This window comes from Tursiops truncatus, chromosome 17 (assembly GCF_011762595.2).
Source record: "Tursiops truncatus isolate mTurTru1 chromosome 17, mTurTru1.mat.Y, whole genome shotgun sequence".
In the NCBI taxonomy this organism is placed as follows: Eukaryota; Metazoa; Chordata; class Mammalia; order Artiodactyla; family Delphinidae; genus Tursiops; species Tursiops truncatus.
The window spans coordinates 2724094-2837906 of record NC_047050.1 but is presented as its reverse complement, the minus strand read 5'-3'; the positions used below and the strand labels follow the sequence as shown (position 1 = coordinate 2837906).

The following is a 113813-nucleotide window of genomic DNA, read 5'->3' as shown; positions in this document are numbered from 1 at the left end:
ATGTCACTGCACACCCGCAGTAGCAAGTGCTAGCAAGCATATGAGGAGTAACTGAAGCCTCAGACTGTTCTGGTGGGAATGTGAAAATGGAACAACTGCTTTGTAAAATGACCCCACGCTTCCTTCAAAAGGGAACCATACACCTACCCTAGCAATTCTCCTCCTGCATATACGCCAAGTATCCATCAATAGGAGACTGGAAAAACATACTGCGGTGTATACATAAAATGGACACTAATTAACAATAAAAAAAAGGAACAAGCTCTGAATACACACAACTACTGGAGGGGAACCTCAAAAGCATTATGCTGAATGAAAGCCTAACAGAAAAGAGTACAAAGCGTATGATTCCATTTACATGAAGCTCTGGAACAGGAAGAACTAACCTGGAATGTAGGAATGAACATAGTGACTGCCTCTGGGAGCGCAGGGACAAAGATTGGCTGGAGATGAGAAGGGGGGGCGAGTGTCTCAGGTGAAGAAGCTCTAAATCTTGATAGAGATTTGGAATGCATAGATGTATGCATTCATCAAAACTCACAGAATAGTAGACAAGATTTGTCTATTTCATTGTGTAAATTTTACCTTAAAAAAATGTAAACAATATAGAGTTTAGGGGAATTCCCTGGTGGCCCAGTGGTTAGGACTCTGCACTTCCATTGCCGAGGGCATGGGTTCAGTCCCTGGTCAGGGAACTAAGATCCCACAAGCCATGCGGTGTGGCCAAAAAAAATTTAAATATATATTATATACACACACATACAGATATATATATATATCTGTATGTGTGTGTATATATATATATATATATATATCTTAGGGAAAGTGTACTGATTTCTGCAACTTACTTTGAAATGCATCAGAAAATAAGATGGGTTGATGGATAACAGAGGGATGGACAGATTGATAATAGGCAATAAAGCAAATAAAATGTTAATGGTAAAATCTAGGTTGTGGGTAAACAGGTTTATAGTGTAAAATTCTTTCAACTTTTATGTGTATTTAAAACTTCATAATTAAATGATGAAAGAAATGAACTTGAAAGATTTTCTTATACTTCTTGTAAGTTTAGAATTAATGCAGCACTATATTATTAACATCCATCTGGAACTGTCTACGTCTTCCAGATCTGGGCCATGTTTGGCATTGCCAATCATGTTCTCACCCAGGCACCCCTCTTTATATTTGCACAGTTCATCGTCCCCCCCCCCAAGCCCCCGTGCTCTACACTCTATTCAAATCTGTCAAGAGGCATCATGGTGATTATTGATCATGCCTCCATCTTTGTGGTCATTTTGAAACCATATACCTGTCAATCCTCTACCCCCAAACCAGGGCTGTGGTTTTCCAGGGCTTTTTACTCCATCTGATCTCTGTGCAGAGGCTGGGAGAATAGCAGTCTCCTGGGCTGGTCACTAGGCAGCATGTTTGCCCAGGTGCCTAATTTCAAGAGTCGTCACATTGAGATTATTTTTAGCCACATAAATTTTTCAGCCACAGCCACCTTACACACGAGATGGCTCCCTGCTCCTGCTTTTCTCAGTAGGACCTTCTAATGAGACTATGCTATGGTGTGCTTAGGGTACCACAATTAGAGGTAAAATGAAGAGAGAAATCCAGGCTTTCTGATTTCACAAAGGTCCTTCCAGTGAATCCCCACTGATCTCAGTTCTGTTAATCTCATTTTAAAAAGAGACAGAGTAGAGATAAGGGGAAAGTTCTCCCTATTTGTGGAAATGTTTTATAGGAATACATTTACTCTTCTGAAGCACAGTAGGATGTCTGTGTGCTTAGAAGGCTGGGTGTCTGCTGGCCCACGAAAGCTATCACTAGAAGGAATTAAATGGTCTGAATGCCAACAGCCAGGTGCCGTCAGGATTCTCAGATAAATAGATGTGGATGAGGGAGAAGGTCAGATAGGAGAGGAGGGGGAGCAGGATAATGAGAATGAAGGTTAAATCTTGATTGTAAACTTTTCAATTCTGTAAGGCCATTTTCTAAAATTCTGTCATGTTGAAATGTTACCTTATTAATGACCATGAGCACGTCTCAAAAGATTCCAAACTTCTCCGTACTCTGGTCTTTCAAAGATAGTTTTTAATGCAGGTTCAGACATTCTCTGTGATACTGGAGAGAGCCCTGTTGGGCAGCAGGGCCCACGACCATTACCAATGCTCCGGGGAACCTCCAGTTGGGCTGCAGCAACTGGAATAATAACACCGAGCATTCTGACCTAGCCTGCCACCTCCCTTTGGAGCCCATGGACCACCTGCCCACCTGTTCCCGTGCTTTCTATCAAGGCTACTTTCTACAGTAAGTGCACTTACCTCCACCTTTGGTCTCTTTCCTCTTGAGTCATCACCTTAGTGTAAACATGATTTTCAACAACTGGTTAATTCTTTGCATTATACCTTACTTGTCCATTTTTGACCTTAGACCATTGTTTCCCTGTGATATTCCCATGACTTTACCTATTCGTATTCACACATCTACCAATGTAGATGTTCTTGTCTATGAGATTGGATAGAGGGATTCAATATAGGGATTCAAGGTATAAGGGAAATAACATAGAAGACTAGTTCATCTCTCAACTCAGAATCTTACTAGATGGGTGGCTTTAAAAAGTACACAACCTCTGTTCCCTTTCTAAAAGTGAAATAATACTATTCTGCCATCCTCTAAAGGTTAAGCTGATGGCCAAGTGACAAAATGTTTGTAAATTAGTTTGGGTCCCCCTCCCCCATCCCGTGCAGATGAGACAAGGATTTAAATGCAAAGAGTGTATTTGGAAGGTTCTGGAAACACTGGTAGAGAAGGGAAGAAGTGACACCGGGAGGAGAGAAGTGACACAGGAGAAGTGACACCAGGCAAGAAAATTCTGGGGAAAAGTACAAAACGCAAGTCTCAGAGTCATCCAACCCAAGACGCAAGGAAGCTGAATTGTTGGGTATGGAATGTTTCCGAGGGACTTATCCCCCAGCAATATAAAAACAATTGTTTCTATCCCACCTGAGAGTTCCTTTGTAGATGACCAATAAATGGAAATCAAAGCCACACTGAGCAGCAGTGATTTTTAATCAACTGTAAGAACTGTTTACGTTAAGCATTGGTTTAGAGGATTTACTCTGGGTCTTTCAGGGTAAACACTTTACAACATTCTTTCAGTACATGTGCCACTAACCATGTACTAAAAAAGTTCTGCCCTGGGATAAGTGAGGGTTAGACAGGTAGATGTGTAATTTATTGTAATTTTCTGTCTGAACTGGTACACTTTTGAGAGTGAGAGGGGGTGATATTAATGGGTTATTTGTTTTATTAAGTCCATCTGTTGATGGACACTGGGTTGTTTCTAGTTTTGGGTTGTGAGTAAATCTTCTTTAAAGATCTGCTATCCTAGTATTTGTGTGGACATAGGGATTTATTTCTCTTGGCTAAATACGAGAGTGGGACTACTGAATTGTATGGTAAGCATTTAATATTAAAAAAAATTTTTTAACGTATTTATGGTTGTGTTGGGTCTTCGCTTTTGAGCGCGGGCTTTGTCTAGTTGTGGCGCGCAGGGGTTACTCCTCGTTGCGGTGCATGGGCTTCTCATTGCGGTGGCTTCTCTTGTTGCAGAGCACGGGCTCTAGGCACACGGGCTTCAGTAGTTGTGGCGCACGGGCTTAGTTGCTCCGCGGCATGTGGGATCTTCCCGGACCAGGGCTGGAACCCGTGTCCCCTGCACTGGCAGGCGGATTCTTAGCCACTGCGCCACCAGGGAAGCCCTAAGCATTTAATTTTTAAAGACTTAAACGTTTCCCAGAGTTGCTCTACCAACTTACATTCCCACCAGAAATGTATGAGAGTTACAGTTGCTTTGTGTCCTTGCCAGCATTTGGTATTGGAAGCCTTTTTAAATGTTGCATTTAGTAGGTATGGAGTGGCTTCTCATTTTGATTTTCTTTTCCTAACGACGAATAATCACGAGCAGATTTTCATGCACTAATTTGCCATTTACTTCTCAGTGAGATGTACTTTGTTATGTTTAATCTTTCTGTTTCTTTTACTTGGGCTTTGACCTGTTCGTTTTATGGTTTTCATCATATGACAAATATTCAGCCGTTATCTCTTCAAACATTTTTTGTCTGAACCCCTTCTCCCTCCTTTCTAAGACTGATTATATGTATGATGTATATTAAGCTGTATTATGTTGCTCTATTCATTTTTGTAAACTCTTTTTCCCTCTGAGTTTCATTTCGGTTATTTTCAATTGCTTTGTCTTCAATTTCACAAGCCTTCTTTTCAGCATCTGACGGTGTCTTACATGCTGTTAATCTCATCCATTGTTTTTTTTCATCTCAGATGTGATATTTTTCACATCTGGAAATTTAACTTGGATCTTTTTACAATGTGCATTTCATTTCTCTAATCCCCTTGAGCATAAGAAGTATATTTTTAATAGCTGTTTTAATATCTTGTCTGCTGACTGTATTAGTTACGTCATTTCTGTATCTGCATCCTGGTTTTTTCCTCTTGGTGTTGGGACACGTTTTACTGCTTAATTTTATGTCTGGCAATATATGATTAGATGCCAATGCTGTCAATTATATGCTATTGGATGTTGGGTTTTTTTAAAAATTCCTTTAAATATGTTAGGGTTTCAGTTCTAAAATGCAGTTAAATTACTTGAAATCCATGTGATCCTTTTGGGGCTTACTTGTCTAGCTCTATTAATGCAAACTATGAATGTATGATACCTAGCTAAATAGTCTGTTTAATCTGATTTCAATTATAACCAAATAGCTGGGGGGGCGGGGAAAGGTGGTCCTGAGAGCTAATCCAATTCCGTTTATTCCATCATGGCCAGAAGTAGAAATCTATGCAGAATCTTTTTTGATAGCAGTTCCATGAGAATATTTAAGTTCTCTTATCAACCTTCAAGTACATAATACAGTACTGTTAACTGTAGTCACCATGCTATGTACTAGGTTTCCAGAAATTATTCATCTTATAACTAGGAGTTTGTACCCTCTGAACAACCTCTCCCCATTTCCCCCACCTACTGCTACTGCTACCACCACTGTTTCTATGAGTTCAGCCTTTTTAGATCCCGCATATAGGTGAGATCATCCAGTATTTGTCTTTCTCTGATTTACTTTGCTTAGCATAATGTCCTCAGGGTTCATCCACGTGACCATAAATGTCAGGATTTCCTTTTTCATGGCTGGGCTGTATTTCACTGTGTATTATTACCACATCATCTTTATCCGTTCCTCCATCAGCAGACACGAAGGTTGTTTGCATATATTGCCTATTATGAATAATGCTGCTATGAACATGGGAGTGCTGATATCTCTCAGAGATTCCGTCTTCATTTCCTTCGGATATATAGCCAGAGGTTGAATTGATGAATTATGTGATGGGGTTTAGTCACTTGTATTTCTTTAGTTACCTGTTAGTGTCACTTTGTCTTATTTCCTCCTTTTGAGTTCTTCATGCTTTTCTTAGAGATTTGTATGAGCTGTTTACGTAATAAGCATCCAATCATTTTTTATAAATATTATTTCCTACTTTATTCTCTCATTTTATTCACAATCAATTCACAACCATTGTGATGTATAGACATTTAGATCTTTTATAGTCAGATCTCCCTACCCTTTCCTTTCAGAGGCCTGCCATCCCTTTGATGCTTAGAAACACTTATTTACCTACCTCAGTGAATGGCTCAACAGCCAAACCAGAAACCTGAAACATACGTTATTATGCAAAGGCCCCTCGTTTGTTAAAAATTATTATAAATATAAGTTTATTGGTAATGCCTAAACTAGTAGTAGGCGCGGTTGGCACCAGGACACCACAGAGACAAAAGTAAACAACATCCAGCCAGTCACCCTGCCTCTCCCAGTGTTTCCCTCTTCGCTCCCACGTCCACCATCCTAGTTCCCATCTGCACCTCCTGCCTCTATTCATCTATGCATTGCTCCCTGATTGCCAGGGTGATTTTCCAAAAAGCCAAAACCGTTTCTGCCACTCCTGTGTTTAAACACCTTCAATACCTCCTTGAAGATGAAGTCTCAGCAGTGTAGCTTGACTTTATTCATAGCTCATCTCTCCCCTTTGATTTAGTCACGCCCTAAATCCCACCGATTTTGCACACAAATTATTCCCTGTGGTGTTGGGAAAGTTTTAAATATCTTTTCTATTTAAACAATTTTTCTTCATTTAATACTACTGTCCTCTCTAATACACTCTACCCTTTGTCATAGCTGCAAACCTCCTTGGTTCCCCAAACAAGTGGAAATCTAACAAGTCCTTTCCACATTCTGATTTGCTTTCCCTTGAAGGAAGGATGGACGTGCAAAGGCAGTAATAAATGTATTCCCTGTCTACATTATAATGAAATACACAAGAGTCTACAGTGCCTTTTCTTTTTTTTTTTTTTTTTTGGCCGCATGACTTGAGGGATCTTAGTTCCCCCACCAGGGGTCGAACCCACACCCCCTGCCGTGGAAGCGCGGAGTCCTAACCCCTGGACTGCCAGGGCAGTCCCCACGGTGTCTTTTTAAATTTGCCTTCTCAGGGGTGAGGAAATATGCATGATGGCAACCACATATCAAGTCAAACGAAGTAGTCACTTTCTTAAGATGAACTTCACGGTAATGATTATTTGCGACTGAAAATCGCACGCATTTTCGTTCATAATTTTGTTGCGCCCTAACTTATAGCCTCTGGAGGGGCAATTCATAAATAATCCAAAGGATGAGGGCAAGCATTCAGCCTCAGTGTCACTGGCTCTTCTGGGTGAAGGTACTGATTCCTGTATAGGTTAGGCTGCTAAGAAGCAGAATTGCACTTATCATGCCTGGCCAGTGGCTTCTGTGGGGCAAGTTTGCTGGGTGCTGAATTACCCCAGCACAGATCTAACTGTAGCTAAAAGCAAACCTACAACACAACCCATCCTTGCTTATCCTTTACACATAAGAGAAATCAGACTGAAATGCCTATGGTAGAGTTTCTCAACCCAAGAGCCTTGGTTCTTTACTGGTAAACACTGAATTTTGTGCATTTTTCTGGGTCAGAATGTCTGTAGCCATAAGCAAATTCCAGAAGGGGTTAATGATCCCCTAAAATGCTAAAATCTATAGTTTGGTGACCGGAACTCTGTTTCCTGTATAAACCCTATCCCAGCTGACCCCCAAATTGAAAAGTATCCTATCTAATCTTCAACCTGAATTTACTCTTCCTGTTGTCCTTATCCTTCATTTGCCTGTTTATTTTGAATAATAAATACTGAATTTATTTTGTTGTGGCTTAATATTCAAATAAAAATCATGTGATTGACTTGAACTCAACATTTTAAAACATTTGAAGGTTTCTAGCTAATAGTGACCCCTGGTGTTACTTTGAAAAATATGCAGTATGCTATTCATATCTTTAAGATCATCCTTGAGATCTTTAAGATCATCTACTGATGGTCTACTGGCCGGAGTGGGCAAACTGTATAGAAAGCTCCTCCTTCCTGGTGACCCATGGTGTAAGTAGCAAATTTATCCACGTGAAATTAGATTCTGTGCACTAAACATACAAAAGAGCAACACTGTATTAGGTAATACCTGCACATGCTATTTTAAAATTTTACAATAAAACCATTTGGGAAATAAATTCATTTTATCAACTCAAAACTATTAAAGCAATAGGAAAAATAAAAAGTGATTATAGGAATTCAGATTTATCTAATCTAGTGGAAGGCAATATCTAAAAGGAGAAACATAGATATTTTTCAAGTGCCTTAAAATCCACAATTATGCAGAATTAGGTGTTCCCCCAAGAAGAGCAAATTTAAGAAATCAGTTATCTATGTAATAATATGAGATAAATCTAAGTAACTCATACTGAACACTAGAACATTTATCTCTGGATATGCTATTGTAATGAAAACAAAATGTTCACCTCAAATCCTTCATGGATGTATAAACATAATTTGTTTAACTTGTCTTCTATTAATGAACAATCCATATTTTACTACTACAAACAATATTTCAATAATTATTCTTGTTCATGTGTTCTTGTTCAGTTCCCATACGTGCAGTTATGTCTATAGAATAAATTAGAATTGACACTTTTATGGTAACATTAATCACAATGGATTGTCAAATTGCCCTCCTTTGAGGTTGTAATACACTTACACTCCCAGAAATAAATATGTGCCCACTTTCTCACCTCCTTTCCAACACTATTTTTTACTTAAATACTACGTTTTGGAGATATATATAGCTCTAGTTCATGCATTGAATAGTATTCAATCGTATAACTTAAATATACTGCTACTTATTTATCCACATCTCCACTAGTGGACAATTATGTTTTTCCCATGTCACTTTATCCTTGTCAGAGTGCCTCGTCCATGATAAATGTTTGTTGAGTGAATGAATAAACTAATGAATCAATGAGTAACAAAGAAATTGATTGCAAAGTATGTTAGACATCTGGTATGGATTATAGTTGAGAATCCCTACTACAAATTGCAGTGTCGAAGGGATGCCCAAGAAACTCCAAGCCCAGCTACCTGCTGTCTTTTCAAGACCTTAGAGGTGGATGGGAAGGGTTGGGGAAGAATAGCCTTTCACTGCTTTTAAGCTCTGTGTAATTTTTCAGTTTTCATAATTGGCATTAATGTCCTCAATTATCACTTAATCGAAGTGTATATTAAGGATAATTTTTCTACTCTTAAATGTAAACAGTACCTTATTAGTGATCTTTTGAATTGTAGGGACACACCCAGCTAGCTACGGGCCACCACAACCTGAGTGTGGCTTATATTTACTGAATCAAGAATAAATCCGGCTAGGTTGCTTTGTTGTTAAAACGAGACCAGTTATTTGAAGCTCAAGTTCGAGTTCATATATTCTGATTCACCAGCTGGTTTTTATATCATGACAAAGGGACAGCTTCCACATAAGAACTTTTACAACACTGACATTCCAGTGATGGCAAGTTTTGGCATAGGACATTATTTAATATGTGGGAACGATGCATTTTGTGCTGGGGCAAAGGAACACTGAAATGTGGTCGACTGAGGCCAAGCTTAGAAATTTCTGATTCCATGGCAAAATGCCACACATCCTTCTTGCTGGTATCTAGCTTCCTACTATGGGAATAGAATTCACTCCAAAAGTTTTACAATTGTAGGTAGGAGAGAACATTTTAGGAGTATGTTAAAAGACAATAGTTTTGTTTCTCTCCTGTCCTATATTTTAGAATTGTACTTTATCTTAATGATTCTACATCCTCTTATTATTTACCTGTCTTTCAAAATAAAATTGTGCACCAAGACTTTCCTGAAAGAGCCATTTCCGGACAATTTTTCTTTGAGCTGAGTTCATGTTGACTAGGCAAGCTACAAACTTAATACATTATTCATTTGGCAAGCGTTAATTAAATGCAAGACTAAGCATCTAGGACTTCCCTTGTGGCGCAGTGGTTAAGAATCCGCTTGCCAGTGCAGGGGACACGGGTTCGAGCCCTGGTCCGGGAAGATCCCACGTGCCAAGGAGCAACTAAGCCCGTGCGCCACAATTACTGAGCCTGCGAGCCACAACTACTGAGCCCACGTGCCACAACTACTGAAGCCCACGCACCTAGAGCCCGTGCTCCACAACAAGAGAAGCCACTGCAATGAGAAGCCCACGCACCGCAACAGAGTAGCCCCCCCTTGCCACAACTAGAGAAAGCCCATGCGCAGCAACGAAGACCCAACATAACCAAAAATAAATAAATAAATAAATTTAAAAATAAAGTATGTTATATTATTAAAAATAAATAAATAAAATACATGTATGTACTAATATTTCCATAATCTTGAGACAATTGTCTTGCCATGAAGTATACTAATGTCCTGGAAAGGTATTCTTATTAAGAACTAAGAAAGTGCAGAAGTTTAAAAGTTACTAATTATATAAATAGTGTGCTACTATATTGTTTGGTTTTGAGAGAGCAATAATCAGCCCAAGACTGAGATAGCAACAAATCTGCTAACACAAATTATTCATGCTATTTAGAATTTTAAATAGAATTTGAGGATAAATGGCCACTTAAGTAAGCCTGAGCTTGTGTATAAAGCACCTACCATGATACCTCACACACGCTCATTCCATTTTCTTAGTTCCCTCTCCTTCTCTGAAATCAGTGGTGTACCCATTTAAAAAAATTTTTTTATTGAAGTATAATGGATGTACAATATTATATAAGTTACAGGTGTACACTATTGTAATTCACAATATACTTCATTCATAGTTATTATAAAATATATGCTATATCCTTGTGTTGTACAGTATACCCTTGTAGCTTTTTTTTTTTTTTGAGTTACGCTGGCCTCTCACTGTTGTGGCCTCTCCCGTTGCGGAGCACAGGCTCCGGACGCGCAGGCTCAGCGGCCATGGCTCACGGGCCCAGCCGCTCCGCGGCATGTGGGATCTTCCGGGACCGGGGCACGAACCCGTGTCCCCTGCATCGGCAGGCGGACTCTCAACCACTGCGCCACCAGGGAAGCCCCTTGTAGCTTATTTTATACATAATAGTTTGTACATCTTAATCCCCTACCCCTGTATGACCCCTCCCCCTTCCGTCTCCCCAGTGGTGACCAGTAGTTTGTTCTCTATATCTGTGAGTCTGCTTCTGTTTTGTTATATTCACTAGTTTGTTGTGTTTTAGATTCCACATATAAGTGAGATCATACAGAGTTTGTCTTTCTTTGACTTATTTCACTTAGCATAATACCCTCCAAGTCCATCCATGTCGCTGCAAATGGCAAAATTTCATTCTTCTTAATGGCTCGGTAGTATTCCACTGTACATATACCACATCTTCTTTATCCATTCATCTGTTGATGGACATTTAGATTGTTTCCATAACTTGACAGTTGTAAATAATGGTGCTATGAACATGGGGGTGCATGTATCTTTTCAAATTAGTGTTTTGTTTTTTGGGAGTATATACTCAGGAGTGGAATTGCTGGGTCATATAATGATTCTATTTTTAGTTCCTCCATACTGTTTTCCATAGTGGCTGCACCAATTTACATTCCTACCAACAGTGTACAAGTGTGCTCTTGTACACTGTTGTGTACATCCTCACCAGCATTTGTTATTTGTAGACTTTTTGATGGTAGCCATTCTGACAGGTGTGAAGTGATATCTCATTGTGGTTTTGATTTGTGTTTCCTTGATGATGAACGATGTTGAGCATCTTTTCATGTGCCTGTTGGCCATCTGCATTTCCTCTTTGGAAAAATGTTTATTCAGGTCTTCTGCCCATTTTTTAAAAGTGGGTTTTTTTTTTTGATGTTGAGTTGTATGAGCTGTATATATATTTTGTATATTAACCCCTTATTGATCATATCATTTGCAAGTAATTCCCTTATTCAGTAGGTTGTCTTTTTATTTTATGGTTTCCTTCGCAGTGCAAAAGCTTTTACGTCTAATTAGGTCCCATTTATTTATTTTTGCTTTTATTTCCTTTGCTTTAGGAGACAGGTTAAAAAAATATTGCTATGATTTATGTCCAAGAGTATTCTGCCTATATTTTCCTCTAGTAGTTTTATGGTTTCCACTCTTAACGTTTAGGTTTTTTAGCCTCCTACAATAAAGAATTATCTGGCCAAAAATAACAACAGATTGAGGAAACCTGGCTTGGATTAACAAAAGATTTTTTTGGGGAGAAGTATTTTTTTGGAGCATTGTTTAAGATTGCTGGCACATAGTGATAATAAAAGCAGACTGATTAAAGTTATATTTATTATTGTTAAATAATTAACATCGACAGTGCTCTACCTTATTGCCTGCACCCAGGGCCAGTCATTAGATTTCCATTAGATTTCTCCTTCTAAAGGACTGCCACTTCAAGTGAGGGCTAAATCAGATTTCTGCTTTCAAAGTACTTTTAAAGCACTTCAGTGATAGTTAATGTGAACTAGAGCTTAGCAACAGGTGATTCATGTGGCTATGTTTTTCTGTTTACTACTTATCTCATTTGACTTTTTTTTTAATAAATTTATTTATTTATTTATGGCTGCGTTGGGTCTTCGTTGCTGCGTGGGCTTTCTCTAGTTGCGGTGAGCGGGGGCTGCTCTTCGCTGTGGTGCGCGGGCTTCTCATTGCGGTGGCTTCCCTTGTTGCGGAGCACGGGCTCTAGGCGCGCACACAGGCTCAGTAGTTGTGGCGCATGGGCTTAGTTGCTCCGCGGCATGTGGGACCTTCCCGGACCAGGGCTCGAACCCATGTCCCCTGCATTCACAGGCGGACTCTCAACCACTGCGCCACCAGGGAAGCTGCCCTCATTTGACTTTTAAAAATATAATTTTAAAATGTTGTGAACTTTTTATTGAAATATAATTCACATACCAAAAATTCACCATTTTGGAACTTCCCTGGTGGCCCAGTGAGTAAGATTCCACACTTCCAATGCAGGGGGCCCGGGTTCGATCCCTGGTCAGGGAACTAGATCCCGCATGCCAAAACTAAGGCCTGGTGCAGCCAAAGTAAATAAATAAGTATTTTAAAAAAACAAAGCAAAAATTCACCATTTTGAAGTGTGATTCAGTGGTTTTTAGTATAGTCATAAAGTTTTGTAACAATCACCACTATTTAGTTTCAGAATATTTTCATCATTCCCCAAAGAAACATGCACATAGTCTTTTAAAAAATATTTATTTGTTTATTTGGCTGTGCCGGGTCTTAGTTGTGGCACACGGGATCTTTTTTAGTTGTGGCATGCAGGATCTTTAGTTGTGCCACGTGGGATCTAGGGATCGAACCCAGGCCCCCTGCATCTGGAGCGTGGAGCCTTAGCCACTGGACCACCAGGGAAGTCCCAGAACATGCACATAAGTATTCATCTCATTCTTCCCTTTCCCTAGCCCCTAGCAACCACTCATCTGCTCTCTGTCTAGGAAAGTGCCTATTCGGCACATTTTATATAAGTGGAATTATAGAGTTTGTGACTTTTTCTGAGTAGCTTCTTTCACTTAGTATGTTTCCATGGTTCATCCATGTTGTAGCAAGTATCAGTACATTCCTCTTTATTGCCAGATAATATTCCATTGTATGAATAAGCCACATCTGGTATATCCATTCATCAGTTGATATTTGGGTTGCTTTCACTTTTTGGCTACTAAGGATCCTATGAACATTTGTGTCCACATCTTTGTGTGGACGTAGGTTTTTAATTACCTTGGGTATATGCCTAGGAGTGGAATCTCTGGGTCATGTGGTAATTGTCACGTGAGGAACTGAAATTCTTGCATCGCATGTATTCTACTGTGTGGATGTGCCACATCTTGTTTATCCATTGGTCAGCTGGTGGATGTTAGGATTGTGTCCACTTTTTAACTGTTACGAATAATGTAGTACGAACATTTGTGTACAAGTTTTTGGTGGCGACGTGCTTTTGTTTCTCTAGGAATGGAATTGTGCGGCTCTACGATAACTCTATCTTTAACCTTTTGGGGAACTGCCGATCTGTTTTCCAAAGTGGCTGCACCACTTTACAATCCCACCAGCAACATATAGAGTTCCAATTTATCCACAGCCTTGCTATCGCCTGTCTTTGATTTTAGGCACCCTAGCTGATATGAAGTGGTATCTTCTTGTAATTTTGATTTGCATTTCCCTAATAACTAACAAAACTGAGGATGTCTTCATGTGCTTATTGGCTATCTGTATATCTTTGTTGAAATGTACATTCAAATCTTCAGCCCATTTGAAAAACTGGGTTGTCTTTTTATTATTGAGTTGTAAGAGTTCATTAGAGAGTCTGGGTACTTGTTCTTTATATGATATGTAATTTGAAAATATGTTCTCACCTTCTGTGTAGTCTTTTCACTTTTTTTTTTTTTTTTTTTGCAGTATGCGGGCCTCTCACTGTTGTGGCTTCTCCCGTTGCGGAGCACAGGCTCCAGACGTGCAGGCTCAGCGGCCATGGCTCACGGGCCCAGCCGCTCCGTGGCATGCGGGATCTTCCCGGACCGGGGCACGAACACATGTCCCCTGCATCGGCAGGCGGACTCTCAACCACTGCGCCACCAGGGAAGCCCTCTTTTCACTTTTTGATGGTATCCTCTGAAGTATAAGTTTTTAATTTTGATGAGGTCCAATTTATCTAATTTGTGTGTGTATGTGTATTGCCTGCATTTTTGGTGTTATATCTAAGAAACCATTGCCTAATGCAAGGTCATAAAGATTTACTCCTATGCTTTCTTGTAAGAGTGTTATAATTCTAGCTGTTACGTTTAGGTCTTTGATCCAGGTTGAGTTAATTTTTGTAGGTGGTATGAGGTAGGAGCCCCACTTCATCTTTTGCATGTAGATATCCAGTTGTCCCAACACCCTTTGTTAGGAAGGCTGTTCTTCCGCCATTGAAGTGTCCTGGTACTCTGTTTGAAAATCAAGTAACTTAACAGTTCATTTCTGGACTCTCAACCCTTTTCCTTTAATCTGTCTAACCTTACGGCAGTACCACACTGTCTTGATTATCATAGCCTTGTCGTAAGTTTTCAAACTGGGAAGTATGAATGCTCCACATTTGTTCTTTTTCAAGATTCTTTTGGCTATTCTGGTCCCTTGCACTTCCATCTGAATTTTATGGTGAGCTTTTGCCAGTTTCTGCAAAAAAACCTACCTGGGAACTTGGTAGGGCCTATGTTGAATCTCTAGATCACTGTGGAAAGCACGGCCATCTTAGTAAGTCTTCTAATTCATGCACAGGGGATGTCTTTAATTTCTTTCAACGTTTTGTAATTTTCAGTGTACAAGTCCTACATTTCTTTAGTTAAACTTACTCCTATTATATGCTTTTAAAATGGATGCTATTAAAATGGAATTGATTTCTCTATTTCCTTTTTTAAATTTATTGCTACATTACAGAAATCTAATAAAAATGTTTTAAAGTAAACAGTACCACTGAGGCAGACACATGAAATAGGAAAAGGATGTTTCTTAATCACTTAGTGTGGACCGTTGCTTTTTTTGAATGTGTACTATCTGCTCTGTTGAAGACATCCATTCCATAACTTCTTTAAAAAGGCTGGATGAACTTTCAGGAAACCTGTGATTCTCAGCTTATTTCTTGGTGTTGTTGGACATTTTTCAAAATGATAATCTTTTTTTTTTTTTGACAGGTAAGAAGTGATTTAGAGAGAAACACACTCCACAGACAGAGTGTGGGCCACCTCAGAAGGTGACAGTGGCAACAAAACAATAATCTTCTTGAAACAGGAGTAAAAAGTATTCTCGGGAGCCTTGTATAGAAAGGAAAAGACAAGCATTTCACACAAAGATCTCTCTTGGGTCAGCTTCTAGGAATTTAGAGGTATAAAGGAAGGAAGGGAGAAAGGGGAAGAGGTAAAAAGCCTATAATATGAATGTGACAAGATGTAAAATAATTTGGGAAATTCTTTTGTGTTTTAAATGTACCTAGATGTGTGTACTGACAAACACTTTATTAATTTCAAGAACTGATGGAGTTGCATTTTTCAGAATGTATCGAGTGGCCATTGTATAATTATCGTTCTGGGCCGACACAACATGTCTTGAGTTGCAGTATATTTTACATGCCCCCCCCCTTTTTTTTTGGCTCGCTGCATGGCTTGCGGGACCTTAATTGCTCTGACCAGGGATTGAACTGGGGCTCTCAGCAGTGAAAATGCAGATTCCTAGCCACTGGACTGCTAGGGAATTCCCTACATGATATTTTTAAAATTTTAACCTAGAGAGTTAATGTGGAGTAGCTACAATAGGTACTGCCAACACCATTTTAACAGGAGGAACTTCAGATCATAGATTTTCCAAATCCAAATGAGATCTCAGGTTTTCCACCTCCTAAATGCCAACAACCTTATGAACTAGTTATGTAGAAATATACACATATTGAAAAAAATTAGGGCAGGGACACATAGTTTTAGAGGGCAGGAGCTCTCTGTGCTCCCCTTTGCCTGGCAAAACAATAAAGCTATTCTTGACCAGAGGGCAGACAGAAGAAACTAGAAGAACTACAATTCTGTAGCCTGTGGAAGGAAAACCACATTCACAGAAAGATAGACAAAATGAAAAGGCAGAGGACTTTGTACTAGATGAAGGAACAAGACAAAACCTCATAAAAATAACTAAATGAAGTGGAGATAGGCAACCTTCCAGAAAAAGAATTCAGAATAATGACAGTGAAGATGATCCAGGACCTCGGAAAAAGAATGGAGGCAAAGATCGAGAAGATGCAAGACATGTTTAACAAAGACCTAGAACAATTAAAGAACAAACAAACAGAGATGAAGAATACAATAACTGAAATGAAAAATACACTAGAAGGAACCAATAGCAGAATAACAAGGCAGAAGAACTGATAAGTGACCTGGAAGACAGAATGGTGGAATTCACTGCCACAGAACAGAATAAAGAAAAAAGAATGGAAAGAAATGAAGACAGCCTAAGAGACCTCTGGGACAACATTAAACGCAACAACATTCGCATTATAGGGGTCCCAGAAGGAGAAGAGAGAGAGAAAGGACTTGAGAAAATATTTGAAGAGATTATAGTCGAGAACTTCCCTAACATGGGAAAGGAAATAGCCACCCAACTCCAGGAGGCGCAGAGAGTCTCATATAGGAAAAACCCAAGGAGAAACACACCCAGACACATAGTAATCAAATTGGCAAAAGTTAAAGACAAAGACAAATTATTGAAAGCAACAAGGGAAAAATGACAAATAACATACGAGGGAACTCCCATAAGGTTAACAGCTGATTTCTCAGCAGAAACTCTACAAGCCAGAGGGAGTGGCACGAGATATTTAAAGTGATGAAAGGGAAAAACCTACAACCAAGATTACTCTACCCAGCAAGGATCTCATTCAGATTCAACAGAGAAATCCAAAGCTTTACAGACAAGCAAAAGCTAAAAGAATTCAGCACTACCAAAACAGCTCTACAACAAATGCTAAAAAACTTCTTTAAGTGGGAAACACAAGAGAAGAAAAGGACCTACAAAAACAAACCCATAACAATTCAGAAAATGGTCATAGGAACATACATATCTATAATTACCTTAAACATGAATGGACTAATGCTCCAACCAAAAGACACAGGCTCGCTGAATAGATACCAAAACAAGACCCATATATATGCTGTCTACAGGAGACCCACTTCAGAACTAGAGACACATACAGACTGAAAGTGAGGGGATGGAAAAGGACATTCCATGCAAATGGAAATCGAGACAGCTGGAGTAACAATACTCATATCAGATAAAATAGACTTTAAAATAAAGAATCTTACAAGAGACAAGGAAGGACACTACGTAATGATCAAGGGATCAATCCAAGAAGAAGATATAACAATTATAAACCTATATACACCCAACATAGGAGCACCTCAATACACAAGGCAACTGCTAATAGCTATAAAAGAGAAAATCAACAGTAACACAATAATAGTGGGGGACTTTAACACCTCACTTACACCAATGGACATATCATCCAGACAGAAAATTAATAAGGAAACACAAACTTTAAATGACACAAGAGACCAGATAGATTTAATTGATATTTATAGGACATTCCACCCAAAAACAGCAGATTACACTTTCTTTTCAAGTGCACATGGAACGTTCTCCAGGATACATCACATCTTCGGTCACAAATCAAGCCTTGGTAAATTTAAGAAACTTGAAATCATATCAAGCATCTTTTCTTACCACAACGCTATGAGATTAGAAATCAATCACAGGGAGGAAAAACATAAAAAACACAAACACTTGGAGGCTAAACAATACATTACTAAATAACCAAGAGATCACTGAAGAAATCAAAGAGGAAATCAAAAAATACCTAGAGACAAATGACAACGAAAACATGATGATCCAAAACCTATGGGATGCAGCAAAAGCAGTTCTAAGAGGGAAAGTTTATAGCACTACAAGCCTACCTCAAGAAACAAGAAACATCTCAAATAAACAATCTAACCTTACACCTAAAGGAACAAGAGAAAGAAGAACAAACAAAACCCAAAGTTAGTAGAAGGAAAGAAATCATAAAGATCAGAGCAGAAATATATGAAATAGAAACAAAGAAAACAATAGCAAAGATCAATAAAACTAAAAGCTGGTTCTTTGAGAAGATAAACAAAATGGATAAACCTTTAGGCAGACTCATCAAGAAAAAGAGGGAGAGAACTCAAATCAATGAAATTAGAAATGAAAAAGGAGAAGTTAAAATGGACACTGCAGAAATACAAAGCATCATAAGAGACTACTACAAGCAACTCTATGCCAATAAAATGGACAACCTGGAAGGAATGGACAAATTCTTAGAAAGGTATAAACTTCCAAGACTGAACCAGGAAGAAATAGAAAATATGAACATATCAATCACAAGTAATGAAATTGAAACTGTGATTAAAAATCTTTCAACAAACAAAAGTCCAGGACCAGATGGCTTCAAAGGTGGATTCTATCAAACATTTAGAGAAGAGCTAACACCAATCCTTCTCAAACTCTTCCAATAAATTGCAGAGGAAGGAACACTCCCAAACTCATTCTATGAGACCACCATCACCCTGAAACCAAAACCAGACAAAGATACTACAAAAAAAGAAAATTAAAGACCAATGTCACTGATGAATATAGATGCAAAAATCCTCAACAAAATCCTAGCAAACAGAATCCAACAACACATTAAAAGGATCATACACCATGATCAAGTGGGATTTATCTCAGGGATGCAAGGATTCTTCAATATACGCAAATCAATCAATGTGATACATCATATCAACAAATTGAAGAATAAAAACCATATGATCATCTCAGTAGATGCTGAAAAAGCTTTTGACAAAATGCAACACCCATTTATGATAAAAAATATCTCCAGGCATAGTGGGAACCTACCTCAACATAATAAAGGCTTAGATGAAAAACCCACAGTAAATATCATTCTCAATGGTGAAAAACTGAAAGCATTTCCTCTAAGATCAGGAACAAGACAAGGTTGTCCACTCTTGCCACTATTATTCAACATAGTTTTGGAAGTCCTAGCCACGGCAATCAGAGAAGAAAAAGAAATAAAAGGAATACAAATCGGAAAAGAAGAAGTAAAACTGTCACTGTTTGCAGATGACATGATACTATACATAGAGAATCCTCAAGGTGCCACCAGAAGACTACTAGAGCTAATCAATGAATTTGGTAAAGTTGCAGGATACAGAATTAATGCATAGAAATTTCCTGCATTCCTATACACTAATAATGAAAGATCAGAAAGAGAAATTAAGGCAATAATCCCATTCACCATTGCAACAAAAAGAATAAAATACTTAGGAATAATCCTACATAAGGAGACAAAAGACCTGTATGCAGAAAACTATGACACTGATGAATGAAATCAAAGATGACACAAACAGATGGAGAGATATACCATGTTGTTGGATTGGAAGAATCAATATTGTGAAAATGACTATACTACCCAAAGCAATCTACAGATTCAATGCAATCCCTATCAAATTACCAGTGGCATTTTTTACGGAACTAGAACAAAAAAATCGTAAAATCTGTATGGAGACACAAAAGACCGCAAATAGCCACAGGAGTCTTGAGGGAAAGACACGGAGCTGGAGGAATCAGACTCCCTGACTTCAGACTATACTACAAAGCTACAGTAACCAAGACAATATGATACTGGCACAAAAACAGAAATATAGATCAATGGAACAGGATAGAAAGCCCAGAGATAAACCCACGCACCTATGGTCAACTAATCTATGACAAAGGAGGCAAGGATATACAATGGAGAAAAGAAAGTCCCTTCAATAGTGGTGCTGGGAAAACTGGACAGCTACATGTAGAAGAATGAAATTAGAATACTCCCTAACACCATGCACAAAAATAAACTCACAATGGATTAAAGACCTAAATGTAATACTAGACAATGGGCATCATCAGAAAATCTACAAATGACAAATACTGCAGAGGGTGTGGAGAAAAGGGAACCCTCTTGCATTGTTGGTGGGAATGTAAATTGATACAGCCACTATGGAGAACAGTATGGAGGTTCCTTAAAAAACTAAAAGTAGAATTACCATATGAGCCAGCAATCCCAGTACTAGGCATATACCCAGAGAAAACCATAATTCAAAAAGACACATGCACCCTAATGTTCATTGCAGCACTATTTACAATAGCCAGGACATGGAATCCACCTAAATGCCCACTGACAGAGAAATGGATAAAGAGATGTGGTACATATATACAATGGATTACTCAGCCATAAAAAGGAACGAAATTGGGTCATTTGTAGAGACGTGGATGGACCTAGAGACTGTGATACAGAGTAAAGTAAGGAGCAAAACAAATATCGTATATTAATGCATATATGTGGAACCTAGAAAAATGGTACAGATGAACCGGTTTGCAGGGTAGAAATAGAGACACAGATGTAGAGAACAAACCTATGGACACCAAGGGGGGAAAGCGGCAGGTGGGTGGGTGTTGGGATGAATTGGGGGATTGGGATTGACATGTATACACCAATATGTATAAAATGGATAACTAATAAGAACCTACTGTATAAAAAATAAATAAAGTAAAATTCAAAAAACAATTAGGGCACATTTGAAAATGACAAGTGATTTCAAATGAATCCCTTCAACAGTACAAAGATATAGAAAGTTGTGAATGAATTAGTATTTATCTGATGAATTCATTTTGAGAGAAAGGGTAGCACTATGGATTAAAAGGAGAAGGAGTATTTTGTAGGACTGCAAGGGGCTGTAGAGATTTAGTCCTTTGTTCCTCAAGGCCATCATCTGCATTAGAATTCCCTTTAGACCATGTTAAAAAAGTCTTGGACCCTGTCACTGGTATATATCTAGTGTATTAAAGAGTGGATAAACTTCTAATACTCCATTTTTTCATATAACGAAATTAATTTAAGTAACAATCATGAAATAATAATAATGGCCAAAAAAGAAAGAAACACTGAAAATTTTTTTTAAGACTGAAAGTTTTTATTGAAAATTCATATAATCAAAGCAGTCAAAACTAAAGTTAAAAAATAAATATTACAGAAACAAAAAGGAAAACAATTTTTCTATAGTTTTCATATCTGCCTAAGAGTTTTTTTTTTTTTTTTTTGCAGTATGCGGGCCTGTCACTGTCGTGGCCTCTCCCGTTGCAGAGCACAGGCTCCGGACGCGCAGGCTCAGCGGCCATGACTCACGGGCCCAGCCGCTCCGCGGCATGTGGGATATTCCCCGACCAGGGCACGAACCCATGTCCCCTGCATCGGCAGGCGGACTCTCAACCACTGCGCCACTAGGGAAGCCCAGCCTAAGAGTTTTAACATTAACCTTTTGTTAAGAGATCAACATGACATTTCGTGTAAATAACTGTCTAGCAAGTAATAAGTGAATTTTAATAAAACTGAGAGATCAAAAGATATCTTACGTAACTACTAAATCATACTGCTGATGTAATGCTTTCTTACTTGATTTTCGTTTTAAGTGGAACAACAGGCAATTAAGGATGAATTCCAATTTCAAAAGATGTTACTTAAATTCTGTAAAACATTTGCCGTGTACACTAAATTTGGCACTTACCAAGGGGCCCCACGGAATGACTGAATGAGATGGTGGGATGGAGTCCAGAGCCCACCACTCCCTTCAGTAGAAGGGACAGAAGAGTGACTGGAGGGGGTACCAACAGTAGGCATGGATAGGTTTGCAGATTACTTGGCAGGAGAGCGGAGTTCTTTCTCACAGCTTCCACTTCTTCGTGATGTCGGAGGTGAGATTACTGACCAAGAGAGAGAAATTGCAAAGGAGTGGGGATTAGGGCTTTAAGAGCAGTGCAGTTTGATGGCGAGCAGAGCTCACTACTAGGGAAACAAACACAGCACAGATGGCTGAGGCAGGAATGGACACCAGGTTTCCAGACACCCAGTTTAGTGCTCTCTTTAATAAACCATATTAAAAAGGATGCCTACTGGGAAGAGTTTTACATGTATGGGCAGCAGGTAGGGTTCACTAAAACAAATGGATGATTTGAGGAAGCAGTAGTTTCTGCTTTTTTTTTTTTTTAATAGATCTAAGACAACCCAGTTCTACTTTTTGACGTTTTAAGTTCTTTGTCAAAATAATGAAAGACAGGAGCTCGATGTGAAAAAAATGACTGTTTTGTCTCAATCTATTGGTTTAAATCTGTCGGAAAATGAAGGATGCTGTATTTTCTTGTGGGTGTCGCATTAGAAACAGCTCACAAAGCTCCTCGCTAGCTCTGAAGATCCTCACTTGTAAATTAACTGTCATCATCATTAATAACATGTGAGTACCAGCAGAGCAGCTGACCGGGGCAGCTTTAAGGTCTGTAAATAGCACTGGACAGATTAACTGAATAATGCCAGAAGCCTCCAAGTATCGTACGTGACCATATCTTACACACCAAATAGCTATGGTCTTCAAAACAAAGTCCGAGACTTTTTAAAGGGGCTAACTTTTGAAAATGGAAAATTATGATTCATACTTTAAGTCATGTCCGTCGTGGTTACTGCTGTTTGAACATAATCTAAAAAATCTGGCTAATGACATGAAATTGTCTGAGAAAAATCTGACACAAATGGAGAATGAAATCCCCGATCAGGCAGAGTGAACAAAATTAAGTTGTGTACCGTGATCTTCCCAGTATCCTGATGTATTTTTGGTTAAAAGATTAATGTCATAAACTTGCCACTACAATGATTTTTGAATGATGCCCTGTCCGAGTTTTTGAGATACTTGAGGGCAGAAATTTTCCACAGTACCTTACCTACTCAACCTTCAACTTGAATATTTGCATAATTTATTACATTCAATATTTTATTAACTGCTAAGTGCCCAGCTCTCTATAAAGTTCTAGGAACTTAAAAATGAGTAATTCATAGTTCCTTGTCTTAAAGGTTTCAGACTTAGATGGGGAGCCAACAATTTACAGTTGTGTCATACGAAGCAGAGGTGGTGGAAGGGGGAGTGATCGCTATGTTGTCTAGAAGCTGGCAGCTGGCTGAGGTCCAAGCTCTGTTTTAAAGGATGCCTCTGAAAGATGAACAAGAGTGGAAGAACATCCCTGGATGATGAAACTCATACCAGGCGTGTGTAAACGTGACAAGTGCCAGGAGATACCCTAGAGGTGGGTTGGGACCTAAGAGATTCTTATGCTAAGAAGCATAAATTGCTTGTTGGGGTGGTGTAATAAAACTCCACCCTTAAAAAAAAAAAAAAGTAAAAATCACTCGCCAAAAACAAGACCTCTCCAGGATCGACAGGAGTGTAAACTTAAGAATCAAGTGGTAACACGTCTTAGCCCGTCTCAGCCATAACTTTCAGATACCGGGTCAGCGCGATGGAAACTGAAAATCCGTAATGCTTACCAGCTGTTCGACGTTTTCTTTCAGGTCCTACCATTACAAACGACGGAGCGCAGATTTCACTTGCCCGGAGCGTGTGTTCTGCTTGGGCGCCCTCGAAAAGGGTGCTGACACGCCTCTTTACGCAATCGCAACTCAAAAGCCCTCTAGTGACTCAGCGGTAGCACCTCCAAGCTGTTACTCATACCAGAGATTCCTGGACCCAACAGGAAGCCCAGAAGTCTTACGTATTTACTCTACCTGCAACTCCCGCTCCTCAGACTTGAATACTTGCGCGCTGCGGCTCCATTGCCCGTGACTCACCGTCTTCACAGCATCAGGACCCCCGACACTGCTTTCCTTAGGGGGCTCGTGCTAACCCACTAGAGAGCTCAGGCTCGAGCTGAAAAATGCGGTGGTCGCGGCGCTTCCGACCTCCTCCCCACCGACCCAGCCTTAACTGCCTTCTTTCCCTTCCCTGATCTGAGCCTGTGCCGCCAGCGCCTTCAGGCTTGCCAGGCCCCTGGCCGGCGGCCTGCAGGCCCGGCGGGGAGACACGCAGCCCCCCCTCCCCGGCGCCCCGTCCCCGCACGGGCCCTGGGCCGGTGGCGGGAGCCCAGGGGCCGCGACAGGCCGAGGGGGCCGAGCTCTTCCGCCCGGGTAACCCAGGATTCGGTGGGTCGGAGAGCGCAGGCCCACTCGCTGGAGCGAGAAGGTCAGGCTCACCTTGGGGCAGTCGCGCCCGGACAGCGGCCAGCACCGCCCCGAGCCGCCCAGCGGAGTCTCCCGGGTCACGCGAGGACACCAGGGCCCCGAGCCGGGAAGCACCAACACCAGCACCGGCACCAGGCGGAGCCGGGTCCAACCCTTCCCGGCGGCCCGCCGACTTCCGGACCTGCGCAGAGCTGCCCTGCGCCCGCCGCGCCGCCCCTCCCCCGCCCGCTTCCCGGCGTGCCCTGCGCAGGAAGGGCCGGAGTCGACAATAACAAACCCGCGGCGGCCGTGTCCGCGGCCCTGCTGAGCCCGGCGCTGCCTCGGCTCCCCGTCGCCCGGCCCCTCGGCTCTGACCGGCCGCGGCCCGCCCTCCCCCGGCCCCCGACCCAGAGCCGAGGGGCCTGCCCGTCCCCGCCGCCCAGAGGCGGCGGCCCCGGCCGCGGCGGTTGTGTCGGTTGGCGGCGCCGATGGACGGTTGGTAGCAGCCGCCGAAGACAAGGCGGCGGCGGAAGATGGTGCCGGGAGCCGCGGGCCCTGCTGCTGCCGCCGGCGGAGGAGGAGGCGCTTCCCGGTGAGTGCGGCGTCCTGCCCCTCGGGCGCGGCCCAGGGAGCGGGTCCCCGGGCGGGGGAGGCGGGGGCGGGCGGCTCCGCGGGGGCCTGTGCAGCCCCGGCCTCCCGGTGCCTCCCGCCGGCGTCGGGAGCGCCGGGGCCCAGGGACGCACCCTCGCCGCCGCCGCCGCCGGGCTGGGCCCTGAGGTGTCAGGCTCGGAGGCCGGACGGGGCGAGGGTCCCAGACGCGGCTCCGTCCCGCCGCGGAGCGCGAGGCTTCCCCGAGGGCACGATGCGGATAAAGTTACTCCCGGGAATGACTCAGCCTCCGCCGCCCCGCGGGCGGGCGCGGGACGAGGCGCGGGTGCGGGTTTCACAGCTTCCGCGGCCGGAGCCGGACGGCCCTCGTGGGGGGTCATCGCCGCCGTGCCTCCCACCGCCTGCCGCGTGCGCTGCGTTTGTTGTAGATGGTTTCGTGCCCGCGTTCCCTCCGTCTGAAGTGTAGTCGCCCCGCGGGGCCCTGGGCAGGCGCAGGTGCCCGCTGTTGATAAAGAGGCGCGTTGCTGCGAGACCCGAAGCCGGGGAAGAGCGTCCGCCAGGCAGGGAGCAATGATTTGGGCCGCAGGAGCAGGGCCTAACCGCCGTTTTGTATAGTTTCTAGGTTTTCGTGTGTGGGTGGTGCTTGTGTGGTTTCTCCCGAGGGTGGGAAGGTGAGCCGCTTAGGAGCAGGGTACTCAGCTTAAGCAGACAGACAGCCTGTTTGATGAAGAATCTCGCCGTTGTATGTCCGTATTTGATATAAGCAGCGCGCTTCCGATCCTGACATTACTATGAGGGGCAGCCAGGGACCACTGAGGAAGGTGGCTGACTCGATCCGTAAGGAGACCCTTGATGGCGAGGTGAAGATCTCTTTTTCCTTTCTGTTTTTAATGTTGCAACAATAGAATATGGTCTGGGTGAACACATTTTCTCAGCAACATTTTCGTGTTTAAAACCTAGAGTTTTAGAAAAGAGATGCTTCCTGTTGATAAACGTTTGTGTTGGCAAATGCCTGTTGATGGACCTCGGACATGGACTCAGACCACGGTTTTAAAAAGTAATTTTATTTCGTCTGTTTGGAACCTTTTATGTTAGTCACAGGATTAGTTTGGGGCCTGATTCTTATATGGTGATGTTGGATGACAGGGAAGGCGAGGAGGCGAAACTCGTCTTTGAGGACAGTGTTTTTCTGGCCCTTGCCAACAAGCACAAGGTCAGAACACATGGCAGATTTGAGTCCTAGCAGATGAAATTCATTAAGTCAGAAGGGGCAGAGGGCCCAAGACCTTTGTTTTTGAAAAGCCACACTTTTGAACTTAAAATTTTTATTATGTAAGCTTGAGGAGCTTTTATTTAGCCTCTGGTTTTGAGACTATCTTTAATTGTCATGCATTCAAGCAAATGTGTGAACACCTGCCCTATGCTTTACTTTTCAGCTGTATATAACTCTTCAAAAAAAGTAGTGGGTAGTGAAATTTTCTCATTCAGGTAATGCTGTTCTGTAACCCCAGTTAAGCTTTCTGTGTTCAGAAAATACTGGTTCAGGCAACTCAGGTAAAAATCTAGCAGTCCCTTTCCACGCACACTCATTTAGATGGTTAGTATTTCCTTACCAAGGCAGACCGTTGAACCAGTTACTGCAAGGAATACAGGAATGTGTTCGATATTGTTTTTGCCTTTTATAACGAAAGAAAATTGAAGTCCTGTATACACTTAATTACTATTTAAGCATTAATTGGAAATCTGAAGGAAAGGCCCAAGAGAAGTGAGGAAGCTGACTGTGTGACTGTCTGGGGAAAGAAGGAATTGTAAATGCGAAGGCTCTGAGGACCTTGGCATATACGAGGGAAGGGGAGCGGGTTGCTGAGGTGGGCGGGCGAGCGAGGGGAGCCCCGAGGAGCGTGTGGCGGTAGCAGAGGCTCCACAGATACTCAGGTTTCGGGGCTCTGAGTAAGGAAGGTAGCGTACTCTAAGCCCCACGTGCAAAGGCACAGAGGTTTGTTCAGTAAACCTGGCAGAGCTGGGAAGCAGCTTGGGCTGAGAGTCATTCCTTTGCTCGTGAAATGTTAAACCCCAACAGGACCCAGTTTTAGCTCCAGCAACACGAGCAGTGAACAAAAGGAACTTTATATGTAAGCTTTGTATACAAGGTTGTAGGAAATGGTGAAACACCGGAAGTTCTCAGGAAGATAAATTGCAAACGCAGACTGCTCCGAGATGCTGAAGCAGACACTGTGCTGGGGGAGCAGACTGTGGAGTACTTGCCGTCTCTATGTAGTGATGAAAAGGATGCATATTCTCATTATTACATGACTCTGATTCTTCCATATTGGGGACCTAGTAAAGCTAATTTGTCTGTAACCTGGACCCCTTGTGCAGGGCCCTGGGAGGGGGGGCCTTTCTTCCATGGCTCGGTGAAGTTGCTGTTCGGTTAAATCTCTCTGCAGGTATGGGGCTGGAGCGCTGCAAGGGTCCCTTCCTCTGTCGGTTAGCGTCTGCTTTCACAGCCGTCCAGCGGGGACCCAGAGGGTTACGCAGTGTCTCCCCGCAACCGCCCCCCTCCCCCAATTTTGCTCTCTGTCGAAATCTCATATTTTATTGGCTTGTAATTACGCTGAGACGAAATAATGGTGACTCCCCCTCCTTTGGTTGCTGGTTCAGGACTATTTATTTGCATCATGTTTTCCTTCATGTGCCTCACATAACTGGTTAGTAACCAGCAGAATATCGAAATGTTAGTCGCATCAGTACAGTACCTGTTCATATTTCCATGGCTGTTTTAGCCATTATACTGCAAATTCCAGATGTGCACATCCTTTTTTGATATTGCTGTATATTTACATATAGTCCTGGTTTAATAGAATGAAACTAATTCAACATTTGCTGTAAAAGATAGTTTTGGTTCCATTTCTTTACTCTTAGGATCTATTATAAATTGAAGCATAGAACTAGAAAACTTTGCTGTAGATACTATTGTGTGAGACTTTAGAGTTAAAAAAACAATTCATATTTAAAGAAGGTGTCATAAGTCGATATTGATATTTCAAAATTGTACCACGCACAGCCCTGGATTTAGCATCATCACGATGACACTAATACTGAAAAAACGGTTGTGGCTTCCATGGTTGATATTTGGAGGCCGGAGAGCTATTTTGTAGCAGACTGACTTAAATTCATTTTAATGGTTATTCTGAGAATCTATCAAATGACACATGAAAAATTTTTAAATGTATTAAGGATGAAATCGAATGATACTCTCTATTGGGACTAATTTTTTAGACTGTGTATTTAGTAATATTTCCAATTCCAAATTATCTTTAAGTCATGTGTTTTATGCAGTTTTTATGAGTGTCAGGACATCACGGTGTGTAATACATTTATATGTACTGATATGGAAAGATTCCCGTGATATTATATTATTCAACTCAAACAAATTGCACGTATGCACGATGTTATCTCATTTTTGAGAAACCAAACTGTCCACACATAGACATGTACTTCCTGCACACGTAGGAAAAACCCGAAGCACCTACTCCACACTGCTGAGAGTATTCCTCTTGCCTCCGTTCTTGTCTGTCGTGCTGCCCTTCAGTCAGGTGGCCCGTCTAGTTGCAGGCAAGGCATTCATTTAGGACGCCCTGGGCCTTTATGGAAAGGTTCTCTTTCGGGGAGTGTAAGGAAGATGGCTGACCTACTCTTCTTTCCTTCTTTTTCTCCTTTTCTTTTCTTCTTGGCAGAGAAAGAGGAGGATCAGATGGGAATAAATCTGATCTGGAGAGGTTGAAGCCCAGTTTGCAGTCCCTGGGTAACCCGGACAACTCCATTTGTGGTGAACATAACTAGTTTCATTGGTGTAGCACCCGTGGCCCTCACTGAGGTCCACCTGCTGAATTACAGTTTGCAGAATTGCAAATCAGTTTTCCTAATCCTTGTTCTTTATGAAGCTTTTGGTCCACCTTGTCCAGCGTCATCCACATTTCCTGTGTTCTGCTAGACTTGAAAGCAACTTGAGGGTCTTTGTACTCCCAGCACCTGGCATAGTGTCTGGCTTATGTCGGGTGTTCGATAAAAGTAGGGTGAATAATGACTGGCTTTGTTCAGTTTTGGGGGGCAGAGTTGTTGTCTGGGGCTTTCCCCTTGGTCTCCCCAAGTAGGGAAGCTGATTCTGAGTTTTGAATGGATTAGACCGGTTGACAGTAAGCTGGAGTGACTGACCTGATCATGGTGGTGGTAATCTCTCAAAGAGGAAATTACAAATTAATCTCCAATGATAAATGATAGACACTGTCTTTTGTGAGTATGAGAGATGCTTTCTTGTTTTTATGGGCATGAAAGTACAATTGTAACACCTGTATGTCTGGGAATAAATGCAGCGGAATCAGTATTTTTAAAAATATGTCTCTCCTTTCCCCCTCATTTATAGCTGACTTTATCCCAGGAGGATCCAGAAGAAACAGATGTCCTTTCATGATGTGAGATTATCCCCCCTACCAATAAGATAATTCACACCACTTGATAGTTAGTGAAGAGCTGTTAGTTCAAGGCAGTGAAGAGCTGTTAGGTCAAGGCAGGGAAGGGAAGACTGTGGGCCACCTGTGACTAGGGAAGACTTCCCAGAAGGGCTTTTTAAAAAAAATTATTTATTTTATTTATTTTTGGCTGCCTCAGGTCTTAGTTGCAGTGCACGGGCTTCTCTCTAGTTGCGGCCTGCAGATTTTCTCTCGCTGGTTGTGGCACGTGGGCTCTGTAGTTTGCGGCACGCGGGCTCAGTGGTTGTGACACAGTGGGCTTAGTTGCCCCGCGGCATGTGGGATCTTTGTTACCAGAGATCGAACCCGCGTCCTCTGCATTGCAAGGTGGATTTTTTTTTTACCACGGGACCACCAGGGAAGTACCCAGAAGGGCTTTTGATCACAGTTGGATGAATAAAGTTCAGATGAGACGAAATGGGGGCGAGTTATTTTATCTGGTAAGACTATGTATAGATAAAGTGAGAGTGTGGGTTTCGTGTAGGAGAGTAGCTGGAGAGACTTTTAAGAAAGACAAACTGGGGTTGATTATGAAGTCCTAGAATGTTGAAGATTACTTAAAATTACAATTGGCACCATTTTAGGAGCTTTTATTATATTCCTTACACCATAATCTGAAATGCATTATTGCTGTCCCTCTCATACACTCTGAAGAAGGTATGATTTCAGTTCATAAACTGGTGTGAAGAGGCGCACTGAGCGTGGGAGAGCTGCTACTCAGGTGGCTCTTGCCGTTTTCCTGCGAATCTAGCTTTAGGCCAGAGCTGTGGCTTCACACGTTTGACGGGGGAGGCAGAAGATGAAGTTCAGGGAGACTGTCTGTGTACACAACCGGGTCCTGCACCCAGGTCACAGACGGCGGGGCACGGTGGGCCGCTGGTGTGCCAGCTGCTTTGGCAACAGTGAGGCTCCGGGGTGGAGGGGCGAGGCGGCGTTGCCCGCAGTGTTGTAAGTGGAGGGCGTGTTCAGGAAGGGCTGGAGCCGGATGAGGAGAGCTTCCAGGCACTGAAAGAAGGATTATGTCGTTGGAGAATGAGGGGCTCGATTATAAAGGGGAAGAGGGATAGGATTTAGACAGAAATAACTGAAGTCTTGGGTAGCAGGAGAACCATCGTTTTGTTCGCAAAAGAACTTAGGGAATAGCTTTAAAGGAAAAGCCCTGAGTTGAAATGTAGACGTGTTGAGTTTGAGGAACAGTGTGGTTTCTGACTGGAGACAGCAGCGGCCAGGCGCTGGTCCTGAGCTGAGGACAGAAGTCTGGGAGAGTTAACTGTCTTGCACTCGGTTTGCATAACCCTCCTGTGTATGTGTAGATTCTTCTCTGCATTCTCACAACCTGTGAGTTGGGGAGTCTCCTTCCTTTTTGTATCAGAACAATTCAGGTTAGTTGAGGTCCATCGGCATCACACAGTCGGTAGTGGGGGCGGGACTTGCATGTAGGTCTTCTGACTCGTGATCTCACGTTCTTTTCACAGTTCTCTTCTCCCTCTTATGTGCACATCAAGACAGTGAATGAAACTTGAATGGCCATCTAGGGAAGTGTGCAAAGTAAGCGGGGTGAGTCCCCCTGGGGCCCCGATTGGGGGCCAGCCTGGGACCAGCAGGTGGGGAGGGTTGTCTTGTCTCTTAGCTGGACCAGCTCTTATAGGGCAGTATCTTCAGGTCCTTTATTTCTTTGGAACGTGTAGAGTGTTGTCTTTTTTTCTTTTTCGAAATGGAAGCAAGTATTTTTAACCTCAGATTATAAATGTGATTTTAAAGACACCAGAGAGCGTGAAAGTCCTGCATCCAGAGATAGCCTTTGTTAAAAACATTGATGTTAAGTTGTTCCAAACTTTTTTTTTTTTTTTTTTTTGTGGTACGCAGGCCTCTCACTGTTGTGGCCTCTCCCATTGCGGAGCACAGGCTCCGGATGAACAGGCTCAGCGGCCATGGCTCACTGGCCCAGCCGCTCCGCGGCATGTGGGATCCTCCCGGACTGGGGCACGAACCCATGTCCCCTGCATCAGCAGGCGGACTCTCAACCACTGCGCCACCAGGGAAGCCCATGTTCCAAACTTTTTTAAGGCTTGTGTCTGCGTATATACCCCTCAGTATTAGTTAATAAAATAAAAATAAAATCCACAAACAGAATCACATGATATATTCTGTAACTTGCCTTCTGTAACTAAATGATAAATATATCATTAATCGATGGGTCTAGATCTAATGAACATTTTAAAATGTCTGAGTAATGTCACATTACATAGTTGAACTGTAGTTTATTTGACCGGCACCTATGACAGTCATTGTTCTGATGTTTCATTGTTAATAACGCTGTAATGGAAATCATTGAATATATACCTTTGTACACTTGCCTGGTAATCTGCTTCCGATACCTTTCAAGAAGTGGAATTTCTGGTTCGCACATTTTAAATTTTGGTGCATATTGCCAGTTGAAATCTCCTTAAAAGGTATACCAATTTATATTCTTGTCAGAACTGTGCCAGTGTGCTCACTGTTACCTTGTCAGCGTTTTATTCATTAATCATTAATAGTAATCTGAAGTGTAAAAATGGTATTTAAATAGACTTTGTTTTTCTGCATGCTGTGGATAGCCATTTAGTATAATACTTTGTTTGAACAGTTTTTACTTTCTCTCAATTTGGATTTCTCCTATTGTGTATGTGTGTGTATGTGTTTAAAGATACGTTTGAATCTCTTCTGTTCCATGTGTTATCTATTAATGGACCAGAATCCTAGTTTTAATTGCTGTTATAGTATGTCTGATGTGTTTTGATCAATGTTCTTTCCTACAGTGTCTCAATATATGTACAGCAGGCTGGTAAGTTGTATTCTCAACCGACAAACTAAAGACAGTGTTTATGCAAAGGGCCACATAATTTCAAGAAAATTTTGTGTCAGTGGTTGAGTTACTAATCATTTGATTTTTTTTTAAATCTAATATTGGCTTATTTTCTTTCTTTTTTAAAAAAATTTATTTTTATTTTTGGCTGCATTGGGTCTTCGTTGCTGCGTGTGGACTTTCTCTAGTTGCGGCGAGCGAGGGCTACTCTTCGTTGCGGTGTGCAGGCTTCTACTGCGGTGGCTTCTCGTTGTGGAGCACGGGCTGTAGGTGCGCGGGCTTCAGTAGTTGTGGCACATGGGCTCAGTAGTTGTGGCACGTGGGTTCAGTAGTTGTGGCTCGCGGGCTATAGCCCGCAGGCTCAGTAGTTGTGGCGCACGGGCTTAGTTGCTCCGCGGCATGTGGGATCTTCCCAGACTAGGGATTGAACCCGTGTCCCCTGCATTGGCAGGCAGATTCTTAGCCACTGCGCCACCAGGGAAGCCCCTGACCCTTTGGTTTTAATTTAGAATTGCGTTGTGTTAACTTGTGTAATACTGAGTATGATTTCATCTTGTAGAAATTAAGAAAAAGTTTATATAAAAAGACATGGCAAATTTTAGAAGATCTTGACGGGTGGAAAGTAATGTTACATTAGGAACTAAGCTTATATTTTATATGAGGCACATAAAGTTAGTTTGTAATTCCTTCAGCAGCAGTTGGCTTCTGTGCTGGTACTTTATAATTAATTGCATGTAAGGAAGGATGTCTTTGACCTTTTTGCTTAAAAATGGAGGCAATGAAATGATAGGAGCCAGGGCACAAAAGGTGAAGCTTATTCCTCCCTGTTCAGGAGGTCAGCGGAAACGGTGTGCAGCTTCATGTAGCGAGCTGTAGAAAGGCGATGCTGGAATGTTAGTCCAAGGAACTTAGATGATTGCGTAGATGTTATCAGGCGTTTTTAGTTTGGGGAGAAGTACAGTGACATTAAAGTGAGACTAAGATTGCGTAGTTGGTGATGTCCTCCAGGATGGCTTTGACATGACTGCTGCAGGTAGAAGGAGCTGAGCTAGGCTGTTGGCCCAGGTGTGCAGTAGCAGTGCTGAGTTAGATCGCTTCCTGGGAGTAAAATGGACAGAGGGGCGCACAGACTTGGGGCTGTTAGGTCTGTGCCAGGGAGTACTTCTTCGCATAAGACATGTTAAACCAAACTGATCACCACTGGTAAAAACAAAGAGGTGGGTAGGAGGGGTAGTTAATAAAGAGAAGGATATGTTTAAGGTAGAGGTGATTATTACTGTTTTGTGTTTTTATTAAGGAACCTTGGAATATGTTGGCTGCTAAAGAAACTACCAAAGATTAGCTACTTGGATGTGATCTCTCTCAGTTACTATTTGAACTCTGCTTTGCTAGTAGTGGAATTTTTGTTGGTGAGGACCTATTCATTCAACAGATAATCTTGAGTACTTTGTGTTATGTCACAAGATATTTCCTGTCCCTAGGCAGCATTTTGGAGTATTTACTGTGGAGTTGGCAGTGTGCTGAATATGCTCTTTTGTGGGCATTATTTTATTTGTTTTCTACAAAAGCAGTATGAGGCAGGTATTGCTAATATCCCTACTTTACAGGTTAGGAAATAGAAATTCAGATGGATGTGTACTGATGAGGACATTGGGTTTTTTTTTGTTTTTAACTGTTTACTTGACAGTGAAGCCATGTGGCTCATGGATTGGCTGGAGAAGATGTAACTCAGTAAAATTTTATAACTTTGATTTAGATTAAACAAAATTGGTCTTTATATAGGTCTTATGACATTTCTTTTAAAATAATTTAAAATATTAGCATGAGTAAATATATTTTGTTCATTCTGTTACCCTTTTAGAACATTTAATTTTATAACCCATACTTTTCAGTTAGAATCTGACCAGAGCTTTTATTTTGCTCACATACAGATTCCTATTTCCATTCCCTTATTATTGTGTCCAGTCTGCAGATTATGAAAAAAATAAAATGTAGAAATAAAATCTTTCCTCTACCAAACAAACTTAGCTTGCTGTGAAGCCGTGACATGACCACCTAAAAATTAGTCATACAAGGTTGAAGTTACAGCTCAAGATAGAAATAGATTGTTTTAAAGGACTTTAGTCTTAGAGGAGCTAAGGTAAAGGAGAGAGAACTTGAGATCAGGCAACTTTATGAGGAAATGCAAGTGGTGGAAAAGCAGGGGTCTCTGTGATATGCCTTGGCTTGGACTGGGACAGCGTGCTTGTGTGAGAGTCACGGGACATCTTTCTCGTTTACTGTTTATTTCACATCTGGCTCTTTGAATTGTTAGTTACATCTTGCTTGTTACCCCTGCAAGATGGTATACCCTTCAGGACAGAGACTCAATTTTGTCTGTTTCCATGTACACAAAATTTACCTTATAGAACCTCCCTGGAGTAGGTCGGTACTGTGGGTGTCGTCCAGGGCGTCTTTCCTCTCAGGGCAGTGACAGGTTTGGGGAACTCTTAGCTCAGCAGTAATTTCATTTTTCCTGTCTGCAGTTTGAGAATAAGAAAGCCTGGGCTGGCCTTTATGCTGCATATGGGTCAGGTGTTGGTGCACAGTGCAGGTTTGGTGTCTGTGTTTCTGTATATTTATACTCACTTGTAGGAAGTTAGGATTTTCATTTCACTGGCAGTTGTTACTGTTCCTTTTAGGTAGTGCAGCATAATATTTATGCCTTTCCGTGGACACAGTGGCCACAGAGTCCCTCTGTACAGGCATTATTTGTATATTTTGCTCATTTTCATGGATTGCCTGCGAATATGATATGCTGAGAGCTGATAGGAGATGCTGGGTCCAGACTTACTTGAAAGTGGGATGAAGACTGCCTTGGAGAAATTATGGAAAAGAAAATTTCTTAGCTCTGTCTTACCACAGTGAAAGGCTGCTCCAAAAGTGTTTCAGTGACTTGTATCCATCAACATGAGAAAGGATGACCAAAAGGTGTGGGAGGAATTAAGTTTTTGTCCAGCATGAACGGTGGGAGATCAGGTTCATAATTTCTGGTGTGCGTGTAACCCTTGCACAGGCATATGTAAGTGTCATTTTGTTCAGTAGTTATCTCATGGCCAATCTTGCTTCACCCCTTGCTTCACCCCTTCACCCCTCACTTCCCCTTGTCTCACTACTTTGATCTTGTAAATTTTGAAGAACAGATATGCCCCCGATAGCTCTGCAAGGAAGATATTATCTCTGCTTTTGAGATGAGAGAGGTGTGTGTTTATTAAAGTTTTACTTACCTATCCCAGGAACACCGGTTGCTTTTCAGGAAGGTCATAATTATTTATAGTAGATTCCCACCTATAATATATGAATGCTGAATGTCTTTAATGATTACCAGTATTTTGCCAATCTTATCTATCCCCCTGTCTAGCTAAACTCTCCCCTCCCTCCCTCTCTTCCTTCTTAAATTTGCTTTTGCTAGACTATTTTAGAACATTTCAAATATCATTTTACACATGAATTTTTTTAGAACTAATTATTTTTTACAACTATTATTTTATAACCAAAATGCTGTTATCATCCAAAAAGAGGAATCGTATTATATAGATTTTTTTTTTTAGTTAATTAATTAATGTATTTATTTTTTGTCTTCGCTGGGTCTTCGTTGCTGCCCACCAGCTTTCTCTAGTTGCGGCGAGCGGGGGCTGCTCTTCCTTGGCGGTGCGCGGGCTTCTCACTGCGGTGGCTTCTCTTGTTGCGGAGCACGGGCTCTAGGCGCATTGGCTTCAGTAGCTGTGGCGCACGTGTTTAGCTGCTCCGCGGCATATGGGATCTTCCCAGACCAGGGCTGGAACCCGTGTCCCCTGCATTGGCAGGCGGATTCTTAACCACTGCACCACCAGGGAAGCCCTGTGCGGTGGTTTAGTCGAATCTGGACTTAGATGGAGTGGCCCTCACAAGACCGTTCTCACTTGGGATACCAGCCACAGGTTTGGTGGTGCCCAGGACCACCCTCACTTCGGACCAGCTGACTGCAAAGTCTGGCGTTCCCCAGGCTCACAGAATTCAGGAAAGTGCTGTGCTTATGATTACAGTTCTATTATAGCGAAAGGATACACATTAAGATGAAAAGCAGACAGAGGCAGATCCGCACGGAGGGGAGTCTGGAAGGGTTCCAGGCGCTGAGCTCTGGTGGTGCCCACCACGGGGTCGAGGGAGGCTCCGTGCTGCCCTCTCTGCCGCAGCACAGAGTATGGCGCCCTGGGGCTTACCGGAGTCGTTGGGCAGAGTTGTAACTGAGGCTTCATCACCTAGCGTCCCGTGGCTGGCCTGTAGTCTCTGGCTGCTCCTGGAGGCCAGACACACATCTTCATTCCCCATTTCCTCTGGGGATTGGGACTGATGCCGTGTTTCCCAGCTGTACGCACAGCTGAAGGAATAAAACAGAAAAGAGCTAGTGTAGATGTTGGAATTGCTTTTACTTAAAAATAATGTGCTTTTTTTTCTTCTTCTTTTGCTGTTCTTTCTGAAAGTAGATACCATGGAGTTTGTGTTTAGATATAAAATTTTCATGTTGCCCACTAAGATGTAAGCTTTATGAGAGAAGGCAATTTTATTATATTGTTTTCTCTTTATTCCCAAAGCCAAGAAAATGCCTAGGATGTACTAGAGTCTCAGGTGAATTTTTATTGAATGAATGTTATTCATTGACCTGGGTTCAAGGCCCTGGAACGTGTATTTACTAAGTTTCTGCCTTCGGCAAGTTGAGGAAACTCGTGAGTCTTTTTGTTCATCTGCAGAGGGGGACGGTAATACTATAGGTATCTTACGTGTTGTGAAAAGTGAGTGAAGTGATGCTGAGCATGATGACCGCATATGGTGCACCCCCCGTAAGCACCAGCAATGATGATTTCAGGTGCCGCAGACCCTCAGTGCCGTGGACCCCGGGAATGATGACTGACCTCGCCAGCTGGGTTTTCCGCACATGTTCAGGGGAGGCCCTTGGTGCGGGCTGACGGTGAGAGTGCGGAGTGAAGATTCGGAAGGGGGCTCTGGTTCACGCTGCCGGTTTGATGGCTGTAAACCATAGTCAGGGGATGAAAACATGGGACATCCTATCGGGGTGGGTGGGCTTCGGAGCTGTTGAAATGAGCTGAATGCGCAGTGATGGGGTCAAGTGTGCCGATACAGTGGAGTGGAGTTCTGCTGAGTTCTAGAGCCACTGACATCAGCACTGTCCTTGAAATTGGTACCTTGTTCATCAGGTGTGCAGACAGACTCAGCCTCAGATAAGTTTTGTTCAGGTTTTTGTCGGTGTTGTGAATGACTGCGGGTCACAGGTTGAGCTGCGGCTTTGGGCGGGCGCCCAAAGAAGACTGGTGTTTGTTTGAAGGACACAGGAGCTGCTGCAGCTTGTCAGTTTCTCTCATTTGCTGCAGGTGTTGTGGAGGAGGGCGGCGACACTGAGGTCGGTCGCTAATCTCTGATGCTCCTGATGGACTGAGAGTGAGGTCGTGAAAAGGAAAAGGAAAGATGGAGTGTTCCAGATTGAAGGAGATTAAATAGATTTTACAGCTAAATGCCGCACATGGTCCTGAGTTGGATCCTGTATTGGGAGAAAAAAACTTTAAAGAATATTATTGGGGCAGTAGTTTGAATATTGTCTGTGGATTAGATAAACAGTAGTGATCAGTGATTTGATAAATGTACTTTGATTATGTACAAGAAAATCCTTGCTGTTAGGAAATACACATTCTGAAATATTTATGGATAAAGAGACATTCTATTCTGTCTTCGGATTACTCTCATAGTTCAGAAAAAATATATCTAATATTTATATGTATCTAAAGAGAGAGAGGAAGAAAGAAAGAAAACCGTGCACGTAGCATGAACTGGTCCAAATGGTAAAGCAGTGGAGCACAGTGGGTGAATCTGGGCAAAGGGCAGAAGGGAGTTTTTTGTACTATTTTTGTTACCTTTTTTCTTATATGTGAAACTATATCAAAACAAAAAAGGTAAATAATATTGAAAAGGAAACAAAGAAAGAAAACTTAGAATAATATAGTGATTATTATAAAGACTTTGTGTTTAGTCTCAGAGAAATGCTGTGTCTTCCTGTAGTGCTTTCCCCACCTTCCCAGGACGGGCTTCCTCTTACCCCCTGCAACCCTGTCTAAATGGACCCACCCAGAGGCCTGCTGCCGTCACCCCAACCTAAAGTAGGTCCTCCTTCCTGCCCACTCTTCGTTCATTGTAATCATCACAACTTACATCATGTTTGCTTTCTTCTTGTTTGATGCCTTCTTCTCCCTCAAGATGGTGGACTCCATCAGGGCAAAGACCATATCTGTTCTGTTCACAGAATTCCCAGTCCTGGCGCCTAAGTTCATAGGCATTGGGTGGATTTGGATGAATGAATGAGTGAATGAGTGAGTGAGTGAATGAATGAATCATCTGCGCCACCAGTGTTGTTATACTTCTGTTTTAGTCACATACTTCAGCTGTATAATCTGTCATGAAACAAGATGGCTCCTCTTCACCTGTAAGATAAAGTTTGTGCATTCGCTGACATTTTTTAACTAATTCGCCCTTTTATCCATGAAATCTTCATTGACTGCAGTCATGTGATGCCCTGCTTATCTCTAGTTTCCTCTCTTGATAACAGCTCAGGTCTGCATCCTTTCCCTAGGGATGCACCCTCTCGCTACTCTTTTCTTGTCAATCTGAGTGCCTTTCCTGTTTCCCTATCATCTCTACATACTTCTTAGACAGTATTGCGATTATGGTCGTTCTGCTTACTTTTCCTGGCGGCAGATGTTACATTTTTTTTCATTGTTTCTGTATCTTCAATGCTCAGCCCTTGAATGTACAGAATCTACAGAATCTAATGTTGGGTACGTTTCTCGAGTGCTTGTCTTAGGCATTGCGTTGGATGTTTATATATATATCGTGTTGCTTAATTTTTAAGCTCACTGGATAAGATGAGTTTCCATTTTTTCTGGTAATTGAGGTTCACAGAAGTTCTGGGACTGTGCTGGTCTTATTTACTGTTACATCCCACGTCTAACATAGTGCATGGTACGTAGTAGGCAACCTATGCATGAATAAAGTCAAACTCACAAATAATCAGAGACAGGGTTTACATGTAAAATAATGAAATACTATTAGCAAGCATTTGAAAATAGTGTGATGGCAAGGGTACAGCGACCTTGCTGACTGGGTGCGTTGCCTGAGGAGTATAAATTGGTAAGAGAAGCAAGCCTAACAGCCTTGAAATTTTGGATGCTTTGACCCAGCAGTTTTACTTCTAGGATTGACTTCATGGGAATGATCCTAAGCATAAGAACAAATGTGTACCTGTGAGATGAAAAAGCAAACACCTGGAGATAGATAGTAAATAGACTGTGGTGAATTCACAGGTTGGAATGCTTTTTGGCCATCAATATTGATGTTTATGAAGTATTTGTAATGGTGTGGAAGGATGATTATTAAGTGATGGACAAGTAATTTAGAGAAGTCAAGATAGTCTGGATAATGTTCTGGTATGAAATTCTCATTTAAACTTTCAGTGATTTTTCACATGTTTTTCTCTCACACTACAAGCCCCACAGGGGTGGGCAGGGGACCGTGCTTATTACTACCCAGAGACCCAGCTCTGCTGCTTGGGATGCCCTGATAATCAGCTCTTTATTTATCACTTCAGTCTGTTGGCTTCCTAGTCACTTTCCTTTATTCATTAAAAGATTTGGTTCTACTGTAGTGTAACGGGAGCATATCTCTTCGTGTAAGTTAGGTATCTGTTTAGTTGGGCTGAGCCGCTGGGGTTGCATTTGTAGAGTAGTTGCATCACCCATAATCGGTAGTGGGGCGAGTGTGTTGGTGGTGGGTGAAGTGCAGCCTTACTTATCCTTGGTGGAGATAAAGAACCTGTGGTCAGTGCCACGCATGTGACTTCTTGGCAGTCTTCATAATGAAATCCTTTACTGGTGTAAGATTAATCATTCATTTTATTGAGAAAGTATTTTAGAGCTAGTTCCCAGGAATACAGGGTCCTTGCTTTAAAGAAGCTTGCCATTCAGTAGAGGAGAGAACTCTGTAAAGAAACATCACAATATATGCAGCGTAGAAGCGCACGTGGAGTACATGGTCAGCACAGCTAATGGCAGCATTGTGTGATTGACTCGGTGAAAGACTGTGTGTGCGGGGCGGGGGGGGGGGGGCCGGGGGAGGGTGATCACAGCAGACCAAGGAAGGAGGCTCTAGGCTGGGGAACAGCCCTCACGAAGGCTCAGAGACTTGAAAGGGCTAGTTTTGTTCAGGAAGGTAGGCAGAGTGGTATCTGGGAGTGACAAGCTGGGGAGGGGTGGGAAGCGGTGGGGAGGCTGCGGGTGGAGCGGAAGAAGCCACGCAGCGTCTGCTGTTTTCCTGGGTGTTATCATTATGGTTAGAGACCCGAGAAGACGGAATTGGACTGTCTGGGTTTGAGTCCTCACTCATTACCCTGTGACATTACTGAAGCCCGTAATTCTTAGTTTCCTTGTCTATAAAGTGAAGATGATGATAGTATCTACTGTAAAGGATTCTTGTGAGGATCCAATGAAAACGTTTCATTTAGTAAAGCGTTTAGAGCAGTCGCCTGGGACATAGTAAATACTGGTAAACGGTGGCCGCTGCTGTTAAGGTCATCCTGACCCTGGTTGGTGTCCCGGAGCAGAAGCGCCTGACCACCCGGGTTGAGAATGGCCTCCCTGAGGGCGGTGGGAGGGTATATGCGGGGGTGGGGTCAAGGAGGTGGGGAGCCAGTTGAGAAAGTCCAGAGTCAGCGAGGGCTTGGGTAGCCACAGGAACAGGGGTAGGTAGCGTAGATGTTGCGTCAGAACCAAGCAGACGTGGATCGTTACCGACGTTTATGGATCTGTGAGGAAGACGGAAGATCTAGGGCAGCACGTGAGAGTGGGTGAATGTCGGTTCCATCAACAAAGAGAAGCGAAAAATGAACGGAGTTTCAGGTGGCAGAGCGTATTCGAGAGGAGTTGTGTAGAGAACTTGGGGCCAGGGAGTGGTTCAGGCTGGGTTCGGTGGTCGGCAGTGGTGCCTCTGCAGCCCCGGGGGGGCGGTGAGGTCCCAGCCGAGCGCTAGGGAGGTGGCCTAGGAGGACGAGGGGCCCGGGCAGGCTGGCGGCGGCCCTGCCCAGCGCTGTCCTGTGGGCCTGTGGTGGGCTGCCGCGCTACCTGTCGCTGAGGAACAACTATCACGATCGTCGCTGTTTAAAACAGCACAGACGTATTATTCCACGTTTGTGGGCACGGCTCGGCGGGGTCCTCTGCTTCACGGTCTCTCACAAGACTCCAGTGAAGGTTTCAGCCCTGGCGGGGTCTTGTCTGAGGCTCAGCAGGAATGATCCGCTTCCGAGAGCTCGCTGTGGTTGTCAAGAACCGGTGGTTCCTCGCAGGCTGTTGGACTGATGCCCTCAGCTTCTTTCTGGCTGTTGGCTTCGGTTTCTTGCCACGTGGGCCTCTCCCTATGACAGCGCATTCCATGGAAGCTGGCAGGAGGGAGGTCATGGTCCTGAGTAGCCGTCATGTAAGTGACACCCCATCACCTTGGCCGAATCTCAGTGGTTAAAGCAGATCACAGGCTCCGCCCACGTGCAAGGGGACTTGGGGAAGCCGAGGGGCTGCCTCAGAGGCCCAGTGCTACGGGCACCATTTTATTCCTGTCTTACAAAAGAAGAAACTGAAACAGTTAAGCATGCAAGTAGTGGGGCCGTTATATTTTAAGGACTGAAAAATGGCTGTACACTTTGACAGTGTCGGGGAATTCTTTGGGGACTTTTGTTTGGTGTCTTTTTAATGCAGTGGTGTAGGTCAAGGTCATATGCTTGTGGTTCAGTGAATGTGCAGGTAGGAAGAGAAGCTGAGTAGAGATTACTCTTTCAGAAGGTAATGTTAAAAGGAAGAGCACTTAACCGTTTTTTGTAGTCACATTGAATTATTTCTCTCTATAATCAGAAATTTTTCTTTTCCAGTTCACTGAGTTTAACCAGTAATGCCATTCAGTTGCCAATATCAAGCAAAGCAAACATAAGCCACTTTTAATCTGCTTTTTAAGAAAGTGGTAATCCTTTTCACAGTGCCTGACGGTAAGTCACAGTTCCTGCCTTTATAACGGAGTTTTGATCTAATGCATTTAAAATAGCGATTTTGGAAACATTAATTTTAAAGCCTTATTTGCTTTTTTCTTCCTTCATCTGCTCTAAGTTCATGTGGAGAGAGCATAAAGAAAGATAACTACTAGTTTCTGGAAATGTATTTGTCATCTTTCATCACTTACATTGATATTGGGGATTTTTACCTCCAGTTGTTAAAAATAAAACGCTAGCTCTTGACATCTGTCCCTTTTATTTATAGATGAGGAAGCTTTATTATATATATGGGGTTTTGACTTGGACAACTAGGTGATGGCAGGGTTGTTTTAAATATTCTGATTTCCCGACCTGTGCACTTTCTGCTGTTCCACAAAGTGATGAACTGTAAGGGCCAGAGTTTCTTTCGTGAAGTGTTTCTAACTCAGCGTGGAGGTGGAACTCAGAGTAAGAGGCACCTGGTGGAAGGAATAGGGACTGACTCTTTCCCTCCTATTGCAAGTGGTGGCTCTTCTTGTTTGCTGTTAGTAAGTTTAACCTTAAGACTTTTTCATTGTTACAAGGTAGAAGCAGGGGAAGAACTTTTGGAGTTAGGATGATGTTGGACCAAAGTTTTAATTTTTGTTTTTCTTCTTAATATAGGGTGGTCCATGAGAACAGTGTGAATATACACCAAACTGTTCTAACTACTGTCTTCTTTCTTCCTCAGAACAAATTATTTTTCTTTATGATAGAAGTTACGCTTCTCATTAGCCTCATTACTGTTCATTTTTGTTTTTTAAGCAACAAGTTTACTGAATTGTCCAGTTAGCCGTTCTAGACATCAAAACCTATTCCGTTTTTTTGTTGCTTATGTAGTATAACTGTGCTCTGTCTTATGTGAGCATAATTGTCTTTGTACTTGCGTTTGTAAATTGACCACTTTTCTTGTCTGTTTCTTTCAGTAATCGTATCAGAGTGAGGTATAAGCTCACAGAATCCAGAGAAATCATCATGAAGTTGTATGTATTTCTGGTGAACACTGGAACCACCCTGACATTTGACACTGAACTTACAGTGCAAACGTGAGCTGGGTTTCATTGATTCTCATCAGTTTTGCATTTTGTACATGTAAAAAGTTAAAGATTTGATTTTGAGAATACTATTCCTTTATTAAATAAGAGTAGCAGTATGGCAAGTCTTCACTTTTTTATCCTCGGCATATTACGTATACAGTTGTCATCTTCCTCTAAAGCGCTAATGATAAATGTGTTAAGTTGTGCTTTGTTCTGTTTGCGTGACTGTGTTTTTCAGAGTAAACATACTGATTTCAAACCAAAGCAGTCGAATAGAAGTAAGTTTTCATAGCTAGTTGCTCTTCTGAGTTGCCCTGGGCGCTGCTGAGGGGGTTATTGCTATAGCTACATAAACCAGCATGTACCAGCCCTGTGGTTTTTCGTCACTGTTTTTATTATTTTATGTGAATAAAGTCAATAGTGTTTGTTTTGTTTGTTAATGATAGAATAAAATTTCGAATTAATCTTATTTTTTAATGGAATTATGAAATTATTTTTTTGAAAGTTCTAGTTTTTATAAAATCTGATTTGACCTGTAAAGGAATGGTTTTTTGAAAGATTAGGAAAAGAAAGCGATTTCCATATGGTGTAGACTTCATGTGTTTTGTGTAATGTGATGTGGAGATTTTAACACACATTCTTTGTTCTGAGGATTTTAACAGACCTGATGCTAATTTGAGCATGTTCCTTTGCTACGTTATATAAAGATCACAAAAATAAATGTTTCTACTGCCTGCATTTCATAAGCTCACTTTTAGGTGTGGGACACGGGTGATCGTTGACCTTCTAGCTATTTATGATTGGCTGGTTGATTATGGAATCCAGCTGCAGAAACAAGAAGCTTGTAGTGTTTACTACTGTTTTTGGGGAAATTTTTAGAGTGAAATTCATTTATCTGTCAGGTATTTTTTACATAGTGCCACTTGGATAATGAAAGAAGTTGTCATTGGGCAACTGTAAATAGCTGATGTTTTGGCCCCCTGCCCCCCCTCTTTTAAAGTGTGGCTGACCTGAAACATGCCATCCACAGCAAGTACAAGATCGCTATTCAGCACCAGGTGTTGGTGGTCAACGGGGGAGAGTGCATGGCTGCAGACCGGAGAGTGTGCACCTACAGTGCTGGGACGGTAGGTGTCCAGGGCCTTTCCTTCCATGCAGACGCACTCCAGCTTCACGGAGGGGCTCAGGGCTCGTGGTCGCAAGGAATGTGTATCTGATTGGTGTATGGAGGGCAGTGTGCACGTTCGTTATTTGTAACATTTTACTTCTTTTTTTTTTTGAATTTTTACTTCTATAGGACACAAATCCAATTTTTCTTTTTAACAAGGAAATGATCTTATCGGAACGTCTACCTGCTATTCCTAAAACTACCTTTTCAACAGAAAATGACATGGAGATAAAAGTTGAAGAGTCCCTTATGATGCCTGCAGTTTTTCACACTGTTGCTTCAAGGACACAACTTGCAGTGGTAATTGTAATATTTATTTATACCTAGTACAGTTTAAAATTAAAAATTGGCATTATTTAACAGAATAATGTCTTATTCACATGCTTGGTAATGTTTTTGTGGACTATTAGCTTACTAGGCATTGGCGAATGATCTAAAAAATTGATTGCTTCTAAAAGCATTCAAATCTTGGGCTTCCCTGGTGGTGCAATGGTTAAGAATCCGCCTGCCAACGCCAGGGACACAGGTTCGAGCCCTGGTCCAGGAAGATCCCACATGCCACGGAGCAACTAAGCCCATGCGCCACAACTACTGAGCCTGAGCTCTAGAGCCCACGAGCCACAACTACCGAGCGCACGTGCCACAACTACTGAAGCCCGTGTGCCTAGAGCCCGTGCTCCGCAACAAGAGAAGCCACCGCAGTGAGAAGCCCGCGCACGCAACGAAGAGTAGCCCCTGCTCGCTGCAACTAGAGAAAGCCTGTGCACAGCAACAAAGACGCAATGCAGCCAAAAATTAATAAATACAAAATAAATAAATTTATTAAAAAATAAAAGCATTCAAATCTAAATAGTAGAGTAGTCTAAATTATAGAGGAAACATGCCAAAAACATGAAAAATAACAAACTTTGAAAAAATATTTTGTGATTACTTTGTCTGGATTTTAAATTTCAGGCGTGTGCTTTGTTCGTCATCCTACGTTTGCAAACAGTTACAAAATCTTAGGGTGGAACAACTGTCTTAAACATGGTTTGTTTACTCTTTCCTAGATGATGGTGTGCAGTTAATGACTTCAGGACATTGCTTTGATCAGTGCAGTACCTATGTTTGAGTAGACAGACATAGGCACAGAGAGCTTAAAGAACTCTTAAGATTGTGACTTTTCTCTCACATCCATATTTAGGTCCTGGAGGAGCGCCCAGTCTCTTCCTAATACATACACCTCTGTGTTGCTGCTTGCAGCCCCCGTGCATTGTTTCCCAGCCATTTGGTTTATTTTTTGTTTTTTTGTGTTTGTTTTTGACTTGCTGGTACTTTACTGTAATACTGGCTGTAAGCTATCAGTCGTGGGACACATTTTGCTTTCAGACATAAAAAAAAAATGTTATCTTTTAGAATCAATTGAAAAAGAGTATTTACCTTTTATAAAAATAAATTAATGAAATAAACTATTAAGTAGTAATATTTGCGTTCTTAAAAGAAATTTCAGAGCAGGTTGTTTTAATGTAGTACATACATTTGTGAAACTATACCATTTTTCACACAGGATACAACATAAAAAGAGAATAACCTCATCTTTCTGGAATATGCTTAATAAACATTAAAGAGTCAGGAAATGATTTTTAGAAAGCAAAATTATTTTTAAAAAGACAAACTCTGTAAACTGAATTTATGTAATAGAGTCCTTGAGATTTGTTTTCTGATTATTGGTCTATAAATAAATTAATAAAACTAATAAAGATAGGTTACACAGTTGCATACCACTTAAAAAGCAATGGTTTTGATTTAATTGAAAAATATAGATACTACATGCTAATAGAAAAATGTAATATTAGATATAAAAATTATAGGCTAACCAAATAGGACGTATAATTGTTAAGTGATTAGAGTAAAAAATCAAAAGAACAAATAAAACTTGATAAAAAGATTTAAAAATCAAACAGATGAAATGAGAGAGAGGATTAGTGTAGCAGTAAACAATCTTTGCAGTATCTAGTGATGCCAGGTGACAAGTTAAAGAATTGTAAAGGTTTAATCCAGGCATGGATTAAGTCAAGTAGGAAAGAGGAGGGCGTATAATGAGTAGCAGAGAAGAGCTAGGAATGGATACTATCTTCATTAAACTAGCAAAAATCTAGATAGGATATAATAGAAATAATAAAGTGAATACTAAACATAAAACAGTGAGATTAATACAGTCCTCCAGTATTTGGTTATTAATTAGCCAACTTTTCTCTTATTAAAAGAAATTTTATGGTATGATCAAAACAGAAAACAACTATGCCATCACAAGAAATACTGCTAAAACAGGTTGCTAAAGTATAAGAAGAAAGATATGCACGGAGCTAGTAGATAGTGGTTGTTAAAAACATTAAACAGAAAAAAGTGAAATTAATAATAAAAGATTTAATTTGTGAAAAAGCCAAGCCACATCTGTGTTTGCCTATCAACACAGGCTAAAGATAACAATATTAATCCCAGGAGAACTTTTAATATAATGACGTACGTCAGTGTTCATAGCAGATGGTGGAAACAGCTCAAATGTCCAGTGGATGTATACACAAAATGCGGTATATTCATACAGTGGGATATCATTCAGCCTTCAACAGGAAGGAAATTCGTGATATAAGCTACAACATGGAGAAACCTTGAAGACAGTGTACTAAGTGAAATAAGCCAGACACGAAAGGACAAGTAGCGTATCATTCCAATTATATGAGGTCCCTAGAATAGTCAAATTCATAGAGACGGACAGTAGAATAGATGTTACCAGGGACCGAGGAGTGAGGGGAGTGTTGAGTTAATTGTTTAATGGATGCCGAGTTCCAGTTTGGGATGATGAGAGAATCCTGGAGATGGGTGGTGGTGATGGTTGCCCAGCAATGTGAACGAGTTCATGGTACTGAGCCATACACTTAAAGATGTGTTAAAACGGTAAAATTTATGTGTGTTTCACCACAAAAAAATTTTTAAGGGAGACTTTAATACATTTCTCTCATAATCAAAAGGATCTTGTGGACTAGATTGAATTCTCTGAATCCTAAAAATATAGAATATACTTTTTTCCTTATAGATAATAACCCAGAAGAGTATCAAAAGACTAATATATTAATAGCAAAAAGCAGATGTTATAGGGATACAAGGATGGTTCAATATTTGGATATGTATTAATATAATTAATTGCCTCAATCACTAATACTTTACAGGAGAAGACATAGAGCATCATATTAATGTTGTCTGGAAGAGGCATGTGTTAAAAGTCAGCAGCTGTTCCTAATTAATTAAATAGCCCTAGAAGGGAGCAAAATAAATGTAACACAGACTCGACCAAATATAAAAAGATAATCAGCTTTCAAGTAAGTGAAAAGCTAGAGTCACTTGCATAAATCAGAATAAACCTGTTCAGTATTCTTTTGGAACTTCTGGGAAATATACTGAAGTAAAAAAAATCAAGTAAGTGGTGAAGTTAATGGAAAAGAAGTGAAAAACATCCATTTTAGATGATATGATTGCATATTCGGGAAATTTGAGAGAATTTAATAAAAGCCCACTGGAAGGAATTGTAAGGTTGATTGGGTGTTTGATAAATAGATAAACATCATTCCTATTTCTCTGTATTGGCACTGCTTTAGAATAGAAATGGGAAATAAATTGCATTCTCAATAGCAACAACAACAAAAGTCTATAAAGTTCCAGAACATAAAAACTTATTATTTTTTTAATCTTTAAAAAAAAATTTATTTTATAATGGAACATAGTTTATTAACAATAAAACATAATCAAATGAAAAGATATATTCTTAATGTTCATGATCATATTCTAATTACTATCTGTTCACTAGCTTAATTAGTTACAGTTAATTGCTATGATGAAGCATTTTTGCTTTGGGGGGGTGAGGGGAATTTGGTTGTTTTGTTTGTTTTATTTGTTTTACATAAAATGGATATTAAGTTTGCTTGGAAGGATCACTGTCCAGGAATAGCTAAGAAAGTGATGAGAAAGAAGAATGGGAAGTGGAGGGAAGAATGTACCTCCCAGTTTGTAACATTCACCCAGAGCTACTCTAACCAAGACAGAGACCCACAGTCAAACTGTCCATCACGTCAGCAATTAGAGGCTCAGTCTTTTTCTTGTTTGTTTTTTTGCTGCACCACTGGGTTTGTGGGATCTTAGTTCCCCCACCAGGGATCAAACCTGGGCCCCCAGCAGTGGGAGTGCAGAGTCCTAACCGCTGGACGCCAGGGAAGTCCCCAGCCCTCTTGTCTTTTAACCATCCAGAGCGTGGTCTCCAGAGTCAAGTTTCCCAGTTACTTGGGTGACCTTGGACTGTTGTCTTTACTGCTAGTGAAATTAATAATAGAGTGTTGTTTATTGATAAACATATTTGAAAATGGACATATCACAATTACACATTCATAATTTTTAGTGCACTTTCACAAAGTGAACGCAAATTTTAAAATACGGTGTCACCCCAAAAGCCCCACTTCATGCTTTCTCCCTTTCAGGACCCATTATTTCTTTCATGAAGTTAACCAATATCCTGACTCCTAAAACGGTTTGTTTTCTTTTGTGTCTGGCCTCTTGGACTCAGCATTACGTTCCTGAGACTCGTTCATGTAATCACGTGTATTAGTGGTTTGTATTCACTGCTGTGTAGTATTCCACCATAGCAAGTTCACAGTTTTACTTTTGATGGTTGTTGCTGCATTGCCCTGTGTGGACCTCTAGCTGCATTTACTCCCAGGAGCAATGAGTTCCTCCTCATTATCACGGCAACAAGCAGGAACCAGAAACGGAAACTTTCCTGTAGCAGTGCTTCCTTTGAAATGAGTTCAGAGCACATTCATGCATGTATGTAAGTACACATATGCAGACGTGCACACAAACATTACCTTCTTTTACCGATTATTTCTTCTTTTCCAATATAGGAGATGTATGAAGTTGCCAAGAAACTTTGCTCTTTCTGTGAAGGTCTGGTCCATGATGAACATCTTCAGCACCAAGGCTGGGCGGCAATCATGGCCAATCTGGAGGATTGTTCAAATTCCTACCAAAAGCTACTTTTCAAATTTGAAAGTATTTATTCGAATTACCTGCAATCCGTAGAGGACATCAAGTTAAAACTTACTCAGTATGTATGCCATTAAAATGGATAATAAGATGTTTGTTTAAAATACCTTTGCAATTTATCAGTAGTTTTAGTAACAGTAATTGCGTTCTTAGTAGGCCATATATTTATTATAATTGAGGTTCATGTTTTTGAGACTTTTATGATGACTTTTATGGACTGTAAGATTTTTAAAATTATGGACAGTTTTATCCTCCATATATTTTATGAATCTGCCATGTTTCTTTTTCTTGTATTTTCTTTATGTAAAAGACTCAAAATACTTTTGAAATCATTTAGAAACCAGGAACCTTTGTCTCTTGCCTTGCTACCAGTTTTACAATAAAGTAAAGCAAAATGCAGAAGTAACAATCTAATGGGAGTGGAAAAGTTTTCAAACATTAGGCAGTCAAGGAAAATTCTATTTTTCTTTTTAAATATTGCCATATGATGAAGGCTTGCTGAGATGGAAAAAAACCTTTGTGTTCCGGTTCTCATTTAGATGTTTTTCTGGTTCTTTGCATATAAGCCCATCTGATACCCATTGGTTCTTTTTTAAAAGGGCTATAATGAATGTAAAACAATACGGCAATAATTCCACACAAATGTAGCCCTTTGTTGTGTGTGTGTTTGTGCTTTCAGTGTTTTGTATTCATTTTTTTTGGTTCTTAAACTTTTTATTTAACTAGAGTTGGAGGGAAGTATTTTCTTTTTCTTCTTTCAAGTGAACTTTATTAATTGAAGTTTCTCTATTTTGTGGCATGAATGTTTAGAACGTTTTGGCCTTAAGTGGACAATGGGGTGCATCTTGGGAAGGAAGGAATGATTAATGAAGACTGGAAGGAGCATTTACAATTTTTATAACCTGAGATTTCAAGTAACTGTTTTGGGGGGTGGGTAGTTCTCTCAGATGTTAATTTAATGTAGGATCCTGAATTATTTTACATAGTTTTTACAGAAGTCAAATCATCAAGATTTCATCTTTTCCCCATGTTTTTTTTTGTTTGTTTGTTTTTGTTTTTGTTTTGTTTTTGCGGTACGCGGGCCTCTCACTGTCGTGGCCTCTCCCGTTGCGGAGCACAGGCTCCGGACGCGCAGGCTCAGCGGCCACAGCTCATGGGCCCAGCCGCTCTGCGGCATGTGGGATCTTCCCGAACCGGGGCACGAACCCGTGTCCCCTGCATCGGCAGGCGGACTCTCAACTACTGCACCACCAGGGAAGCCCTCCCATGTTCTTTTGACAGCATACATCTATCTACCTGTTTATTTTCAGGGAGTGATGAATGCAAGAGTTAACCTTAATCTCTAATAAGAGTGTTAATTTTATGCTTTGCTTTCAATATATCAAAAATGTTTTATCTTTAAGCTAATCAAACATTAAACTTTCTATGGTAAATCTTTTTTATAAGTTCCAATTTTTTATACCTTAAGGTTTGTTAAAAACCAAGTGTCCACGTGTCTAGTGTAAACTTGCTATCTTTAGAGGGTGTTTCAGCATGTGAATGACATCCTCCTTCTCTCTGTCTTCTTTTAAAGAACACCTCATGGACTACTTAGATGCATGTAGTGTTAACAGAGAGGTGGTGAGATTTCTGTGTGTGATAATAACATATTATTTCTTTCAAAATGCTAACCTCTGACTAGAGCAGTCCCATTATTTTACTGACAGGTCTTTTGTACTTTAAGTTTAGGAACTGCGGTTTCAGTCATGGCCAAGATTCCACTGTTGGAGTGCCTAACCAGACATAGTTACAGGGAATGTTTGGGAAGACTGGATTCCTTGCCTGAATGTGAAGGCTCAGAAAAGGCCGATATGAAAACCTCCACTGAACTGGTGCTCTCTCCCGATATGCCTGCAACAATGAACAAACCCTCCTTAACCTCATTTCACAAGTCCGTGCAACATGTAGCCCCAGACACCACAGATGCTGAAAGTGGAAAAGAAATGAGGGAACCTTGTCCAAGTCCTGTCCAGCAGGACGAAGCTGCAGTAGATGCTAAAGACGGTGACCTGCCTTTTTTTAATGTTTCTTTGTTAGACTGGATCAATGTGCAGGATAGGCCTAATGACGTGGAATCGCTGGTCAGGAAGTGCTTTGATTCCATGAGCAGGGTAAGAGTCATCTGATTTTTCTTGTCATTTAACCACTTGAAATTATGTTACCTGTACTAAATATTTTCTGTACAGTAATGGGAGAAGGGGCGGGGGTAGTACCATGTTATAGCGGAAATAATGAGCCTTGGAATAAAACTTTATAACCATATCTAAGACTTTGGACAAATCAAATCATTTAATGCATAACCTTATTTATGAACTGATAGTAAATTTGGGAAGATTGTTAGAAGTAATATAGGTAAAATATGCAGTGCCGAGCCTTGAGATGTCCACTCCAATGGGGATGGTCTTGGTGGTGGTGGTACTTTGAATTTTTTTTCTCCTGATCCTGTAATATTGCTTGGACTTTTTAATATCTTCTGTCCTCTAACTTGTCCCTACAGTTAGGCTCTTTGATCCGCTAGGTAAAGCAGTCTTGCTGGTTTTCATTATTGCTCCTTGAGTACTGAGCATTCTCTACAAGTAAATCGATAAAGTGATAACATTTGGCCATCGCTGTTTCTTACATTAACTTAATAATGATTCATACGTTCACATTTACAGATGCTGTAGAACTTTCAAGCTTTTGGGGGGAAAATATTAATGATATAATTTCGTTTTTATTTATAACAGTTTTTTACACTGAGAATGATTGACGTTCGATGAAATACACAAGTCTCGAGTGGTTAGTTCACTGGAGTAACCAACATCCAAAGGCAGATACATTGAACCTTTCCACCTCCCGGAAAACCTCCATGGGCCTCTTTTGCATCACTCCCCCCACCACCCCCCCCCGCCCCGCGCGACCCACCCCCTCCCAGGGAACTCATCTCTGAGGTTTAAAAGAAGTAATTTTAGATACAGTATCTGCCTGAGATATTTTAAAATTCAAAACCTAGACATTGTGTTTTTAGTTTGTAACCATGGTGACTTGTGTTTTGGATTAAGTTCTCCCCCAAGTACACTTATAAAAACTTTTAAACCTGGGGAATAAATCTGAAATAAACCTCTTCAGATCTGATCAGTAAGTGGATAGAAAATCTTTGAGGCCTGAGAGGAGGTTGTTGAGGCACATGCGTCAGTGATGCCGACCATATGAAACAGTATTTTGAAGGCTGCTGTTGTCTAAAGATGATGGGCAGAATACTTAAACTTTTCTCAAAAGTAAACTTTTGACTTGGAAAAGAGACTTATTAATCTTTGGTTGGTTATTGGGGGAAAGGCAGCACACTGTCTGGGATGCCTGGAAAATAGCAGCATGTTTTCTCGTTTAAGTTGTTGGACAGTAGAAATGGAATGCATTCCAAAGTTTATTCTTAGTTCTCTCAGTACACCCATTTCCTTGATGACATCCTTTAGGCATTTCTTTTATTTTGACCATTTATTATTTGTTGTCAAAGAACGCTTCAATTAAGACATTTGCCAGGGTGGGGAAGCATGGAATATATTGTGCAAAGATTACTGCCAAAAATGAATGAAAACTAGTGTTCCTATTCAAACTGTTGACATTTTAGTAGCCTAAAAATTCCATCTGTGATTGTGGAAAATCAACCACGTGATTGTGATAGGGTGATTGAAGCGTCATCTTTTATAATTCCACGTGAATCAGAGAACAGGGCTCTAGGCCACGAGAACCACTTTTTTAAAGGGCTTGCATTTGGCTTTGTGTTTGCATGTTTAAATGAAATCTAGCAAAGCCATAAGTTTTATTCACTTTATATGACAAGAGAGAAGAAACAGTGGTCCTTTTCTGGCTTAATAACGAAAATTCACAATAATTCATACCTACAGAATTCAGTGAATCTTAAAATATTCTTCCATGCTTGTCTGTGTAGTTGTGTTGTACTCTGCGTGAATTATGAGATACAGAAGCATTAGAACCAGGAGCCATGGTTTGGAGTTTGTTTTTTCTTCCTTAAATCACTGCTGTGTTTTACGTATAGCTGTAACTTGGCCCAGGTTGAAATTTTGAATTATTTTAGTTATCTTTTTTAGCCTTTTATCACCCTCATAATTTATAACTAGTCAATACTTTGGATTGGAAATGTGTGCACATTGGACTCACCATGGAAATGAGGAAATGTTCACATATGCACAAGTTTTAGTTAATATTGCGTGAAGCAGGTGCTGCCCGTGTTAAATAATGGCTGTGTTAACTTTTTTGTGATGTTAGAAATGCAGCTTCTTATTGACTACACTGAATTCTTGATAACAGTTCATTTTTAACTGCTTTCGTATGTTGTCTGTGAACCTAACACTGTACCTAAACTGAGTAATTTACAGTCCCTTTGTGGCGATCAGGGAAGACACGAAGGAGGTGGTATTGACTAGGCCCCTCACAGGGGGGCTGAGGTGGGCTTCAGCAGCTGGCAGGACAATCCGTGTGAACAAAGATGAAGCTAGAGAAACAGCATTTGTCTGCAGTTCAGTGTTCTGTGCTTTGGGGACGCGTCTGGGTGCCGAGGGAGCCGTTTCGGGATTCCAGCAGAGGACAGCTTAGTAATCACGGCCGATGTTCCCGTGGAGGTGTGAGCGGGCAGGCAGAAACCCGCTGAACATTTGTGAGAAGAATGAAGGGTTGGACAGGCGCGGGGAGTTCACCTCCTTCGAAATCCTGTAAGAAACAGTAAGGATGGGCCATAGCACAGAGTCCTGCGGGATCTCGCCTGTTTATGGAGGAGACAGAAGGGAGCCAGACCCAGCGGAGGGGACGCCCAAAGCTGCGAGGGGTGGTCTCCCTCCCACGGGTAGGTGGGCTACACTGTGAGCCCCGCTGGAAGCCAGTGCACGGAAGACGCCAGTGTGCAGTGTTCTTCCAGGGGAAAGTGGAGCAGGGTGGAGAGAATTTTGGGGGTTCCTTGAATTACCTAAATCCCAGAAATCTTGGAGAATTAAAGCCCGGGAACAGGAGAGATTGCAGAGTAAGAGAGTGTAGTTGATCAAGCAGCTTCCTTGAGGAGCTGCAGACTGAGAATAAAGGTCTCTCCAGGAGGGAGGGAGGTTTGAAGGTGTTGCTTTGTTTTAGGGGGAAGTTGATCGATCAGACAGGTAATGACCTAAGAATGTGTTTTCGTTATTAGTTCTGCTCTACTTCATAAGACCTTGAAAATAACATTTTCGGTGGGATATTGAGAATTGAATGAATTGTGGCTTGAATTGAAAGGTGTAATGCGGCTTCCCTGGTGGCGCAGTGGTTAAGAATCCGCCTGCCAGTGCAGGGGACACGGTTTGAGCCCTGGTCCAGGAAGATCCCACATGCCGCGGAGCAACTCAGCCTGTGCGCCACAACTACTGAGCCTGCGCTCTAGAGCCCACGAGCCACAACTGCTGAGCCCACGTGCCACAACTACTGAAGCCCGCGCGCCTAAAGCCCGTGCTCCACAACAAGAGAAGCCACCGCAATGGAAGCCCGTGCACCGCAGCAAAGAGTAGCGCCCGTGCGCAGCAGTGAAGACCCAACACAGCCAAAAATAAATTAATTAATTTTTAAAAAAAGTTTAAAAAAAAGTGTAATGTCTAGAACTAGATTCCTACTTATGTATCCCAATATAATCAGTAATAATTGTGTTTTATTAACACCATAACTACCCTGTTCTTAACCTTCTTGTGGAAATATAACCTTGATTTCTCATGCTTTTGCTTTTCTGTATTTTTCACTATTACTGTTTTTCATTAAAGCTGTGTATCAAAATAGTGTGAAATACATTTTAAGCTATTTGCAGAAAATTTCATTCGCACATGTTTCCTTGTCATTCAGCTTGATCCACGGATCATTCGGCCCTTTATAGCAGAATGCCGTCAGACTATTGCCAATCTGGATAATCAGAACATGAAGGCCATCAAGGGGCTGGAGGACCGGCTGTACGCCCTGGACCAGATGATCGCCAGCTGCGGCCGACTCGTCAACGAGCAGAAAGAACTCGCTCAGGTGCTTGTCGCAGACTTCTCTCAGGAAAAGGAATTCGCGGTTTTCTAGACCCGTCTTTTATGTCAGTTGCTGTGCACCGTGTTTTCACTTCACCCATGAATGCTGTTCACACGGTATTACTGGTTCCACGTAGTAAAGGTGGAGGCCAGTTCTTCGCGTTCGGGTTTGAGAGCACCACGTGAGCTGAGGCTGCGGAGGGTGACGGGGAGGCGGCCCGGAGACGCTGTGAGCGGCAGGGGAGACCGGCGCACGCGACAGCCCCGTGCTCGCCACCCGAGCAGCCCCCGCTCCCTCCTGAGGAAGCCGGGAACCTCAGAAAATTTAGGTCTCGTTTAATGCAGTGTTCTAGGAGCCCTGTTGCCAGGTTAGGTTGATGACCAGCAGAAGGTGGTGGAATCGAGGGGAGTTTTCCACGTGGTGACTGGCTGTGACTCTCGACTGCTTTGTGTGCCCCTCCCCTGGCGAGAGCACTCTGTGAGAACAGCCTGGAGCCGAAAGAGGCCACTTTTCTAACCTTGACGCTCACACATGCTTTGCTGGTTCAACTTTCCCTGCCACCATTTTTCCTCCAAATGTCTTCTTTCATTAGAACGTCAGAGTGGTCACTTTAATGGGTACAAATGTTGTATTTCACCTGCGTGGCTGAGGACGTGTAGTATCGGGGAGGTAGATAAAGCGTGGAGATAGAGCCTTGCTGTGTTCTTTTTAAACATGTTGAAAATATTTATAGCATTTTTATAGTTTACTAACTGAATTCATCTTGTAATTACCAGATTCTCTTTTTCTGTCTCTTGATTTTGGATCCGGCCCCCTTACTGTGAACTGAATTTCTTTATCTTGTGTTTGCACCGAATGGAGTCCTCTCAGTGTAATGCTAAGATAGATGTGATACTGGGTGTCCTTGGTTAATTCCTGATCTGTAAAAATGATCGACATTTCACCATTACAGTGTTCGTAGTAGGTTGTTTTTCCTCCTTGTTTTAATAGAAACCCTTTATCAGATTAAGAAAGGTACGTTCTGCTTCGAATCTTGGACCATCCTTGGATTCTTGGAATAAGCTCAATGTGGTCATAGTATATTGTCTTTTTAACGTATTAGCTGTATTCCTTTTAAGGAATACATACATCCTTGATGTATTAAAGTCTATCATACGTTAAAATATCCTTTAGTATTTCCTTCCAGGGGCAAATGCAGGTTTTGTCATTTGAAAATCCTTTGTTTCTGAAGGATATTTTCTCTTAATAGAGAATTCTAGGCTGTTACTGATTTACTTGTAGCACTTTGCCTTTGGTTTGGGTTTTAGCAGTTTGACATGGTGAGGTGTGGCTTTCTTTGTATTTCTCCTGCATTGGGCTTGTACTTCATGAATTGTGGATTGATGCCATATTTTTCTTGGATTCAGTAAAAAGCAATTGAAAACCTATTAAGATTTTATCAAAAGAGAATAAAGCAGTAAGTTACTTTGTAAAAATAGATTAAGTTACAGAAAAAGCACAGCCACGGTTAAGCACGCAGGATATTGAAAGAAAAATAAGATGTAAAATAAATACTAAAATTATCTTACTTTCATATATTGAATCATCTCGACTTTTTTTTAACACACATCATTTAAACTTAAATATTTTCATGATATTTAGAAAAAACATGAAACAGAAAAGAGAGAGAGAACTACCAGAAAGTAAGAAGACACACTTGCTGTCCTTTGTTGGTTGTGTGGTTGAGCCCTACCAGGATAATTACCTATAGTAGCAAGTGTGACAGCGAGATGGGTGTGCAGATCCTAAAACTTCTATAACATGGTAACTAGTGAGTAGAGTAGGGAAAAAACCTGTGAATACAGTGATCAGCAAGATGTCTCATCAAGATGTCTTTGGACTTTTTTTTTTTTAAGTGTTTGCTCTTGGCTTTGGCACATCTGTCTGAATTAATCTATAGTCTAAAAACCATCCCTGCCTAACAAAAAGATGGAAGGTTCACCTGTGAAAATAAATAAGGATAGCTAATAAAAAAGTGTGATAATTACTTTTCCTATGAAACAATAAAATACACTGTAGAAGTCATTGTTCTAAAGATAATGAGCACAGATCAGTGGAACAAAGTGTATAATAGCCCAGAAATACCAGAGGAGGGAATGACTTTTCAGGGAGTAGTGCAAAGTCGATTGATTTTTATTGGGGGAAGTGTATAATATGCTATTGAATATCATTGATTAGATTAAATCTGTTGTTAGTTTTCACAGGGCTTCAAGTCAGTGCCCCTGATTTTATTTACCTGTGCTCTGACTGAACTGTGGTGTAACAGGAGTTTACAGTCATAGGTTCTAGTTCTGATTTGCCTGCTGTGTCCTTGGATATGTTGCTTTAGCTTCCTGGGTCTCATTTTTTTTTTTCTAGCACGAAAATGGAACAGAATTAGATGAGCATACATTTCTTAAGAACTCTGAATCTTTGCTATGGACACACCTACTACACTCAGAAAAGTAGGAGATTTTAAAATCTTATTTGAAAGTAGAACAGTTCATGTCTAACGTAAAGCTTTTCCTCTTAAATGAATGCTCATGGTTTTCATGAAAGTTAATATCCTTTAAAATATTTTCTCCCAAAGGGATTTTTAGCTAATCAGATGAGAGCTGAAAACTTGAAAGATGCGTCTGTGTTACCTGATTTGTGCCTGAGTCATGCAAATCAGTTGATGATTATGTTGCAAAATCATAGAAAACTGTTGGATATTAAACAGAAGTGCACCACTGCCAAACAAGAACTAGCAAATAACCTTCATGTCAGACTGAAGTAAGTGATTCTAGGGTATCTAATTTGGGATGTTGAGAGTTGATTTTTTTTTATTTCTCCCAAGTGATGGCGTAATCTTATCACCATGTTGACATACTTCACTGGTTGATTGACATGGGCTTGGATGATGTTTACAGAGCTTGTGTGTCTTGATTTCATTCTGTAGGTGGTGTTGCTTTGTGATGCTTCATGCTGATCAGGATGGAGAGAAGTTGCAGGCTTTGCTCCGCCTCGTTATAGAGCTCTTAGAGAGAGTCAAGATCGTTGAAGCTCTGAGTACAGTTCCTCAGATGTACTGCTTAGCTGCTGTTGAGGTTGTCAGGAGAAAGATGTTCATAAAACACTACAGGGAGGTATGCAGGTTGGATTGTACTTTGATTGTGCCTGAGCCTCAGTGACTTGGCGTGTGACACTAACAGAGGCTTTCCTTTTCTTAGTGGGCTGGTGCTTTAGTCAAAGACGGAAAGCGATTATATGAGGCTGAAAAGTCAAAAAGGGAATCCTTTGGGAAGTTATTTAGTAAGTGTTCTTTATTAATAACATACTTTTTAAGAAAAAATGCTGTTTTTATTTCATAGATATGAATAGCATTATATAGCATGAGTTGTAAAATAACCATATTGTTAATTTCTTTACACAGGGAAGTCCTTTTTAAGAAATCGTCTGTTTAGGGGATTGGACTCCTGGCCCCCATCCTTTTGTGTACGTAATTTATTTTCTAATATGACTAAATCCTGTGTGTGTTCAGACCTTTATTTCAGAAGTAGAGATATTTATCAGAAACAGAAATTTTTTATCAAAATGTTTTTGGCTTTAAGATGAATTCATAGTTTTTGGTCAGGAGTTTTCACTGCATGGGACGATGAAGTCCTACTGCACTGTCGAGATGGGTGGGAACAGATTCTCCCCCTCACCTTATCTGTCTCCACCCCTCCTGTCCCTGCTGCCCTTTCCCTCCCCTCCCCTCCCCTATCATTCATGTTGCACAAATCAGAATAGGGTGACCCATCAGGTCATCTTCATTGAAACCATGAAAAATAAGGTTGCTGTATTTCTAAACCAGAGTGGTCTGGGGACCACTAATTTTATTACATGAAACATATGATTCCGTGATCAAAGAAGTTTTGGAAATGCTGTAGGTTTGTTGTTTTCTCCTCAGACACACTGCTTAACTGTTAAACATGTGTTTGTACTGCAGGATTCCTTAGGGCTTTAAATGTATGTGCTTTTGTGTATCTATGAATGAGTGTTGTAATAGGCAGGATTTCCCACACTCCTTTATCTAGGAACCCTGCTTAATGAAGGGTGTCTTGACGTCTCTAAATCTGCATAAGTGATGACTCAGACCATTGGAGTTATCCTAAAAGGTGCATTTCTTGGCAGTATTTATAAAGAAATGGTAGATAATTTTTTTATGAATCTGAAATTGGCTAAGACTTTGTATTTTGGAAAATGTAATGAAAAGGTGAAGAAAAGGGCAAGGAGGAAGTTTTGCGTAAGAAAAAACGATCTTTACTGCATTAAAACAACACAGCACGCTAGTAGGTGACAGGAATAGATACAGAGGGCTGGGGCTATCCTCACGACTGTGCTGTTGGTCAGGTAGAAACTTGGGAATAGCCTGTGTAATAGCGAGACAAGTGGGTTCCTTTAATGCTGGCGGGAATACCAGAATTCCCATGAAAAGACGCTGAGAACAGAGAAGTGGGGAGTGAGCACGGCAGTTGATCACCAACAGCTTGCACGTCCCTGTTATTTCAGACTCAGAAAAGTGGTCTCCCCATCCTCACTGAATAGTCCCTCATTTGCCTTTTATTATTTTATTCAGTTTCTTAGGTGTGAGGAGATCATTTGAAGCATTTTTGTTGGTTATTGAATTTGATTATACTAAGAAATCAGTTACAAAATTATACTGTATATTTTTTTGTAAATTACTATTTTTTTAATATAGACACAGAAGCCTCGAAAGTTTGACTGTGAACTTCCAGATATTTCATTAAAAGATTTACAGTTTCTGCAATCATTTTGTCCTTCCGAAGTTCAGCCGTTCCTCAGGTAAATACAGTTCATATTTTTAGCTTTAGTTACTGCCTTGTGATGATTTCGTTACTCTGGAGCTGTGGGAAGGGCAGCAGCACCGCGAGGGGTGCCGGAGCAGAGGAGCACATTGTGAGAGCTGGCTGCTCGTGGCTGCTGGGAAGTTTCTGGGGAGTATAAAAGTGATCAGAAAAAAATGAAGAAGATAAACTAGGAGGGAATTAATGCCTTACGTGAAGTTAATTCTTTTCTGGTAGTGATCTGACGTTGCTGCATACTGTGAGAGATTTCTGATTTATCACTTTTATTTACTATATATATTTATTTATTTATTTAATTGGAGTATAATTGCTTTCCAATGGTGTGTTAGTTTCTGTTGTACAGTGAAGTGAATCAGCCATATGTATACCTATATCCCCTCCCTCTTGGACCTCCCACCCCTCTAGGTCGTCACAGAGCACTGAGCTGAGCTCCCTGTGCTGTACAGCAGGTTCCCACTAGCTATTTATTTTACACACGGTGGTGTATTTATGTCAATCCTGATCTCCCAATTCGTCCCACCCTCTCCTTCCCCCCCCCTTTAATGATATGTCTTAGTCTGCTTGAACTATTCCTGGTATTGACTGAAAGACGATGGTGAGTTGCTTTTGACATAGATTATAGTATTTGGTTGCAGTTATCCATTTTTCATTGAGAAATTAGAAATCTAATTCGATTGTGCTCTGTTTCAGGGTGCCCTTACTTTGTGACTTTGACCCTCTACACCAGCATGTACTTGCTCTACATAATTTGGTAAAAGCAGCACAAAGTTTGGATGAAATGTCACAGACCATTACAGACCTACTGAGCGAACAAAAGGCAAATCCCGTTCTTTCCAGTGGTTCGCCCGTTAGCGTAAATGCCTGTGTTGCTGCAGCTCTGTAAGCCTGTCCCTCTCTTTTCCAGGCATCCGCGAGTCAGACGTCCCCACAGGCGGCTTCCTCACCCCGGATAGAAAGCACGACAGGAATCACAACTACTACCTCACCCAGAACACCCCCTCCACTCACTGTGCAGGGCCCCTTGTGTCCTGCAGTCTGTCCCTTAGAAGAATTGTCTCCGGATAGCATTGATGCACATACATTTGATTTTGAAACTATCCCCCATCCAAACATAGAACAGACTCTTCACCAGGCTTCGTTAGACTTGGATTCATTAGCAGAAAGTCCTGAATCAGATTTCATGTCTGCAGTGAATGAGTTTGTAATAGAGGAAAACTTGTCATCTCCCAATCCTATCAGTGATCCACAGAGTCCAGAGATGATGGTGGAATCCCTTTACTCCTCAGTCATCAATGCCATCGACAGCAGGCGAATGCAGGACACGAGTGCCCGAGGTCAGGAGCAGTCGGGCCACCACGCGTCTCTCGGTGTCCAGCTGGAGAAGTGCCGTGTCACTGCCCACGACTCGCACCTCAGTGTACAAACCATAAAGGAGGACCTTTGCCACTTCCGAACGTTTGTGCAGAAGGAACAGTGTGACTTCTCAAATTCTTTAAAGTGTACAGCAGTAGAAATAAGAAACATTATTGAAAAAGTAAAATGCTCTTTGGAAATAACACTAAATGAAAGACACCAAAAAGAACTACAGTCTTTAAAAAGTGAATATGAGGGCAAACTTGCTGCACTAGTAAAGGAGAGTGAAGAAAATGAAAACAAAATCACAAAGCTGAAAGGAGACTTGGTGTGCCTTGAGGAGGTTTTACAAAATAAAGATAACGAATTTGCTTTGGTTAAACATGAGAAGGAAGCTGTCATCTGCCTGCAGAAAGAAAAGGATCAGAAGTTGTTAGAGATGGAAAGTATAATGCATACGCAACACTGCGAGATGGAAGAACTGAAGCAGTCACGGGAGACCGTGCTAGCAGACTTAAAGAGGCTCCGCGTGGAGAACGATGAGAAGCTCCAGCTGTTGAGGGCAGAGCTCCAGTGCCTGGAGCAGAGCCACCTGAAGGACTTGGAGGACACTCTGCAAGTCAGGCACACTCAGGAGCTCAAGAAGGTCATGACCGGCCACGAGGTCTGTTTGGAGAAATTAGAAAAGGAAAGTCAACAGAGAATCGAGCAGATGCAAGATTCTCATGCCACAGCCATCCAGGAAAAAGAACAGCAGCTCCAGGAATTAAAACTCAAGGTTTCTGATTTGTCGGACATGAGGTGTAAGTTAGAGGTTGAACTTGCCCTGAAGGAAGCAGAAACGGATGAAATAAAAATTTTGCTGGAAGAAAGCAGAGCCCAGCAGAAAGAGAGCTTAAAATCTCTCGTGGAACAAGAGACAGAACATTTGAGAACAGAGATAGGTAAACTAAACCAGAAGATTCAAGATGATAATGAAAATTACCAGGTGGGCTTGGCCGAACTGCGAACTTTAATGACAATTGAAAAAGATCAGTGCATTTCAGAGTTAATCAGTAGACACGAAGAAGAATCTGATATGCTTAGGGCCGAGGTAAACAAAGTGACATCATTGCATCACCAAGCATCTGAAGTAGAAAAAGGCCTGAAAGAAGGATTGGCTGAACTGCAGAGTAAACTGGACTCAGAACTGAGTGCTCTTGAGAAAGAAAAAGATGAGAAGATCACCCGGCAAGAAGAGAAGTACAGAGCTATTATCCAGAACCTTGAAAAAGACAAAGAGGAATGTGTCATGTGGCACAAACAGGACCGAGAACAGCTGATTCAGAGGCTTAATTGTGAAAAAGAGGCAGCTGTTGAGACTGCCCGTAAAGAAATGAGCTTGGAAAGGGAAGCTGTTGAGAAGGAGTTGTTAGAAAAAATTAAACATCTTGAGAGTCAAATAGCAAAAAGGTAAGAATGAACTTTAGTCTCTAATCATAAAATTAAAGTCTCAGTGATGGAGGTTTTAATTGTGAGCGTAATCGCAGTGCCTTGATTTACTCATTTACCTTAGGTAATACCTTAGGTAACGGTAACAGTGGAGATACTTTATGAAGTGAAAACGTACTTTTGAAAGTAGTGTTTCTCACAGACATCTAAAAAGAATTAACAGGCTACGTGAATCCATTAGGATGGCTTTTAAAAATGGATTCGTCTTTTGGATTTTGAGAGGAATAATTTTTGAAAATTTCCTATGTTTTCGGGATCTTCTTATTCAAGTTATAAATTTCCTTTTGGTTTATTTGTAGTTCTTTCCCTAAATTCTTCATTTGAAAGTTACTTATTTTCATTCTTTTAAAATACTGTATGTATGTATGTATAAAGAGCAGCAGTTAGTAACTTCCGGGTTGGTGCTGTGTAGCTTTCTGGTGGTTATTTTCTTGATATTACAATTTCAGTTATTTCCTCTGTGATTCAAAAGATAACGTTAAATGCTGGGTTTATACAGTGGTGAGGGTTTTTGCGTTGTTATTGTTGCTGCCGGATGTTACTGCCTTGGCCGAGAGAAATTGGGCTTCTGCATTTCCACTCGTTAAAATTACTTGAAGGGGTTTGTGGCCTAATAAACAATTTCTAGAACGTTATCGGTTGGTTCCATCATTAATTTTTCCAAGGGAACATATGATAGGTATATTTGCATTGGCTGTTTTAACCTCTGGCCGGAGGTTAAAGGGACTTTTACACCGCCTCCAGTGATCGACTGTCCGCTGTGTGGTGTTCATACCCTGGTGCGCAGTTTACCCTCCGCGTCTGTTTTGAAGACAGAAAGCCTTTATGTGTTCTGGAAGGATGGCGGGCTCTTAGAGGAACTAGGCCATACTCGAACCTTCTCAGAGCTTGGGGGACGCCGAGGTCCCGGCAGTCACCGCAGAAGGCCGGGAGGGCACCGGTGACACAGCAGGAGGACAGACGCGGGCGCGCCCACCTCGGCTGGCGGCCGGCGGGGCCCCTGGGACGGCGCGGCGGCTCCGGGCGTCCCCGCGGGGCCCAGCGATGGGCTCGGGGTGCGGCTCGGCCCGGGACTGTGTTCCTGGACGACGGGGAGCGGCCCCGGGGAGCAGGCCCAGCCGCCCTTCTCCTTCCGGACTCCACGCTCGTCCTCCTCGTTGGCGGATTTCCGGTTGCAGAGGGGGTTCCGTGAATAATCCGGTGCAGGTGAGGCTCTGGCACTGGGGTGGGCGCAGCACGGCTGGCCGCCCGGCACCGAGCACCCTGGCCTCCCGCGGCTCCCGCGTCTCTCTCACCCGCACTGACCTGCCGGAGCCAGGCTCCTGCGACGCGGCCTCTGTCCCCCGTCTCCCCTCCCTGGAGCATTCCCGCCACCCCGGAGTGGATGCGCGGCTCTTCGTTCACCTTTCCACACGGACGGCCTCTCTCCCATACTCTGTTGGCCGGTCCTCCCCCGGGGCGGGCGTCCTCGAGTTCACTGCTGATCATGGGCGCCCCTGCCCGCCGGGCTCTCGTCCTGCCCCTGGGCTCTGGAGCCGGGCCCGCGTGTTGTGCAGCGTCCTCTGGAAACCGGGCCCGCCAGTCTGCTTCCCTGCCGGGCTCGCCGTGGCTGTGATAGAGGGAAGGGAAGCACCTCCTGTGCCCGCCTGGCGCTGCTGGGGCTCGTGTGGGCCCGCCTCGCGTCCACCACGTCGTCACCCGAGTGTCCCCCCCGGCGTCCTGGCTCCGTGGGCGAGACAGTGTCCTCTTCCTGACAGGCGGCTCGGGTCACACGGTAACTGGGGAGAGCACGGTCAGGCTCTCGGCCTCTACAGACCCAGGAGCGAGCCCTGAGCCATCTTACGGAAGGGAAACGCTCACCTGCTTCAGAATCCTGAGGGCCTCAGCCGCGATTCTCCTGTAGGACTTGCCGGGGCCCCGTACACTGCCCGTTTCTGCTGCAGACACGTCTGACACCCGCTGGGAGACGGGCCCCGCCGCAGGGCAGCTGGCACGGGTTGCAGGGGCTCCCACACAGCAGGAGGCTGGGCAGGTGTCCAGGAGCAGCTGAGCGTACTGGGTGCTGCCCGCAGCCCTCGGGGTCCTCACCCGCACCCTGGACGGGCGTCTCGCAGGCCTGGACCGCTGGGCACTCAGAAATCTCGCTGTGCTGACAGGCTTGTGGGCTTCCACGGCCCTCATTGCTCACCCCACCGGCACTCATGTGTCTTGCCCTGGTAGCTCAGGTAGTGGCTAATTCCTGTTTACCAGGCCTGAGGAGCATGTTGCCATAAGTGGGTTGCGTTAGTGTGATTTCTTGAGGGATAGCAGGAAGGTCGATAATGCCTGCCTACGAGACTTCAACAGAGGCCCGGAGAGTTGATCTAATCCTGGATAAGACAGAGTCGATTGCGGTCCCTGTTGGTGAAATCACACTGCTTCCTGTGGTCTCTACCCGGGATTGATAGTCTGTGGCCTGTGGGAATCCAGCCCACAGCCTGGTTTTGTAAACACAGCTGTATTGGCTCACGGAGAGGCCATTTCTGCTTTGTGGCTGCTTTCAGCAGAGTTGAGTAGCTGTGACGGAGATTGTCTGAGTAACATTTATACTATTCAGTATTTGTCTTTACAGAGAAAAGTTTGTTTATCCCTGGTCTGTACTAATAAGAATAAAGGGGGAAGAAATCACCGAATCAGTAGCTACATGTCAGGTAGTAGTGGTCTTGTTAATTTGCTCCAGTGAAGAGGTTATGTATGAAATAGCAGTTTTATTGGAGTCACTACCTGATTAAATCATGATAACCCGTTGCTTGTTTTTATATGTTTCCGACAGGACACATACTTAAGTTGAGCGAGATTGTGGTAGAAATCTCCTCTGTGTTTCAGGGATTTTATGGCTCTTCCTGCCATAATGGTCCTCGTTCCATCAGTAGGGGGACCAGCAGTGATTCGCCAACAGTTGCGTTTACATCTGTTCCATTTCAGATCCTGGATGGAAGGACGCGTCTCTCGTGTATGGTTGTCAGTGGTGTCCTGGTGGACCACAGCGGCATTAGAGTTACGTGAGAGCCGATGCTCAGGATTCCCTCAAAAGTTGATTAATTACCTTCCTTGAATACACACTCAGCCTGGAAAATGGCCGTGGGTCTCTTTGAAGGTTGGAAAGAAAACTCTGTATAAAATTTTGGCATTGTAGTTGGTGACTGACTCAAGTCTTGGAATTGGGTGAAAGATGGCGATTCTCTGGAAGTTAGATCTCTGAACGCCAGCTACTGGGTTTTTTAAAAGTCAGTTTAAAAGCCTTTATCGGCCCATTCTGTTAGAGCCCTAGTGACAGCCACTGCCAGAGGTTTTTCTGGGTCAGACTTTCGGTTGCTCAGGCTCTGCTGCCTGTGAGGGTGCCACGTCCTGCGTCTGGTTAAGTGGTGCTGGTCGGCCCCTCCCCTCCAGAGCCTGTCCTGCCCGTGAAGCTCGCTGAATTTTACTGGCTTGTCCCGCCACTCTCCCTGTCCTGCAGGCGCCCTGCAGAGCCTTTGGGGTGGTGTTTCTGAAAGCCTTGGTGAAGGAGCATTCTCTGGGCCCTACCAGGGGTATATGATAAAGCTCGAGATTTTAGTTTCTTTTTAAAGTGTCACATTTTGTCAGTGGTAACAAATTATGTCATTTATTCATTGAAGTAACGTTGATCATTTTTGAGAAAACATCTATCAAAAACGCAAGTCTAAGTAACCAAAGCTTGTCATTTTTCAAATAGAAGTAGCGCACCATGAAAGAAGGTGCTCCTTCGGCGCACACAGAACAGCTGTGCAGGTGCTTTGCCATGAGACAGACGTACCTCGTGATGCAGAAGGGCTTCGTAGGTACTTCTCGTTTTGTCACACAGAGGATTAAAAGATGTAGGCTCAGTGGTCAGGATCCAGTAATATTAATAATTTTACTGCATCAAGGATATTCCAAAGTAAACCTGCCTTCACTTGGAGCGCCTTGAAGTGCAGGATACAGTGATTGAGAGTATAGTTGGTGCTGCTGTCTCTCCATTAAGGTGTCAACAGTTTTATCATCTGTGCGATGCCAGCAGGGAGTAAAAGACAGCATCTTGGCGTCATCGTGTGAGTAGTTCTGACCTTAGTGATCCCTGGACAGTGTCTTAGTTACCTCCGGGGTTCTGTGGATCACCCTTTGAGAGTCACTGGTATAGGGAACCAGTTGGCACTTTCTGTGAAGGCTTCCTTTTCAGTATTCTAGGCTTTGTGGGCTAAGTGGTCTCTGAGCTATTTAGCTTCGCTGTTGTATCAAGAGGAGTGAGAGAGATGAACAAACAGGCGCGGCTGTGCTCCGGTGAAACTCAACAGGTCACAGGCCGGATCTGGCCCGCAGGCCGTGGTTTACCCGTTAGGTCCACGTCTCAGGCAATCACCATAGCAAACTGATAATAGCTAATATTGAATCTAGAATCTCTGGTCTTTACATCCACGCAAATTTTGGCCTGATTCTTCCTGTTCTAACTCTCATTGGATCCATCCGTGTACATACTTCCTATGATTCTGCCAAAATAAATGAAGAAAATCTTGCAATTGTATTTTCTCCTTGGTTAGATTTTTAGCTCCTCTGGGATCTGGGGATTTGAAAGCCGCTCTGGGTCTGGTAGTAGTGAAATGGTGGGAGAGGTTGTCGAGAAGGAAGATCAGCTTAACTGAGAAGGGACCTCAGGAAGGTGATCCTGATCTCTCCAGGGAAGGGGGTAGGGGAGCTTGGTGGGCACTGGGGGCTCCGCTGGATGTCTCCAGACTCTCGCTCCCGGAAGACACAGCTGTCCGGTTCTGCAGTGGGGGCCTGGCTCCACTGGAGTGCCCATTGCCCTGGCGCCAAGGTGGTTGCTGCCTTCCGGTTGGAGCCGGTCAGAGAATCAGTTCTAGGTCCCTGTCTTGATGGTTTTCTCCCCTAGGGTCGTATTTGTATCTGTCTGGTATGAGCTTAGAAAAATAGAACCTCTTTTAAGTATTCCAAGAATAAAGGGTTTAATACTAGGTTTAGAACTTGTGTGAATTTGGGGAGGGCTGGCGGAGCGAAGGGTAAGCGTTGCTGCTGAAGGGCTGGGAATCGGTAGGTTCACAGTCACCTTAAGTACAAAGCTGGTGGCTCGTCAGGAAACCGTTACAAATTCTCTGGAGATTGCTGCCAGGTGTCTACTGAGACGTCGACCCAGGAAACCCCTTGTGACCCTCACTGCCCTCCTGTCTGGTCACAGCGCCCTCTGGAGTGATAGACTCTTTAGCACTCCTTCATGCAGGTAACTTTTTGTTGCCAAACTTGAAACCAGAGCTTCCTGGGAAGGGGATTCTGGATAGTGTCGTTCTCGGCTGCCGTCGCACAGAGGAAACCCTTGAAAGGAGTGAGGAGACTTGAAGGGAGTGGTGCTGATGTGACGACATGAAGGGAGTGGTGCTGTTGTGACGGCACCCGGGCCAGCTCCTCTCCCAGCCGTCCCCACTCGGCCGGTTGTCCATCTGCCAGCAGCAGCGTTGAGAGGCCACCTGCCTGGGAGAAACGTTGGCGAGATATAAATGGGAGTATTAATTATGTCTGTAATGTCAGAGAGGTCCCGCAGATCAGAGAGAAAAGGGCAAACAATCCATGAGAAAAATGGGCGGAGGGTGTGAATCGACAGGTCAGAGAAGACAGGAGACAGACAGCCAGGGTGCGAAGAGCTGCTCCGTCTACTTGGGATTAAGCAAATGCAGAATTAAAAGTGGGTGCCTTATAACTGGGAAAAATGAAGTCAGTAGTATATATTATTTTGAGAGTTGAGGGCAAGGGCTTTCTCACACCCCGTGTACACGGAACACGCATGCAGGACACGTGTGTGTGGTTTGTATGTGTCGGGAAGCCTGCCTCCCGTGCCGCTCATAGGCGTGTGTCCAGGAGCAGTTGCTGTGGGTCTGCCTGGGGACGGGAACACTGGAATAGGGTGTCGTTTCGAACCTCTTATTCTGTGATCTCAGAAGAGTTTTTGAAAACCCACGATCAACTACTCGGTTACTAGGCCCAAATCTAATACAGTCACTGATGGGGGAGAGGCCACTCTGGTGTGTGTTCAGTGCGGGTTTCCTAGTTACTAGGAGCACTGGGTGTAATAGCTTTGCTCGCACACACTGGTTCATGGACGTGGGGGAACCAGAGTTGCTCTGTTTCAAGTTCTGTGTGATGGGATGACGTTCCCAGCTGGTAACAGATATACCTTGCTTCCTTCAGTTTTAAGTTCAGGGCCTTTTTAAGGTTTTAAATTAATATATGGAAAGACAGGGTTGTGTAAGTTTCTCTTTTGGGGGAGGGCAACCTTTATTGATAAATTTCTTAGATTTCCATGGTAGTACCGCTGGATCAGAAACAGCTTTAGCTAAATTGTGAGATACTGGAACCCTTTTTTATGTCTTCTCCCCACACAACACAAACATGGCTCCTAATTCCCCAGAGGAAGCCCGCCAGTGATGCTGTTAAAAAGCTACTTAAAATATTCAGCTCTTCCTTACTGCTCAGTTTGCTAGGGTTAATGCCCCCTGAGGTCAGCCGCCTGGGGCCTTGGAGTCCTGCAAACTGCATCTGAATGATGGGGCTGGTGGTAATCTGCAGCGTTTTCTATGGGAGCCTCCAGCAGTGTGACACAGTGTGTACTTTGGCTCAGACTAATAATAACAGTCCCTCGATGTCATGGGATTGGTTCCAGGACCTCCCCCAACACCAGAACCCGCCGAAGCCCAAGTCAGCTTGTATAGAGTGGTGCGGTGTTTGCATATAACCTCCTGTGCACGTCAGAGCATCTCTGGATTACCTGTAATACCTAACAATGCAGGTGCTGTGTAAATAGTTGCCAGCCCTCAGGCAAATTCAAGGTTTGCTTTCTGGGACTTTCTGGGATATTTTCAACTCGTGGTTGGTTGAATCCGTGGATGCGGAACCCAAGGATAAGGAGGGCCGCCCATAAAGCCACGAAAAGCCCTGCCCCAGCACAGCATGGTTCTTGATCATTCTTTGTGTTAAAAGCTCTTTTTTGTTTTTTTTTTTTGGCTGCGTGTGGACTTTCTCTAGTTGCGGCGAGCGGGGGCTGCTCTTCCTGGTGGTGCGCGGGCTGCTCATTGCGGTGGCTTCTCTTGTTGCGGAGCAGAGGTTCTAGGCGCACGGGCTTCAGTAGTTGTGGCACTCAGGCTCAGTAGTTGTGGCGTGCAGGCTCAGTAGTTGTGGTGCACAGGCTTAGTTGCGCCGCGGCAGGTGGGATCTTCCTGGACCAGGGATCGACCCCGTGTCCCCTGCACTGGCAGGCGGATTCTTAGCCACTGCGCCACCAGGGAAGCCCCGTAAGCTCTCCTTTCTTTGTTTTTACTGCCAAAGTGTTCACCTTGCGGGTCAGTATATACCCTGTGCTGATGTCACGGGTGCTCATCCTGGGTGTTGGGGATGACCGTGTGTTTACAGAGTCAGTAGTGTCTGAACGTCCTTGTGCCTGAACTGTCCTTCCTGCCTCATCCTCGCACAGCACTGACCCTGAAATAGAAACAGCACTCCCCTCGGTGCACTGGGCAGCGTACAGGTGCAGGGCACCTAGGAAGGAAGGTCCTTCCCGCCTGTGCATGCACACGCGATGTGAGCGCACAATTGCACTCCTACAGGATTCTTATTACTTAGCGTCCTGTGTCAGCTGAAACCTCTCATGCAGACATGCCCCGGTGTTCTGACCAGGATCCTTACAACAGTCTTTTAAAAATCTAAATTCACTATATGTCATTCTTTCTAGACAAAATTCTTCAGTGACTTTACATTGTACTTAAAATACATTTGGTTACTTTTTAAAAAAAATTTTATGGTTGAGAGTCTGCCTGCCGATGCAGGGGACACGGGTTCGTGTCCCAGTCCGGGAAGATCCCACATGCCGCGGAGCGGCTGGGCCCGTGAGCCATGGCTGCTGAGCCTGCGCATCTGGAGCCTGTGCTCCGCAACGGGAGAGGCCACAGCAGTGAGAGGCCTGTGTACCGCAAAAAAAAAAAAAAAAATGTTATTGAAGTATAGTTGATTTATAATGTTGTGTTAGTTCTGTGTAATTTTCAAAAAATTAATGCTGTATTTAATTTTTAAAGTCATACCATTGAATCTACCAAAGAAGATTCTTCAAGCCTAGTCGCTGAACTTCAAGAAAAGCTCCAGGAAGAAAAAGCTAAGTTTCTAGAACAACTTGAAGAGCAGGAGAAAAGAAAAAACGAAGAAATGCAGAATGTGCGAACGTCTTTGATTGCTGAACAACAGGTTTGTAGGTCTCCCACCTTACTGCATTCATTTGAGGTCTAGAGGAGATGAACATACATTCACAAGTAAATTTTCTTTGTGTAGCTGAGGTTTCTTATATCTTAAATGTGATTTTCCCACATTGATCCTGATGGCATTTATTATTAAATATCTTCTTCGTGATAGAAGCATTTTCTTTTTAACCGTCGTTATGTCACATAGTAGGTGCTTCAGAATGAAGCAGTGCTAGGTTAGAAAGAGGCAATGTAAATTCTGTTCCTGGTTGCCTAGCTACCTGTGTGACCTCGTAAACAGCATTTAACCTCTTCACATCAGTTTGGTGTTTTTGCAAATGAAAGTGTTTGTACTGCTGCATAGATGATATTTGAATTTTTTTTTCTAAACTCTAAAATTTTATTCTAAATTACATGCTGATAATTCTTATCCATGTGATAGGCTGGCGGTAGGTTATGGTGGAATACTGTTGAACTTTGGTGATTCCCTTATTGAAATGGATCAGTGGTGAGAGCTGACGCTTGTGAGGTCAGCAGCGGCCAGTCCACTGAGGGTCAGGATGCCCTGTGAGGGAACATTACATCAGCTACGGTGCTGGGCGGCAGTGGGAGAGGAAATAAAGGAGCGACGCGGTTGGATTTCTACGTAATCAGGATCTCTGGCTGGGGCGCAGGGCAGAGTGAGGGCTGCCAGAGCAGACCGGTGTGAGAGCAGGTGTAAGTCAGGTCAGGGTAGCACGACATCCTTTTTTATCCCGAGGAATACGTTTCTGAGACTGGTAGGCATGTTACAGTTAATGTGCACATTTAATGTGGTGTGGTGTAGTTTTCCTTTTCTTATTGTCTTTTTAGAGTTAAAAAAAAATGTCAACCAGAGAACAGAAAGAAAATGTAGAAGTAAAGCTCCAAACACTTAGGAACTTTAAATGTTAAGGCCTGGGGAAGGGCCTCCTCCTGGGGAGGAGCCTGGAAAAGGGGGAATGAGAAAGAGTAACCGGAAAGAGTGTGCTTCACGGAAACCAGGGAAATGCACTGCCCAGGGCTGGGAGGAGCCACCAGGTTTAAAGTGAAGAGGCCATTCAGGTCTGTTTTTAGAAGTCTGAAGTTGTGCATTCTTTCATGTCTTCTCCTCCGTGAGCTAGGTCTTTCTCTCCCGCTTTCTTGCTGCCTGTCTCTGTGCTCCTGTGAGCCTGTGCAACTGCAGACTTCCAGCATTAAGGGGGGATGAAATAAGACGGAGACCAGCGTGGAAAGCTGCCAGCCATCTGATCCAAATGTAGTTCTTCTTTTAATAGCTGTCAGATGAGAGGGGAGGTGACTCCTAAGGTACCTGCCAATTTTAAGTGGTGCTTGGATGTTAAGTGGTAGTTACTTGAGTTGATTTGTAACTAGCTTTATAAGGGCTCCTTGGCCCTAGTTGGCTCTTACATTAACTAGTCTTGTTTCTAATATGTGTATTATAAATTGTGTTAACTTTTCTGAAAATCCATTTGATATTGCAGAAACAGCCAGAGGTTATGAAAACAAAGTAACTAATGTACTATTATAAATATTTGTTAATTTTCTACCATAAATGATACAGAGCAATGGTTTAATACAAAGGCATATCATAAATATTCTTTTTGAGGGGATCTTCCTGTCTGCTTTCTGGCTAGAAATGAGTTTAACTCAGTATTTAACAAATTCACTAATTTTGGCCCAAGAATGCCACGTTCTTGTTAAACGTCTCTGTTTCTAGCATCATTGGCATTAATGATTGACTGGAGGATCTTGACTCTTAACTGTGGAAATTGGCTCACGGGGTCTCTGCAGGCAGCTAGCATGTATGAGATCCGCAGTGAGCAGGCTTTCCTAGAAGTCGAGGAGTGGCAGGTCCAGCCATTATAAACCAGCAGATATCCAGATGAGAGGAGGAGATGGGATACAGTCATGTCCAAAATGTGACTGTGGAATCGAGATTTAGCTAAGGACAGAAGGAAGATTCCAGAGGCAGGGAGATCACTAAAAGGAACAGTTAAGTATATAACAGCACTGGTTAAAGTGTTGGCTATTTTATTTCTTTCCCCCACATTTAAGACATATTTACTGATGCTTTTCCTCTGACAATAAATATGTGGACAATAATGTGAAAATAGCATTCATTTTCAAGATATTAAATTGGAGCATATCTTAGTACGGAACTAGGAAAATACAATCAAATGTGTTTACCACAGCGTGGCATTTTTATTTCAAAATAAACATCACTTGTGAATTATGCTTTTTCTTCTCCCCATAGAGATGCACCGTGCAAAAATAGACGTATTTTCTTTAGCTCTGGCTGCCCTGTGCATGCAGATAATTTAAGTAGTTATCGTTCTGTTGTTGCAGACCAATTTTAATACTGTTTTAACAAGAGAGAAAATGAGAAAAGAGAACATAATCAGTGACCTTAGTGACAAGCTGAAAAGCACGATGCAGCAGCAGGAGCGGGACAAAGGTCAGTGGCGCTTCCTCACGCAGCGTTGTTAGTTCCGTGTCACACTCCATGATTGTAACGCTCACGTCCGCCCGGGGCTGCAGATTTGATCGAGTCCCTGTCCGAGGACCGCGCACGCTTGCTGGAGGAGAAGAAGAGGCTGGAGGAGGAGGTCAGCCGGCTGCGGGGCGGCGGCCCTGTCCCCTTCCCGGGGGTGGCCGCCGCCCCCGAGCTGTATGGGGCCTGTGCGCCCGAGCCCCCGGCGGAGGCCCCGGATGCCCTCAGCGAAGGCAGGCCGGACTCAGCGCTGGAGACCAGCACGATGTCTGTCCGGTGAGTGCCCGTCCTACTCGCCGGGGGCCGCGGCCCGTGGACCTGAGAGCTGCGCGTGTGAATTCTCCGTGCCGCGGCCTGTGATAGCGCCACTGATGGTGTGCGGGAATCCACTTCGGCACGTTTTCATACCGTGCCCAGGTGCCACCGCAGCGTGCAGGCGGCCGGGCGGGGACCCTGCAGTGGGGTCCAGGCCTCGAGGCCATGGCGTCAGGGGCGCAGGACTTCCTTAGGGTGCGTCCAGCGTGCTGAGGCCGTGCTATGGGGAGGGAGTTGTCACTTCTGTGTGGAAACTGAAGTAAAATCAGATAAAATTCAAACTCACGGAAGCAGAGAGCAGGAAAGTGGCTGCCAGGGGCTGGGGTGGAGCATGGGCGGTGTTCTCACCGAAGAGGCGGGTAAATGACGTGAGGTGATGGGTGTGTTAGTTAACTTGATGGAGGGACTCCTCCCACAGCGCACATGTGTATCAGGCCGTCGCGCTGCGCACTTTAGATGTATTACGTATTACGGTTTTACTTGTCAGTTATGGCTCAGCTTAAAAGAATGAAATAAAAGCCTGCATGCTCGCTCTTGTTTTCTTTTCTGATTAGTTTCTGACTACCTCAGTGTGATGGGCAGATTCACACATGACAGTGACTAGGGCTTTGTAGACATGTAGGAATACTTTTGTAGTCTTTATATAGATTTGGTTTGTTCTTTATGAACTGAAGCTTTGAGTTCTATAGCTCACTCAAGGACTTGTGGCATTTTGTTTGTTTCTAGTTTTAATGGTGAAGCCGCCCAAGAATGACCGTTTTATCTGTAACATGGATAAGAAGAATGGTCCCTGGGAGAAAGCTTGAAATTTCAGACATTATCCCTAGAAAGATGCATGCGCAAAGTTTTGCTCATAATTTCAAAAGGTTTATCAATGTAGATTCAGGATCTGTGGTATAAATTTCGTACCATCCTACACCATCAAAATGGGTCCTCATTTAAACAGGCTGCTTCTGAAAATTTAGTACAAACCCTTAAATCTGTAAAGTGCTCTGTATTAACAGTTACATTTCTAAAACCTTATTGGAGACTGTGAAGTCCAGAATTTTAAGACTTAAACTAAAATAAGCCATTCTCTCTTAGAGAAAACGTCCACATGCTCTCTGAAGAAAGGCAGAGGATAATGCTGTTGGAACGAGTAAGTGCATCGTTTTCTTGAAACACAGGGTTTAATAAATATGTTCACTCCGGGATGCAGTGAAGTAAACCTTACGCTGAAAGCAGACTTGTGTTTTTAGATTAGGTTTTTTTTTTTTTTTTAATTAATTTTTTTGTCTGCACCGTGTGGCTTGTAGGATCTTAGTTCCCCAACCAGGGCTCAAACCGGGCCCTGGCAGTGAAAGTGCTGAGCCCTAACCACTGGACCGCCAGGGACTTCCCCAAATTAGATCTTTTTTAACAGTTATTTTTGTGGTTACTTTCGAGAAGTCCTGTCATCTCTGATCCAAGCGGCCAGGAACAGTTCAGGATTCAGCAATGCAATAGAAGTGTGAATTTCACTTACTAATTTCAAAAAACAAAATATTAACTATTTTCCAAAGTAGGGCACAAGTAGAATATGGGAATAATGAAGAAAAGTTCGGGTTTTTATAGTGATTAATTGAAGTGAAGAGAAAAAATGGTAATAAGGGGTTTCTTCTCAGCTGCAGACTTTACACATCTTTGTTCAGAGACCACTTTTCATTGCTGAGGCTTTGAAGATTTTTAACACTTTAGCTCCCTACAAGGTAACCGTCTGATAAGGACTCAGAGTCAGAATTGTACAGATTTGTGCTCTTGCACGTGTGCTCTTGTTAGTGAAGGTTCATCAGCATCTGCTGGCATGAGTAGTATAATTGCAGATTCCTCCTCTTGGGCCCGACCTCCTAACAGAGCCTCTGGGGATGGATCTCAGATAGTTACTGCGTATTTACAAGGTCACAAGTGGTTCTAATGCATATTAAACTTTGAGAATCCTTGGCTTAAGGAAATAAACCTAAAATTGTTCTTATTCTCTTTTAAGCCAGTAAATAAGACAGTTGGAAAGGATTCCTAGAAAAGAATGTCCCCACAAACCTTTTATGGTAGAACCAGACTTGAGCACGCAGACTGTATTTTCGAGCATAAACCAGGGGTCTCTCTTTCCCACCCCTGCAGACACTACAGTTGAAAGAAGAAGAAAACAAGCGGTTGAATCAGAGACTGGTAAGGTCTTCTCGCCCAGTTGATCTTGACATTTAAACTGTTTGCATTGCATTTCATTATAAAGATCAGAAGGCTGTGTGGCGTGATTAGTTCTTTCCTGGTAGTTTTCGTTGAGCTGCGCTGGTCACTGATGACAGTTGACCCTTAAGCCTGACCACATGCACTGTCTCAGTCTTACGACGTTAAAAGCAGCTGGCAAAATCCAGATTGTCTTTTCTGATTATTAATAAGCTATAATCTCTTCGGATTGCATAATTACACGTGTTTATAATGTCAGGTTGGGGCTCTTGGTTAAGTGCGCAGGTAGTCAGAACTGCTCCTCACGAGGCTCTTGGCGCGTCCGCCCGGAGGTGTGTGGAATCAGCACGTTCTGTCCGTCACGGATTTTCTTTCTTTCTTTTTTTAACTCAAGGTGTTTGAACCTGACACCTTGCCTGAGACCCTGCGTGGCCCTCTGAATTGCCGTGGCTTCCCTCTAGCCTGTGAATCTAGCCAAGTGCTTGATGAGTCAGTTTTACAGTCAATCTTACCTGCTTTAATAAAGCAATTGCTTCATTTTTCAAATTCTGGTGATGACAGTTCATGAGGAAATAGGAACAGTTTAAGGCCTGTGTTCAGGACTTCTGAAAAATTTTAAGGTACAGATTACAATTGAGTTTTTTTTTTAAATAAAGTGTCTTGTAGGGAGACATCTGTGCTTTCTTTCGTTTGCCTGCCTTAACTTGAACAGCAAAAATTACGTATTAATTCCATGGCTCTGCCAGACTGTCAGTCATGAATTTATCACCAAAACAATTCTTTGAAGGCTATTTGCTGTTTCCGTGAGTGAAGCAAACCCTTTTCAAGGAGCCTTGGAGGAGTTTCCTGTGGCCACTGGGGACGCTGCACAGGACAGACATGCTCCACGTGTGCTCCGTGCAGCGTCCCCAGTGGGATGGACGCTGTGCTGGGCGAGGGTTTAGGCACTTTGTTCACAGGTGTGCTCCTGGCACCCGGAATAGTAGGTGGTGCACAGCACACAGTAGATGCTGGGGAAAGGCTTACGAGGGAAAGGGTCTGGTCCTTCAGGTCCAGAGCGCACCCGCTCCCCTGCGAGCGGCGCCTCCGGGTCACTCGCACTTTCCTGTCATTGCCAGCTGTGTTCTGCCAGGGCTCCCTCCCGTCTAAGCCCTCGTTTGTAACAGATGCGTGGAGAGCTCAAGCTTTTTTAAGAACATCTAAACAGAGTTGAACACAGTCTGAAAAATGGGTCATTAAGCTTGTTCTCACTGGCAGCGTGTAGACTATTTGGATGATTTTGAAGACAGGTTGGAATACACTTTTAGGTCTTTCTAGTCAGTATTTGTTGTTTTCTTTCTCTTTTGGTTTTAAACATTAATTGAGACCCTTCGTAGTGTTCAAAGGGAAATGGAAGAAATTCTGAGTGTCAGAATTAAACTTATGAACAAAGAGAAATCCATTTTTTCTGTCCTTGATTTGTGTGGTTATAACTGGGCCCACACTGCTTGGGAGGGATACCGTGAGACCCATGTCCCATGTATCATGTGACAGTGTGAGAAATGTGCGGAAGCCTGACTGAGGAGCGGAGAGTCCCGGCCGAGCTGAGGCAGCCACAGACCAGTTAGCCTGTCCCGTCCCGTCCTGTCGTGTCCCCTGCGATGCTCACTGCGGGGGGGGGGGGGGGGGGCAGGGGGGCAGCCCCTTCCTTGTGTCATGCTTGCTCAGAAGAGTGGGTTTTAAACTCTTCTCGAAAAACATGTCTCCTTCCTAGTGATATTTTTTAGGATTAAATATGTATTTATAAATAAAATTCTATATTCAGTCTTTAATCCAGCCAAACCTGATTAAGAGATAACATAAGTAAAAGTGTAGGTAAATTTGTCCACTGAAAGTAATTGTTGAAGGAAAGGAATTACATTAATGGAGCAGAGAAGTTTGGGCCCTGAAGGCTGGGACACAGACGTGAATGTGTGTCACGTTGGAAGAAGCGTTTGCAGTGTGGACCTAGTAAGTGCATCGAGAGAACATGTTACTTGTGTAAGCTTTGTGAACTGTTCTCTCTCTAGATGTCTCAGAGCATGTCGTCCGTGTCCCCAAGGCATTCGGAAAAGATAGCTATTAGAGAGTAAGTATTTGATTTGTATTTTGTGCGTTTTTCTGTGAAAATGATATACCGAACTGAGTAGTATTGAATTGTCAATGAAAATGTATTTCAATGGCTATAATCTTTCAACTTCAGGTTCAGTCAGCTGAGTGTTTTGTACTCATTTGTAGTTAACTTTTTTTTTATTGAAAAGCAAGGTTTTTCTAAATTATTCTGGGAACATTAGGATTGTATTCGAAGTCCTTCCTATCATAGCTTTAATTATCACTTACACATACATTCCTGAAGCCTTTGGATTCTACTTCCTTTTCAGCTGGTGCCACCTCTCTTAAATCCCGTTTATCACCTTAGTCTTTTTCATTTTAGATTGGAGAATCTTGATATTTGAAGTTGGAGTGTTTCTTCATTTTTATTTCTCAGACTTCATTTTATTGATATGCTACAAATCCATAATACACTGTTAAAATTATCACTTGAATAACTTAATAGACAATATTCCAGGACCAAATTACCCCATAGTAATGTATTGATTTTTGGCCTGGGCTACTGGAAAGGAGGGTGTCTGATAAAGCATTGTTAGCAGCTTGTGAATACTGGTCATTTCTTCTCTACTTGTCAGGACTGACTTAAAAATAAATAAGACCCTCTGTTTTGTCCGTAATAGATCCATCGACCATATGTCTGGTTATCAGGCACTCCCGGTTACTGATCTTTAACTTCTCATTAGACTTTTATCTTTTCTCAGTGATTTGGAAGGGCTGGGTGTATCAGTCTTTATCTACCAGCTGTATGTCAAGTCAAATCAATATAAGGTTTTCAAAGATTAGAGAGAGAGATGAGCTTAAAAAAAAAAAAAAAAACTGCCTCAGAGAGGCCCTATCTTCCTTTTTTAAGGTATTATCCTCCAAAACAGTGCCTGTCACATCTTTTTAGGCAGGCAGTTAAGTGTAGAATAAATAATTAGTGGATGATAGACTGTTAACTTTTTAAAGTTTCCCCAGTGATGTTAATGATTTATTAGGTGTAGGACCCACTAAGTTATCTTAGATCTAGGTTAACGTTGAACTGATATTCCAAACGACACTTCCGAAGGACCCTGGAGAGACAGACACCAGCTGAGACACCCTAGGCGGTCACACCTACTCTCTCCTTCTGCGCCCTCCTTGCTGGCTTCACCCCGAGTCGGGCTGTTGACTTGTTTGAGCCTAACTAAGTACATGCAGCTGGTTCAGTTGGGTTTTCTTTCAAATTGAGGAGACTACTTGGAGACCGGAGAAGTAGTATAAGGTAGTTCTTTCTCTCCCACTGTGACTAAGTTTGCTCCCCCAATTTATGTTTTTTATTGTAAAATGAAAGATGAGGATGAATGCCTTCTTTCTATACTAGATGCACTATAATGGGTATTCTTTGTCTCCCCCTCACCCAAGCCTGTTTTGGGTTGTGCTCTTTTAAACAGTAGATTTATTGGAAATTTTATGTTTAAAAATTTTGGGTCTTTGGCGGTTGCTCGCGTTAGCCTTTGAGCGTCTGTGTGTGTCCAGCATTCCCGTGAGGGCCTGGGTAGAGTAAAAAACAAATCGTGTAAGTATGAAATTTCCTATTGCGTTGTTAATGGAATGTTTCGTTGAACGTTGCAGAATCAAGGTGACTCCTCAGATCAATGAAATCATTCCTTTGTTCAGTTTTCAGGTGGGAGATCTGGTCCTCATCATCCTGGACGAGCGCCATGACAATTACGTGCTCTTCACCGTGAGTCCCACCTTGTACTTCCTGCACTCAGAGTCGCTGCCTGCCCTGGACCTCAAACCAGGTGAGGGGGGTAAGTGTCACATCTGTAACCAAAACAATAAACCTAGAGTGGAGAGAATATATGAAAGATTTTTCTCCCACGTTGTCTAATGATGTCAGAATTAAGTAGGTGAGCAGGAACTCTGCCTTATCAGGTTTTTGTTTGTTTGTTTTTCTAAAATCTTCATTATCCAGATTATTGTTCCTGGATTCTGCTGATGCAGTTGGGTCAAGTATCTCATACTCTAGCAATAGCAGAATTACACTGTCAAAATTCTCATACCTATTTAAGCTTCAATATAACATGCTCATTTGTTTATAAGGGCATTACTTGTTTTGGCAAAAATAAATTCTTTTAAATTATGTCTTTTCTCTCCTATTATCCTGTTTCTACCTTTTTCTTTCATTGAACTTGTCAGTAATTTTTTTTTAAAAGGCAATAAACTTTGTTAAAGTATACTAAATTACAGTTAGTATATTACTATCATCGATTACATTAATCTTTAAAGAACTCGAAGAGAACCGAATAGGTGCCCTGGGATACTTAGGCTAAATAGAATTATTCAAAAACAAGACTGTGTGTCCGTTTGGCTTGATGTTCCTGCTTGAAATGACTTGTGAACATGTCATATGCCCGTTCTCTGAAGTAGGCCACACACGATCACACCACCATGGCTGTTGGTGGTGGGTTATGTAGAATGTGACCATGAAAAATGAGAAAAGAAGCTTGCAATTTAATTTACTGGTTTTGTACCTTGAAAACAATGAACTTGATTTTTTTTCTTTAATTTTTTTGGTAGGTTTTTTGTTTTTCGTTTATTTAGACTGATTTGAAAATGGTTTTTAAATTTACCAAAAAAGTTGCATAAATAAGGACAGTATAAAAAAGCCCGATATCCCTTCGCCCAGAGTCACCTGCTGTTCACGTTCTGCCCCATTTGCATTACCTCTGCCTGTGCACGTCTGAATGTACTGACCCACAGCTGTACGCAAGCGGGCGCACGTTTGTTTCCAGGCGGTGGCATCCTGCCCCTGAGCTACTTCACTCTGCATTTCCTCAGAGCAGAAAGCGTTCGGTGTTTACACCTAGCGGCCGCTCACCGTCTGCCACGCATTTGCATTGTGGAGACTCTCACAAGTCCCACAGAAAAGAATTTATTTAATAGTCTTACTTTACCACAGAACTCAGGCCCCCCATTTTCCTCTTCCTCCGTCCCTCCCTCCGTCCCTCCCTCCCTCCTTCCCTGCATACATACATGCATACATACGTACATGCATACATACAGAACAGGATGCCAGTTGGGGTAATGCTGCCTACCGACTCCTTGCCCAGGAGGTGTGGGGGTGACCAGGGCGTTGTTATGCCCATGACGGGGACTCATCACTCCTTGGACATGAGTGTTAGATGATTCTTTTCAGAAATTGTGAATTAGCCTTGAAGGGCTCTATTAGTCCTTAGACTAATATCCTGTGGTCCAGGAGCTTTTTTATCTTTGTATCACATGGTAGTGTCTGTATGTTCATTTCAGATGGTTTATTCAGGATATCTTTTTTATATATCATGCCAAGTAAGGTTTATGGAATAAAAAATCAGTTTTAGCTTCTCAGAGGCTTTACCCTTAACAGATAATTTATTGGTCGAATACTTTTGGAATCAGCTCTTTTATGACAACTTCTCTTCTGATGAATTTTAAAAGAGAATGAGTATTTATCTCTTACATACTTTGCCGTGTGAGAACTAGCTTTTTCATCGTGTCTCCTTCCACATTTTTTTATCTCCCCTCCACACAAGTACTGCCCTTTAGACTTTCTTTCATCCTTATTAGTTATTTATTGTGCACTGACTGGGTTTGCATTGCGGTGCCAAAAAGAAAAGAGAAGACAATGCTTTGCTTTGAACCTAGAATATAAATTTTGTCTGTGTAACTGTCTGCTTTCAGTAGCAGAAAAGGTCATGTGTTAGCACTTTCAGTAGGTGGCACTGCTGAGCTAATTTAGAATTCCTAGGTCTATTTGTTCATGATTTGTACTCAGATTGTGTTTTTGTTTCTTGAACTTTGTCAGTTCTGTGATTTGACTTACCATCTGCACTTAATGAGTAAGTGAAGCCAAAATTAGTGGTTGAAAAGTAAAGCGAATTCCGTTTTGTTTTATAAATCGCTATGCATTTCTGTGATTTCACTCTCAGAATGTCATTAAACTGTTGTGACTCGGGCAGTTACGTTTTCATGAATAATTATAGTTGTACTTTCAAAAAGAATTTAATGGTTTGATTCCATAGCTTCAGGTGCATCTCGAAGACCATGGGTCCTTGGAAAAGTGATGGAGAAGGAGTACTGTCAGGCCAAAAAGGTAAGCCCATCGTGGGACGTGGACCTAGGAGTTTAAGAAGATTCTCAGGATGCTTTATGCAGAACAGTGCTCTTCTTGGCCTTCTAATTCACTTGAACTAGGCCTGAATTTAATGAGTGTGAGTTTGCACCAGCAATTTTATGAATATTTATGTGATTCACCTTACAGTAGTAGAGGTAGATGGCCAGCAAGCTATCAGCATATCCAGGAAAACTACAACAAGTTTCTGTTCTGAGTATTAAATTGCTAGTGTTTTCATGTGCTAAAAAAGGAACACAGCATAACTGGCGATTGATCTGTTTGTAGGCAGAGCTGATGTTTCCTTACTTTTATAATGCTACCCCCAGTGAAGAAAGGTAGTGTGAGATATTGATGGCTCAGAATGCACCTGACTGATGTCGGCAGCGTCCGTGCTGTAGAGTCAGAGCAGTGAGCAGTCTTCCTAGCTCGTTTGTGGACCCTGTGCGCCAGAACAGCAATAGAACTTGATCTGTGTGTTGCTGAGGTTTCTTTGATGTTTAAAATAATAACATATGGCTCACTTTGTACTGTACTATTTAGCAGTGATTACCGACCCTTCCGTCAGTATTAGTGGCTCGTCTGTTATATGCTCATCTGGTGAGGGACGGATCTGTGTCCTTTGAAAAAGACACCCCTCTTCCCACAATGATGGAGCATGGCATAGTGTGGTAGGATGGTACCTCTGTAGTTTGGTTTAATCACCCTTTTCTTTCTGTCTTAGGCACAAAACAGATTTAAAGTTCCTTTGGGGACAAAGTTTTACAGAGTGAAAGCTGTGTCATGGAATAAGAAAGTATAATTTTGGAAGAAATTGAGACATTCTGTGACGTTTTTCTGGTTTGTCCCAACAGTGCTCATTCATCACTCCAAAAACAGCAGGCCATCTTTTTATATACAAGTCAACACGACAGCATACTTCTTTCGTGTATATCATTTACTTTCTACCTGGCTACATTTTAGGAACAATAAATTCATCAAAACCCTTGGCTGAGTTAAAATGGTTTTGTTTTTGTTTTTCTACCCAAGTAACTCTAGAAATGCGGACCAAACTAGTTCACCTTCTCAAAGGGCACACCCGTGCACTGTGGTTTATGATCAGCCATATTCTTTGCCTGTTACATATACCTTAGCTTGAACTTAGATATTCAGTGTTAGTTGTTATTACCAGCATTTGTCCTTTTGTGAAATCAATATCAGAAGACTTGCACTCTTTAACACATTCTTTATAAAATGTATAAATTCTTCAAAACTATTTAAGGAGGAGTGTCACTGCATGCAGATAATCATAATTTTGAGTTTGCCTCTGTAGATTACTAAAACAAATCGTTTCATTTATTTTTTTAATGCCCTTTGATGTTTCCAAACAAGAAGGAACTCTAATTTGATTGACTGACTTTACGATCAGCCATAATCAGCAATCTTCAAAAGCACTTTGAACAGATTGGTCGCCTGGGTTCTACAGGGAGGCGTGTGCTAGTGATGGTTTCTCAAGCAGCACACAGACCCCCCCAACACTTTATTATTCTGTTTAGAATAATCATATTGATGAAGTCGTAATTCATGGTTCAGTTTCAGAAAAAACATATTCATTGTACATTAACCATTTAGAGGTCATTTAAATATAACAAAATGTTGTATTGTAAAAGACATGTAGAATTTTAAAACAATAAAGATTTGAACCTGTAAGTGTGTGTGCCTTTTAAAGAAGGATACATGTTTAATATATTGGAGTGATTGCTGCGAAGTGTGAAAAGCTTGTTCTGTATCATATCAAAAGAGAAACATGTTTATTACAAAAATGTTCTTTAACTATATGCTATGTAACAGGGTAAAACAGTGTTACGTAGAGTAGAGTTGTGTGAAGCCGATCTTTAGCTAAGTGGCCACGGAGCAGGGGTATTTAAATGAGTAGTTGAGTTGGTTGAGACTTGTTTCAGGTTTGTTGCTAGAGAACAATAATAAAGTGATTCTTTTTTTCAGAAAATATTTAATTTCTTCGTAAAAATAAGTTAAATATTTTTTTAAATATGTATGTCTAATAGTACAGAAAATGGAATAAACACCATAGTGTATAGAAAACTGAATTTGACAACATATTAATGAATAAATGAACAAATGATTTCACATGTTTCTATTCAATCCTTCCATTACATCTTCACGCAGAGAATGTCAAAGCACTGAAGAACTTTATATGCAGAGTGGTCCTGCTGAGCAGATGTGGTTGGTCTGAATGAATCTGCCGGGGGCCTGTTTGACTTGAGATTTCACGTGGTCATTGTGCCGTGGGGCTGTGGGCTGACGTGTGACATCTCAGGAGTGTCGCTCTTTAACGTTGGCTTCTGTTGCTTAGAGTTTTTCTTATATCCCATTTCATATCCATGCTATCAGTGGTCACATAAACCTTCACAAAGCGAACAGAAAGAAAATGCAGTTTTCATAGTTAAAAGGAAGAAAAATGAAGCCTGGTTGAGCCCTTACCATTGGGTCGTTGAGGTGAGCCTTGGCGTCAGAATGTCCACGCTTCAGTCCCAGATCTAACTTTAATTTTGGCCAAGTTGCATAAACTCTGAACCTCAGTTTTCTCATGTATAAAATGGTGTAATAATAAGACCTACCTCGTAGGGTTATTTTGAAAATTAGGTGATGAAAATTATAAAGGGCTTTGAACAGTTTCAGATAAACAGGTTAAGTACTGAATAAACATTAGCTATTATAAAGATTTCTTTATCAGAATCTGTAAATTCACTGTTCAAACTCGAGTAGAAATGTAGCTCTCTTTATTATGAGAATGAAAGTTTAAGTCACATTTAACTGCAAGTAAACTTTAAGCTTACGTGAATTACGTGGATAGTTTTATTTTTGCAAGAGTACCTGGATATCCTAAGAACAGAATGAGCAAAAATTATACAAACTTTCATTTTTATTTATTTAAAAAAATTATCATGGTATAAAACATGTACGTGCTTTCAAAAAAATTAATATGCCCTTAAACCCCTGTCCTATTTCCCAGTTTTGCCATGTGGAAATAATTTTGCTTGTTTGGCCTTTTTTTTTTTTTATGTGCCAGACTATACAACTATACTGGTATTTCTCGATAAATCAATTTATATTATCAGTTTACTTTCTCATAGGATACGAAGATTTAGTTACATCACAAGAACCTTTCCTGAACCGTATATTACTTTCTAGTTGGTTCGTTAGCATTTACATTATCATGACTTTTTTTTCAGTAGCCATCCTAAGTGGGTGTTTTATGTGCTTGTGGGACATTTGTATATCTTTGTTGGAGAAATACCAGTTCAAGCACTTTGCCCATTTTTTTCAGTTGTCTTTTTGTTGTTGAGTCGTAAGAGTTTTTTATATATTCTGGATACTAGGCTCATATGATTTACAAATATTTTCTCCCATTCTGTACGTCATCTTGTCAGTTTCTTGCTAATCTCCTTTGATGTGCAGAAGTTTATCATCTTGATAAAGTCCAATTGAATTTTTTTTTTGCCTGTGCTTTTGATGTCATATCTAAGAGTTTTGTGGTATGAACTCATACTCATTTTAAATTGACTTGTGTATTTGGTGTGAGGTAGGCATCCAACTTCATTCTTTTGTATGTGGATATCCAGTAATCCCAGTACCACCTGAAGAAACTTTTTTTCCTCCAACTGAATTGTCGAAAATCATTTGACCATTGACGTATGGGCTTATTGCTGGACTCTCAACTCTGATTCATTGGGGGGTGTGTGTGTGTCCTTAGTACTGCAGTCTTTACTATATTGAGTTTTATAGTAAATTTTGTTATAAGTTTTAAAATCTGGAATTATGAGTCCTCCAACTTTGATCCTCTTTGAACATTGTTTGACTCTTTAGGGTACATTGAGTTTCCACATGATTTCTTTTTTTTTTTTTTGCCATGCCGTGAGGCATGCAGAATCCTAGTTCCCTGACCAGGGATTGAACCTGTACCCCTTGCAGTAGAAGCATGGAATCCTAACCACTGGACAACCAGGGAATTCCCTCCATATGAATTTTTGAATTGGTTTCTCCATTTTGGAAGAATGACTTGGAATTTTGTTAAGGATTGCATCAAATCTGTAGGTTACTTTATGGCAGTACTGCCAATCTTTTTTTTTTTAATTAACTAATTAATTAATTTTTGGCTGTGTTGGGTCTTTGTTGCTGTACGCGGTCTTTCTCTAGTTGCGGCGAGCAGGGGCTACTCTTCGTTGCGGCGTCCGGGCTTCTCATTGCGGTGGCTTCTTGTTGCGGAACACGGGCTCTAGGTGCGTGGACTTCAGTAGTTGTGGCATGTGGGCTCCATAGTTGTGGCTTGCGGGCTCTGGAGCGCAGCCTCAGTAGTTGTGGCACGCGGGCTCAGTAGCTGTGGCACACGGGCTTAGTTGCTCCGCAGCATGTGGGATCTTCCTGGACCAGGGCTTGAACCCACGTCGCCTGCATTGGCAGGCGGATTCTTAACCACTGCGCCACCAGGGAAGTGCCTGTATTGACAATCTTAGTATTGTCTTTCAGTTCATAAATACATGATGTCTTTCCATTTATTTATATCCTCTTTATTTTAGAAACATTTTGTAGCCTTTGGTGTACAGTCCTTTTTTAGTTAAATTTATTTTTAAGTATTTATTCTTTTGGATTTTGTAAGTGGAATTGCTTCCTTAATTATCAGATTATCTGCAAATAGAAATTGTTCTACTTCTTCCCTTCCAATTTGGATGCCTTTTATTTCTTTTTCTTGCCTGATAGCTCTGGCTAGAACTTCCAATACTGTGTTGAAAAGAAGCAGTGAAAATGAGAATCTTTGTGTTCCTATTTTAGAGGGAAAGCTTTCAGTCTCTCACCATTATGTATGCTACTCACTGTGGTGGGTTTTTCATGTATGGCTTTCATGTTGCGGAAGTTCCCTTCAGTTTCTAGTTTGTTGAATGTTTTTAATCACAAAGCGGTGTTGAAGTTTGTCCAATGCTTATTCTGTATTAATTGAGATGGCCATGTGTTTTTCTTGTCCTTCCTTCTGTTAATGTTATGTGTTACGTTGATTTTCATATGTTGAGTCACGCTTGCATTCTGGAATAGACCTCCCCACCCCACCCGGTGGTCATTTTGTGTAATCCTTTTAATCTGTTGAATTCGGTTCCTAGAATTTTGTTGAGGATTTTTGCATCTTAAATGGAGGGACACATTCTCTGGATACTAATCCACCATCTTTTGTGACGTCACTATTGGATTGATCCTTTTAAAGACAAGAAGACAGGTTTGGAGTGATTAGTGACTTGGCCAGTGTCTCAGAACTAGGAGCTCAGTGAGAATCACATCATCACTGCTGACTTAGCATAATGTTCTTCCAGTTGAGGGAGAGAGAGGAAAGCCCCAAAGCCCTGGGTTTATGGCTCAGTTTATTCCGATGGTTGGAGTCATTTACATGAATTCCATTTCTTTCAGGCATTGGCCTGAGAGAACAAACACAGATGGAAAGATATATATTTGCTAGAAATTAGGACTATACATTTATCATAAGTGCTCTGAAGTGGATCGTTTATATCCTCCTTCCTGCTTACTCAAAGTTGGGAGTCGAGAGGTCTTGTTTATTTTTAAAATGTCTTTGTGCATATATGTTTATCAAAGTACAGCTCCCTTAAAAAATGCTGTGGGTTTCCTATAAAACTGTTTGGAGTTCCCTAAATGTCCTTTAAAAGCTAAATCGTGATTCACACAGACGTCTCTGGAATAGTGAAGTGCTCTGGGAAAAATCTCTTAAGATGCTTAAGAACTCCTTTGTGTAGCTGAGAGGATTTTCTAGATGCTGGCGTAACCCTGAAGTCTTAATAATGGGCATAGCAGTTACAGTCTTGATTTGATCATATGACCCAGGAACCATTTCGTACTTTGAGAATCTTCAGCTCTGGAGAGAGTGGACCCAACCTTACAGGTCCTGTGTCTTCTATATTTTTGCTGAACTCTTCTTGCAAATGAAAAGTTTCTTCTCTCTTTCATGTGCCTCTTCCCATGCCTCATACAGAGCTGAAGGAAACCAGTGGACACTTTGAACATTTCTTAGAAAGTTTCTTAGCCAAAAACACACATTTGCTAGTTTTGCCAGTTGTTTTGCTACTTAAAGATGTAACTCACCATCTTTCCAGCTTCCAATAGCAGTTTTGCTTTTCCAACCTTCACGGACAGTTAGTTCCCTGTTCTCCCAGGCTTGTCAGGCAGTGCCAGGCGTTCTGGGTTTGGGGTACCAGTTTCTGTGTCAAGTACATTGTAACTGCGCATTCAGCGAGCAGTGCCGTAAAGTATCGTTCATTTGCTTTACGTGGCGTGGCTGCAGTCGTCTGTCAGTTCACCTCAGCATGGCTGACATCGCTCAGTTGGCTGGAACTGAGTTAGGGTCACCGGGGATGCCTTGGTTCCTTATGTGTCCTGTCAAAGTGCCCTGGTTTCTAAACAGCGGCTGCAGGGCTGCAGTATTCCTAAAAGAAGGGGCAACAAAGTCGGAGGCTTGGAAGTCAAATTATGTCACTTCTACCGCAGTCTTCTGATCATACTGAGTGACTGAGCCACAACTCAAAGTAGAGGAGTAGCTGTTGGCCTTTAATGTTAGGCATAAACGTCCTTGAAGATTTTTCTTCTTAAAGCATGTGATTTAATGATGCCTAAAGCAACAAAACTGAACACTGTTTTGTTTTTTAAGATTTTTTTGATGTGGACCATTTTTAAAGTTCTTATTGAATTTGTTTACAGTATCGCTTCTCTTTTGTGTTTTGGTTTTTTTGGCCGTGAGGCATGTGGGATCTTAGCTCCCCAACCAGGGATCGAACCCGCACGCCCTGCATTGGAAGGCAAAGTCTTAACCACTGGATCGCCAGGGAAGTCCCCAATACTGTTTGCTTTAAAATCTAATTTTCATAAATTTCCCCTTTTACTTAAACACTTACTAGTGATGACTGGGAAGCAGTTTAAAATGTTATTAATGTCCATTAATTGATGGCTTTTATGTTAGTCATACTCTTAGAATATAAGCAAGCCATCTTTGGCTGATTCTGAAAAACACTTTGTATAATTTATAATCTTTAAGGGTAAGATGGAAATTCAAACAATTCCTAACATAGTGGTAATGAGACATCCTGTCAGCTGTAAGCTATTTGGTTTACATACTTCTTAGGTGTCTCAGACACCACCGAGGCTGAGCCCCACCTGATTGTTTCCTTCTCACCTTAAGATAGATGAGGCCTAGTAGCAGCATCACTTCCAGTGTTAGCGGAAACAAGCCTCCATATAACGAAATGGACCATCAGTCCTCTACATACCCTTGTGGTGCAAGCACCTAAATATATATATACACACACATAGATATATATTTAAGAATCAGTAGTACCAATTTTTCCATGATTATGTATAAAGGCAGACCATGTCACAGGGGTCATGGTTCTGGTATAAAGCAAAACCATGCTGATTTGTGGTGAGTAATATAGTTGCCAAGGGAACATAGGATACACGATGGTCCAGCTTAACTTTTCGACTACCATGTGAAAGCGATATGCATTCAGTAGAAACCGTACTTCGACTTTTAGATTTTGATCTTCCTGGGCAGCGAGATGCGGTGGATCCCCTCGTAAATGCTGGGCAGGGCAGCAGCAGCTCCTGTCACCAAGAGGTCTCCAGGGTGATCCACTGATGCACTGGCAACCGTTCTGTTTTTCGCTTTCAGTACAGTGTTCAGTAAACCGCATGAGATAGGCAGCGCTTTAGTATAAAACAGGCTCTGTGTGAGATGATTTTGCCCAGCTGTAGGCTAACGTGAGTGTTCTGAGCGCATCTGAGGGAGGTGAGGCTGAGCTACGGTGTCCAGTACGTTAAGTGTATTCAATGCCTTTTCCACGTGAAATATCTTCGACTTAATGCTGGGTTTATCAGGATGTAAACCCAATGTAAGTCAGGGAAGATCTGTAGTAATAGATGAAGTCTTTCTCTTGTTGGAAGCCACACATCCACAGCTTCTAAGAGTATTTTTCCAGATGACTAATGCATTTTTTCTCTAAACTTTTCTAATTTTATTCAAGTTCTAGGGATGCCTGCATGTGTTCTCTGCAGTGTCCATTAGAATAAGCAAACTTAAATTAGAAATACACAGATTATTCACAAAAATCTTGACAATTCCAACACTTCTGACATACCAAAATACCTGCTCAGTGCTCACTGCCATATTATTTCTATTTCGTTAAAAAATTACAGAGCTTGTCGCTAAAAGTTTATGATTAGAATGAAGTTCAGAAAGTTTCCATTAAATAAATGCCTGACATCAAAATGATTCTGCTGTTCAGGCAACAGTGAAATTCAAAGTTTGATTGGGGTTAGAGGGACCAAAGCCAAATGCCTTCTACTTCACGTGCAGCGTTACTTAGGAGGGTGCAGTTGCGAAATGGGAGATGACTGACATTTAGACTATCAATTTATTACAGTTACTTTGCTCAATATTTTCTCGTGTATTTTTTTCAGTGTTTGGAGAGTCTCTGTATTCAAGTTTCCCATAATAACAAAGTTGGATGTTACAGAAAGTGATGCGTGGTGGCTGTGATCCTTTCTGGGAGCAAGTTCTGTACGTTAATATAAGAGCACAAGCAGACCATGTAAGGATAGGGTTTGTCCGACAGGAAGTGTGTTGACTATTTCCTGCTTCATGATCCTCTTATAACAGGATGAACTGCCCGTAGCAACGGGGAGTCTTCCCGAGTGAATGCAGGGAGAGGAGGAAACAAGAAATCCATAATTTCACCATTAAAGTCGCACATACTGCTGAACCTATGTTTATGGGAACCAGGTGCATTCTGAGATGGACTTAGACATTTTCACAAGGTATTAAGTATTCAGTGACCAAGTACTTGTAGAGAATTGAATTTGGTAAACTAGTCCCACTGGGTGCATCAGAGAAACTGTGATCAATACTTACATCAGGAGGTTTTTTTTTTAGTTATCGTATGAAGAATATGTATAATTTTATTTCTTAAAAATATCACAGCCAAAATATACACAAATATTTCTTCTTGTAGCTGTTGTTGCCATTCACAATCAAGAGCTAAAAATGTGCTTTTCTAATTAAAAGATAGTTTATAATTTGCAGTGCAGACACAGATAGCATGAATATCTATAATTATAATAAATGCCAAGATTAAAGACAAACGGATGTAACTTTTTTTTACTCATAAAAGGAAAAGGAAAAGTTAAAATCCCAGGTCATAGCACTAGCTCTTATTTATTTCCCTGAGATCTCATTTGTAGAATATTTCTAGTAGGTATCCATATATACAACCAGGAATATAGAAAATGAATGATGAACAATGCAAAATAAAGGCTCCTTAGGCGTTCATATAATTTCACTTTGTTTTCTGGATATTGGGTTAAGGGACATAATAAATTTTGTATTATTTTTTCTATTAGAAAAAGTAGATGTAATAGAATTTATAGTAAAAAGTGTCTGGATCACCATGGCCATTACATGGCCTACAGCTCTCTGCCGTCTTTGGCCTTATAAAGAGATGGAAAGTAAGTCAGGGAAAAGAATCAAAAGAACTCTACCAGAGCAAAAGCATTCATGTCTCCACCTAAAAATAGCATCTTGGGAAATGACTGTCTCCGGTCTCACAATCCAGTTACGGTTTCTGCTCACAGGGTAAAATGGAAAAGAAACAGAGTCCAGAAATAGACTCACATATATACAGTCACCTGATTTACTAGAAAGGCACCATTGCAATTCAGTGGGGAAAGGATGGTCTTCTTAATAAAAGACACCAGATGCAAAATAAGTGCACCTTGGCCCTGGCTGCAGATTATGCACAAAGTGTATTTGAAACACACAAAAAATGTATTTTGAAATGGATCATAAAATTAAATATAAAAGGTAAAACAGTGAAGCTTTTAGGAGAAAAAAAAAATAGAAAAATATCCCTTTTCTTTTTCCCTCTGGGGAAGGACCAAAGAAAACATTAAAAGATTGAGACATTGGATGTCATTGAAACTAAGAACTACTATTTATCAAAAGACCCCCTTAATTAGAGTAAAAAGACAAGTCACAGACTGGGAGAAGATATTTGCTATACATGCATCTGACAAGGGACCAGTATCTAGAATATATAAAGAACTGCAAATCGATAAAAAAAAAGACAAGCTGATTTAAAAGTGAACAAAAGACTTGATGGGTTCTTCACAAAAGAGGATAACCAATGGCCAATAAGCTATTAGCAAAGTGCTTATATCATTAATCATCAGGAAAATGCAAGTCAAAACCACGATGAGGTGCCACTACACACCCACTCGACTGGCTTAAATTCGAAAGACTACCAAGTGTTGACAAAGAAGTGAGACAACTGGAACTCTCATACACTGCAGGGGGGAAGAGATTTGAAAGCACGGCAGTATCTTTTGAAATTACACACTGCACTGACTTGGTAATCCCACTCTTAGGTATTTACCCAAGAATAATAAGTGCATATGTTTACCAAAAGATGCATACAATAATGTGTAGAGATAAAACCTGGAAACACCCCAAATGCTTTTCAGGAAGAAATGGATAAATAAATTGTGGTACATTCACACGGTGGTATATTATGTAGCAGTTCATAAAAGGATGAGCTATCGGTACACATAGAAACATAAAGAAATAGCACAGACACAACCATGAACTGAAGTGACAGATACAGAGATTCCATACTGAATGATTCCATTTGTGTGAAGTTCAAGAATGGGCAAATGAACCACGCTGACACAAGTTAGTTTTGTAGAAGGGCCCTGAGGGAGACTTCGTGGGTGCTAGAAGTATATATTTTCATTGGGGTGGGTTCAGTGGGTGTATTCACAGACTTCACTAAATGTGTGTTTCACCTCAACTTTTTAAAATAACTGCAATGGTTGATTTATGAATTTCTTCTCCCTATTTTGCCATATGTTGTTCTATGTATTTTTAGACTATATTGTTAGGTAGATCTATGTTCATAATTGTTACATTTTCTTGATATATTTTCCCATTAACCTTTATACAACATCCTTCTCTGTTTAGTGTGATACTTTTAGTTTTAAAAAATATATTTTGTCTTGTTTAATAGCTACCCTTGCTTTCTTTCAATCCATATTTGCCTGGCATCTTTTTTCGATCTCTTCATTTTTATCCTTTCTTGCATTTTGTTTTACATAAAGTGTCTCTTGTAGAAAATATATTGATGGATTTTTAGAAAACATTTACTTTAAATATTGTTATTTTAGGACTTAATTCTCTTTCCTGATATTGGCAGGATTTTACTCTGCTTCCTTTTTATTTCTACTTGTGTAAAAGTTATACACTTAAAAAAATCTTTCTGGTGATTATCTGTAATTTATTAAGACCCACCTATATGCTTCATTTTCCCATAAGTGTCTAAAGCTTTATTTATTTATATTTATTTCTAGCTATGCTTTTCCCTAAATAAAACCTTTCCTCTATACAAAGTCTTAGCACGCTCATTAGTCCCTTTTGTTTCTCTTGACACTGCCTGAATTAGTGTTGTTCAGAGGTTTTTTCCCAAATTTTTTTAAAATTTATTTTATTTATGGTATTTATCTTGGCTCTGTTGGGTATTCATTGCTGCGTGCGGGCTTTCTATAGTTGTGACAAGTGGGGGCTACTCTTCGTTGCGGTGCGCAGGCTTCTCATCGTGGTGGCTTCTCTTGCTGCGGAGCATGGGCTCTATTGTGGCACATGGGCTTCAGTTGTTGTGGCACGTGGGCTTCAGTAGTTGTGGCTCGCGGAATCTAGAGCGCAGGCTCAGTAGTTGTGATGCATGGGCTTAGTTTCTCCACGGCATGTAGGATCTTCCTGGACCAGGGCTCGAACCCATGTCCCCTGCATTGGCAGGCGGCTTCCCAACCACTGCGCCACCAGGGAAGTCCCTTTCCAAATTTTTTGACAACATATTTCTTTCCTAGAAGTTCAAGGATTGAGCTGAATCAGAGAGCCAGATTCACCATCTTTTCCAACCTCGAAATAAATCTCTTTCTCTGTTTTTACACATAAGGACACTGATACTCACAGGGGTTAATGGAGTAGCTCAGGGTCAGGATCACAAATTCTGTCAATCACTCACCAGTTCAACAGTTACAGAGAAATGGAAATACTCGCAATTACCTCCTTTTCCTGGCTTCCCATTTCCTACCGCAGGCAGCCTCACTCCGCCTTCTCCCTCTCACTTCCACTGGGAGGTCCATGTGTCCCTCAGACCCTTGCTCAGTACTTACTATACACAAGTCATCGTGAGGGCGACGGGGTGTGCTGGGGACGGTGTGTGTCCCCGGTGGACACGACCTTCCCGTTGGTCCCCAAATTCAAACGTAGTAAGCATCATATTGGACCACTGCTCTGAGGTGTTCAGTTCCCATGGAGGATGTCTTAGACTTTTAAATGTGTTGTCTGCCCTTGTGTGTCTTTGTCTCGCGTTCATCACCCTCCAGGCTGTGAGCCCCAGAGAGGCAAGAACGGTGCCTGGCAGAGGTGCTCAGAGCAAGTTTGCTCCCTTCTCCTCGGCTTGGGGAAGTCCTTTACCTCAAGTCTAAATCCAGCCTGACGCAATTTTATTTTATTTTGTTTTATTGAAGTAGAGTTGATTTACAATGTTGTGTCAGTTTCTGGTGTATAGAAAAGTGATCCAGTCATACTTTTTTTTTTTCAGATCCTTTTCCATTATAGGTTATTGTAAGACATTGAATATAGTTCCCTGTGGTATACAGTAAATCCTTGTTGCTTATCTATTATATATATAGTAGTGTATATCTGCTAATCCCAGACTCCTTATGTATCCCTACCCAACCTCCTTGGTAACCATAAGTCTGTTTTCTATGTCTGTGAATAGACATAGACAACTTATTTCTGTTTCGTAAATAAGTTCATGTCATATTTTAGTTTCCACATATAAGTGATATCATATTTGTCTTTGCCTGGCTTACTTCACTTACTGCGATAATCTAGGTCCACCCATGTTGCTGCAAGTGGCATTATTTCATTCTTTTTTATGGCTGAGTAATATTCCATTGTATATATGTACCACATATTCTGTATCCATTCATCTGCCAAGGGACACTCAGGTTGCTTCCATGTCTTGGCTATTGTAAATAGTGCTGCAGTGAACATTGGGGTGCACGTATCTTTTTGAATTAGAATTTTCTCTGGATATATGCCCAGGAGTGGGATTGCAGGATCATATGGTAGTTCTATTTTTAGTTTTTTAAGGAACCTCCGTACTGTTCTCCATAGTGACTGCACCAATTTACACTCCCACCAGCAGTGTAGGAGGGTTCCCTTTTCTCCACACCCTCGCCAGCATTTGTTATTTGTAGACTGTTTGATGATGGCCATTCTGACTGGTACGAGGTGATACCTTATTTTAGTTTTGATTTGGACTTCTCTAATGATTTGCAATGTTGAGCATCTTTTCATGTGCCTGTTGGCCATCTGTATGCAACCTCATGCAATTTTAGACTGCTGAACCCTTGGTCCATGTCTACTCACAGGAGGAACATGGTCAGAGAGGGGAGTTCAAAGGAAGACAATGGGGGAGGGCCGTGTTTTTCCTGTCGCCAGTACTTTACGGAGCATGCAGTGCTCCGTGGCTAGCATGCCCAGGACACTCGGGGCTCAGGACAGATGATCTGCCCAATTCTGAGATTCAAGTTAAATCAAATTCAGTGGTGTAGTGTGAGCCTGTAGGAGGTGTGTGTGTGAACAGAGAAGGGCAGGTCCACATCCGATGATGGGAAAGGACAAGAGAGCAATGACTTATTTTGCGTTTCTAAGCCCCTCCCCACATCGAGGGGCCTCCTTGGTCACCGTTGGGTGCCTGGTAGCGCCGGATGGAACCCCACAAAGTGACCCTCGCCAGCATCTTGCGTCTCAGTCCTTGAACAAGACCTCTAGCAGCTCTCGTTGCCCTCGGCTAAACCCATCACCCAAGGCTGAAACACACCACAAGGGAAGAGCTGAGTCCCACGCCCCTTTATAAAGCAGCGGAGGAAAGAGGCCCATTTAGCCAAACCAACACACTTTATAAATGTAGGCAGCTGGCTCGCTTGCAAAAAAAAATGAACCTAGTTTCCTGCCCAAAATAACATCCAGATGAACTGAAGATAGAAAATGTAGATTCCATTTAAAAAGCAGCCCAGTGATGGAGTTAAATACTTGTTACCACCCTGTAAGGGAGAAGACTTTCTAATCTTACAAAGAGAAGAAATCACAAAGGAAAGGAAAAAAGCTAAACTTGTCTGTGCTAATGGAAAAGTATCTTCGGTGAATGGAATAATGGCCAGCAGCTCACAAAGAAATATTATTTCTACAGTTACGATAAAGGCTTATTATCTTATGTAACTATAAATAAATACAAATTAATAAGAAAGTTACAGTACATGAATGGGTGCAGTTACTACGGAAGAAGCCAAGAAATTTTCTAAACAAATTGGAACCTGTTTTACTTTTTACCTTTTAAAAAGAGTGTATCAAAAGAGAACGTTGAAACTAAAACCGGTCTCCATGGCCTTAATCACACACTATATCCCGGCAGCTTTAATAGTTTAATCCCACCTGCTTCTTGGTGGGTTTTAATTTCTCTTTCAGGAGAACTTCAACTTTTCAGACACATCGAAATTGTTCTATCAAAATGTTTAGTTTTATTTCTGTTTGTGACTGAAAAGCCTTGGATAATCGTGAGTTGTTATGTATGGATTCAAGCCTGCCCTTCATCTGCCATGTTCTTTCTTTCTTCCTTCTGACCTGTGTGTTTCCGCGTCGCGCTTGGCGTGCTTTCGAGCTCCCTACCTAGTGAGCACTCTAGGTGCATCGGGGATGGATGCTTATGGGAAATCTTAGAGCTCCCAGCCTGAATTTGGAGAGCAAAAAGTATAAGTAGGTGTCAATAAATTCAGCAGTACTGTGGCAATCTCGTGCAACTTGGGTTAATCTGTCCAGTACGAGTTGTTAGGTCATAACCCTTGAAGACGTTCAGGAAACTGCCTTTTTGCAAGAGCGTCGAATTCCCCAAACTTGAAGAGCCAGCAGTTACAGGTCTCTCTACTGAACTCCAGTGACGGACCTTCCTGGGGGTCCGGGGCTGCATTAAGTGCACTGGGGGGCGGTGCCCAGGCTGTCTCATTTGCTTTCTGTCTTTGGAAATTTCGTCCGAGGCCTCTTCTTTCACGCTCGGCTCGTTGCACTGAATTCGCCGGCGGCCCCCTTGCTGACGAAAGAGGCGCGGGGAGCAGAGGGGGCTTGCAGCGCAGCTCACGACGGCCACCGGCAGCGTCCCCAGAAAGGGTCCGGGAGAGTCCGCGTCCCCCTCACGTTAAGCATCAGAGGCGCTGTGCTGATTCCTGCGTGGCTGAAGCGGGCTGCGAGTGCAAGGCTGACACTGTGAGCGTCTAAGGACCGTCTGTTTTCTACACGTCCCGTGTTGTTCATGAACAGTTTTTAGATTCGTGTATACTTAAGACTAAAATTCTTAAAAATTGCCTTCAATTAGGAAATCATGCCATAAATAAATGCTACCTCATTAGCATCTTCGGGGCAGGAACAAGAGGACCATCGGAGGTCCGTCCGGGGGGTTGCCGAGGTCCAGGCGAAGGGCTCCGTGTGCCCTGGTGGTGCCGGCCGTGCCCGGGGGACGTGGAGGAGGGCCGCTGCCAGCCGACGCTGCCTCCCAGACGGCCGCCGTCCTTCGGCCACTGTCCACGGTGGCCCTTCTGGGGCTGCTGCATCCTCACAGACACATCTCCTCGTGGGGAAGCTGGAGTGCGTTATCTCAGCAGTCACGTAGAATGCTTGCAGCCAGGCCAAGGACCTAACTGCTGATTTTGCAGAGGCGCAGACGTGCTGCCTGGAGAGGGAAGCCAAGCTCAGAGCAAGCTCCGCGCACGTCCCCTGACAGGTCAGAGCCAGAGCCTCCTGACCGGCGAAGCTGGTGACGTCGGATTTGGTTCAGATGATTCCGTTCGGTGGATGAATCGTGTAGAAGGAAGAAACAGGAAGGCGATGGCGTCGGCTGGGCACAGAGAGCGTGAAGTCTGGAAGTTCAAGTCCTGACTCTGCCGATCACAAGCTCTGACCCTGGACCAGTGACCTTCTCCAGGATTCAGTCTCTCCATCTATACAATGCAGATGGGGATGGTCGTAGTATTAACAGCTCATAGGTGGCCGTGAGGACTAAAGCCGTCATCAGATGTAAAGGGCTTGGAACGAAGCTGGCGCGGTCTACACGGTGGATGTGAGCTGTTGTCCTTGCGTGGCCTCCATCCTCCTCGTTAGCAGGTGTTTATCTTCCCTGTAATGAGCACATTACCCCCCAAAGTCAAACATACTAACAAGAGAGGGGATGAATCACGATATATTTCAGTAAAAGTACTTAATCCTCTTAGGGAGTTATTAGTAATTTTTACTGGTGAGTATTGATTATTTCAAGAGTATGATCTATTAGAAATTGTGACTCAGAACCAGTGGCAAAAAGCCTTAGCAACTCAGTTTTGTTTCATCAGACTTAATACTGACAACAGTTTGAATCAAACATGATCTAAATAGCCATTTATTCTTTAAAATGATACCCTTTATGATCCTAAAGACGTTCTAAACCATGTTATAAAGCAGGATTTCTCAAGCTAGTGTTCACAGCCATATTCTCATGATTCCATTAAAGAATTCTTTGAATTTAGAGGTGATACTTAAAATGAAATTATTTTAGCAGTAATAATGACTAAACATCTAGTTTATAGGGCTACATCACAGTTGAAAGATATTTTCATACAAGAAGATTACATTTAGTGCTTCTAAGACAGCTTTTCTTTTTTCTTTTTTTAATTCTAATTTCTTCTAAAAGGCTGAGGATCAATTTATAAAAAGGACTTAAACGTACATTCCAAAGTATGTTAGCCTGCAGGTACAACAAATGCCTCAACACCAATTGCTGACAGCATCAGGAAAAAAAAAGCTCATGTATTAGCAACTGAAACAATATCCTGTAACTTAGAGATGGCCTCAGTGACGTGATTTCAAACCCTAACCCAACCCTGAACCTAACCCTAACCCTAACCAAGTAGTCTGAACTCCTCTAACAGTACAATAAGGACAAAGATAAGAGAAAGGGCATTTAGAGTTTGAGTGAAACACCTAGGAAACATATTATTACTCACCATCTGCTTCTCTAAAATATGCCTGGACGTGATTCCTAGCGACAGAAGGTGAGACCAGGCAAAGTCTCACAACTGTCAAGGATGGTCCCACTGAAAACAACAATCACCATCTTGCTGAAGTGACTGTGGTGTTTCAGCGATTGGTCATCAAGTTTATGATGCGCTATTTCCTCTCTTCCACTTGACATCGATGAGTACTGGTTATAAAGGTGGCAACTGCTTTAGTAATTAGGGCACCGAAAGAGCATGTGAAATTAACTGTGTTTCTTTGCAACTGCCCAGTATTTACATGCAGGGTGCAGCAAGGCCTCTTTATCATACAGCTACGCTCAAGTCTCTGAGCTGAGGAATAATGGATGAAAACATCTAATATAAACCTGGAATTTTTTCAACTATCTAGATCTCATTCATACAATAGGTATTTGATGGAGTCTTCCTGCAATTAATGACTTAAAATCTGTTCTCTTCATTAGTTGGCAACTTCTTAGGAAAATCAAAATTTAATAGATGATTCCTTTGAATAGCATATGAGCTTTTCCACTGTGATTTGGATACAAAGCATGAATTCAGTTACCTTGGCTCCAGTATTCTAAAATTCAAACCTATTATAACTCATCAGTAGAGTTGTATAAAATCAGAAAATATCAATATCAGAGACTGCCAAGGCCATCATCACCAAAATCCGAAACGATGCTTCTTGTCTGTAGCATGTATGAATTTCCTAGGGCTATCCAACTGAAGGTTGAATTGCTCCAGAGATGCAAAATTTACTACCACCCAGGACAGGGTTGAAAAAGTGTAAACCTTTACTGTAAAAGCAATGTCTGAGCAGATCAGAGGAAGGAACGTCTCAAACGAAAGCGCAGGGCTCTCAGCCCTGAGGTTCTGGGCAGAGTGGGAGGTGTAGAAACACCTGTTCAGTGTGATAGAAAAAGGCAAGGCTGCTTAGCAGTGACACGGCTCAAGGGACAGAATCATTGTCGTCGCTGCATAAATTTTTAATTTCCCCAAAGAGAACTGCAGGCGAGAGGCGGAGCATAGAAGGAAGGTCTTCTCAGGTGAGATGTCCGAGGCATGACCTTGGGATTTAACTGTGAAGGAGGCAAGCCTGGGGCGAAGGTGTCATCTGTGGAGGACACACAGCTCAGGTTCTGGCCCCGGACTGGGAATGCAGGAGCATCCCACGGACGCCCCAGAACGCCGCTGAGCAGCTGGGAGGAAAGAGACCGGCTGGAAAGTAGAAAGTAACTAATACCGTCATAAAACTGTCAAAAACCCTCTCTGGACAGTGGGTTTCAGTAATCATATTAATCACCCTCACGAGGTTTACAAGGTTACTAGCAGATAAATAAGGTCACTTGTTTCCTTAAAGGGTTTGGATTGGCTTTATAGTTAAGACTGTTTCAGAAGATAGAAGATGGAAATTGAAACAAACTTTACATAAGTTTAAGGAGCACGGCATCCCTGGACAGCTGGGGATTTTCCCTCTCGCTGCGTTCTCAGCCCAGCCTTCGACCTCACTCAGAAAACATGCATTGATTTGACTCGTGGCACCGAGTCCATTCATAAGAAATAAACCGTCCTGTGAATGGTTTATTTAAAGCCAATATTTCTATCTATATACCTCAAATTATATTTTTCAATTTGTTTTTAATAAATGAGCATTCTTTCTGCTGCTAAATAAATAAAACTAGGAACAGCAAGTAAGTCAATAGTCCTTTGAGTCAGAAAAAGCCATTTCCCTCATTCTTCTCATCATTTGTAAGCATTTTAATCGAAGTAGAAGGTGGTACTTTCTTCAGACTCAAGTAACCAGAGTGAATCTCCTTCATTGCTCAGGATGGCAAATCCATTCGTTTGTTTATGGCTCGTAGTAACAGAGTATTTACATGAATTATTGCAGTGGAAGGAAAAGATGCCCCCCTGCGCCCCGATCTCACGGAACCTCTTCCAGTCTGTGAAGTTAGCACAAGAGATAAGAGGGCTTCTGCTGACGAGGAGGTCAAGACTCAGCTCGTTGGCGATTTGCCCAAATTCACACGCTCGGAAGTGGAGAAGCTGTTTCTAAACCCTAGTGTGTGTGTTGTTTTGTTTTGTTTTGTTTTTTGCGGTACGCGGGCCTCTCACTGCTGTGGCCTCTCCCGTTGTGGAGCACAGGCTCCACACGCGCAGGCTCAGCGGCCATGGCTCACGGGCCCAGCCGCTCCGCGGCATGTGAGATCTTCCCGGACCGGGGCACGAACCCGTGTCCCCTGCATCGGCAGGCGGACTCTCAACCACTGCGCCACCAGGGAAGCCCTGTTTTGGTTGTTTTTTAACCAAAACTTCAAATCGACTCTCTTTCCTGACTTCCTGCTTCAGGTCCTTCTTTGGAATGAAGTCAAAGTTACACAAACATACATACCACTGCTGCTGGGTCTACTTAAACATACTAACTTTTTACAGCATCTTGAAGTACAATAATGTGTTTTATCAGTTTTTCTACGATGGTTCCTTATACAGCAAGCCTCAGGACATCCAGAGCTCTCCAAAGACCAGGATTAAGAAACAAAAAAGAAAAACAAAAACCCTTTTGCAGTACTGCTAAGAAGTCCTGGTGTTACAATCTTGAATGAAAACCAGTGCTTCTCCGTCCCCCACAAATGCTTTCCTGCAGTGGGCAGAGAAGCTGATGGGTCCTGGGGGAGTGATGACCCTGAATGAAATAATTCCCCTGAAGCTTCAGGGGGGGAAACCCTTCTGAAGCAGCGAGACCACCTGTCGTGATTAGAACGATGTCAAAGTGACTGAGAAGCCCTCGTGCCCGAGCAGCGGTTCCCAGGTGTGGTCCTTGCTCACCTGCATCTCAGTCATCGAGCAGCCACAGTGACAAACGCAGATTCCAGGCTGCCGTCCTGAGCCAGGTTCTCCGGAGCTGGTCTCTCTGTTTGTTTCCTAAGCAATTCTATAGGAGCGCCTGGCGGACACCAGAAATTCAGTGATCACCTCAGTCTGATACAGCAGGCTTGGGGAAAATAAGCGATGCGAATCCACCTCACCTGGGTCTGATTAATAAACTAGAATGTTCTCAAGAGCAGGGACTATACCTGACTCACTTATGTGTCTCAGAGCTTAGAGACGGCCTAAGTGATCACAGAAGCTCACTAACTATTGGCCGAACACATGCTAGAACAGAGTTTCTCAAACATAGACAAGGAATTGAATAAATAAGTATGGAAATAAATGGGAGAGAAAAAGAATCTAAAAAAAAGAGTGGAGATATGCATATGTATAACTGATTCATTTTGCTGTACCACAGAAACTAACACAATATTGTAAATCAACTATACTCCAATAAGAATTTTCAAAAAAAAAAAAAAACAAAAAACCAAAAATAAATAAATACATAAATGGGGGAGAAAGGCTGGTTCTACCTTAAATACACTGCCAACTAATAAACGTAGACTATTGATAAAAGTGGAAAATTACCATTAAGCAAACACACAGGAATAATTGTTGCAATCAAGAATCAGCAATGGGGCTTCCCTGGTGGCGCAGTGGTTGAGAGTCCACCTGCCGATGCAGGGGACACGGGTTCGTGCCCCGGTCCGGGAAGATCCCACATGCCGCGGAGCGGCTGGGCCCGTGAGCCATGGCCGCTGAGCCTGCGCATGCGGAGCCTGTGCTCCGCAACGGGAGAGGCCGCCAACAGTGAGAGGCCCGCGTACAGCAAAAAAAAAAAAGAATCAGCAATGGATGCTAAAATTAGATGTTTAAAGTATGATGAGAAACAAGATATTTGGTCAAGAAGTACCTCTCCACAAGATACCTATTCATTACAAAGGGAAAACTAGTAAATCTACAGTGGGGATGTCTGTCAGACGAATGATCAAAGATGACAGCAGTAATGAGACATAGTCCCCAAAATATAATTTATTCACTGTGAAGTCCCCTGCTTTCATTTTCCTTGTTATACGTGAAAGTTGCTAAGACAGTAGTATGAAATGTTCTCACCACACACACAAATGATAATTAGGTGATGGCAGTGTTAACTAACCCTGTGGTGGTAATCATTTTGTAATATATGTGCCTCACATCATCACCTTTAAACTTACACAGTGTTATATGCCAGCTTATCTCAATGACGCTGGAAAAAAATTATACACAATCTAGGCTTTTGTTTAAACTGTTTAATTTAGAACAATTTTAGATTTACAGAAAAACTGTGAACATAGTACAGAGAGTCCCCGTATACCCCACACCCAGTGTCCCATATTATAACACCTTGCATTAATATGGTACACTTGTGACAATTAATGAACCTGTATTAAACCTTGTTATTCCTAAAAGTCCATCCTTCATTCCGAGTTCCTTAGTTTTTAGCTGCTGTCTCTTTCCTGCTCAGGGTCCCATCCAGGAAACATTACGTTCGGTAATTGTGTCTCCTTTGCCTCCTCTTGGCTGTGACAGTTTCTCAGACTTTCCTTGTGTTTGATGACCTTGATGGTTTTGTTCAGGAATTTTGTAGAATGTCCCTCAGTTGGGGTTTGTCCAAGGTTTGTCTCATGACTGGGTGATGGGTTTATAGGACGAGGACCACAGAGGTAAGGTATTAATACCGTTTGCATCCCATCGGAGGTGGGATATGTACTCTCCTCGTGACATGTCTCTTTCTGTTGACCTCACTCAGCTGTCTGAGGTGGTTTGGTCAGTTTTTAGTGATTAGAAGTAAAGCCACTGTAAACATTTGCACGCAAATGTGTGGACATAATTTCCGGATCAGTTGGGTAAATACTCAGGAGTGTGATTGCTAGATTGTATCTTAAGACAATGTTCAGCTTTGTAGAAACTATCAACTTGTCTTCCACAGTGGCTGCACCATTTTGTATTTCCATCAACAATGGATGAAAGTTCCTGTTGCTCCACGAATTGATACTGTCGGGGGGTTTTTTTGTTTGTTTGTTTGTTTGTTTTTTGATATTCTGATAGATGTGTATTGATCTCTCATTATTGTTGCAGTTTGCAATTCCCTAATTACCAATGATGTTGGGCACCTTTTCGTATGCTTATTCGCCATCTGATTATTTTCTTTTGTGAGGGATCTGTTCAGATCTTTTGTCCAGTTTAAAATTAGGTGGTTTGTTTTCTCGTTGTTGAGGTTCAGTTCTTTTCATATTTTGGAAACCAGTTTTCTATCAGATAAACTTTTAAAAAATGTTTTCGCCTGGTCTGTGTCTTCTCTTTTCATTCTCTTACAGTGTCCTCTGCAGAAGTTTTAAATTTTAATAAAGTCCAACTTATCCATTTCTTTTCTTTCATGGACCATACATTTAGTGTTGTATCTAAAACTCGTCTCCAAACCCATGTTCATCTGGATTTCTTCTGCGAGGCTATAGCTTTGCATTTTACATTTGAGGTCTATAATTCATTTTGAGTTAATGTTTGGGACAGGGGTAAGATCTGTGTCTGCTTTCATTTTTTTTGCATATGGATGTCCAGTTTCTTCAGCACTAGCTTTTGAAAAGACTACCTTTCTTCACTGAATGGCCTCTGCTCCTTGGTGATGGTATTGGCAAGAATTTCATAATCAAGAACAATGATCATTTGTTCAACTTTTCAGCCGACCTTTTGCTCTCTCCCAAGAGCACATACATTTCCCTCCTTCTGTCTGGAAGCTCACAGTATTTTGAAAGAGAGCACATGTCTTTCATCTGATCTTGAAAACCACCTAGCAGGGTAGGAAAGCCTTAAAGAAACCAAGTGCTGAGGGAATAAGGAACTGGGAGATCAATCCCAACTGAGCAGGCACCGGGGAGTGAGTGGGAATATAAGGATACGTACAGGACACCTGTGCGTGAAGAACAGTTGAGGAGACTAGTTTAGCCAGGTAATAAAATAAGAGTAAAAATTACAAAGGCCCCAGACAGTGACCATTTGAGAACCGGGACGATTGTTTGGACTTGGCACTGCCAGCCATGGGGAGCCCCTCCACGCTGAGCAGGGGCTGATGCAGTCAGACCGGCTTTTATGAACATGACTTAGTAGAAATCCCAGAGAAGGCTTAAAGAGTTGAGACAGAGAAGTCTAGCTGAGGGAATTCCTACAACTCCAGCTGTTCTGACCGCCATAGCTTAGGGCAGCGGCAGACAGAGCTGAGAGAGATGGGGAGGGCTTTGGGGCCCTGTAGAAAGCACAATGCAGGGATGGAAAATGAAATCGGGCACTTTGGGCAATTTACTGCCTTTCTGGTATAATCATCTGTCCAGAAATTAAGTCACCACTGCCATCTATTGGTGAATAAGCCGCCTGTTCTAACGTTGTCCTGCACAGAAATATACCGACAAGAACCTTGTTGATTTCTCTCACTCCAATCAACCCACCCCAAAATATCTATTGAGCTCTGTTCAAAGTACCGAGGGGAGTGAAAAATAAATGCCCTGTGTTCAGGCTGGGAGAGTTTAAGGTATGGTTTAAGAGATAATATATGCAAAACAGCTACCTACTCATCTGTTTAAGTGCAAGGTGAGGCCCCAGGGGAGAGTTGGACGGGACTCATTTGGCTTTGCTGTCGGCTGAAAGGCGGCGGAAGGTGCCCATCCATAAAGGACACGCGCAGACGGAAGCTTCACATGTGGCCTGAAGGGGGAGCGCCAGGTCCAGTGCACCCTAGAGCGGGGGTCCTCAACCCCGGGGCCGCGGACGGGAACCAGTCCACACAGCAGAAGGTGAGCGGCGGGCGGGTGAGCGAAGCTTCATCTGCCGCTCCCCACGCCCCCCATCGCCCCCATCGCCCCCCACCGCCCCCCACCGCTCCCCACCGCCCCCCCACCGCCCTCCACCCCCCATCGCTCCCCACCGCTCCCCCTTGCTCCCCATCACTCCCCACCGCTCCCCACCGCTCCCCACCGCCCCCCACCGCCCCCCACCGCTCCCCACTGCCCCCCACCGCTCCCCACCGCTCCCCACCGCCCCCCACCGCCCTCCACCCCCCATCGCTCCCCACCGCTCCCCCTTGCTCCCCATCACTCCCCACCGCTCCCCACCGCCCCCCACCGCCCCCCACCGCTCCCCACCGCCCCCCACCGCCCTCCACCCCCCATCGCTCCCCACCGCTCCCCATCGCTCCCCCTTGCTCCCCATCACTCCCCACCGCTCCCCCTCGCTCCCCCTTGCTCCCCATCACTCCCCACCGCTCCCCCTCGCTCCCCATCGCTCCCCACCGCTCCCCCTTGCTCCCCATCACTCCCCACCGCTCCCCACCGCTCCCCCTCGCTCCCCCTCGCTCCCCATCCCTCCCCACCGCTCCCCACCGCTCCCCATCACTCCCCATCACTCGCATTAACCGCCTGAGCCATCCCCCCCATTCCCCCCCCCCCAACCTCAGAGAAAAACCGTCTTCCACGAAACTGGTCCCTGGTACCAAAAACGTTGGGGAGCACTGCCCTAGAGAACCGTCAGCCTCAGGCTCCAGGGGCATTTCTAACAAGCAGGTTTGAGAGTTAATTGTCCCAGGCTTGGAGCCAGCTGTACTTTTCCAAGATGTATGAGATGCTACGAGGAGAAGAACATCTCCTTTCTTTAAAGACACCGTTTCCAGGCAAGAGCCTGCTGTGGCCGCCTCCGCGAAAGGAGACCCAGATGCATCCAGAGAGATGAAAACATCCACATCACTAGCAAAGGACTGAAAGCTGTTCGTGCTAAACTAGAGGATCAAATGGCAGCTGGTCTCTGGCTGTCCCGGGATTTGTATTTACTTTAAAGGAGACTAAAATTAAGTCTAGCCTAGATGTGGCCATCACCAAAAGTGAGTGGGAGACAGAGGCTTGGGGAGAGTTGGGTACCCCTGAGGTCACACGGCTATGAAGTGCAGAGCTGGGATTTGCATCCAAGTAGGCCGATTGGGACCCCTTTTTCTGGAAATGTCACGTTAGACTGTTTCCTCGACTTTTATTTGAGTTAACTGCAGCTACTTGCTACAGCATTATTAAATTGCTGGTACCATGAACTATGACTAATTTTTATTATTTTAAGCACAGTCTAACACTGTCTTGTTTTTCCATTAAGATCAGAGTCGTGTCTTATCATTTTTCTCCATATAATATTTTACATATAAAACTTTATTACGTTCAAATTCCAGTGTTTTACTTTTTTGAATTATTCCCAATCACTTGGATGGTTTACGTCTACTTAGCCATGACATAAATGTTTTAAAAGTTTGTAATGATTCAAATATTTACCTAAGAACATTGCAATTTCTTTATCTTTCTGAATATCTCAACTCAAAAATATGAATAGAATGCACTATGATGCCCTTGCTAGAGAATTACGTCTACTATCTTTTTCCTCCTACTGCATTTAAGTATGCTAGTTAGCTGATTCAGAATCATAAAAGTGACATAAAGGTAGCTCAGACTAAACATGTATGAGAGAAAGTACACAAATTAAGCTTTTTATAATTGTTGACGTAATTTTTACTATCTTTAAAGACCCCCATGTGTTCAGAGTGACCACCTTGACAGCACTGTCACGTGTGTTTGCATGATGGACCCAGAGCCGCTTTCCTGTGTTGCCTTCTTTGGCAGAGACCGTCCGTGTGGAATCAGGAAGCACAGGTCACCAAAGAGAAACGAGTAGTACAAATATACTGTATAATTCTCTTCTGGCGTTGACTTGATTAAAAGGGACATATGGGCAAGGAATCTTTTAAGCGTTGTGTGAGAGATTATAGTTAAAAAGAGAAAAAGGTAAGTGTGAAATGTAATACACCAAGTTCTAGAGAGAAATGAGCTTGAAAGATTTTATTGCTATCAGAAAGGGCCTGATTCCACGAACTCCATGACACGCTTTGTCTTGGAAGTTCCCCCAGGTTTTTGTGTTACAGTCCTAACCTGTTCCCTGAATTCAAAACTGAATTGGGGTCCTGAATTTCTAACAGACAACCTTGAATCGATAATCGCAGCTGACATGAAATAGGACTTGTATTCACTTTGCTCAGGAAAAATAATCTTGTTACCCAGGAAGGTACAAAATACATATGGAGGGCACCTTCAAGATGGCGGAGGAGTAAGACGTGGAGATCGCCTTCCTCCCCACAAATACATCAGAAATACATCTACATGTGGAACAACTCCTACAGAACACCTACTGAACGCTGGCAGAAGACCTCAGACCTCTCAAAAGGCAAGAAACTCCCCACGTACCTGGGTAGGGCAAAAGAAAAAACAGAGACAAAAGAATAGGGACGGGACCTGCCCCTTCAGGAGGGAGCTGTGAAGGAGGAAAAGTTTCCACACACTAGGAAGCCCCTTCACTGGAGGAGATGGGGGGTGGCCAGGGGGGAGCTTCGGAGCCACGGAGGAGAGCACAGCAACAGGGGTGCAGAGGGCCAAGTGGAGAGATTCCCGACAGAGGATCGGTGCCGACCAGCACTCACCAGCCTGAGAGGCTTGTCTGCTCACCCGCTGGGGTGGGCGGGGTCTGGGAGCTGAGACTCGGGCTTCGGAGTTTAGATCCCAGGGAGAGGACTGGGGTTGATGGCGTGAACACAGCCTGCAGGGGGCTAGTGCGCCACAGCTAGCCAGGAGGGAGTCTGGGAAAAAGTCTGGACCTGCTGAAGAGGCAAGAGACCATTGTTTTGGGGTGCGCGAGGAGAGGGGATTCAGAGCACTGCTAAACGAGCTCCAGAGATGGGTGCGAGCCGCGGCTAAAAGCGCGGACCCCAGAGACGGGCATGAGACGCTAAGGCTGCTGCTGCCGCCACCAAGAAGCCTGTGTGCGAGCACAGGTCACTCTCCACACCCCCCTTCCGGAGAGCCTGTGCAGCCCGCCACTGCCAGGGTCCCGGGATCCAGGGACAACTTCCCCAGGAGAACACACGGCGCGCCTCAGGCTGCTGCAACGTCACGCCGGCCTCTGCCGCCGCAGGCCCGCCCCGCATCCGTACCCCTCCCTCCCCTCAGCCTGAGTGAGCCAGAGCCCCCGAATCAGCTGCTCCTTTAACCCCCTTCTGTCTGGGTGAAGAACAGACACCCTCAGGTGACCTGCATGTAGAGGAGGGGCCAAATCCAAAGCTGAACACCGGGAGCTGTGTGAACAAAGAAGAGAAAGGGAAATCTCTCCCAGCAGCCTCAGAAGCAGCGGATTAAAGCTCCACGATCAACTTGATGTTCCCTGCATCTGTGGAATACCTGAATAGACAACCAATCATCCCAAATTGAGGAGGTGGACTTTGGGAGCAACTGTAGACTTGGGGTTTACTTTCTTCCTCTAATTTGTTTCTGGTTTTATGTTTATCTTAGTTTAGTATTTAGAGCTTCTTATCATTGGTAGATTTCTTTATTGATTCGGTTGCTCTCTTCCTTTTTTTTTAATGTATAGACATATATTTCTTTTTTCCTTTTTCTCTTTTTGTTACTGTGTATGTGTATGCTTCTTCGTGTGGTTTTGTCTGTATAGCTTTGCTTTTGCCATTTGTCCTAGTGTTCTGACTGTCCAGTTTTTTGGGGGTATTTTTGGTTTTGGTTTTGGGTTTTTTTAGTATAATTTTTAGTGCTTGTTATAATTGGTGGATTTGTTGTTTGGTTTGGTTGCTCTCTTCTTACTTTCTCTCTTTTTTTTAAATTACTTTTTTATTTTTCAATTTTTTTTCTATTTTTATAACTTTATTTTATTTATTTATTTTGTTCTTTTTCTCCCTTTCTTCTGAGCCATGTGGCTGACAGGGTCTTGGTGCTCTGTCTGGGTGTCAGGCCTGAGCCTCTGAGATGGGAGAGCTGAGTTCAGGACATTGGGCCAGCAGAGACCTCCTGGCCCCACATAATATCAAATGGTGAAAGCTCTCTCAGAGATCTCCATCTCAACACTAAGACCCAGCTCCACTAACCGACCAGCAAGCTACAGTGCTGGAAACCCCATGCCAAACAACTAGCAAGACAGGAGCACAACCCCACCCATTAGCAGAGAGGCTGCCTAAAATCATAATAAGGTCACAGACACCCCAAAACACACCACCGGACACGGCCCTGCCCACTGGAAAGACAAGATCCAGCCTCATCCAGCAGAACACAGTCACCAGTCCCCTCCACCAGGAAGCCTACACAACCCACTGAACCAACCTTACCCACTGGGGGCACACATCAAAAACAACGGGAACTATGAACCTGCAGCCTGTGAAAAGGAGACCCCAAACACAGCAAGTTAAGCAAAATGAGAAAACAGAGAAATACACAGCAGATGAAGGAGCAAGGTAAAAAACCACCAGGCCAAACAAATGAAGAGGAAATAGGCAGTCTACCTGAAAAAGAATTCAGAGAAATGATAGTAAAGATGATCCAAATGTTGGAAATAGAATGGAGAAAATACAACAAGGACCTAGAAAAACTAAGGCGCACACAAACAATGATGAACAACACAATAAATGAAATTTAAAATTCTCTAGAAGGAATCAATAGCAGAATAACTGAGGCAGAAGAACAGATAAGTGACCTGGAAGATAAAATACTGGGAATAACTACTGCAGAGCAGAATAAAGAAAAAAGAATGAAAAGAATTGAGGACAATCTCAGAGACCTCTGGGACAACATTAAACTCACCAACATTCGAATTATGTGGGTCCTAGAAGAAGAGGAGAAAGAAAAAGGGACTGAGAAAATATTTGAACAGTTTATACTTGAAAACTTCCCTAATATGGGTAAGGAAGTAGACAGTCAAGTCCAGGAAGCACAGAGAGTCCCATACAGGATAAATCCAAGGAGAAACACACCAAGACATATATTAATCAAACTATCAAAAATTAATACAAAGCAAAAATATTAAAAACAGCAAGAGAAACACAACAATTAACATACAAGGGAATCCCCATAAAGTTAAGAGCTGATCTTTCAGCAGAAACTCTGCAAGCCAGAAGGGAGTGGCAGGACATATTTAAAGTGATGAAAGGGGAAAACCTACAACCAAGATTACTCTACCCAGCAAGGATCTCATTCAGATTCGATGGAGAAATTAAAACCTTTACAGACAAGAAAAAGCTAAGAGAATTCAGCACCACCAAACCAGCTCTACAACAAATGCTAAAGGAACTTTTCTAGGCAGGAAACACAAAAGAAGGAAAAGACTTACAATAACAAACCCAAAACAATTAAGAAAATGATAATAGGAACATACATATTGATAACTACCGTAAATGTAAATGGATTAAATGCTCCAACCAAAAGACACAGACTGGCTGAATGGTTACAAAAACAAGACCCGTATATATGCTGTCTACAAGAGACCCACGTCAGACCTAAGGACATATACAGACTGAAAGTGAGGGAATGGAAAAAGATATTCCATGCAAATAGAAATCAAAAGAAAGCTGGAGTAGCAATTCTCATATCAGACAAAATAGACTTTAAAATAAACAATGTTACAAGAGACAAAGAAGGACACTACATAATGATCAAGGGATCAATCCAAAAAGAAGATATAACAATTGTAAATATTTATGCACCCAACATAGGAGCACCTCAATACATAAGACAAATGCTAACAGCCATAAAAGGGGAAATTGAGAGTAACACAATAATAGTAGGGGACTTTAACACGCCACTTTCACCAATGGACAGATCATCAAAATGAAAATAAATAAGGAAACATAAGCTTTAAATGACACATTAAACAAGATAAACTTAATTGATATTTATAAGACATTCCATCCAAAAACAGCAGATTACAATTTCTTCTCAAGTGCTCATGGAACATTCTCCAGGATAGATCATATCTTGGGTCACAAACCAAGCCTTGGGAAATTTAAGAAAATTGAAATCGTATCAAGTATCTTTTTTGACAACAATGCTATGAGACTAGATATCAATTACAGGAAAAAAATCTGTAAAAAATACAAACACATGGAGGCTAAACAATACACTACTAAATAACCAAGAGATCACTGAAGAAATCAAAGAGGAAATAAAAGAAAATACCTAGAAACAAATGACAAAGAAAACGCAACGACCCAAAACCTATGGGATGCAGCAAAAGCAGTTCTAAGAGGGAAGCTTATAGCAATACAATTCTACCTCAAGAAATAAGAAACATCTCAAATAAACAACTTAACCTTACACCTAAAGCAATTAGAGAAAGTAGAACAACAAAAAAAAAAAACCCCAAAGTTAGAAGGAAAGAAGTCATAAAGATCAGATCAGAAATAAATGAAAAAGAAATGAAGGAAACAGTAGCAAAGATCAATAAAACTAAAAGCTGGTTCTTTGAGAAGATAAACAAAAGTGATAAACCGTTAGCCAGACGCATCTAGAAAAAAAGGGAGAGGACTCAAATCAATAGAATTAGAAATGAAAAAGGAGACATAACAACTGACACTGCAGAAATACAAATGATCATGAGAGATTACTACAAGCAACTACATGCCAATAAAATGGACAACCTGGAAGAAATGGACAAATTCTTAGAAAAGCACAACCTCCCGAGACTGAACCAGGAAGAAACAGAAAATATAAGCAGACCAATCAAAGCACTGATATTGAAACTGTGATTAAAAATCTTCCAACAAACAAAAGCCCAGGACCAGATGGCTTCACAGGCAATTCTATCAAACATTTAGAGGAGAGCTAATACCTATCCTTCTCAAACTCTTCCAAAATATAGCAGAGCGAGGAACACTCCCAAACTCATTTTACGAGGCCGCCATCACCCTGATACCAAAACCAGACAAGGATGCCACAAAAAAAGAAAACTACAGGCCAACATCACTGATGAACATAGATGCAAAAATCCTCAAAAAATACTAGCAAACAGAATCCAACAGCACATTAAACGGATCATACACCATGATCAAGTGGGGTTTATC

General features: G+C 42.4%; 1 protein-coding gene and 1 long non-coding RNA gene across 10 annotated transcripts; one reads left to right on the top strand and one right to left on the bottom strand.

Moving 5' to 3' along the window:
• Positions 1–21000: 21000 nt before the first annotated feature.
• LOC141276884 (uncharacterized) lies at positions 21001–24296 on the bottom strand. Its single transcript, XR_012327144.1, has 2 exons — positions 23419–24296; positions 21001–21809 (listed from the first exon to the last, which is right to left on the bottom strand). It is a non-coding gene; the product is annotated as an uncharacterized lncRNA (long non-coding RNA).
• Positions 24297–24352: 56 nt separating this feature from the next.
• On the top strand, positions 24353–83778 carry RB1CC1 (RB1 inducible coiled-coil 1). Of its 9 annotated transcripts, XM_019925351.3 has the most exons (24): positions 24355–24679; positions 42068–42181; positions 43129–43248; positions 44240–44366; positions 44537–44707; positions 49336–49538; positions 51201–51627; positions 55367–55537; positions 58143–58327; positions 58494–58680; positions 58765–58846; positions 58968–59029; positions 60279–60382; positions 61096–61222; positions 61310–63210; positions 71358–71523; positions 73884–73992; positions 74076–74304; positions 75427–75481; positions 76480–76527; positions 78594–78652; positions 80314–80450; positions 82701–82771; positions 83514–83778. In XM_019925351.3, exons 3-24 carry the CDS (start codon positions 43178–43180, stop codon positions 83589–83591), a joined length of 4770 nt encoding a protein of 1589 aa, XP_019780910.1. In that variant the 5' UTR covers positions 24355–24679; positions 42068–42181; positions 43129–43177; the 3' UTR covers positions 83592–83778. The 9 variants fall into 9 exon arrangements, 6 of the variants coding, with proteins under 6 accessions (XP_019780910.1, XP_019780909.1, XP_019780908.1 ...); XM_019925350.3 differs by lacking the exon at positions 42068–42181 and having other exon boundaries at positions 80314–80441; XM_019925349.3 differs by lacking the exon at positions 42068–42181.
• Positions 83779–113813: the final 30035 nt, after the last annotated feature.

What these genes read in the sequence shown, in the direction of transcription:
- RB1CC1 (XM_019925349.3), top strand. Translation starts at nt 24,621, where the DNA reads ATGGTGCCGGGAGCCGCGGGCCCTGCTGCTGCCGCCGGCGGAGGAGGA. An exon ending in AGCAGAAAGAACTCGCTCAG is followed by an intron (nt 55,538 to 58,142) that starts GTGCTTGTCGCA and finishes TTTCTCCCAAAG; the next exon opens with GGATTTTTAGCTAATCAGAT. An exon ending in AGCGGTTGAATCAGAGACTG is followed by an intron (nt 76,528 to 78,593) that starts GTAAGGTCTTCT and finishes TTCTCTCTCTAG; the next exon opens with ATGTCTCAGAGCATGTCGTC.